Source organism: Haplochromis burtoni, unplaced genomic scaffold (genome assembly GCF_018398535.1).
Source record: "Haplochromis burtoni strain Fernald_Lab_line unplaced genomic scaffold, NCSU_Asbu1 Contig_29, whole genome shotgun sequence".
NCBI lineage: Eukaryota > Metazoa > Chordata > Actinopteri > Cichliformes > Cichlidae > Haplochromis > Haplochromis burtoni.
Genome location: NW_024582390.1, coordinates 2333141 through 2473638, shown reverse-complemented (window position 1 = coordinate 2473638; position 140498 = coordinate 2333141). Strand labels below are relative to the sequence as shown.

At 39.1% G+C, this 140498-nt stretch overlaps 7 protein-coding genes across 22 annotated transcripts in view; 4 read left to right on the top strand and 3 right to left on the bottom strand.

The window, feature by feature from the left end:
- slc4a10b (solute carrier family 4 member 10b) overlaps positions 1-16095 on the bottom strand; it is a gene marked incomplete in the record, with an annotated part of 37928 nt that extends 21833 nt beyond the window's left edge. The window contains 7 exon segments of the mRNA XM_014332367.2: positions 2145-2330; positions 2479-2639; positions 3072-3210; positions 3323-3478; positions 10141-10222; positions 14638-14679; positions 15716-16095. Of these exon segments, the coding sequence (XP_014187853.1) occupies positions 2145-2330; positions 2479-2639; positions 3072-3210; positions 3323-3478; positions 10141-10222; positions 14638-14679; positions 15716-15763 (814 nt within the window).
- Positions 16096-19434: 3339 nt separating this feature from the next.
- On the bottom strand, positions 19435-25750 carry tbr1b (T-box brain transcription factor 1b). The gene is made up of 6 exons (XM_005918216.3): positions 22939-25750; positions 22485-22639; positions 22154-22275; positions 21701-21859; positions 21275-21336; positions 19435-20387 (listed from the first exon to the last, which is right to left on the bottom strand). The coding sequence occupies exons 1-6, from the start codon at positions 23628-23630 to the stop codon at positions 19544-19546; spliced, it is 2034 nt and encodes a 677-aa protein (XP_005918278.1). The 5' UTR covers positions 23631-25750; the 3' UTR covers positions 19435-19543.
- Positions 25751-37991: 12241 nt separating this feature from the next.
- On the bottom strand, positions 37992-42896 carry tank (TRAF family member-associated NFKB activator). Of its 4 annotated transcripts, none has more exons than XM_005918219.3 (8): positions 42497-42896; positions 41581-41722; positions 41213-41321; positions 40935-41005; positions 40211-40269; positions 40001-40119; positions 39099-39481; positions 37992-38420 (listed from the first exon to the last, which is right to left on the bottom strand). In XM_005918219.3, exons 2-8 carry the CDS (start codon positions 41677-41679, stop codon positions 38253-38255), a joined length of 1008 nt encoding a protein of 335 aa, XP_005918281.1. In that variant the 5' UTR covers positions 41680-41722; positions 42497-42896; the 3' UTR covers positions 37992-38252. The 4 variants fall into 4 exon arrangements, with proteins under 4 accessions (XP_005918281.1, XP_014187854.1, XP_005918280.1 ...); XM_014332368.2 differs by having other exon boundaries at positions 41581-41734; positions 42674-42895; XM_005918218.3 differs by having other exon boundaries at positions 42674-42892.
- A 10215-nt stretch (positions 42897-53111) lies between these two features.
- On the top strand, positions 53112-72032 carry LOC102306367 (RNA-binding motif, single-stranded-interacting protein 1). The gene is made up of 13 exons (XM_042219207.1): positions 53112-53445; positions 56214-56389; positions 58575-58633; positions 60840-60931; positions 64772-64929; positions 65899-65978; positions 66556-66671; positions 69401-69450; positions 69547-69634; positions 69927-69977; positions 70249-70359; positions 70491-70571; positions 70714-72032. Exons 1-13 carry the CDS (start codon positions 53395-53397, stop codon positions 70783-70785), a joined length of 1185 nt encoding a protein of 394 aa, XP_042075141.1. The 5' UTR covers positions 53112-53394; the 3' UTR covers positions 70786-72032.
- A 3747-nt stretch (positions 72033-75779) lies between these two features.
- cd302 (CD302 molecule) lies at positions 75780-80236 on the top strand. The gene is made up of 6 exons (XM_005918220.3): positions 75780-75941; positions 77636-77761; positions 77882-77998; positions 78225-78407; positions 78523-78543; positions 78648-80236. Exons 1-6 carry the CDS (start codon positions 75863-75865, stop codon positions 78848-78850), a joined length of 729 nt encoding a protein of 242 aa, XP_005918282.1. The 5' UTR covers positions 75780-75862; the 3' UTR covers positions 78851-80236.
- A 7067-nt stretch (positions 80237-87303) lies between these two features.
- Positions 87304-136844, top strand: LOC102306673 (bromodomain adjacent to zinc finger domain protein 2B). Of its 11 annotated transcripts, XM_042219199.1 has the most exons (40): positions 87305-87683; positions 94426-94518; positions 111614-111763; positions 112371-112529; positions 115736-115918; positions 116082-116213; positions 116495-116670; positions 116827-117021; positions 117384-118049; positions 118761-118822; positions 118936-119357; positions 119550-119840; positions 120271-120331; positions 121296-121404; positions 121540-121641; positions 121957-122167; positions 123615-123707; positions 123791-123852; positions 124113-124178; positions 124930-124995; positions 125176-125220; positions 125329-125355; positions 126058-126123; positions 127860-128000; positions 128516-128770; positions 129518-129741; positions 131155-131229; positions 131362-131596; positions 131683-131745; positions 132373-132517; positions 132629-133284; positions 133477-133762; positions 133927-134082; positions 134257-134411; positions 134562-134767; positions 134963-135098; positions 135517-135663; positions 135833-136110; positions 136328-136471; positions 136589-136844. In XM_042219199.1, the coding sequence occupies exons 4-40, from the start codon at positions 112373-112375 to the stop codon at positions 136734-136736; spliced, it is 6642 nt and encodes a 2213-aa protein (XP_042075133.1). In that variant the 5' UTR covers positions 87305-87683; positions 94426-94518; positions 111614-111763; positions 112371-112372; the 3' UTR covers positions 136737-136844. The 11 variants fall into 11 exon arrangements, with proteins under 11 accessions (XP_042075131.1, XP_042075133.1, XP_014187856.1 ...); XM_042219197.1 differs by lacking the exon at positions 111614-111763 and having other exon boundaries at positions 87304-87683; positions 118939-119357; XM_014332370.2 differs by lacking the exon at positions 111614-111763 and having other exon boundaries at positions 87305-87542.
- Positions 136845-137269: 425 nt separating this feature from the next.
- The window catches only part of wdsub1 (WD repeat, sterile alpha motif and U-box domain containing 1), an 18680-nt gene continuing 15451 nt past the window's right edge, over positions 137270-140498 (top strand). For all 3 annotated transcript variants that reach the window (XM_042219205.1, XM_005918222.2, XM_042219206.1), the window contains exon 1: positions 137270-139871. In XM_042219205.1, the coding sequence (XP_042075139.1) occupies positions 139474-139871 (398 nt within the window). In that variant the 5' untranslated portion in view covers positions 137270-139473. The remainder of the gene's footprint in view (positions 139872-140498) is intronic.

Sequence of the window (140498 nt, the reverse complement as noted above, 5' to 3'; positions counted from 1 at the left end):
TCGTGGCATAGTTTCAACAAATTGCTGGTAATATTATGCCAAGATTTTGGTTGATATTGATATGATATCGTCACACAGTTACTGTTGTCCATCCATGATGAGATTCTCCTGTTCCACCACATTCAAAAAGGTTCTCTGTTGGATTGTGATTAGTGACTGTGGAGGTCATTTGAGTACAATAAACTCTGTGTCATCTTCAAGAACCCAATTTAAGTTTATTTTAGCTTGGTGACATAGTGACCAACCGTCACCATGTCATAAAGACAATGGACACAGTCAGTAAAAATACTCAGGTAGTCTGTGGCATTTAACAATGACCAGATACCAGAGGGCATAAAGTCAAAACCAGAAAATATCCTCCACACCATTACACCACCAACAGCAGCGATTTTTGAACCACTGATAAAAAGCAGGATGGAGCTATGCTTTCATATTGTTAATGTCAAATTCTCCCTCTGCCATCTGTATGTCGCAGCAGAGGTCAAAGTCCTCATAGCAGACCATTTTCCAGTCTTCTATTGTCTAATTTTGGTGAGTATGTGTAAATTCTGGCCCTGCCTTCCTGTTTTTAGTTAACAGGAGTGGCACTCGATGTGGTTTTCTGCTGCTGCAGTTTATCTGCTTCAAAGGCTGACATATTTTTTGTATTCAGACATGCTCTTCTGCATAGCCAGGTTGTAACAAGTGATCATTTGACTTACTGTTGCCTTCAGAGCAACTCAGAGCAGCTCAACAAGAAGACAGGATATGGATATTTTCTCTCTTTCACACTCTGTAAACGCGTTAGATATTTGTGTGGGAAAATCCCAGTACATCAGCAGTTTCAGAAACACTCAGACCAGCCCATCTGGTATCAATCTTATTATTGTCACATTCAAAGTCACTTAAATTGTCTTTCTCTTTCATTCTGATGCTTGTTTTGAACTTCAACATATCAATCATGTCTGTTGCTGCCACATGTTAACGAAAAACTGAACAGCTAATGATGGCGACCATCTGAGTTTATACTTTAACTGAAAACATAAAATCTGAACAAAACTTAGTAAATGATGAAGTATTTGAATGCAAATATTAATTATTCAATAAATTGTTAAAAACTGAATTACTTCTGTTTTATTGTTCAGTTGGATATCTATTAGTGAACTGCTTTGTAACTAGTTTCATTACACTCCGTGGTCACCTGCACTTAGTAGCTGATTAATTTCATTAAATAAAGGCAAATGAGGATGATCACACAGAGATAAGTACAACTTTCTGGAGCAATTATTGATTTAAAAAATGAATTTCAGCAGTGTTGCTGTCTAAAAAAATCCATGCTCATCAACGTGATCACTGCCAAGCTGCCTGACAGGTTTGGCCTAATTTCTGTATTCATTAAACAGCAGGGTCAAAAATTAACACTAATTATAGTGTCTAATACACTCACAATACATGACGTGGAGCTTATCTCAGATTGTTGCTTTAAAACAGCCTGTTAAAATAAAACAACACTAAGAACACCCTCAAATGAGAAAATCTTTGAACAAACAGTTTGGTTTGTTCTGTAACTAATTTAGTGATCTGGGATTCTGGCAAACCTTAAGCTTATAAAATGTAGCTGGCAAAGATAGTGGAAAATAGAGCTTCCAGTTACTAAATTCAGCCCAAAATTCAATCAAATAGTTTTTGCACCATGAAGACCAATATTAACATTTTTTTATACAGCCTATTAAACATTTTCTTTTCAATCTTCTCTTTAACTTAACTGTTTCTGTCTACCAAAATTATCTATTTTGAGTTGCCAGTCATGAGAGTTGCCAACATAAATCACAAGAAGCCTCTCTGCAATGTGTTTTTTGAGTAAAAGCTAGTAAAGGGGCAAGGGCATAGTGTATAAACCAGCACCTGTTCACTTGAGTGGGGCTGTGGCAGGTGGGTGGGCAGATTGTGGACAGAATGAGGAATGAGCAAAAGATGGAAATATGCACAAGTTAAGACCATATGTATTAAAGACACATACACATATTGCGCATTCACAAATTATACACACTAGAACACTTCCAACAGTTGGTATAAGGCAACATGTTGTGACCACTTTAACTAAAGAGTGATTCTTTCTTTTTAGAATATTATTTTATAGGAGACAGACTCTCAGGTTTTCTCACCGTTTTTATCCAGATGAAGCTCAGATGTTTTCCGGCCAATGTCAGCGATGGAACGTACAAGTGGCAGGCGATTAGCCAGCTTCTTCTGGTTCTGGTGATGGTGCTGCTTCAGTAGTGTTTCACGCACTTTCTTTCTGAGCTCATCTCCCAGTGGTGAGTACAACTCCTGGTGGTCTAAGACCATGTCTAAGATAGACAAACGCAAGCTGATGCATTCAGTTTCTTACACTTAAATCTTGAGCAAATGATTAATAAACCCATATTTATACATTGAAAATAGTTACAAATTTTCCCAAAAAGAAAAATTTCTTGAAAAAAGAATTCAAGTCATTACCTGCAATCTCTTCAATGGTACTTGCCCTCATATCGAGCAGCACGGTGCTGTTGATAATGCAGCAGCGCAGCTCAAACAAACTGTGAAGAGACAGCGTTGCTACGTAGGGCTTGCTCCATCGTTCCCCTCCATCCTCAACATCCTCCTCAAACTTCAGCCACCTGCAACAGGAATTTGAGTTCCTGTCAGGAGAGGCCAACAGACCACAAACTGGCAGGCCATCTGTTCTAGCTGCAGTAACAACACTTATTCATTCTAGGTCCCTCTCTGCTCACGTATAAGTCATATATTTCTCTCTAAAATGTACTTTTTTAGTCTCCTTCTTTACTGCTTTTCTTTAGTGTATATCTCTTTAAATAACATGTCAGATTTACCATGTCAACAGCGATCCATAATCTTTGATACATACAGGAAAAGACATCTTAACATCAACAACCATTGCAGACATAAATGAATTTAAAAATGCGCCACAATTGCAGCTATGAATTGCAGTTACTTAATTTAGTGAACACAAAAACATCAGTGTAAGTGGATATTTTTAATCAGAGCTTTGAGCGAGGACCTTGTAGATAATGTGTCCATGTTGACAGTACCTGGCACTTTCCCTCCACTCCGAATCCTCTCCTTCCCTCACACAGATCTCATCCATCTCCGTGAAGAGATCATGAGGAATGTGCTCCTCATCATCATCCTCTGTACCCAGCAAGAACTGCACTCTTTGGGACGGAGTATCTAGAAACGCAGTGGATTCAAATAATTGGTACAAACTGAGATTAACTGTAGCCAAGATCCTATGGTTATTACAAAGTAATAACTAGCTGCTTTAAAACAATAATGTCTGTACCATAAATCGGAGACTCTCTACCCTCCACCAAGGTGCGGACTCGCTCCTTGCTTCGCCTCCTGCTGTACTTGTTTCCATGGTGGCGGTGCCGGCGATGGCTGCGGTGTCTGGTACTGCCCAAAGGGACGTGGACCCCAATGTAGAGAGTCCTGTGACCTGGGGACAAACATGATTAAAGACTATAAAATACACTCACTCTGCCCGGGTTAAATGCTACTTCTGTGTGTTAATCCATTCATCCTGCGTATTTTTATTTTATTCGAACACATGGCTCAGACAGATAAGATGTAATCACGTAATGGCTACTGCCGCCAGACCACACTGAGCATTAACTCGGGGTCAGCAAGGGGCAACTTCCAAGCCTGAAAAATGAAAAATGAAGCACCAAAAAGGTCAACGGCGACTCGTGGCTTCCATCCTAAATAGTTTACAGTCTGATGTTTTGAGTTGTCTGAGTCCTTGTGTTTTGTTTCCCCTCATTGTGTTTTATTCCATCATGTTTCCCCAGCCCGTCACGTCTGTGCTCTCCCTCGTGTTCCCTCGTGTTCCCTCGCTCCCTCTCGTCTGCCTCTCCTCCACTCCCACATCATCTTTCGTGTTTTATCGTGAAGGTCCCATGTTTTCATGTTCATTCTGTTCAGTATAGCTTCCCCTGTCTCGCTATGATTATTCGTGTCAGCTGTGTTCCCCGTGTGCTCCCACGTCCCTCTTTATCTTTCTGTGTATTCATGTCAGAGTCTCCCTCAGTGCTGTGTTGTGTCCTCCCTCATAGCTGTGTGACCTCACTGTGTTTTCTGTGTGAATTAGTATTTCCCGGTTTAGTTTTGTATTGTTGTCAAAGGAGCTTGCAAAGAACCTTCACAGACATTTTGTATTGTTGTGTATTGCCTTTTTCCCACTCAGCAAATAAAGCTGTATTTTGAGTTTAAGCCCTGTTTCCAACAGTTTGCTTTTGGGTCCTTCTCCTGCCTGCACACAGCCGGTTGACTACCAGAATACTAAAAAAAAAAAAAAGTTCAGTTACACTTCCCAGCACAACCAGACGCACTTCCACAGATTGGACACAATCACTACATTGGTGTTAAACTGTAATCAGCAGTGTCTGTTTGTGTTTAACATTTTTTAAAAAGAAACTGTGGTTTGAGAAGATTATTTTGCTTTGACCTTTTTGCTCATTTAGTCATCAGATATTTAACAGCAGATAGTTCTTTTCATCCACAGATTGCAGAAAAACCACAATAATCCAGTGACACTTAAATGGAAAAGCCTTCTTTATCTGATGTATTATTAATTATTATTTCAGCCCAGTTCATCGTGATCTCTTCAGGCGCCAGCAGATTTCTGTGTAACTATTATGTAATGCGCTAATGTCATACTTGGTACATAAAAACGTTACCTAACTCGACAAGCAGTTAAGTCATTAATGATACATGAACCAGAATGAATCTGTGTTCAAATTAGCTTAAACAGAGTTGTGAATATTAAAGCAAGTATACTGTATGCCTGTTACTTCTTATTTCTTCTGCTTCTGCTTTAGTATATATTTTTTCCAGGTCTACTGGAAAAATGTATTCCCTTTACTCCTTAATGACAGATGGGAAGGTATCGACTGTTTGCTCCTCCTGTAACATGTCAGCATGCCCTGATCATAGCAGGAGGCAAACTGAGTGCTAGAACTGAATCTTGTGTCTGATTAGCTTCACCTGTTTTTAGTGGTTTCTAGTATCTGTATAACTGCAGTAAGATTTTGGTTTGCATTGAGTCGAGGCGTGGAGGGTTAAAGGTTTGGCGGCCTAAGGATCTGGTTTTGTTGACTTCAATGAGTGATGACTTCCAGCTTGCACTGGCGTGATTTGAAGCTGGGTGTGAAGCAGATGGGTTGAGAATTAGCACCTGAGTCGATGTCTGAGGCAATGGTTCTCAGTTGGAAAAGGGTGGAGTGCCCATTTCAAGTTAGTCAAACAATAATGTAGACTGTATTTTGGATAAAAGCTGCAGGTTTTGCCTTTTTCACTTTCATTTTGTAAAATGCAAAAATTAATTGTAACTTTGCAAAACAATAACAAAAATAAATAGTAAAAATTATTTAAATGGCATTAATTATATAACTGAGAATACTTTAAGAAGAAGTGTTAGGCTGTCGTTATTATTATTTTGTTTATATATTTGTTACTTACAGTGAATTATCAGGGAACACAGAGAGCATGAGGTAGTATGAGAGTCTTCTGAATCAGGTAAATGTATTTCTATAACTTTCTGACTTTGTGTTATATGTTTTCTTGCAGTTACCTAGTAATGAGGTAATACCTGGTGATACTGGGCCCTCTGTGAATTTGTGATGCCTCACTGTTGATTCATGTCTGCTTTCTTTTTTATCTTTTAAATGCTAACCAAGCCTGAGTGGTAGCAGGTTATATAATCAGATTTCAAACTAGACAGGATTATATAATCAGATTATTTTTAAGTGATAATAGGCCCTTCTTAGATTTGAGGGGGGAAAATGTGCATCAAAATTATAACTACACTGTCAAAGATTATTCAGCTACATGTTCATTATGGAAACAATTTGCCAGGTTGCCAATTTTCTTAGTTAAACAAAGGAAGAAGAAACAAGGGTTACATTAAAAATAAATAAATAAATAAATAAATAAATAAATAAATAAATAAATAATAATAATAATGATGAAAAATGGACAGTATATAAAACAAAAACAGAATTTTATTTCTAACAAGCTTGAAGTTCAGTCATTTTACAGCCACCTTTGTTGTATTTTATTTAAATAGTCTTCAGGAATAGTTCATCCGGCTACCTGTAGGTCAAATGTATTTATATAGCACTTTTTTTTTAAGTTGGTGAAATCCAATATATACAAAAGATAATAAATTAAAACAATAATAAGATTTACATGTGGGTGCCAGTTTAGTTCAGTGGGTGAGCAGGTTGCATGCTACAGTGGGATGCAAAAGTTTGGGCAACCTTGTTAATAGTCATTATTTTCCTGTATAAATTGTTGGTTGTTACATTAAAAAATGTCCATTAAATATATCATATAGGAGACACACACAGTGATATTTGAGAAGTGAAACTAAGTTTATTGGATTTACAGAAAGTGTGCAATAATTATTTAAACAAAATCAGGCAGGTGCATAAATTTGGGCACCACAAAAAAAGAAATATTTGGTAGATCCGCCTTTTGCAGAAATTACAACCTACGCTTCCTGTAGTTTCCAATGAGAGTCTGGATTGTGGTTGAAGGTATTTTGGACCTTTCTTATTTACAAAACATCTCCGGTTCATTCAGGTTGGATGGCTTCCGAGCATGGACAGCTCTCTTTAACTCACACCACAGATCTTCAGTAATATTCAGGTCTGGGGACTGAGATGGCCATTCCAGAACGTTGTACTTGTTCCTCTGCATGAATGCCTTAGTGGATTTTGAGCAGTGTTTCAGGTCGTTGTCTTGTTGAAAGATCCAGACCCAGCGCAGCTTCAGCTTTGTCACTGATTCCTGGACATTGGTCTCCAGAATCTGCTGATACTGAGTGGAATCCATGTGTCCCTCAACTTTGACAAGATTCCCAGTCCCTGCACTGGCCACACAGCCCCACAGCATGATGGAACCACCACCATATTTTACTGTAGGTAGCAGGTGTTTTTCTTGGAATGCTGTGGTCTTTTTCCTCCATGCATAACGCCCCTTGTTATGCCCAAATAACTCAATTTTCGCTTCATCAGTCCACAGCACCTTATTCCAGAATAAAGCTGACTTGTCCAAATGTGCTTTAGCATACCTCAAGCGGCTCAGTTTGTGCTGTGGGCGGAGAAAAGGCTTCCTCTGCATCACTCTCGCATACAGCATCTCCTTGTGTAAAGTGCGCTGAATGGTTGAACGATGCACAGTGACTCCATCTGCTGCAAGATGATGTTGTAGGTCTTTGGTGCTGGTCTGTGGGTTGACTCTGACTGTTCTCACCATTCGTCGCTTCTGTCTATCTGAGATTTTTCTTGGTCTGCCACTTCGAGCCTTAACTTGAACTGAGCCTGTGGTCTTCCATTTTCTCAATATATTCCTAACTGTGGAAACAGACAGCTTAAATCTCTGAGACAGCTTTCTGTATCCTTCCCCTAAACCATGATGGTGAACAATCTTTGTCTTCAGGTCATTTGAGAGTTGTTTTGAAACCCCCATGTTGCTACTATTCAGAGAAAATTAAAAGAGCAGGGAAACTTACAATTGACCCCCTTAAATACTCTTTCTCATTATTGGATTCACCTGTGTATGTAGGTCAGGGGTCACTGAGCTTACCAAGCCGATTTGAGTTCCAATAATTAGTTCTAAAGGTTTTGGAATCAATAAAATGACAACAGTGCCCAAATTTATGCCCCTGCCTGATTTTGTATAAATAATTATTGCACACTTTCTGTAAATCCAATAAACTTCATTTCACTTCTCAAATATCACTGTGTGTGTCTCCTATATGATATATTTAACTGACATTTTTATTGTAACAACCAACGATTTATACAGGAAAATAATGACTATTAACAAGTTTGCCCAAACTTTTGCATCCCACTGTATATGTCCCGAGTGCAGCCGCAGGAAGTCATGTCCGACTCGTGGCCCTTCGTAGTGTGTCTTTCCCCAGTGTTCTGTCTATTTTCACTGCTACACTATCCAATAAAGTCACAAATGCTAAAAAATTAATTAATTTATTAATTTATTAATTTAAAAGATTTAAATGTGTCTGAGCAGTGCAGATGTGTAGTGTAGTGGTAGATTATTCCATAGATGTAGTGCTGTGCTGCAAAAGCGTGATCACCTCTCTGTTTTAATCTAACAGAGCAACTGGTTAGATCACCTCAGAACTCTTCCAGGTGTTTAAGTGTGAAGTATTTCAACAGACATTTCAAAGCTTTTCTTTCAATGTTGATTGCCATTGGTTCTGTTCTCTGTCAAGATGATCCTACACTGCTTCAGCAATATTGAGGTTCAGGCTCTGGGGAGGCCAATCCATGACTGATGGTGTTCCACAGTGTTTTTCTGTCCAGGTATGCTTGTACTGTACTGGCAGTGCGTTTGAGACCATTTTCATGCTGTTAATCAGATGCTTTCCTGATATTGCTGCATGGTGGATCAAAGTCTGCAGACTTTGACAGCACTTTTCCACATTTATAATTTCAGTATTTTTAATGAGATCCCCAACTCAACTGGCTGAAAATGTAGCTCTAAACTTTGAGAGTGCCTTCAACATGTTTTACAGATGCCTATTATGACCTCCCCTGCACATAGTAATGATGATTTGAACCAAAAATTCAGATTCACAAGACCTGTTACACTGATTTTAAGACCAATTCTTGTGTAATTTAACATTCCTTGGTCTTTTCTGCCTGTTTCTCTTCCTTAAGAATGGATTCTTGACAACTATACCCTTCCAGTGAGACCACTTCTGAACATTAAATGGACCAACTGAAAGGCCAGATCAGTCTCTGAGGTCTGTTGTCGGTCTTTGCTCCATTTTTTGGTCATGATTCTCAGATACGGCTCTAGATCATTTTTAGGCCTCCCCCTGTTGTCTTCCATTTCTCCAGTTTATTCAGATTTTTTAAAGAAACACTGCACACTATCCCAAGATATGCCAAGTTTTTTATGTTTTATAGCTTTAATAGTATTTGGGGAATCATGCACAAAAACACTATTTTATATGTCAAACTTTGTTCTCTTTGGCACTTTTTATAGATTCAGCTAAAGAAATTTAAACAACTGATTTGTTTTTGTGACAAAATGCCTAAAGATACTATTTCAAACTGGTTCTTTACTAAGTTGTCTATTATGTGTAGACACAACATTGGTTCACCCCCAGAGTTAGGTATCAATTTTACTTAGGTTCCTTTTTTTAATGTTTCTGAAAATTCTCAGGCATAAACACTGAAAATAAGTGTAAATGCAGTAAATGTTGTATCTCCTTGTGGAAGTATAAAACACCAATCATGGAGAGCGAGACAGTAGAGGAGAGAACGAGATAGAGAGAGTCTGTGTTTGTACTCGAGTCAGCCCACTCAGTTCACTGCAGAACAACACAGGGTTGCATGTATATACAGTGTGCTCTGGAATGACTGTTGAAGCTATTCCTAGATGCTACATATATGAAAAACACAAGTAATTAATTAAGCTATTCTGTTATGAATATTGTTGTTCTGAAGCACTTTACAGTAACATCAAACTGTTGTCCAGTTCAGTTTATTTTTGATTTTATATTCCACTTTGGTTTCATAGAAATGTATATTTAAAGAAAGGGTGTAATTATTTTTACTATTATTTATATATTGAAAGAATACTTCTACATTACGTATGTATGTGCTGTTTTAACATAAAACACACAAATAAAAGAGAATACCCCTGTTTACCAATGTATATATGTCAAAAATAACTGTGATAATGTGCTAAACAAAATAGATTTTTAAGCTCCAACCAGCTAATTGTAATTCACTTTCACAGAAAAGAGAATCTGTAACGTTTTGATCATCTGTTTCTGCAGATGTAGACGGTGCTTGCTCCTGGCCTTTAGTGGCCCAGAGATCCCACAGTTTTTGTCTTCGTTTCGATTGTCCGTGTTTTTGGGCAATTGTGAAATTTCTGATGCAAACTCAGCTCACCCACAGTTTCTGCCTCCCACTCTGCTCTTATCTTTTAACTGTAAAAAAGCTGTCAAGAGGAAAGCAGCAGTTGGGAGGACAGAGTAGGCGGTCTCAGCTGCAGAAGCCTTTTCACTCTTTGACACTTTTGGTATTTCCCAGCACATTGTGTACATCCACGTACCTTCAAGATCTTCTTGCTCAAAGTTGGTTCTCTGTTCGGACCGCGTTCCTCCTCTGTCCACCACCGCTTCATCGTCGTTTCTCTGTTAGACACGCAAATGCATGCACAAATACAAATTCAGCATTATGAACATCGTTCTAAAGCACACTCATACAGTATTACACCAACAACTGGAAGAAACATCATCCTGCAATATACCGGCGTATCCCGACTCAACATAGCATGAAATAAAATGTTTGTTGACCTGGTGCTCCCTTGCAGAACATTATGAACAAACACATTATCCAACTGAACGGTGCAGCTGCCATGGAAACTAATTGCACTTTTTTATCTTGGAAAGGAAAGAGTATGATCTTAGTCCAAACAGAAAGCTTCTCACAATGCGAACAATAATTTACCCACCCACAAAGAAAGTTTTACTTTTGTTCAAGATGTCTCCTTTGTGGTGACTTGGAACTGAGTTCAAAGGGAGAATCACTGTTTGATTTAATTTGATCAAGTAAGCATTCCTCCTAACTGGTTGTTTATGTTAACGAAGCACATTACAGTTCATAGTTTATCCGTTGTTCAATGTCTTATAACAATACTTCACACATTCCAAATACATTACCCTCTCTTTGTTAAGATGTTATATTTGTTTGTTTGTTTTTTATTGCAGCAAGAACAGTTTTATGAGTAGATACAAGTTTAAAAAACCCGAGTCCTGCAATAACAATTACAAATGAAGAGGTTAGGTAACTTAAGGACTGCTCAAAAATTAAATTATGCTCAATTACACTTTTAGTCTTATACCTTACTAAAGTAGCTTTACATAGTTCCCTGTTGACCCTCGGTTCCTCCTCCTCTGAATCAAGCTACACTCTCCCTCACCTTTCCCTTCAATCCGGCTTTTCTTTTAGTTGGCTGCCACTTGAAAATTTAAGTCTTGAACAGCAGATGGGTGGGGATGTTTCTGCCATAGCTGAGTGCTTCAGATGACTGTTTAAGGAATATCGCCTCTTCCTGACATCATACAGAGTTAAATGTAAACAGAAAATGGTGCAACTGAGCATTTAGAGGAGTCTGAAACCCAAGAATTTACCTCACTGTGATTACTTGAATATCCATTATTATTTCAAACTTTTAACATGAGCAAAAACCTTAGCAACAATTTAAATATTAAAATTATGAAAGAAAACACAAAATAGCATATTAAGACCCTTTCAAGACTGAGCATTTCCTACATCCTCCTGTCTTATTAACCTGCAGGTTTAAAACCATTCATACTGGACATGGATTTAGATGATTAGATTCAGATCTCAGAGAAAACCGGCAGTCTGTGGTGTGAAAGCTTATGTAATACTTGTGAAAGATAATGGAAGTGAGGAGGTGGTAAAAGGGATTCAAAAAACCTTCAAAAATCATTATTTGTCATATGAGAACAGATAGAAACCCAGTGCTTTTACCTTTTCTTTAAAAAATATTATTTGAATTTGGATTTATAAAAAAATTCAAAGCTTTGAAGGATTACACAGATGAACACCAACAGCATGAGCACTTACAGCTGAACTCTGTGTGCTCATCTGATGGATGCATAACCACAGTACAGCATAAACAAGGCGCAGGACAGGAAGGGCAAGTTTGCTGTAGAGTAGGCTGAGGTCACTGACTACAACAAAACACAAAGCCCGCTCACTCCAGCTTCATGGTGGGTGGAGAGATAAAACGGTATTTCTGTCCCTGTGCTTCATGCAGATTTGTACCGGAAGTTGGCAATACACATATTTCCTGACATGTGTCAATGTGCCAAATAAACTAAATACATGCACAAATCTGTGAAGTATTATAATGAATCTTAAAAAAATGAATTTGCACTTAAAAGATTGTTACATTTCTCAAACTCGTTCATCCAGAAACTACAACAAGAATGGGTATCTTAACAAAAAATACCAGAATCAATAGAGCCACGTAACAGGTAACAGAAGTCTACAACACCCTAAAAACTCAATAATTATTGTGTTTATAAGCATAAAGGCCAAAGTTTAGCACAAAGGTTTTTTTGCAGGTTATTCATTCAGTGGGCTTAGACACATTAAACTAAAATCTAAATAGACAGATTTCTTTAAAGCATTTTTTTTTTTGATTGAAGCACTAAAAAAAATACATTTATACATAAAATAATGAGGAATGCAACAATTTCACTGCCATTCATGGGTCTGATATTTAAATATGCTGACTTATCAGAAGTAGGCACTTTGCTACGTTGGTGTTTCTTAGTCCTGTCACAGTATTGACCAAAAGATTGAAACTCCTTTACATGCTTTGAATCTCTTGATTTAAAAAAAAAACCACCAATATTAACACAGTCAATATTTTTGTCTTGAAAGCTTAATACCAGCTTTTTCCGTGAGCCATCTTAACCTCCAGTAGACCGTCAGAGCATTACGATAATGAAGGGCACTGCTGTTTACAGCTGCAGTGCCACATGGGCATGCCAAGCCATGAGGCTGATGCTGTTAATCTGTCTACAAATGCACAGCTACGGATCAACATCCTGCTCAGATTAAAAGCCGGCATTTATTACTAAAACACCAGCCACATTAGTCTGTGAGATGGTATTAATGTGCATCATGTTAATGATAAATGGCAATATATGTTATTCATTGTAGGAATGTTGTATACACTGAAGCAGTGCACTATGATGTGTCTATAACCTCTATTTTGTATGGTTTGTATGGGTTTACTGACTAAAAAGGGTGCTAAACTATGAACACAAAAACCACTGATATACTGTTGTCACCTTTTAAGGAAGCTGGGCTCACATGAGAAAAAGATCTGATCAATAAATACTGTGTCAATGTGACAATCTGAAGTTTTAAAGGTGGCTATTTGAGCTTGCTTTGTTTCTTATGTGAAGCACCTTGTAAAATAAGGTTAAAAAGTCCTATATAACTAAAGGTTATTATTCATATTATTACTATTGTTATCACTTCAATTTCAGTTATAAACTGACTGGTTCCTATAAGCACATTTTACACCTGAAGCATTTAGCTCTTAAGAACAGATGCAAATATTAAAAAAACAAAAATAGTTACAATGTTGTATAGTAGTCTGATTACTTTCCAGAAACCACACCCAATGCACGCACAAAGACAGCTACTTTCAAGACTAATGATCAGCATCCACCCAGTAAAATCATGTTAAAGGCTGCTGGCACACCACACAGCTGAAGTGATATCACAGGATGTGGCACATACTTGGATCTGATCCCTACAGATGGCTGTGGCAATTTTGAATCCATCAGTGGCAGCGATATCATTAACCGCACAGGCTTTCATGTGGCACAAAATGTACTGTAATCCTTAAATGTTTCTGCTTCGAACTTCAACATCCTGTAAGAGGACACATTAGCGCCAAATCACTTTTTAACCAGAGCTGCTACGTAAGGTGTTTTGCAGCTCTGACCCCTTATTTTTGGCAGACTTTAGGTCTGCATCCATCCCCCAGCTGCAAAAAATGTTGCACTTGCCAGTTTTTAATCGGGCTTTTCCACTGATTCTGGACACACTGAAAAATCTCTTCGCTAACCAAACACTTTTTCCCTTGTTAAACATGCAGCAAACTTGGGTTTTCAGCAGAGAGAAACTTCACATCAATAAAACAGTTCACATCATCAACATAAATGCCTGGCGTCATGAGCTGTAGCCTACCTGATTGTTGAAAAACCAAGGTGCCTGTTCGTTTTCAGACTGCATGAGCTCTCCCTTAGTGTCCTCTGCTATTTAATCAGTAGTGACTGAATGAAAGACAGTGTAGAAGCTGAGCTCCTGCTGCCCAGCTTCACACCATGTCTGATAAATGCTGATGCCCTTCTGCTGTGTCAAACAACTGTAATTTGTGATCGAGCATCTATCGACAGTGCCGCCACTCTGTCATCATGAGATTATCGCTGTGACATCATCAATGCTGCACAGCAGATAAACCTTGGTTTATATAGTGTCTCCTCTCTGCTTTGTATGTATATAAAGTAAAACCACAAGGTCATTGTGTTACACTCAATCCTCTTGGAGTGTTCTGCTGATCCAAGAATGAACCTGTTATCTTCTTTCACTTATGATATAGTGATAATCAAATGCAAATGATAATCAATGTAACTTTTAATAATAATGGTTTGGATTTATACAGCACTTTTCAAGGCACCCAAAGCGCTTTACAATGCCACTATTCATTCACTCTCACATTCACACACTGGTGGAGCTTGGAGGCAAGCTACGGTTGTAGCCACAGCTGCCCTGGGGCAGACTGACATATCGTGCCATCGGCCCCTCTGGCCAACACCAGTACGCAGTAGGGTATCTTGCCCAAGGACACAACGACCAGGACAGAGAGCCTGGGGATCGAACCGGCGACCTTCCAGTTACAGATACGCTTCCCAACCCCCTGAGCCACGGTCATTTTTATTGGCAAGTTCACCCTAACGGCATCCATCTAAGGTGTAAAACCCAAGGAACAACTCACCAGACTTCTTCGCCCAACTGATGATCCAATGGGAGAACTGGCCTGAAAAGACATAAAGTTGCAAGTAAAGTTTATTTAATAAAACACCAAATCAAATTTTTAAAATTGAACATTTCCAAAAGTTCAACTCAGTCCTTAAATTCTTAAAACTCACTGAGTTCTCTTCAATTCTTAACTGCTGAGTGACATTTAAGGTGAGGTTGTGACCTTACGTTTCAAAGCCAAATCTATATTTGGCTCTAAAAGTCGTATTAGAGGGTCGCAACTCCCAGCATTCAGAGAAATGGAAAAATCTGTTTTCATAATAACAGCCAGCAGATAATGACAACAAATCTCCACTAAAACGATCGGAAAAGACCAATGAACACGGGTCCTCCTCCCTCTGTGAACATCCTCTATGAGATGACTTCTCCAAATGACATGCTCAAGCAGAATTTGAATGTGTGAAGACTACCTGCTTTTATTAGTGCAACTTGTAGCTATGCCTGATTTTACATTAACAAGATGAAAGTTACAATATATATACATAATATGATGATAAAAAGTCACTTCTGTCAGAATTATGATGTATTAATAGCAACACAGCTGTCACAGCAGGGATTTACCTTACATTTGCAAAATGTTATAGCATGTTACAGCATCACTGAATTAACACAGCATCATACTGAAATTTAAAGGAGTAGCAATGAAAGCCTCCCAATGTCTGTTTCAATTCAGAAATTTTACCATCATGCCTCTGGAGATGAAGTTACATTTTGGCTCACTAAAAGGATGGATTCAATAAAATATTACGAGCTGACATACTGCCATTCCTCTTGATTGGAGTGGCAGCGTGCTTTCAGTAGATCCCTGCAGGTGAACCACAGCTCCTCAAAACTCCACAGTTAACTTAATTATTTAACCATCTGAGAGCCAAACGTTTTGAATCTGCTTCCCGATTTCTTTTTTTTTCCTGCCTCTTTTAGCAACATCTTTTTTACCAGTACTCCACGCAGTACACGCACTAAACTTGACACTAGTCCTGAAATATTAATGTACATTAGTAAATATTTGTCCCAAGACATCAGTTTCTGTTTACCGATGGCAGCAGCGGCTCTATCTGAGCACCCTGATCCGCAGTATCCATGTTCCTCTCTCAGCAGAGCAGCGTATCAGAGAGACGGAGCAGAGACCTCCGGTGCGTGTAATCCTGTCAGGTGTAGCGGTAACTGAGCTACTATCACATGTTTATATCATCGCCGCTCTGCAGCTCGCTGATGATTAGCGCTTCTCTGACGCGCTGCCTGTTCATAAAAACCACGCGCATCTCTGCCAGCTGACGCGGACGCGTCACTCTTAATATGTTTTGTCTTTTTTTTTTCAGGCACAGAGGAAAGACACCAATTATCAGGAGATATCAAACTGTTTCCCTCCAGTTTGTTTCCAGTTTATGTCCAATTAGTAGGCTACATATTCCTGTTTCAGTGTGGCTTCCAGTACTTTATGGATAAATACGAATAGCTTCATTTTTAGGCTGCAGCAGAACTGTGAGCTCTGTCTGGCCCCCTCCCCCCATGCGCTACACAATATCTTACTTAAGACCAAAAAACGGGCATGAAACTGATTTAGGCCTACACACTGAAACTAGTCGCAAGTTGATTTAAATATTTAAAATAACGTTGATGATCATTTATATTTAACATTTGGAGAGTTACTTTTTCTTCTCGCCGGAGAGATCGTCGTACAAGGAGACGTGTCTTCTGGGGGATCCTGAAATGTGCGTAAGAAAAAGGAAAAGCTGTGAGTCTGTTTAGGTCTGTTGAAATTGGTGGCACTCGGGTCAAAGTCCTACCTTGATAAATACAAGATATTATGTTATTTTGTAATTTAATATGTTTGTCCATATGCTGCTAGGACAAGTGGAAGAGCAACAAAAACATACACGATAGTTTCCATTGGGGCTTGTGGTTTTGTGCCCGGTGTTGTGCCAAAAAGGGATTTCCGATGTTTCTCCGCTTTTTCATATTCGTTTTACTTAAATAGGCGAATAGACTTTAGTGAACACGATATACAGAGGAGTTAGATGTAAAATAAAGAAATTACTTGTGCTGTTGTGTTACTGTTAGAACCAATCCAGTCCTTTTCGGTCACTTGAAAAATCTTCTTTTTTAATATGTCATATTTGTTTCAATTTCTGCTACCTTCTTGGCCAAATCACTGTAAAATATATATATATATATAATAATTTAAAAAAGACATTTGTAATGTCCATGACACATTTTATATATATATATATATATATATATATACACATATATTTGCACTTTCTGCTGCAAGAAGAATATTGTTTGTGGCTCAAGCTGACTTGATATCATTCATGAGGGATACATTTCACATATATTTTACATATTTAAGCCAATAAGTCATTTACAGCAGTTTAAACCCAAGCAATCACGTTTTGGCAAATACTGAAAATCGCTTTTTGGCATAAAAGTACCCATCATGCCCCACCCCTTCTTAGAGGACGGGGTCATCTCAGCCGTGGGTCATCCTCCAACAGAGTAAATGATTTAAAAGAAACAAAACTGCTGCTTTGTATTAAAGTAGACGACATGTGAAGATGAACAGGCTTTCGCAGAGAGCGCGTTTTCTCCAGTGCCAACAGATACAGTTTGCATGTGATTTTTGTTGTACTTTCTTCAGCTTGTGTTCGGGGCCAGTGTTTACAAGACTGTTTGTCAAGTTTGTCAGAGCTTGCAGAAAACATTTGAGTCTTTTGAACAGCATGGGTTCTTTTAACTGCTACAAAAAATAGTAAAGCACCACCATCTGGTGTAGATCACCATCCACGTGTAGTTGAATCCAGGGGAAACTCACAGGATGCCCTTACTTAACTCATAAATAACGAATCAATCTTTTTTTTTTTTTATGAAAAAAAATGAAGAGGAAAAAAAGAGAGAGTTTTCTTACAGGTTTTATTGCCTCTGTGGTGACCTAAAAGCTCTGGACCACATATTGGAGGAGTTGTTTGATTATAAAACCTGTATTCAGTTATCGCCATCTGCTGTTTATCCCAGGGAAGGCCTAGAGCTGACAGTATGAGGAGCTAAATGCCACATCTCATATTGACAGCTGTGAGCGTCTCCTTCACACGACAAATTCCAATTAAGTGCACACTGAGTTTGTTCAGCATCCGTTTTAATTAGTATCTGTTCTTATATAAATTTGATAAACTGGATATTAATGTTTAATAATTCCAATAAAATCCCATGATTAAGCATGGTGGGTCATTTACACGGGAATTTAACGAAAAATGTGCTATTTATTGTTTATTGAAAAAACAATAAATAGAAAAATGTTACCTCATTATTAAGCCTGTTTGCCTGTTTTCTGTTTTCTCTTGGTGTCTTCTGCTCCTCTGCACACTTTCACATATAGTCAAGACTCTTTTAACGTGTCATTTCCTTTGGGTGCCAAACAGAGAATTTGTCAACCTCACAGTTTTTCAGTGTTTGAAACTATGACCAAAAAACAACAAAAGTTTTCACTCTACAATCTTTGGCAAACATGCTGCAAAACGAATCCAACCAAATGTTGTAGGAACAACTCTTACTGTTGAGTCAGACAATGAATAGGCCAACGAAACAAATGAATACCGATGAAGTCTATAGCGCCAATCAAAGACTCACATTTTGTTCCGTTGTATTTAATTTTAATTTATTATTCTTTTTTTTATAATTTTACTTGGCTGTAAAGTTTGTGCCGTGAAAGTCTCATCATATCCCGAGCCGATCAATGGATCCAGAAGAGGACACGATGTCCATCTGAAAATAAATATCTTTGGAAGCTTCCTGTGGCTTCCATCGTGGGGAGGGAATGCCGATGAGGGAAAGGACTGCCTACCTAAAGCCTGATGTAATTGGAGGTGTTCTGGCTGATCACAGTGGGATTTAAATATTCGAGAACTGCCTTGACTGCTTGAAGCCCTCTCAGCGACGAGATACTTCACGGTGCACTGCGCTTTGAAATTCTGGAAAGATGATCCACATGACGCCTTTGTGGAAAATAGCAGATTATAATAAACCCTTTCGTATGTTTCAAACGCATTCTGTTTGAACTGGATGTGATGAAATAAAACATGACTTGATGATATCATCATTTATTACGTTTCAGTCACATTACAGCAGATACGAAGAATTTCACAACAGCATAGCATGGAGGCTACGAAAAAAAATGACCGGCTAAATTAAGTACAAATAAAACATACGTAAATAAAAGACCCTAAGTCTACATTATCAACATTTATAATTTCTTTCACCACATGTATTATGAATGTAGCAGTGATCGGTAACGTCATTTAAACCTCTGGTAGCCTACTGCTTTGATAAAGTACAAAATACACATTTTTTGTCACTGACAAGGATTATTGTGCCAGTATATGCTACACAAGAACATTATTTATGTACAGATGCTCAATATCTTTAATTCTAACAGTGTAGGCTACTTAACAGAAGAGGCTCCGCTTTTCTTTTCTTTTTAAACAACTACTTTTGAATCATTTATCTGTTCTGTGTACATTCAGTCACTATCACCAAAATGTTCAGTATTATGTACATTATTTTCATAATTACAGTGTTTTCTGGCGTAACAGTGTGGAAACAAGAATTATGGCAAAACTGTAGTTGAAGAATTTACACTTTGGCCATTAACTGTGAATGTCAGTCCTTTTATACTTTTTATTGATTAACCTGTGGATGGATAGATAGATAGATAGATAGATAGATAGATAGATAGATAGATAGATAGATAGATAGATAGATAGATAGATAGATAGATAGATAGATAGATAGATAGATAGATAGATAGATAGATAGATAGATAGATAGATAGATAGATAGATAGATAGATAGATAGGCTTTGCTTCGTTTTAACTGTGAGGATAGAAACTGTAATAACCAATGTCCTTTGTGCAGTTTTTCTCACACTCTCTCGGTGTCAGCAGCTCAGACTTTAACGGGGACACTGTCTCTGAAACCGGTGTTGCAGAAGGTGAGATCCTTCTCCGCTTGGCCTGTTCAAAGATACCAGAATCGCTCGAATCGATGGATTTGATGGAGGACGGCGTCTCAATCCAGCTCGACTCAGACGTCATGTCTTTAGGTTTGGTCTCCTCCGAGCCGCCGATGGGTGATCTCTCTGTGGTGATGGAGTCTCCCTCCTCGGACAGGTAGCTAGTGCCTGTTCTGCCACCGATGGTGTTAGTAGGCCAGCAGGAAAAGACCGAGCTGGATTTACTATTTACACCACAATACTGCGGCGGCGTGCGTCCTCCCCAGCCAGACGGGTCTGCGTAATAGCCAAGAGGCCGATTGGAGCAGCCTGCAGTCGGCAGGGGAAGAGCCTTCACTCCGGCCGCTGCGTAGGACAGTAAGGTGGCCGCGTTACCGGCAAAATCAGCGGCGTCGTATGCCGAGGCAGCAAAGTCCAGTCGGTTGTTGGCAGGGGTGACAAACCATCGCTGCGGGGGGGTGGCAACACTGGGCTCCTCGGTTTGCTGCGGGGATAGCAAGCTGTTGCCGAGTGGGACGCTGCGCTCCGTGCCAGGCCCAGTCCCCACGCCAGGGTGAAAGCGAGATTTGGCATAAGTGCTGACAAATTGGTCCTGCAGGAAAGAGCTAGGCATGGCATATCTCGCACCCGGCACGATCTGTGAACGCGGAGAGTCACCCGGTGATGGAGTTAGGCGGTCAATGTCGCAGCCTGTGTAGACACTGAAAAGATGGAGAGAAAAACAGAGAAGCAATTCAGAAACTAAACAGTGTGTTGTAGTCTGTTCTCAGAACATTAAACAAATTAAGGTCAACGGGGCCTCTCTGTTTCAGTAATGTAGCAGTTTAATAGACATGAGGAAAGTTTGTTTTCCATTATTCTTTCTGAAGGTGAGATAACTGCAGGGTTCGAAAACATCTGCAAAACCATCCCAGTCTAGATCCAAGCTCGAAATACGCCGGGTGCCTTACACAGTACGAAGAAAACGTCGTCAAATAGATCCGACTTGCTTTCTCAGTTATCGTGTAGTTATTTCCTTGTTTCGAGTATGATTTTCATTTTCTCGTCACTCATTAGTACGCCTTTCATTTACAATGAAAAACAAGCTCAAATCAAATAAAGGAGGAACCTTGTCATACATACAGTGAATCGGTACAGTTACGAGCTCTGGACGCAATTGCGCACATTTATTACACGCAAACAAGTGCATATGTGTGTGTTATGGTGTGTGTTATGATAAAAGAAAAACGCATTGCTTCATTTGCAGTCAGAAATGTTATTATTAATCCAATGTTCAATTAATTTTCCCTGTAAAAGTACATATTTTATTTATCATGCGAACTCCTTCCAACTTCAAAAGCAATACAACGAATTTTCAACAGAATTATCAATACATAAATTAAATTTTTACAAAGAAAAAACCCAAGCTAAGTGGCTATTATAGTTTCTAATTAAAACTACAGAAGCATAAAAAGACACTCACACACACACACTTACACACACACACACACACACACACACACACACACACACACACACACAAATTACAACCAAAAACAAAGAAGATATTTTGAAGGAAGGAAAAAGAGAGAAAGAGAGACGATCTTACGTGTCATAGTTGTCCCGAAATCCTTTAGCGAACGGATTGTGGTCAATTTTCAGTTGCGTAATCTGTGGGGGGAAATGCATAGAAGGATCCATAAGGTGTGTTCCAGACGTTTAGCGCAGTGCAGCATAAATGCAAATAATATTAACAATTCGTTTAATTTTGTTCTTTGTTTTTACGCGAAAATGTGTTTGTCAACAGGAAATTATTAATCCCAGTGTGCGTCTTGCTTTAAGATTTAGGTTAAAAAATTGTATTCGTATTAAAACTTTATTGTTCTACTTTGTTTTTTAAGTATATATATATATAGTAGAATTCCCGATATTTTGAATCGTCTTTCAACAGGCTAATGTTCAAAGTATAAATGCTGCTGTGCGGTTGGTGTCTGGTGACATTTCCAGTGTTGTGTCAGATATTAAGTGGTCTTACATCGGTATTCTGGTAAGCTGTGACAGCGATGAATTGCGTTTCTGTGAAGGTGAAAGTCTGGACTCTTCCTGGCTGGTTGGTGTCTTCTGTCCCATCCTCGTTTACTTCCACCACATGGAGCCTGGGCTGGTACTTGTGGAGAGACTGAAGAACCACCATCTGGAGATCCAATTAAAGACGTTTGTCAGACTTTGAATTTCAAAGTTTGGAAAGATGATTTGAGAAGAAAAATAAACTAATTTAGCACAATTGTGTATTCATATTTCGTGTTTATTATAATGACACACGCGACTATTGTTTCGAATTAAATGACACAGAGAAAGCAATACGACACATCTAAAAATAATAATCAGGAGATGAATAAAAAGGAAAAAATAAACATTTCAGTTTCCAGCTCGTATTACATATAAATATATATTTATATCATTCAGACATTTCTTATCACATTGTTACCTGCCCCGTGTTGTTGGAGGCACCTTTGTTGTTTGTGAGCTTTAGCTTTCCAAATGATATTTCTTGACGCATCCAGTGCGCACCGGTATTTGGCGAATCCGGGTGCATGTAAACTCTATTGCCTATTAAAAAGAAGAAGAAAAAATAGGCAAAGAAAAGAAGTAAAAATATATATCACTATTTAGAAACAAATTCCTCACAAATTTTCATTCACAATTTTTACCACATATTTTAGTTATAGGTATAAAAACAAAACACTTTTTTTTTTTACCATGTTCTCAAAATCAAACTGTCGAGTAAATGTAATCGTTACAAAGCGCAGATGTGATACCTATGACATTCGTGTCTGCTTTTCCGCAAGGCACCCACTTTCCTCCTTGAAATCGCCAGTGATTTGGATCGGCGAGTATTACATCCACAAATATATTGTAGTGGGCAGTTGGGTCAAGGCCAGAAATGTTGAAGCTTAAAAATGGAAACATTCGTCTGCGGGGAAAAAAGAAACACAGGCTTAGAAAATGTCTCTATTTTTTTCTAGTTTTTCATTTTGCGTCTTTATTTAGTTTTTGTTTTATTTCTTTGTTTGTTATTAATGAGCTTGCCTTGGTATTATACAAAGTTCATTATCGCTTTTATTATTTTTTCGTTTTTTCAGGGAAATAATCTAAAATGATCTTAATACGCGCCCATTTAAACTTCGATCTAAAAATGTTCCAGTAACGCAAACAATTATCGAATATTGTTGCATGCCTCTAAAAAAAAAATAAGCGAGTGCGCGTACTTACCGTCCTTGCTTTGTGATGATCATCTCTGTTTGGTGTCTGTGAAACTTCAGCCACAGGGCCCTGTTGCACAGATACACCTGCGCTTTCCCCGGAACCAGTCCTGCTTGCGCTGAGGAGAACTGGTAAAAAGCACCTCCTTGGTATGTGTGTCCATACTGTTGCGCGTAAGGGTAACCCGCTGTCGGGTAGCCTTGAGGAGAAGTGTTGGTTAAAAGGCTGTTGTAAGCTCCATTGGTTATGACCGGATGATGTGCCATGTATCGGCTGGGACTTCCAATAGAAAAAGCCGGGTGCGCTGGTCCATGCTGGCTCGGGTAAGGGAACATGGCACTGGGAGCTGCTGAGACTGACTGCGGCTGGGTAGATGGAGAAAAGATGCACCTTTCTCCTGCAGATCCATCGAAATTATGACGGATGTCAGAGACTCCGTGAAGATCAGGAGAGAGTTTGCCCCTCTGGACGTCCCCTGATGCGTCCTTGGAGTCGGGAAAATTGTCTGCCTCTGACTGATTCGTCATCTCCCTGGAGTTTTTTTTCAGAGGTGAACTTCTCTCCAGGTTGTCACTTGCAGATATAATAGGATGGTCCTGCAACGAAAGCTCTGATCCATTGGAGCTCGAAAAGCCACTGCCCACATTCATAAATTTCTTGGAGAGATCACTCGCCGGCGAGATGCAATTCTCGACCTGCATAGCTCAATAGGAAGCTACTATTAGCTCAACCTATATCACAAGCTTTTGCACACGCCTTTCCTAATCTAACACTACGAAACGCCTTACGATGACTTGAGTTACGGAAGGCAGCAAATTAGCCAATTGACACCATCCTGCAATCAGGAAGGATTTTCTTTCCATCACTCTCGCTGCTTTGCTAATGAAACAAGTACTGCGATTGGTTAACTCAGGGCTGTAATTTAATTAGACAGCTCTTAATTAGGACGATAAGAAGAGCGCTATGAGCAAAGTGATTTGTTTGTAGTGTGACATGGGCCTATATTTGAATAAAACATATGGAGACAGACTCCTTTTTAGCAGTATATGAAATAAACAAAAAATAAACCAAAAAAAAAATAGAAAAAAGATATATCATAGTTATGAAGATTGTTTTTGCTGTCAGCTGTGACGACAGCGGCGTTATTTACCTTTATCCACGTTATTTACCTATTTATGTGCCATGAGTGCCAAAGTATGTCTGCCGAAGAAACCAAGATATATTATTAACACGCCAAAAATGACAGTCCATGACAGGCGGTGCATCTGATGCCTTAAAATGTTTGTGATATAGCGTGAAATCATGGCGTCCCACTGAAGATGTGTTTATGAGTCCCAGTCCTGGTAAATATTTTATGCACTAAAGTTATGAACCCGTGCACTGGTAACAGGGGCTGCTGTGCCAAACACAGCTCACTGCCAGAGAGACACAAAGTAGGACTCGGAGTTTTGAGTAGAAATTAGCATTATGCAGTTTAGTTAATTTAATTTTTGTCCGTTTGAGAAAGCAAGCGTAAGAAGGAGATGGGAGAAACATTAAGTCCGAGTTGTAAAATCTAATTACTCGGGAAATATATTTAAAGACAGAATAAATTTGATCTCAGGAGGGTGCAGGTCTCTGAGATAACTGACAGTAAGTTTGAGAATATCGACAGCAGATAGAGAATAAATAAACTCTAAAATAGAAATGATTGTTAATCAGACCACTTCGAAAATGCACCAAGCCCCCCGGCGCAGTAAAATAAATCAGTCCTGATTGAGAAGATGGAACTAAGTGTTAGGATAGCCGCAAGTTACAGTGGCTCAGTCCCCGGTGCAAAGAGAGCAGCTGCAGCATGGCTCCCAGCTTAACTTACTAACAAGGTTATTACCAAGTTAACACTACCGCTGTTCAAAGGGAGTGGTTTGATATACATTTCCTCGCATATACATTTCCTATGATTGCGAGGCCTTTGTAAATTGTCCTGAATTTCAAACTTTCCACTTCACTGTTCACCAGAGCCACGGTGTGTCATTGTGAAGGTTATCCTCTGTCCGAAAGGCATCGATTCAACACTGGCAACTTTTACACTTCCGTTTAATCGCATTATTATTACCAGGTGATTCTCGTGGATGATAAGAAACACCACTAACTATCAAGGAACCCATTACAATATCACTAACTGCCTCCGTTGATCATTTCTACTTCACTGAGTAACTTCTGGTTTAGTTACACTGCAGTGTTGTGTGGAAGCTAAAGAGAAGACCAATAAAGGCCCGTTGCATTGGTGAACACAGCCACCAGTTCGTATCTCTAATGAAGAGCTATGAATTTCTGAAGCTAACAAGAGGGGTCATTACAGAAAGGCTACTGGTTCCAACAATCTATTCCTGTGAAACATGCAAGCACGGGCTTGCCTGTGCCCAAGGAAAAGAGGCCACTCTCTGCTCTACTCATTACAGGATTATGGTTCACTTCCATCGCTGATCTTTAATAAGCAAAGTGGGCTTCCTTCCCCCCCTCAACAAGCCAATTGTTGAATCACCCATGCAGCAACTCTGTGTTTCCCTAGGTAATGCACTGCCTGTTTATCAGATTAAGTCATCTATTTATTGGCTCAGCTAGCTAGTGGACATAACCAAAGAGGAGGGGGCTGATTTGTCATGCCCATAGCCAGCATTGTCCCTCAGGGAGATGTAGAGCAGGTTAGGATCTCGGCTCCCTGCCTTGTACACACCCTCCATTGACCAGCTGAGCATAATCTAGTGTGAACAGCAGTTATGCCTTTTCAATTTTCAAATAATATTATAACGGCTGTATCTGTATTATATCACCCATATAAAATAAATCAAAGACAAAAAAAACCCCTCAAACACAAACTGCCTTCAATACAATGAAAAAAAAATTTTTTAAAAGAAGAAGAAGAAGAAGTATATATCCATTTAATTCTAAAGAGCATATGTTTTCCACATAACAATATTAATTTCAGCAAAATAAAAAAACAATATCTGTGTGTTTTTCAGCCACTACATCACCATTTTTTTTATTGTTGTGCCAAAAGAATCTGCTTGCCACCTGGGTCTAATCCAATCAATGTGAATGACAAGGAGAGAAAAAGCCTGAAAGTGAGCACCAGCTTAGGGACTTTACCTAATGCCCAGCACTGTCACTTCAATGATATGACCACAGCACACAAAATGACAACAAAATTATTGCCAGCAAGGATATGGGGACATAGTGTGCTACTCCAGTCAGGTGAAATTGCTTTTTCTGACTATGAAATGGCTTGTCTCTTGTCGGATGGGTAAACATTTCCTTGTCAGGCCAGTAATAAGGAATGAGGCACACTGGGATGAACTAAGAGGATAGAGCCAAGGTTATTTGGGATTCATGACAGGTAGTGGCTTATATTACAGCAGCACTAAAAATTTCATGGGAATGCATTTAAGATGGACTTTAAGTTATTTATATGTTGTTTGCTAGACGTCACGTTGCAGTTTCCATCAATAAATCAAAGTCAAAGACTTCGTTTATTATTTTTACTGTGGTTTTTTGGCTTGTTTATCTTTGTTTGTTTAACCAGGAAACGTGCATTTACCTTAACTCTGTAATTAACCAGCGCCACTAACCCGATCAAGTGTGGCGGTGCTTTGTGCTATGCTAACATAACTATTGCCCCCTGTGGTTTCTTGCCATCAGTGATCTGCTCTGTCAGAGGGAATCAGGGTGCTTTCTGGCAGAAAAGACAGCTGGGGGGGCTGCTAAGGGGCGGAGTGGACAGTTGTGGCTTTTAAACCCTTATTAGTCGTCCTCCCTGGACACACAGAGACACGCGTCTACGCAGAAGTGCACTCCTACACCTGCTCATTATTGATGTCCTTTAAGGGTCGCCCAGTCAGACCAGACTCAAACGCGATTCTTTACCGCAAAGCTCACAGCAAATTAACCTCAGGACAGGTGATCAGGATGTTCAGTGTGGAGTAATAATACCATAACAGAACTGCACTATAGGGATTTTTCACCTTAAACCAAATGCACATATCCTTCTATCGTTCTAACTTATTAAAATCCTGCAGCAGCATTTCCCATTTTAAATGCCCATTTTGTTATTGGGTTACACCGTTTATTCCTTCAGCTTCAATCTATGTTACCTAGTTTCTTAAATTTAATACTATTTAATACAGTGTATTTATTTATTTATAGTTATTAATTTGCAGTTTTATTTTTTTATTGCAAACAACTAATCCAGATTTATTATTTAACATGTATATTTTGCAAGGTCATAAGAATATGAACCGTCCCACGTGGCAGACAATTAATATGTCATCTCACACAGTTACTTACCAATTACTCATGTCTTAAAGGCACACATTTTTTGTGAATTTTTCCTAACTTTGGCATGAGTTTTTATTTATTTATTTATCTATTACTTTCTTTTTCGTGTGTGTGTCACAGGACAATGACAGTGTGGCACACCACTGAAATAACAATCTGATTCATAAACTGAGCTTCCCCTTTACAAAACCTATACAGGAAAAAGTATGTCATGATAATATGCTTAATTATAAATGTGTGAATTTCGTCTAATACCAATTCTGCAGCAAAGTAGCACTTGTGAAACACTGCACTCCTCAGGGTACTGCAATCCCTGAGAGCAATGCCCACAGCTCCTTCATGCTCTCGGATGTGTATTATTTGGCTAAGCAAATTGCATGGATCTAATGTCAGGAAACACAAAGTTAGCGGAAGGGCTAATGTCCCTACCAAAACTTCTTTTATCACCTGCTACTGACCTGTTATCAACTGTTTGGTTTCCTGCTAGTCTCTTTAAATTTTAAAGAGCCGGTGTGACCCAGGGAGTGCAGTTGGGGTTTGTGACCATTTTGTTATTTCTGCTGCCATGCACTGTCAGACGTCTGCAAGTGAAGAACATGGCCACTGTCCCCACTAAGCCCATGGCATAAAAAATTCACACTAACTCTACTTTTTAAGCCATTTCTGATGAAGAGCACAGAGAAATGAAACTGACTTATGCCAAATGAATATCATTGAATCGCTGTGATTGTGAGGCTGATGTTTGTAACTTTGAAATTATTTATAAAACAGCAGTTCCATCTTAAGAGTGGCCATGCCATGAAGTGTGCACTTGCTCCTCAGAGAATACTCTGAGGTTTTTTCGAGCACTATAAACCTACATCTGAACAAAAGAAAACAGAGGGCTTCAATCCAGCTTAAGCTTTGGCTTTTTACAGTACAGTTCTGCTTAGACAGGAAGAAAATACCTACTAATTACCCAGTCACAGCTGTCTGCCAGTGTATTGTTTAATCGATAAGTGCGCTGACATGATGATGAATGTTTAATCCAAAAACAACAGCCAGGTATGTGATTTGGTGCCTAAATATTTTAATTACATCCGTGACAAACTGATGATTTTGACCCGCAACATAAATACTTTTAAAATAAAGCGCAAATGTTGCACAGATCACTTGAAAGAAAGCAAAATTCTCGGTTTGAAGAGAAAATATTTGGGGAGGACTAGGAGCAAACAGGCGACTGTCGTGTTACAAGAATAATCTTCATTAAAATCACAGGCAACAACACCAGGCCAACACACAGCTCATTGGGAATGCAGTGTGAAAAGAGAGGCCCACAGATTATCACTCTACGTAACTCATGTTTAATTTATCCAGGAGCAATATTGTCAAGAGCCCTACCATTCCAAAGAACTAGGCACAGATAAAAGCTGGAATAAGACTTAGGGAAGCCCAAAAATAACACAGGCTTCGAGTAAAATGCTGCAAAATGTAGCGAACACACTTGAGAGGGAAAGCATTAGAGACATCTTCGATATCTTTAGCACAGCTTCACAGTAGTGGAATATAAATGCTTCGGGATTGTTAATATTTCAAAAGATGACTTCTCAATGGAGTTGACGATAAATTGTTCACACAATAACCTGACATGATAGCCGGCACTTAACCTTTGCTCTGATTTAAAACTATACAACAAAAACCCTGCACATTCACTGCGGGCTCTTCATGGTAGGGTCTCTAAATCTAAGAAATCCAACAAGACAAAGCAAAATAGTCTTACATTCAGCTACGAGAAGTAACCTAAACCAATTTCTCTGTGCTCTATGGCGTGTTTTTTTTTCTTCCTCCTCCTCCTCATCCTCCTCCTCCTCCTCCCCATGGCTGAGTGAAATGGAATTGCCTCTCACATTCAAAGACAGCTCTAGGAAGGTGATAATAGAGCTACTCCCTGCTGTCTGCAGGCAGGAAATAGGAAAGTGGCATATGGGGCCAGGAACCAAATAAAGAGGAAATGTGACCAGGCAAGGGAAGGAACTAAAGGAAAGGTTAATGATCAGTTCTGAATTCTACGGGGAAGAGAACTATGTTCCAAGTTGAGAGGAAAAATAAATCCGACATGATTTATGTCTCCACCACTCACATCTAGGCTGTCACAAACAAACACATGGAAACCAGTTGGTTTTCTTGTCAAACTTTGCCGATGTTCAGAAAGAAAGAACTGTAGTGATCAATTAGATTTTCCCTTTTGTTGTTTACACCATACACCTGCATCTCCGCAGATCACTGCATGGTGCGGGAATAGTATGTAGAGAAGAGAAAAGGATGCAGCGTGAATATTTCACACTGATTAAAAGATGAGAAATACAAACAGTACCTTATAATCAAGACCGAATCCATCTTCACAGCCTCACCAGTGTGCTCCAACAAGTGTGAACTACTGGCCGATGTCCTACTGTTGCCTTTATAGCAGCCCAACACACTCACTGGCCTGCAGCATCTCCAAAAGCTTTTTAGGAACTGATCCACTCCTTAAATGACCGGCAAACTAAGCCACTACACAGGGACTAAATTAGAAATTGGACACTGAACACCGATTCATATATGAGGAGGGGGGAGGAAAAGATAAATCATAGAACAGAGGAAAAACATTTGCAGCGTATGTGAGTGAAAACAAGGAAATTAGTGCTGTGAGCACAATACAGTGGGTGTGCTATCATTAGTGGGATGTAGGATACATTATCAGTGAGGGAATTTACTTTCAAATTTTCACCCTGTTACCACACCTTGGTTGAAAGAGTTTGTGCCCTTTCACCAAGAAGCTTGGCTCCCACCCTTTAACTATCAGTTACATCTGTTGGGGGAGGGAAAGGGGAATCAATTTTGAAGCAATTTACACTTAGTTTTTGCTGCTAGGGAGCTTCTTATAACATTCACTGTAAGTTGTCTGTTTAATTATCTGAGAGAATGGGTGACGCTAGGAAAGGAAATGGAAACTGAATGAAACGGTGGCTGTAAGAATCAACTGTCACACATTATGTGGAATTTGATGGCATTACACAAACGCACGTTGCACGGTGACACAGGTGCACAGACACACAACCTGGAAAATTATAAAGACGTGACTAAGTCGTTGCATATGAGCAGATTAGGCAAATCAACATTTAAAAACAGAATAAACACGGGATTCAAATATTCTTTCCTGGCACAGACCGGCACAGCAACAGCTGGACATTAGAGACAAAGCAACATCACGCAGGCCAGCTTTCTCCAGATCTGACAGCTAGATCATTTGAAGCTGACAAGATAACACTTAAATGCAAAGGTGACATGACAGTGTCTTCAGAGCCAGATGGATCAATACTCGGCTTGGCTCGTCAGGATCTGAGCAGTGGTTCTGAAGCCATGTTGTTTTTTTTTGGTTGTTTTTTTTTTTTTCCTTTACGCTGCCGTTTTGAAAATAGGCTATCACTGTCTGGCACAATGTCTGGTACGTTATCAATGAGCAGATTTCCTTTCTTATGTTACAACTGAAATATTGATTCATTCAATTTATCAAAACAGCCCAGAATTCCAGGGGAGACCAGGAGCCTTTTTTCGCTTTCAAATTTTAGGACTTCAAAACTGCTTTGCAAGGTGCGACGACAGAAGCCACGAGCACAGCCACAAAACAGATATATGAAATTCTCAACTAACTAGTAGACATATTTGTGAAACTAAAATGATCAATGATCTGTCAACTCGTAGTTGCAGTCAAAAGGCCCTCGAAGTAGCGCACTTTTCCAAAACGTCCCCAAGTGATACAGCCAAGAAGTCCCGTAGATCAGTAAGAAAAACTCGGCAACTTGCCTTGGTGGCCTTCCAGGCTGCACCGACTGGCACTATTTCTATTTTTCCCCCTTCTCCCTTCCACATCTATACACTTAAATAAAAAATCAAATCCATTTTTCAAATATTCAACAGTCCTTTTTTTTTTCCCTGGGAGAGGTACGGAGTATTGTTGAATAATGCAGCCAGACAGGGATCTCCCTGAGCTGGTCTCTACAGGCATCACTGAGCAGGTCTGATCCCACTTGAGTAGCATCTATCATGGTGACATCATCATTCACACAAGGAGATATGATAAGACAGTAGTACACTACTCTACTACTTGAGCCAACTCTAAAGCAGGCAGTGGTGTTACTCATTTAAACCAATCTACTGGCCATCTGTTGATGCTAAAATCACGGTCTGACTGCCATTTCCAAATCAAACACCATCAGTATGCCTTTATTGCTTTCTACTGAACGTGAACATGTTTTTGAGGAAAAAAAAAATGTTAGCTTGTGAGACACTCGCATATTCTCTTTTACCTTGTGTGATTCTCGTGGGTGTGTAAATGTAAAAACCACAGGGACAAGAATCTACGGAAAAAGAAAACAACATCTACATGCAGCAGCAGCAGGTCTCTACCTTGCAGATTAGGGCACTGGGAGCACTTTGCAGGTTGTTGTCACAGGTATGACGAGGGAGGATTGCGCTTGCTATCCCCCAGTTACACAAGGTGTGAACAAAATATGCAGCCAATTTGTTTTGTGCAGAATTAGAAGAGGAAAAAAAAAACATCACAGGATTATATTTTGGTTTATCTGTTTCCCATTTGCTTTGGACCCCTATTTACTATGTGCAATTCAGGAAAAAAAAAATTTTAGTATTATTATTTCCGTTTTATCAGTAGCTCGGAGGTACAACCGAACACGTATGTTCTGGTTCAAATGGTTATTTTAAACGGACTGCAAGTGACATCAAATCAACAACTAAACACCAGACACAGCATCAAAAGAAACCAATCCAATCCAACAAGCTCAATCAAATCACAAGGACAAAGAGAGAGTGCGAGCATTGGCACAGGAATTACCAATCTTGGGGGAATTGGCAAGACCAACAGCAAGCAAGTGTATTACATATGGCGTGCCATTTTCACAGCTTCCACAAAGAGAACACAAAAAGTGTTATATCTCACTATCTAAGACTAATAAACAACAAGATATGCTGAATCTGTTCATTGCTGTAACAAAGACTCAAGGTAACTGGAGCTTGCGGAGGACTTTTCAGTTCATATCTGAGCTTAGAATGCGGCAAGATGATAAACCGTGTTGTCTGAGCTGAGCAAAGACGGTAAATTAAGCCGTCCTCCCACTAATTCTATGAGGTGTCAGTCAGTAAAGTGGCCTGCCAGGATGACTTTCAGTTCTGATCAAGCCAGATGGTTTCTTAACACTGAATAAATGAATTGATTTGTATGTAGCATCTCTAACAAGGTTCATATTCTTCTACACACGACACAAAGGTGGTCAGAATGAAAATAAGAGCTATGATCTGCTAACCTCAAGGAGGTACATTGTGAATCTCTTCGGTGCTAATGGCATGAATATGACTAACATCTTCACGGTGTTGGTGTCTGTTATGTTGACAAAGTCTCAGTGCGAGGCCTTTCTCATCACAAATGTACATAGCTCACACTTCAAGCAGTATTATCTTCATCCCATCTTTCTACACTTTATTACTATCATTAGATGGATCACTGCACTTTCCCTATGGTGTGAACTGCTATCAATTATGCAGCCATCTTTCAATTATTGTATATTGTGAAAGTACCTGCTAATGAATTGTGAAACAACTGTGTTATGGTGTGATTGTACCGGGCAACAACCAGCTACTGTACACTTAGGCACCTTTTTTCAATTAGATAAGTGTGGTTGGGTTTTTTTTCTTTTAGTCATTAAGCACATTTGGTGTAAGGAGGTCCACCTTACACTTAGCCAAAGGTGTTTTTGCAGTTGCTGTTAGCCAGCAGCATCCCAGCCCCGATGCATAGCCACTGCTGTAGGTAATAGGACTCCGAAGACCACATGAGAGAATCTACTGTGATTTTCACTGGGGATTTTGATATTCACACCTGTACTAGGTGTTGTTTGGGAGTCTGATAAGCATGTGTGAAACCAGAGGGGTGACTAGAATGGGGACCTTATTTGAAGGGAAAGATCTTTTCCTGAAACATCTATCAAGGACAGCACTGTTGTCTTGTATTTTCATGTGCAACAATAAGAAGGGAAAAAGCTAATCAAGCACGGTGTATCTTAGATACCAGCCATGTGTCTAACTGAAGCTCTACATGGCCATATGGCTGTGTGCGAAAAATAGAATGCCCAATAACTACGTAAGGATTCAAGTAGCATGAGGAAAAATAAAATATTTCCAACTTTGCCAGCCTGATAGTTAGTGAAAACACAGCTCTTGAACTAAGGGTTTCTCTCAGAGCTACTGGAACAATAGAGAATTCTGCTATATTAGGTTTAACCAAATGGTGTATAAGGCAAAATAATTTTCTGCATATGAAGAAATCACAGACCTTATCATTACGAGATCAGAGGCTGAAAAACAAAGCATGAGAGTTGCTCCTCCTTTCTCTACACTAGTGATGTTCAGAGGCAGCCTGTTATTGGAGGTGTTAATTGGCAAATTCAGTACAAGTCAAGAGCATGTTCCCTGTCGTCCTCGCCCAGCAAGGCTAGGTCATTAAACCGAGAATGGATTCTTTCATGCTGCCTTAACCCTTGAATTGCAAGTTACCATTCCGCAAACATCCCCATGCTCAATCCCACCCCCATGTGTCAAGAAGAAAAACAACCTACACTGATTTAACGGCGACAATAAAATAACAGGAGGATGACATCTTGAGAGCCAGACTTTCAGTTGTAACTTTTTTTTTCAAGTTGGCAGCTAAATGTCTTCAAAAAGTTCAGAAGTTTGCAAATACCCAACACTTCAGCCCTCCCCAAATAAAAAAATAAAATAAAAGTTGTCTTTACTGTAGTGGCTGAACAGTGAGGTTTTCAGAACAATAGCATCATCAAACTCCACTGATCAGTGCTTTTGTGTTCTGTGTATTGAATGGACCTCTCATCCGCCTGAAATGTGAGCCTCCTTTGGGGTTCCGGGTGCGATCTCACCACTGCCTCTGTCATCACTTGCTGTGACTGCCAAATCTCTGCTCCAGAAATCAGGGCTCTCAGACCAGCACTGAAACAAACACAATGGAGAGGGGCCGTTCTGAGACTTTGCACAGGCAGCGATGGCTTCAACACATTTAATCGAACACAAAGTCAGCTCCACCACTTCTGCACAGGGAGCACAAGGAGCCCAACGCATGGCAAGACAACTGTGAGGTGATACTCTCAGCTCACAACGCCATGAGAGTTGGCAGTCTCTCATGCCAACGGTGACCAGTGCACAGACAGTTGAATATGCTTCTCTCCTAAGTTGTTAATTATCTAAATGACATTGATGTGAAGAGGGCACTCTAGCCATGTGACCTTAATCCACTTGCTATCTCTCTGTTTTGTTTCCATTTGATTAAACCCTTTAACAATCTATTTTTTCCATTTGTGTTATATTTCCTTAGCAATTGCACAATTTAATAAACATTGTTTAAATATTTAAAAGAGTAATTGTTGAAAATAATGATTTAGGGCAATGGTGACTCTTCGCTCTATTGTCTATTGCCGTTATAATCCAATTAATGGCCAATAAAGAAAAGGGTATGTTTCTTTTATAGAGTTGAGATATTTTAATCATTATTGTTGTTTGAATGTATTACAACACTAATTGCTTTGTATCAATTATTGTCAGAAACCAAACATAAACAAATGTTATGTCTATAGGGAAATATTGCATATAGTCAGTTGTAACAACAAAACTAGAAGAAAAGGAAATGTCATAGATATTTACTACTTATTAAAATACATTTTTACAATTTTTGATTTATTTTTTATTAAAGTAGTTTTACTATATGACTGAAAAACCACAAATGAAAATCTCCCTTTGCACTCTTTTGCACCTGACTGGTCTTCTTTAAATATTGGTCACAGAAGAATCAGTTATCTAGTTAGTTAGTTATATAATAAATATTCACACAGTGATGTTTGAATTTTTAAACTTATATCCATCTCAAGAGAGGTGGTGCATTAATTTCATAACAGTTTCATAACACTCAAACTATAACTCAGACTTTTAATGGCACTGGCATGAATATAGCCATTAAACTGCCTAGTATATTCCCTACATAACTATTACTCTTAAATGCATGTGAAACACTCATTGTACAATTATTTCAACTTGGATAGACGTAAGATAGCCTAAAAAAGACAATAACAAATTGCACGCAGCTATACTGTGCATGCTTCTTCCCTCGATTCCCTACTTAGGAATGACTATAGTCCCCTGAAGCTGGTGACTTCCCTGTCTCCCCGAACTTGCTGCAGCACCGACTGATGGTGCAGAAGCACTGCTGATTAGCATGCAGTAATGATGGTGAGCTGGGCTCCATTGTTCTAACACCTCCCCTCTCCTCCGCACCAATCTGTCACCATTCAGTGGGCTAGAGCTGCCTCAAATGCTTCTCTCCACAAATGAGATGGATAATTAGTTGCCCCTCACGAATGCTGCACTCTTCTCACCCCTGATTGCTTTCACCTTCTTGCTCCTGGCAATTTTGACACCTTGTAATCAGCCTGCTACTTCTCCGTCTCAATCCATATCCTTCTCTCTTTTTTTTTCATCCTCTTCCATTTTTTTTATAGCTCTTAAATATATTTCAGATCTACCAGCTCCGCTAGCAAATGCCCCAAGGAGAAAGATGGATCTCGTATTTTTCTGAAAATGATGACAACAACAGTCATTACAGCTAAAGCGAACTTTTCACAAACAGTTCACATTGCTGTATACACCCGTGAATAAATATAGTGTATGGAATTATCAAAAAAAATAAAGAAAAAATTATAGCTGTCGGTATGAGTTTCCTCTTCCAAATAACAATGAATGACAACATAATTATGAGCAAGCAGCTGTTCATGATCCCAGAGAGAAAAGCATGCAGGCAGCACAATGTTCGACTGTTCACAGATTAACCAGAGAGGATCATTAGGGATATGTATTTGCCAAAAAAAGGAGAGAATAAATTCTCTTCTCGGCTCGCATGATGTGATGTGAGAAGAATTATGCGGTTTATATCACTCCAAAAGAAACACGCATTATGTCTGACACATTACGTCAGATCAATATGTAGGTAATATTCACGTTTGTAATACTCCAGTTGGCTGGTCTTTTCATTATTTCCCTCTACAGAAAGGTTGCATTGTGTGAGAATATTGCATTAGTCTAATGACTCATTAGTTCAGGGTAGTTAATAGCATTATAACATCACTTACTTACACCCTTTGGAGCTATTTATATAATACAAAGACAGGCTCATCAGCAGATATCATTTAACCTCCTAGGACCTGGCGTCCACATATGTGGACATCACATTTTGGGTTATTTAGACCAAAATACTGAATTTTGCTCTACAAGGGCCTGATATCCACTTATGAGGACATTATACTGCTACTGTTCTATCACAATTTTAAATGAATATCCTCATATGTGGCTCTTATTTTTATTAAAAACAAAAATAAGGTAAAAAAAAAATCTGGTAATTCTTTGTTTTTACATTCATCGGGCCCCAATGTGACCAAATATCAAAGATAAATGAAAAATGCATGCCGTGGAAGAGTTCGGGTCTTAGGAGGTTAAATCTGAACTAACAAATCAGTCGGTCTTTTAGGGGTACTTGATTGTTGTAACTCAGTTCTAATATTCAGCACTTGTAAAAAGAGAAAAAAATGTTGTTTGCAGTCTTCACACCAGCTCATCTATCCAGCACAAGTGTTACCAACCCAAAGCTGAAGGTCTGCAAGGGCCTCACTGCACAACAAAGTGTTCCAACACAGTGTCCCCGTTTTCTCAAACATCATCACACTGAATGGTGAAAATCACTGCAATCTTTGCAAAGGTGTGAATAAATGCTGCGGTAGTCATGAAATGATGCTGCTGTTTAAAAATGATTCAGGTTTAGTCAAATGATCGCTACACACTGTAAAATATGAACGTGTATTTATAAAACACCTGTGTTTCCTTGTTCGGTCTCTTTTAACGTATCAAAGGGGGAAAAAACTGCCGTTGTTTTCCAGTCACATGACAGCGTAGCGGTGTAGCAGTGTAACGTAATTTAAAACTGGCACATCTTCAGTCACTTTATTACTTTGAATAGCACAGTTGAAATGAAAGAAGACTCATATCACGTTCCTATAATCATTAAAATAAATGCACCCATATAAACAGTTAAATATTGCCTGTGATAAAACAATAAGTAGCAGATAGCAGGGTAATTTGCCATCTAATGAGTGAGAGTATCTCTGTGGACAATCTTAATGAACATATGGTCATAAAAGTAACTGAAAGTTGGAAATGTTTCTACACCGAGATAAACAGCTGCTTCATATTATTCTGGCTTAAGTGAAAAATGGGGAGGAATGACGAGAATTACTACGTTAATCATTCCAGATATAATTTATGTTTGATTAATTTAATACAGATGATGGGCATTTCTAATACATAATATATTATTATTCCTTGAGATCCAAAACCCACCATAAAGTGAGAGAGGTGTCTTGTTTCAGAAAAAAAAGTGTGTGTGTGTGTGTGTATGAAATATTGTAGCTTTAGAAATGTGATATATCTTTGAAAGTTCATTATTTTTAAAATAAAAATGTATAAACGTGCTAAAGATATAACATGAAGTAATATCACACGCACTCTTTGTTATTTATGGATGCATATACCAATCTATATATTATATATTCATACTGTATTATATATTTGCAAGTTGAAAACAAATCAAGTAATAAAAAATGTTACGAGTCTAAATGTGTTTATTTGCTCACATATACCATATGCATCACTGTAAAATCTCAGTGGGGTTTTAGAAAAATATAATGGGCAAAGAAATGTACCATTTAATTCTTCAGTATTAAATAAATGAATTCAAGTCTTATTGCAGTGTCATTTGAAGTCCAGTACAGCGCTTGTACTTCATGGCAGGCACGGCTACACCATGAAAACAGTAAAGTCTTGAAATAGTTGTGGCTTCTTCCCATCAGTCTCTGCTTCTACCGTCACTTGTCTGCTTCATTCTTATGAGAGAAATGCAAGTAGAGGTGGCTGTTCATTTGGTCTGGAGGAACCACAGCATTGCAGAAAGCACATTCAGGAGTGCTGCTCTGAGGTGTCTCCAGCTCTGTCCCCACAGCAGCTGCATCACACAGATCCGGTATCCAGACAGACTGCAGAGCAGGATGAATCAAAGGGAAGAAATGTATTATTTATGCTCTAAACTGTCCTTACAGTCACTCTACGCAGCCTACTACTAAAGTAGGCTGGACCACTTGGCCTCAAAATTGCGGTATCTGTTGCTTTAAAGAACACATGTCCCCTGTTAACCCAATAGTTAGAACAAATACTAGGCAGAAAAGTAAAGGCAAAATGCTATTCTCAAGTGTTTAATTAACTTACTATTTATGAATACTGTGTTCAAACTATCCAAATAGTCATACCTATTATTAATGCCTGTGTTGGTGTAATCCAGCGACTGAATCATATAATGAAAACTGGACCAACTTGCAGCCGTTAATGCACGTCATTCACTTTTTTTTACCCTATTAGGCATTTAGACACATCAGCAATAAAATCCCACTTAACCATCGTACTTGTTTCAAATCACATTCAGACACTGTAATGCGCTTCCATCTGGCTCACACTTTCCAGCAAAGATGCCAAATATAACTAGAGCATCCATGCTTAAGTAAAAAAAGAATCAGCACACATTACACAGTAATACGTTTCAAGTTTAGCCAAGGGGATATTTTTGGACTTCACACTGTTTCACTCCTCCATTAGTAAAGACCAATCAGAAACTGATAATTTGCTACTAGTTTTCTCAGACCTTCTCCTGTGATTCTCACCTGCTGGGGTCCCCGCACGCTCTCCTGGGAGAGTGTAGATGATGTTGTGTGGGAGGGGGAGTTAGGGTAGACAAAAGGCACGGACTCCTTCTCTGTCAGTGTGGAGGAGACATTACTGAGAGGTCGCGGGACAGCCATGGGTAGACCAATCTGTCTATCCGGAGCACTGTTCAGGAAGTCATATTCACTGTCCGCAGAGGGCGGGAATTTGACGCTCAGTTTGGTGAGAGATTCTACCAAGTCCTTGTCTTCCTGGCTGGTGCCACGGGATGCCAGAGAGGTAGACATGGGAGAGATATCCACTGTCCTTAGAGCTGAGGAAAATGGTCCCTCTGAATCTGCGGTACGGTCTGTGCATTGGATGGGCATGGAGAACCGCTGATCTGTTGAGAAGGCAGAAAAATAAAGATTATTATTTATTTCCGAGTCAACTCGCGGACATAGATGTGGTTTAAGGACATTTGAAATTGGCAACGATTTCACAAGTTACACACATTTTAAAAAATGCCTAGTTTGTTTTTGCATTCCCATTTCCAAGTTGGCCTTTCAGTACTTAGAGGTATATGTTTAATATAACCACATTATTTTTTTTATGTAGCATTATGTAGAACTGGCATTAAGCATTTTGTCAGTGGAATTATTAAATGTGTTTATCCACCTTTTTTCAGAGGTGGCCAGCTAAGGTTCGTAGGGCAATCAGGCATTCATGTACAGTCCGTGTCATGGTGTCGCTATCCAATTAAACAACAAGACAAAAAGCTAGTAAACTCGTAAGCTGTTATAAACTACACAAGCCTATTTAAATTAAACACGCTTTTTATGTGACCAATTAGAGAAAACAATTGCTTTCAGATTCAGACACTGAAAAACAGAAGGTAATAGTCAGTAAATATTAATATTACCATTTGATGCATCACTTCCTCCATGGAATCTTTTTAAGTAATCTTTTTGTCTTTTGGTTAAAGACCGGATCTGTCGAAATTTCCCTTCAATGGCTTCAAATGCTTCCCGCATTTCCTGACTGACAAACAGATAAAGCAGGAGTAAGGAACAAAAGAAAATCCATTCTTTTACCATAATATTCATGGCTTTAAAAAAAGATTGACACATACTAGTCAACGCTGCTGTTGATTGGCATATTAGGAGCAACGGCAACAGAGCCCATATTCTCCTGAAAAAGACACATTAAATTAATAGTGATCATTTACAGCAATTACACAAGGGAATATTGTTCATAAATCTGCAGCTTTATTTAAACATCACACATTTATATTTCCTAGTGAAAAATAATAATAACTGTAAAACTCAAGCTGCTGAACTGTGCAGCGATATTATCCTCTAGCACCATCTGGTGAAGTAAAAGTGGATACACTGAGTGAGGAGAGCAACAGAGAGTAGATACTATTACAGTAGCAAAGCAGGCCTGAATGCCTGAATGACAGGAAAACAAATAATCAGAACTATGTAAAATTACTAAAACATCATTTTGATAGGGTTTATAGAATATCACTTAGCTTTCTTTAAAGTACATGTAAACTTGACACATAAACACTGTCACACAACTAGAGTGACAAATCTGAATAAGCAATAGTTTAAGCTTTACAGTTAATACTGTATTCACTGAGTACTAGCACAAAGTGTTCTTTTAACATCCCTTTACCTTAACACACATGCAACATAGTAAAGCAGAAGTACCATCAACTTCTACATATGCGAGAGGAAGCCGTATGCGATCACATTTCTGATTTCCTAATGGGAAAGCTGTTTTGGAAATACAATATTGTAGTTTTCATAAAGCCTAAATGCAGAAAGAGCATGTTATAACTATAAACATACCGGGTACTGTAATTTCCTATAAGTGCTGGCCCCGTCAAGAAGATGACTACATGGCTCGCATTTCATTTCTCCTGAAAATGAAAACAATGAAAATGAGCAGTTTATAAAAGAGGAAATTCAAATGAATTCTCAATATAGTCTGATAGTCCATCGCTTTGTTTACATCTCAATCCACAGAATTGAAAGCAATGTGTAAAGTAAATCCCTACTCGGTACACCAGCTGGGGGGGAAAAGCAGTAAAACTAACACATCAATAACAAACTAACACATCACTAACCTGATGGTTGCCTTGTTGCTGACAACTTTGCTTCAAGTTCTGAAATCAGTTGCTGTTGATCTTCTATCTGCTTTTGAAGGTCTCGAGTATATTGCTCATAATACTCAGTCTGTAAAATGGAGGTACTGTTATTTGTCTAGAACCAGCATATCCACTGTGGTCTAAGCACTGTGTTGTAGTTTCATATCTGGAAGCAACCTAACTAATAATAATGCTATTCTATATATGCCATTTAATAACATAATTAGAATAAACATTATTTGTTTGAAAAGCTAGCAATGTAATTTGCTCTGGGATGTGTTGTGGTATATTGTTAATTCTTGGTCCATTCTGCACAAAGTTTTTAAAAAGTTGCTCTTCATCATTACCACTTTCTGCAGCTCCTTTTTAGCAATGTCCTTTTCAATGGAGACCTGACGATAAGCTTCAAATGCTTTATTGAGCTGGTCTCCGATGTTCCTTTCCATGCCTTGTGCTCCACAATCATCACTGACACAGCACACATGAGCCCTACGAGTGAAACTACAAAATGTTGTAAAACATGCCAACAAAAGGAAAAACACTCTCAAAAGACCCCGTGAACACTATTAGACCGGTTATAAAACTAAAAAGATTTCCTTTTTTATCCCCATCCCGGCCATTTTTATAACATTTTTACAAACAACTGTCAACTAGTCTTCGTGCACTTTAAAAATATTTTTTGAAAAAGTCAAGAAATCCTTAACGTGCTGCCAAATTGTTTTGGCTGCTTTAAATGAGCTACTGATCCAAATGACAAAACCATGCCAAAACTGAGTAAACAATCTTCAAAATATTTGCTTATTACCAATGAATGTTGGCAGGTCTGGTAGAATTAAAAATTCCCTTCATATTTCAACCATTAAAGCCTTGTTCTAGTTCTGTAAGGAATTATAAGAGCTGAAGATGAAGATCAAGTATTGTAAAGTAATGACAAATAAAGTTACTCAGTGCATGTGTAATATATGAGTATAACACTGGTGAAACAGACACTCCTTCTTGTTAGTACTGATCATCAGACAGCATTAAGCAATTCTGGGACGACTGCACTTCTGTCAGAAAGCTAAAGTGATGCCTATCATTATCTTAACTCCTGACAGCAGTCTCATAAAGAGCCGCTCAATTACGGAACAGCCTTCCTAATAAATGCCATAGTAACGCAGTACCTGTAAGCGATACTACACTCCAACAGCTCCTGGATAAGTAGCAGCCTGTAGCCACAGACTCAGTAAGTAAAAGGAGAGTAACGCTAATGTTGAAGCCTACCGGGACAAAGCCGTGGGTCATTTTAAAAGAGTCGCTCAAAATCTTCTTTAAACAGTTCCGTATTCTTTAAAGTGTAAGTGTCTGACAAGCCGTAGCTTCAGCCGGCGTCGGATAAAGCGACTGAGCGAGAAGTCCTGAGATGAGTTTACCTCGCTGCCAGTGCGAGTGTCCTCTTACCTTCATTCGAGTAACTGTTGAAGTCGAATTTATTGTTTTGACACTACCGCAGCGTCGTCGCCTAATCTTGAGATGCAAAGTTACCAAGCGCTGGAGAGGATATGGCAATGTATGTTTTACATAGCCTAGTTGAGTTGGGAACTTCCCTCGGGGAATCCCCTCATACTGTAGACTTCCGCCTTTACTCGATTTTAGCCAATCAGCGCGGAGCTCACGGGAGAGCTGGGTGGTTAGCTGGTTGAGGGTTCTTCCAGCCTACGCGTCTGCAAACCGACTGTTGTGCATGTGAAAACTGTGCCCAAACTCGAGTTAGGTTGTGCTCATTTTGCTTTTCATATATATATATATATATAAAACTGAATGTTACTGAATATTCAACAGGTTCTGTCAAATGAACTGAGCCTGTTTTGTTTTGTTTTTAAGTCTATAACTAGAACAAAGTTCTGAAGGGACTGCTTGCAACGAATACTGATGGGCCTCTATTGTAAGCTTCCATTTTCTTTATAGGCTACAGTGTCAAATGACACTGTAAGCAGGATATGGATTAAATAAAACATTTAGAGACCCCAGTCCTTTAATAAATGAGTACATAATTGATTCAGTAAACTGGGAAGCAGTGGGTTTAGGGTTTGGTTGACCTCTGGGAATCCTGAGCAGTTGCCTGCTTGGCCTGCTTAGTTGGTTATTCTGGCCTTCATGCAATGCATGTGTGTACCACTTCAAACTACAGGCTGTTTCAAAATGCACTGCATAAAACTGAGAAGGAAATGAGACATTGCAACAACAACAACAACAACAACAACAACAGCAACAAAAATGCACATTATAATAGTCCTGGAGTACTACCTGGGTTTAAACAATGTTCAAGCAGCAGTGCTTGTGAAAAAATACATAAACTGGATGTGCTATGAGATATGTAAAGACCTTCTGATCCTTCACCAGGCCCAAAATTAATGCATGCTGGTTATTTTCTAATTAAATTACTGTGTAATGTGATGCAAAATTATAGCAAAATCATTAACACATTGTTGAGCCTTGGATAAGAGTTATTCAATCAGGAGTCAAGCTCATTGCTATTTTAACAGTCACTAAAACTATCAAATTCAATTCAATATGTATATATGACATATTTTCAAGTAGGTTCTCAGCAAAATATGACTGTAGCTATACTATTTATAGTACTTCCTGCTGTCTTAAAGTCCCTCCTGTTTGAAAAAAGTACATCCTATAACATTTCCTATTATTTTGTGTAAACTGCATATGACTGCAGTGACATATTTTTGGAGTAAATGTTCTGACCAAAGGAAAGTGAAGCCAAACAAATACAAGAACAACCAGTAGATGGCAGCTGAGAGTGAATTACTGAGATGACGCTCTTAATTTCTTGCTCTGACATTAATATAAAGTAAGTGAAAATTCTCGGGATATGAAAGTTCAGTATATTTTGTAACCCAGTGAAGCTGTATACGTACAGTTTTTCTTCTATACCAATGGATACAAGTCCGTAAACTGTCCGCCGGGAGCACCAAGGCATTTCCCGTTGTTCTGATTATGGCCCACAGTGAACAATTCATTTAAGCAGCGATACTATGAAAAAAAAAACACAGCAATTTAGTTTGCAGGGCTCTCAGAAGTCACGCACTCGTCGCCTACAAACTATATATGCCTGTGATGCGCAGGTACTCTCCCCAAAGACGCACACAGACACGGGAACGCAGCCTTCCTCTGTCAAATGAAAGGTGAAGCAGGGAAAGAGAGAGAATAAATAAGATAAATACACAAATACATGTGCCAGTGAAGTCGGATAGTTTTTTTGTTTGTTTCCTTGTTTTTTTCTGTTTGTTTTTTGATTTTTAATGAGTTAATATAAAGATAAGGCTAATTGTGTTGTCTATCTGGCCTGGTCCATTTGTATGCTTTGAGTTTTTGTATTGTTATCGTTTGGAAGGAACACCTATAACGTTACCTTGAAAACTGGTTCAGAACAGGCAGATTTTGTTTCCTTTTCTAATAGTGATACTACTACTAATAATAATAGTAGTAGTAATAATCTCTTTTTAAAATAGTAAACAGGTTTGTTGTCACTACTGAAGATAACCATGATATTTACACATAAAATATCATGATAATAGCACACATGAGGTCTTAAAAATTGTACAATTTTTATTTCCTTTTAGTTTTCATAAAGTGAAGGATGACTCTCTTCATCTTGCCTTACTTGTATTTTGGGTGTACTTCATTGGCCAAAGTGATAGAAAACATAGCCGGTCATTATTTTAAAATTATTTACTTATTTCATTTTATTTTATTTTATTTCATTTTATTTATTTATTTATTTAGGGGTGGTGGTGGTGGGGGGGGGGGTTCTGATATAATTTTAGCCAATAAAGCTAAGCAGTCTGTTGTTAGTTGAACAGTGTGGTCAGTTCTCAGGTTGACCTTTTTTGAATCTACTGAAGTATCTCTTCAGATATTTTATCTTAGCTCTCTCAAGTTTTGCCATAGGTCTAACTGTTTTACTCAAAAGTTAGATGTTATTTGACAAAGGGAGGTATATCTTGTCCTAAATGAGCCGTCAAAGTTTTCTCCAGCTTGGTCTGTAATGTCTACAAATGACAAAGCAGGGTGACTGTATGAGCATGTCTGCGTATGAACTGGTGGAGACCTCCACGTGACCTGTCCATCACAGCTGGGGTTCCAGTGAATGGACTCCTGACTCATCCAAAAGGTCATTTCCCCGTGACCTTCTCTGACCCTCACTGACATTCCAACCTCCACCTTTGCTCCTGCTGAGTTGCCTTACAGACCCAGACGGCCACAAACAACCTCAATTCATAGCACCAACTTCCTCTAAGAAAACATCATGTCTTTTTGGTTTTCACATATTTTTTTTCATGGTTGCATTGAACTCATAGTAATCTGACATAACCCTAGTCTTGTGGTTCTGGTAAAGAAATTTTTCACTGAGACTGTGGTATACTGATAAGCAGTATAGCTACAACGAAATACTGAAAAAAAGCATATGACTCATTTCATTGACCACACAATCATTCACCTCAAGTACCATTTTCTCTTTCTGTTCAGGCCTCAATTCACTCTTTGTTCATAATTCCCGTTGAGGAAATTGTATTACTTGATTGGCTGCTCAGGACATGATACCAAAAACATCACAAAATGAAATTAAGTATGAAGCATTTGTACTCTTCATGACCTGTCTGAGGGTGAAAGTAAACCACGCTTAAAGTGAGAAAACTGTAGACGCCGGTTCATGAGCAGTCAGTTCTCTTTCACATTGCAATTTGCTCTCTTTGCTTCTCTGTTCCTCCAAAGTACTGAATGCACATTCTTCCCTCTCCCTTGTGTGTCCCATAAATCACAATTGCCTCTAAAGGAGCTTCACTGTGCATTACTGATGGCTAGGATGAAAGGCGTGTGCACCATAATTTATTTCAAATTTCACAGGAAGAATTTCCGTCAACAAGATATGCATTTCCTGGATGGTGAGACCACAGTATTTGCACGTACTTCACTAACCCCACAGCTACTGATGGAAAAGTTTTAAAAGAAGTAAAAGAGGAAAACGCTAGTGTTGCTACCTTCATATCTGTAATCCATTTTAATTGCATGCAGCTATTTAATACAGACATACAATGCATGTGCTTCCTAAGGCTATTTTTACCTAATACCCTGACCTCAGCACTTACACTGTGGTGTCAGTGGTGAAGAGTAACCTCATAAATTTTAGCAGAAATGATCTCCGGGGAAATGTTTTGTCCTTCTCCACCATCACTAGGGTATATAGATTTTTCTGCCCTTTGTCCAAAATAGGATGATGGTATGTGTGCTTCAATGAATTATAAATGACCTCAGCGAGCAGGATTAGTAGACTGTTGTCTACCCAGTGCTATGTTGTATCAAATGATGTAATCCCCTAGCATTACATTACCCAAGCAGACAATCCCATTGTCCTTAGTAATGTGCCATTTTTGCAAAGGATAAAGAGCTTGCTGTTAAAGGGAGTCTTGTTCTAAATACAGATGACACGGGAGCCTGGCTTAACAGTAAATCTTGAGCCAGTGAAGGGTCCATCCGTGTTTCCTCCATGTCCAGCAAAATAAACAATCTGCTGTAGGTCTGCAGAAACTTGAGACCAGACTGAGGGCAGAGCCAAGTACTCTGGCATGCAGGAGGTTGGGAAAAGGGGGGTGGGGAGAAACACCCAGATCAGATTTCAGAAGTCTGAGAAGAGGTGAAGAGAATAAAAAAAAAACCTGTCTTTCAAGAAAACCACAACATTAAAATAACAATAATAATAACAATGATGAAACTCTGCAGGCAGTACTCTTCTAACTCCAGGTGGATCCTTGCTATTTAACATGACAATGCAAGCTGAAAATATGAGATGTCCTAAACGTCCTGGACTAACCTAGGAATGTGATCTAATTTATGTAAAATCACAGTACTTATTTCTGCACACACTGTGGTCCATAGAACAGAGCAAAACTCTTGAGCAAATAAGGAAATGGCAGGTGGCTCGAGACCTTTTGCACAGTATAGTATAGAAGGCATTGGCACCATGCAGAAATGCTGCAACAATACTTTCCTGTATGCTGATAGAATTTCCTGATTGATAGTGAGAGGAAGTTCTCTCCTTGTTCCTGTATACTTCAGAGCAAGACCGCAAAGCTCTCATTGAACAAAATGCAGTTTGCATTATGGGCAAGTCCCGCCATCCCTGAATATTTTCATTTTAGAGACTTTACCAACTTTAAATATCACTCAATCTGTTATATCTGGAGTTTTGTTTTACTTTGGATGATAGATTTTGACACCACTGTGGTAAACCCAAACAATTATCATATTTTACTTTTATCTATTACTTTTACCTTTTTATTTAACTTTATCCTAAAATAAGTGATCCTGAACAGTCAAGATGAGCCAATAACTTATTGTTGGCTGTGCTCAGACATATGCATTGATTTCTAATTTGTCAGGTTGAGATAAAGCAATCTGGAAACCCACAATCAATAGTCACGTGGAAAGGAAGAGTCACTTTGGTTTGTGAGAGGGAGCTGTGAATGACATTGATGCAGTGGGAATATTTGAATAACTTTCTTCATGGGAAAACATTCTCAAATTTCTGGGATTTCTGGTCACAGTATTTGGTTGCATGTACTGTATGTTTTCAAAGGATTTTTTTTTGGCTCTGATGAGGCATGTGGAACATCCCTGAAAACTATCTGCATGAATTCAAAAAGCTGGGTTTTGATGTTACAGCTGTGATATAAATATAGCATGTCCTTTCATAACATCTTCAAAGGCACAAATCGGTATGATTCATTTTCAGAAGTGAAAACATTAAAGAAACCGACTGAATATTAAGAATCCTGGTGGGAAGCATACAGCTTGTAGCATAAAATAGTACAAAGAGTCAGTGTGCATGGAGCAAAACTAAATAAATGAAAGGGTATATGAGGTTAGAATGGCTAGGAAAGTCCCTTGTTGACCTGTGGGCATCTCGGCTCACATAAAGAGCCCTCTAGTGCTCCTCATTACTCAGGCTCATGAAAATTTTATCAGAGACTTAGATTCCAGATGGATATCTACGAGCAAGAGGAAACACAGCATGTATTCACTCTGCTAGTTATCATATTATGAAAGCTGTGAAAATCATGCTTTTAGGTGTATTTCTACATCCTCAAACACATGGATGGCTGGTAGGACTGGTATCTGAGATCACCAGAGTGTTTAATAAAACAAAGAACAATGAGTGTGTAAAGAGCGAAAAGGCTATGGTGACATGCAATTGATGTGCAAAATAATCTCTTACTGTGATCTTGATAGAACTGCACCTGCCATCTGTATCCAAGTCTTTGAATTTCCCTAAATTTCATTTGTTGCTTCTCATTTTTTATTGTTACATAATTATTGTAAATGTCTCTTAGACTCCACCAGCCTAAATTTTAATTATCAAACTTTAATGTCAAGGTGAATGCATGAGGTGGAACCGCAGACAATACTATTATAATACTATTGTCTATTGCATAAATGCAAAGACTGAACAGCACCACACAATGTTTACAATATAGTTTTGAGAGTTGCCTGGCAGCAGAATGCACACAATGGAGCAGCCCGATGGTTATATGAGTATCAGGCATGAAAGAACTTCCTTTTGCACGCTTACTACTGCAGGACATTTGACATTAACAAAATGAAGGTCAAACTCCACGATTTAACCTCACTTGCAGTTACTTCCTCTTAGAAATTTTTAAGCATTAAGAAAAGCTTCGCATATATATGGAAATGTGGCAGACGTGAACACACAAACCCTTTATGTGACGACACATATAAAGAGATGATGTGTGGTCTTTAGGAGGCATGTATTTACAATTCTATCTTTATGATGCTTTTACATCACTTCATTGTGGCTTCTAAGGAAAAGGTCACACCAGAAAAAAATTCAACTAAACTATAATTTATTTGCAAACGCTATCATTTTTATGCTATCATTTTTAAGCTATCATGACCTATTAGTACTTTAGATTTAACACTGAATATTTCCCTGAGAAATAGTTGCAGTGACTTTTTTTTCAATTCTGGATTCTTGATTCATCCATTGCATTGCCATGCATTGTACGTGCAATAAATGTTAAACAACTGTGTCCTTAATCTGTCTCTTTCATACATAAACAGATATGTTCTATGACAACTAAAGGATCACCTAACCAAAGGACCTGACAAATAATGGCACTGCTGCAAACTGTGTAATAATCCAAGTCCTTTATAATGCTGTAAGTCAAACACAGATATGTACCATATGGTGAGGGTCACTGAGGAGTGGAGAAGACATTTCAAACATCTTAATGTATGATCTACTGAACCATAATGTATGATGTCATTCTTAGCCACTAAAAAGGATCATCCTCACTTTTTCATTACCGAGCGGGTGACTCAGTCATTTTGGGATAACTGATAGGAGTTGTCAGGAATGCCACCCCTGCCAGCACCTGAATTAAAGACAAACACGCATAGGCATTGTCAGCTTTTCTTTCTTTTTTTTCCTGTGGCTAATTTATAGCCAAGAGTCAGGGGAAATGACTCTGTTGCTACCAAAGAGAGTTTGTGCACCCCCACCTCAACCCAAGCCATGCATCCAGGCAGGAAGGTACAGAGCTGTTACTAACAGCTTCCTGGAGCTGCTAAAACTCCATGCAACCCTGATTTGTGCAGTGCCACTTGTCAGGAGTCTAACGCCGAGGGGGAAGTGAGAACAAACGTGTCTCTGGCTTTCACAGGTCGAGTTGTGAGGCTGTAATTATTGTTAGAATTTGTGAGGGCAAAACACTTTTTCTTATATCCCCCTTGTTTGCTGGTACAGACTGTTTTCATGAGTTCAGGGAAGAGCGAGAACAAGTAGCCAAGTAGCACAATGTCCTAAAATAACCTCACTCTCTTATTTCCCTTGGAAATACCCAGAGTGAGTGTGAGTGTGTGTCTCTGCGTGTGTGTGAGAGAGAGAAAGAGTCAGAGAGAGAGAGTTTGAGCTTGTCTATCTGTGCGGATAAAGGTTTGTATGTGATCTTTTAATCTTTGCTCATATGCAAGTTTGAGCCTGTTTGAGTGAATCTGCATGTGCAGTCTAGACTGCCCCATGGCTAATGGTGTGACATGCACTCTGGGCAACTGTTACCCTACCCCAGCCGTCTTTAACCAATAGATTGGTATAAATAAATTCAGAATAGTTTTCTTATAAATAATGGAGTTGAAGATACAGAGTTAATTTAGTTTGTTTTTTTTGTTTGTTTGTTTGTTTTTAGTTCTACTCACAAGGAGGAAGCTGCATTAACCTTTCCTTTCACCGTTTCATAAAAAGTGGTATTCAGTTGACTTTCTGTCCACCCCACCCCCCTCCAGTGTCCTGAGTAGACTGCTGAATCAGACCTCTCTCTCTGTTTCTTTTACTGCTGAACCATTGACTTCTGTTGGCCTGGCGAGCCTCTCTACATTACCAGTGACCTTTGGTTGGTCTCATTAAGGAATATTTACCGCACATTACATTTATCAATATAGATGCCTTCATTAAAAGGACAGTGATATCATAGATTCAGGATCGCTTCAGTGACTTCAGGCCCTGGGGACCTTTTTCAATATACTCCACCACAGTATGTCTCTCGTTTTTGCAAATTTGCATTTTGATGAGATACTGGTAAAGAATACCATGCGCACCTAATACAAAACAGCTGCTAGCCTAACCCAACTGAAATCCAGACCATGAAAGAAAGCTGTTTAAGCAGCCTATAAAGGCATATCTGTACAACGGCTGTAGCATAACACTTTCTCCCAAAAGCATTGTGTTTTCCAATCAGAAGCTGGTGACAGTTAGGTGGATTGATTTGATTTTATACCAAAGCCTGCCCTTCTTACCTCAAAGAAGGGCAGGCTTCTTGTTTTCTATTTTTGTTTTGATTAGTACCTTTTAAAAATACACAGTTTTGGCATTCCACAGGATCTGTGTGAAAATACCCAATTCCACCTATGCAGTTTTAATAAATGGAACTATTTATTCACCTTATGTGTACAATTAGTCTTAAATTAAAGTACAAACTAAAGGAACACATAGTATCCAGGAGATGTAGGTGCACTCTTTCATTAAAGAAAAACTCAGATGCCATTGCTGCTTTCATCATCTGAATGGGGACCTTCCCAAGCTCAGTGTTATCAGAATGTTGGAGATGTTGCTGGATCTACTGTACCTTTGAGAGCTTAGACATGACCTGGTTACGTCGCACACAAAATAGGAGAGCTGATAGTGCTACAACACGCACCCCAATCTGCACAGCAATGGCCCTCCTGGAAGTGAGGAAAACCACCTGCTGGTGTGACTGTCCAATGCTCAGCTGGATGATCTGCTGGAAAAAGTTGCTACCTTTGGTCCTGAATCACAGACAGGAAAGTATCAATGCAGTCCATCTGCAGCTTCATACTGACCATCAACCTGCAGAAAATGTCTGTTGCCAGATGGGCTAAAATATCAAAAAATATGTGGTACAACCAGTCTGTGGGCTACTCCTGCTTTGCTGCTGTTTGTGCATCAGGTAACCTGGGAGGAGAGTTAAGTTCTGAAACCAAGTGTTAAACAATGAAAAGTATCCACTGCAGCCACTGTTTATCCATTTTGTATTTTTGTATTTTTTTATGCTTGCTGGGACTTTGGAGAACTGCAGAGGAGCATTTTTGTGGTGGCTGAAAACCCCTTTCCGTAGGCGAATACTTCTCCAAATGCACACTACCACGTTAGCATAAATTAAGCATAATGGAGGCCCCGGAGCAGACCAGGAACATGCGGTAGAGATTACATCTCTGGGCGGGCTGGTTGCATGTTTATTTAAATTACACTGAGGTCAAAAAAGATGGATTGATTTCCCCCTTGAAATACGACACTTGAAATTACTGAAAACGAATTTATACCAGAATCAAAAGTGATGCCAGAATCAAAGAATGGTAAATAAGCTTTTATTTAATAGTATGGATTGCACTTTGCATAAAAGCTGCAAGCTGTATAAAAAATTTAAAAAAGTACAGATTTTAGTTTTAAGAAACTTGCAAATTGATTGTACTTGTAAAAAAAAGAAAAAAATCTTTAGATTTCATTATTTGCATATGTGATAATACTTTTATTATTTCTTTTTTTGTTCATTTTGTTTGCATTTTTTTGCTCTTATATTTTTGGTTTTAATAGTAAATTCTTCTTGGGTCCCCCAGGGTCCAAGTGGTATTCCATTTATCCAAAAAATGTGGTTAGGTTGAGGGTTAAAGGGTCAGTTTACCAACATGAGAGAAAACATATTATCTTTAGTATTTTCAAGCCAGATATGTAGCTACAGTGTTTGAAAGACCTTATAAGCTATGATTGTAGGTAGACACAGTATTTTGTTTTCAGGTTTTTATTAGTGTATCCCAATTTCTTCACCGTGACTTGTAGAGTTGGCTAATGGCTAATAAATGTGCTGCTTAAGGTAGGGTGACGCATGACCCATAAACACTGGATTTCACCTTGATGACAGATGGCTGCACCTAAACAATTAATAGCACAGATCTTGTTTTGCCCTTTTGTTTTTCACGTAGAACAACACCAAGGTAACACATCCAGGACGGTGGATGTGCACAGTGGAACGTTTGGTATGTAGCCTTGAATACGTATAACGACAACAGAGGGAGAAACAGCGCCTTGGTTTTATGTGTTTAGATAACGAGGACATTACAGATAGTCTCGCACACATGAAGAACAGTTAAGCTATAATACATGACATATATTTAATACTCATTAAACAAAAGATGTGGTAGCTGGAATTAATTGTGGCTACCTTTCATGAACGCCAACCCCCCTACGCCCAAAAGCATAAATGGTCTCTCCCACCGTAGCGGCGTCTGTCCTGTGCGGCGCTGACTGCAAATCAATGAAGCCCGTATAGTCGCTAAGTAGAAAAGAGACGGGGCTGGGCGACTGAAGTTGGGACAATTTGCGGAGGTTTCTGTTGCCGGATAGTCGACGACAACAAGGATATGTATACAGCGAATATGCGCAGAAACCAGTTTTCTTGTCTTTTAGCGGAGTAAGGAGGATATCTATCAACATATATTCTACTTGTACTTGGAGTTTGGTGCATTTCACCTGAAATCTGTAGCTTTAGCAACAACTAACACCCACTGTCCAGTTGAGGATGATTTTTGCCAATACTGGAAACCCGATAAGGACTCCTCATCGCAAACAGGTAAATAAACAAATATTTACTAAAGACCAGGCTTACGACGTAAAGTTGCCTCGTCGGCAGCCTTATGGAATAAGTCTGTATGACAGAATCGCACAGCGCACATAAACCAAATGTGAACCGAGAAAACTTTTTTTTACTTGTTATTTAAAGTGGCAGCGTTCACGTTTTGTGATGTAATCGCCACATAGGCTACTTATGAATAATGAGAATACCTGCTGCTCCTGGGCTGCGGTCCAGGTCCTGTAGTAGGGACAACATGAACTGGCCATCGACACCACTTTACATAAACTAAACCCCGCATAACAACTTCTAGGGTGCATGTTTACTTGCACCAGTCTCTATTTTGTTTGGTTTCTGTTTCAGTGCGCTCTCTGTCAGCGCAGTAAGCCACTGGCTGCTTTATCTATTCGAGAGTAAATGCATTCACTGAGTTTACTTGCTGAAGGCTACAGATCTTCCCCTCTATAGCGTATAATTACACAGTATGGATGCTTCATTGCCCGCTGATGGATTTACTTTGTGCCAGTTACATATAGATGTCGAAAACACCCCTTGAGTCAATGGTTTGAATAAGCATATTTACTTTGCGCTGCTCATGCTGTTATCCTGTGGCTAGAGCTCCATGGGTGAGGCCTGTTACTGGAAACCCTGTGTATATTTCCGGCTAGGATATGACGGGCTCCGCTGGTCTGTAGCTGGCTGATAAGATGTCGTCCTCTCCCCCATCTCAGTCTCTCGCACTCCTGCATCAGCTAGTTGTCTGAAAGCCAAATTCACTTTCAGCCCCACAGAAAAAGGGAGGTTACAGCCACCTGAGTCCCAGGCTTTGAAACATGAAGCTGTGGTCTTTGTGGCCGGAATCCTCTTTTAAGATCGCCTTGCCTTGTGTGTTGGTGTTATAAACAGTCACCGAGTTGCATGCATATAGGGCATGTCTCACTTTATATTATGTGGCATTTAGAGCTGAAAAGAGTTTCTTTTTTTTTAAAACAAAACTATTATTCAGCAGTGACTCTGCCAAGTTTAAAGATATAAGTTTTAAAGATATAACTTGAAGAAAAACAACCAAAAGCTCCATCTCCTTTCCTACTGTTTAAGTTCTTAATATGACAAATATATTTGTTAATGATGTACCCAGAGATAGCATCAGCTATGCTTTTTTTTTTTTTTTTTTTTTTTTCCAGGATGTGATTCATGTCTGCTTAAGAGTCTGTCTTTTGAGAGACCAAGAATTTAGCTTTAATAAACTTGCCTTGCCTTGCCTTGCCTAATAAGACTTGTCTTATTTGTTATTCTTGGTTTTGGGTGGCACATTGAACTGTTGTATCAAAGCAAGAGGGTTCTTGCTCTGTGTCTGCTGACTGTGTGGAGTTTGAATGCTCTCCCTGTGCCTCTCTCGATACTTCCTCCCAGAGTCCAAAAATATACTTGTTAGGTTAATTGGTGATGCTAAATTGACCGTAAGCATGGCCTTGTTGGCTCTGTGATGGAGTGGTGACTGGTTCAGGGTGTAGCCACCCACAGGCTTAAGTCCTCCCATAACCATCCACAGGAATATAAAAGGATTAGGTATAGTGTATTTTAATGAAACTGTGAAGATTAAAAAAAAAGATACAGGAGGTGTAGTAGCTAGTTAAGATTGAACATGGATGATACGGTACTTGCAGAATCCCAGTAAGGTAATTATTGTTTACATCTTTTGGCCTGACAATATGTGAAAACTCTGTGTTTGCTGTTATCAAGAGAAACACCATCTTAGGCAATTAATAATTTGACTTTTATCAGTTGTTTCTCATTAATCTCATTCTGTTCAAATTGTGTAGCAATCTCACCATGCTTCGAAAAGCGGGTGACTGGTGGTTAAGGGTGAGGGAGATAGAGACTTTTGCCCCCAGTCAGTGGGAAAACAGTAGGTCAGGCTTGTTTCATGGTGAAGGCATGTGAGGCAGGCGACCAGTTGGTCACAAGAGAAGATCCTCTAGGCTGACGTCCAGATTTGGATTGCTCAATCCTGTCACCACTTCGTGCTTGGGATGCCATCAGCTTCCTCTCAGCGTGTGATTCTTCAAAGAGGGGGGTGGGGGGAGGGATTGGAGGTCGGGGGTAATCACTGTCAGATAGCGAGGAGGGAGACAAATCCCCAAGGGGAGAAGTTCTGTCAGACTGGGACATCTGTGTCTTGTAAACACAAAGCTCAAAGTTGCTCAGTCGCCAGAGGACTTTTACTTTTGCTTTTTTTTTTATATTCCCCGCCTTCGATAAAGAGGCTCAGTAGCTAACAAACACAATGCTGACACTGAAAGCGTTGGTTCGCTTTGTGAAAAGACTGTCATACATATATATTGAAGTCTGAAAAGCCGTCCCTAAATAAGTAAAGCATGTTATAGCAGAATATTGAGGTTAAAGGGTTTAGAGCTACACCTTAGATGGCTGCAGATAGCTTATTCGACACCCTGAGGCATTGTGACGTTAGTGTGATGCTGATGTCAAAGCTACAGGTGGCTGTGTGGGCTGATTATGCTGACTGCAGAGGTATGTTGGGGATTGCCCTGTATCTATGAATCAGTGGTATGCAAAAAATAATAATAATAATTCTCACACTGGACATTACATGTTTCCATGATGGTTTCCAGGGTTCAGACAGATCCTTGTTTTTCCCCTTGTGCGTGTCTATTGTAACAACATGTATGAATGGATAATAAACCCTGTTTGATTTTTGATGAACCCTTGAAACGAGTCTAACCTATTGTTTCCCTGACGTACAACAGCAACCTGCTCTATTGTCACATCCCATGGCTCCACCCAGCCCGAGCACCAACAGCAGCACCAACAACAGCAGCAGCAGTAGCACTGCAGGCTGGGAGCAGCTCAGCAAAACAAACCTCTACATCCGAGGCCTGTCCCCTTCAACTACAGATCATGACTTAGTCAAGCTCTGTCAGCCGTGAGTACCACCGTCCTGCGCTGTCCTTTATTATCTGCCATTGATCATTCATTGATTTATTTTAGTTTGCACTGATTGTGACTAATGAAAAACACTATATGGACAAAAGCACTCTGGAATATCGCACCATGAAAGCCCTCAGTGCACAATTTTTGTCCTGATGTTTATGCAGGGAAGGTTTAAAACTCTGCCGTCGCTGAGTCAGCAGAGCGTTGACGACTTTTACACACTGTGCACTTCAGCACTCAGCAACCTGGCTCTCTAACTTTACGTGGTCTGCCACTACATGGCTGAGTTGATGTGCTTACACTTACAGTTAATTGTAGAATATCCAGGAGGAAATAAATTTCACAAACCTGTTGCAGGGGTGGTATCGAATAACCAGTTCTTTTACAATTGCTTGTAAAGGTAGACTGCGTGGCTTGTTGCTTTATTTTTATACAGCTGAATTCAAAGATTAGGAGGTGTGGCCCAGTGCTTTTGTTCATATACTGTAAATTTATGAGAATGCAAACAGGTTGACGTAAGAGGTAAATGTGTCATTTTAGCAATATAACAGCAATATTCAAGGATACACTTCAATACTGATTTAATAGTTATCTCAAGGACTATACATGGAAAGAGAAAAATAGAACATAACTCAACTTGACAGCATACAGGGCACAGAGTCAAAGATTTCATATATCGTATGTGTGGGGGGGAAAAAAAGAAAAGGTATGCACTGAGCTCATTCACAGCCCTCTTTGCATCCTAATTGCTTTTTATATACCAAGGAGACAGACCATGGCGCATCAGAAATTTCATTTCCTTTTCTCTCTGAGGCCCCATCTTAAAAATATGACAGTGAATAAGAAGGAAAAATGTGCGGTTCATTTGTATGCAGAGGCTTATAGGTAAATTTCAGGTCCAAAAGAAAATTTTTGACCCTGGGGATTTTTTTGTTTTTCCGAATCATGTGAGGATGTAGTTGGAATCATTTTATTTGTCGTGGTGTATATAGGTGCATCGCAGAGATCACATCAAACGTGCTGCTTACCACTTCCTTTTTAAATATGGGAGCAAACAAGACTTGACTTGTGCATTCAGAATACCTCACTGGATCACAGCGAATGATCTGAAAGTTGTGATAAGCGGTTACGTGTTAGGTACATGCAAATGTTCTGCATTTTGATGGTTTTGTAAGAGAAGTAACAGGATCTGTAGTTGAGTAAATTAAAATTAATGTTCAGGAGAAAGAGGGGTCATAAGTTCATGCTCTTTCACCCAGTTTAGCATCTGTAGCTTATATATCCTCCAGTTTGTTTCAGGTTACATTGTGTCCTGAAGCAAGGGCATATAAACCCTTCAGATTGGGGAAAATACTGTACAATTTAAAAAAACAAAACTAAATAAAGATTCTGGAGATTTTCCTTTTGTCTTGTTATTCCCAGTTTGGTCACAGATTTTATTACTAACCCTTTTCTAGTTTGAAGAGGACTAAACGTTGTACCTACAAAAGCACTTTTTATCTCTATTACATAATATTTGTGACAGAGCAATTTAGGGTTTTGTCTTAAGTAACATGGAAATTTAAAAAGGTGTCTTGATTAAAAGGGAAAGCATAGGAGCAATGTAGTGAATGGAAACTGTGGTGACCTGTAAGCATGACATGCAATGCAAAATGGTCAAGTAAACCACTTTGCATTTACTAAACTAATTTAAACCTTCAAGCGATGGATTGGAAAGACGGCTAATGCCAAGAAAGAATCATTTGAATGCGATAATCTTTGTATTTCATGAGGCATGGGTCTGTCAGTACTTTAGAGAAATCTGTCAGTGAAAAAGTCTTCTGTGAAGACAGTTTTAATGTGTATATAGTTCACTACTAAGCCTAAATATAATCTTGAAACAGCCTGTGACACATAGACTATGCAAGGATGTTGCCCTTCAGCGACCCTCCTTCTTGCAAGAGACAATGAGACTGTTAAAAGTTTAAAACGCTGGTTTAGGTAAAGGGACTATTTGAAATTGGAGATTACTTGTTTGCAGCACTGTGGGGTTTTCAGCACCACATGGAAACCACTTCCTGTTTCTCATGTTTTTACAGTGATGTCATGGATTGTTGCTCAACCTCTTCTCTCAGTCAAAGTGTTTTATAACTGGCTTTGTCTGCTAACAATACCTCGCCTTTCTGCTCCTCCCATAGGTATGGCAAAATTGTATCAACAAAAGCTATCCTGGACAAGGCTACAAATAAGTGCAAAGGTGTGTCATCTTCTTTTTTTTTTTTTTTGTCTTACCAGCACTGCCCTCTTTTATCTCTCTTGAGATTCAATGTGCATGAAAGGAAACTGCCACGCAAGATATATAGCACCTACACATTCCTAAAATTCTCCAAAAACTGCAGCATCCAGGGTGTGACTTCTGTCATTAAAAAAAAATCAAGCAGACATGTAGTTTCAGATCATTTCAGGAAACAGACAGTCAGGCTGTTTAAAGCTGCCTCTCAGCTCGTGTTATTTTAAGCAGCGGCTCTTGTCGCTGGTTTGTCGCTATCATGCACGCTGCCTAGGAGGAAGACGTGCCCAACTCTTCCTCTTCTTGCTGAGTGACACTGTTGGTCTTATTCCAGTTCTAGTAGATTGCTCACCTGACTAAAGCAGGGCTTGCTGAATCTCTAGGGGTAATGGGATTAAGAGATCGCGTTGTCACTCTCTACTGGATTATAGAGATGCCAGTAAATCAAAGTCCTTCAGTGAAATGAGAAACCGTTAAAGACCTTGCGAGGCTCTGACTGAATTTTAAATAGAACAGGCTTTTGCGATGACCTTATTTATCCACTTTAAAAACTGCCTTATTTGGCTTTTTTACTGTTTTCATAAACTGTCAGACCGGATTCACATAAAACAGTGTGACCCATTTTTTTTTTTTTTTAGCTGGAACTGTTCTGATACGTTCATCATAACTCATTTTAAATGTGTTCTATATATCAAGAGCAGTAGAAGCTATAAACTATGTATACACCCTGTTTGTACCCCCATTACAAAGAGCTGAACTGACCCACTGGTATCTGCAGCCTCAGCACTTTTTTTTTCCCCCCCCTACTTTCGAAAAACATGCTGCCACACGCACAAATCAAGCATATTTATATGTACAAACAGAAAGAACTATATCATGTAATATACAAAAATACACATTTTAAAGTTACATCTTAAAATATAGAATGAATAGTTATCTCAAGGATAGCTATTGGTGGTTCTATCATTATCTGTTCCTGGTATAGAGAAATTCCTTGTAAGAGCAAGTCCCATCACTTGACATCGATCTTTGAAATGCCTCTGAGTAGTTATTTGGGCAGTTATTGTGATGACCCCTTCTAAATGAATGAGGAGAAGGCTGTAGGTTTAATTTCAGTGGTCACTGGGGCATAAAAGTCAAATCCAGCACAAACTATTAAAAAAACTTTTGGCAGCCACTTGAAGCAATAAATCACTTTAATAAAACCTGTCTGACAGTGAAGGAGATTTAAAGGTCTCAAAAAGCAACACATCATAACACGATCTAAAGAAACACTTGAGAAAGTCACTGTCATCTCTCTGCCTGGGAAGGGTTACAAAGCAAATTCTAAGGCTTTGGGACTCAATTGAACCACGGTGAAAGCTACTATACACATCTGGAGAAAGCTTGGAGCACTGTAAACCTTCCCACGGGGGACCAGCTGACCGAAATTACTCCAAGAACACATCAGTGACTTATCCAAGAGTTCACAAAAGAACCCAGAACAGCATTAAAGAACCTCAGGCTTCACATCTCTGTTAAGGTCAGAGTTCAAGATTCAACAATAAGAAACAGACTGGGCAAAAATGGCATGGATAGCAGAGTTCATGTAGAAAATCGTCTCACATTTGCCAAAAAACATCCTGATGATCCTGAAGACGTTTGGGGAAATGCTCTGTGGACTGACGAGACAAGCTGAACTTTTTGGCAGGGTCAGAAGGCTAACACAGCATTTCAGAAAGGGAATATCATTCCAACAGTGAAACATGGTGGTGGTAATGTGATGGTTTGGGGCTGTTTTGCTGCCACAGGACCTGGAAGACTTGCTGTGGTAAATTTAACCATGAATTCTGCTCGTGATCTCACACTGAAGCACATTTGGGTTCTGCAGCAGGACAATGATCCAGAACACACCAGCAAATCCACCTCTGAATGGCTTAAGTGGCCTAGTCAAAGTCCTGACCTGAATCCAACTGAGATGCTGTGGCATGACCTTAAAAAGCTGGTTCATGCTCAAACACTTTTTGTATGTCACACAGTTTAAACTGTCAACAACATGTTTCTCAGTTTGACTGCTGAGTGGCTCAGAGGGTCCCCTGTAGAGTTATTCAGAATTTGTTGAGAGCCATGTCTTCTCCTCATGTAATGTCTCTGGTCTAGAATGTCATCCTAATTATGTGTTTTATCCCCTCAGGATATGGCTTTGTTGACTTTGATAGCCCCGCTGCAGCTCAGAAAGCTGTGGCTACCTTGAAGACAAGCGGTGTCCAGGCTCAGATGGCAAAGGTAAGGCTTCATTGCAGACTAATCCTGATATCACATCAATACAAATCACTCAGCTTCACTCTTTGTCCTCCTTCTGGCTACTTGATCAACTTAAAACTAATCCTTAAGGTATTACATAGCAGGATTGCATGATATACGTTCCACAACCAGCATGCTCATTGGCTCTGATCACTGAATTGAATCATACAGGAAGTGTGTGCTGAGAACAGTCTCTATTTGTGTAATTACTGTATGTGTGACAAAAGTAACCCATGCACCAGTTTGTGGCAGCCTCTAGGTTGCTGCATGTGAATTATACAATTACTTGTAGCAGGGTTGTCAAACATAAGGGCCAAGGGCCAGAATTGGCCGCCAATTCTCCAATCTGGGCTACTGGACAGGAACAGGAAAAACAGGAATATGGGACACAATGTGCAGAGAGCTACCACAACTTTTTTCTGTAATTTTATACATTTATCATGTAGAAACACTAGCTTTTATTGTCATATCTCCGGGGTTAAATGTGCAGGTAAATGTCTTTACGCTGCCCGAAAGGGAAGTTTCACTTGTCTGGCCAAGATCAAAGTGGGCTGTATGTGGCCCTCAATGTAAAATGAGTTTTAATGAATATGTACTCTGCTGGATTGCAGTTGTTCCATTTGCAGTAATTATTAATGAACAAAATGGTAGGTTAATGTGTAACAGGTATTTCTGGTGTGTGTGTGTGTGTGTGTGTGTGCTTTAAACGTGATTTAGGAGTTGATGTTCAGTGAGCTTGGAGGTCATAGTTCATGTCTTGTCAAAAGAAAGTAGTAAGTACTTTTACTTGACTGCTGTCAAAAGGACTCTACCAAGACATTTGCTGAACCTCTTCCTGCAGCTTTCTCCCTGGTGTCGTTTTTGCTGTCATTAATAGTCTTCTTCACTTGCGTTCTATCAGTTTCCATTTTGGTTCTCATTTGTACAAAACTAGAAAACATTTGTTATCATTTTTTAGTACATTTCTGCTTTTGAGAGCATTCCAAAAAACTAATTTGTATCTGAGCTTTAAAAATAATCTGAAAGTTTGAGGATTTTAAACATTTAAAGAAACAACAACATTGTGACATGTTTGCTGGGATTGGTCAGTATTTCCTTGACTTGTTTTTCTTCTGTTGAAGCTTGCAATCAGTTGATGCTCAGCTGGATTGGATCTACTCATCAGAAGCTTGTTCAAGTAGATCAAGTTGCAGTTGTTGCTCAACTCCTATAAATATGGCTGTGAACTGCGTTGCGCGTTAAGTAGCGCCGTGATGATGGGAAACATGACATCAGGACAAAGTGACTCAAATTGTTCTGTGTCAAATTCTCAGGGCTTGACTGAAAGTTTTAAAGGTGCATGAAACTCCAGTGCACTTTGGAGAAACAGTATCAGTTATACTAAAATCGCAGTGACGCAGACCAGAAGTTACTATATCATTACGAAATCGATACATAAAGCTTTTTTCACAGATGCATGATTAGCAAAATAAAAAGTCAAAAACCAACAGAAGGCTCTCAGAATGTGAGTATTGATCTCTAAACTGCATTTAAAAAGAGGAGAAGCCAAATTCTCATGTAAATATAAGGAGTCAAGGGTACTACTGTGTATCAAATACTTTGTGACACATTGTTTTGGCAGTATTCAAGAAGTTATACTACAGCAGGACAATGTTCCAAAATATAGTCAACACTTTGCAAGAACCATTTTAACACCAAAGAAGACCACGGAGGACTTCACTCCACAATTACATGACCATAACCCGTCTGAATATTTATGGGGACACTTAATTAATGAGAGAAATCGAATACATTCCTCGTATCGTAGGAGGTTTTTTCAAACTGTAGTGGGATGACTTGGATCATCAGGCTTTGTAGAGTACATATCAGATCACGTACATGTTATCATTAAAACCACTAGGGGGTCATACCAAATACTAAAATAAAATTCTTTGGTGGTCTGTTTGTAACAAACATTATTTTCAGCTTTTATAAATGATGTTAGATTAGTTTATTAGAAAAGGCCCCACTCAATAATACATGAAGCAGAAGCAGCTCTGTCTGTTAACTTGAATGAAACACTTAAAAAGGAACTGAAGGTTGTGGAAGTTTAGAGAACAGACCATAAATTCATGTTACATTTGAGCAAAACAAAGCAGATTATATTACAGCTCTAAACAATATTTTAATATTTAATGTTTTATTTGAAATTGCTATTGTCTAAAAAAGTAGTACTGCGAGTAAAATTGGTGATGGTGACACAGCTCGATTATTTTTCATCACTTCATGTATATCCATGTTGATGTGCTCCTACGGTATGTCTGCCCAGGCTGATGATATTCTACCCACTTCAAAGACTTTTCATTAAATCTCCCAATATAATCGTATATTTACACAGCAGTGTTAGAGTTTTGAATATTGTTAAATGAATATACAGGAATATAAAATAACAGATGGTTCGATGGTGGGCTCTGAAGTCATGTTATTTAACTTGTGGCTTTATGTCTTTCAAAAAAGGAAATGAATAATTGAGAGTTGGTTTGGTAACAGTGGATTGTCTGGGAAAAAATAGTTCATCTTCCCACACAACACTGAGCAAGGAGCAAGTGTCCTGTGTCATTTCCGTGTCTGCGGTCCAATGGCATCTTGCTCCAACCAGTATGCTTTTTTTTTTTTTTTTTTTTTTTAAAATACAAACATTAAAAATAAATGTTTCTTAAGGTTTTAGATACGTCATTATATGCGTACCATTGTCATTGTTACTTCGATTTGGATCATTAAGGCAAAACTGAATCCAGATAGAAATAAGCTATTGAAGTCGACTTACTGGATCTTTAAAATGAGGTCATTCACCTCAATCTAACTTCTGTTTACATAAGTCACAAGTAACGGTAAGTACTGGGTCAAAATTCCCCATGAATATTTACAATTAAGTCATGTCTAACAACCATAAAAAGAAGCTCACTTATTGATTGATTTATGGGTGTCCACTCTGCTGGCAAAGATCTAACAGTTTCAGCAGAGCCTATGTGAACTTTAGCTTCACTTCCTGTTCTTAGCTGAAAGGAGTACAACCCGCTGTTTGCTTCTGCTGCTGATGTGTGTTTAGAGATGCTCTTCTGCATATGTTGATTGTAATTGGTCTTGCTGTCAGTTTAAAGCAATTTGACCGTTTTCCTCTGACTTCTAGCATCAACAGTATGTTGGATATTTTCTCCATTTCAAACTATTCTCTGTAAACCCTAAAGATTGCTGATCTGCTGGGATTTTCCCACACAACAGTTTCTGAAATACTCAGACCAGCCCATCTGGCACCAGCAACCATTCAGTTTTGAGGGTTAAATCCTATGTTTGAACACATTGCTATTGTTTGGTGTTGCCTAAGCTGCAGCTAATTTGTTGTCATTCCATTTTCTGTTATTGTTGCTGTTTATGAAAAACACAACACAGATGCCTATAGTGAGAGGCCTCTCCCCAGGGATTCATAGCTATCTCTTGCATTTCTGCTGATGCTCTTAAAATACATCAAGAAGCCAGCTGCGAGCCTTAAGCCACCATGAGCCGCATGCAAATATCATCTTATCAGTGCTCTTAGCCAACCCCTTATTACTGAAAACTCCCACATTACTGAGGATAAATAATATTGAATTCCTAAGGAAGTGGCTCCTTTCCTCTTCCGTCTACACATTACTAAAAAGTCAGTGTGGATGGGATATTACAAAGGAATATTTTTCCAGGTGTGTTTAAGGCATTTCTGGTATTGCAATTACAATGTTTTGATATATGTGCGCTTTGTTCTTTATTTCTTCTTCTTCGTCTTCTTCTTCTTCTTCGTCTTCTTAGCAACAAGAACAAGACCCAACAAACTTGTACATCTCCAACTTGCCTGTGTCTGTGGATGAGCAGGAACTGGAGAACATGTTAAAGCATTTTGGCCAGGTCATATCAACTCGCATCCTGAGGGACTCCAGTGGAGTCAGCAGAGGAGTGGGCTTTGCAAGGTTGGATTCTTTTGTAATTTATTGTCAGATATAGAACTTGAAATGGTATCGAGAGGTTGTTGTTGTTGTTGTTGTTGTTGTTGTTTCCCCCCCCCCCCCCGTGCATACTGCACTGGTATGACTAAACCAAATAAGCATGTGAAATAACTGAAAAACTTCTCTGGCCTCTACCTAGCATTGTATATTTTTTGTTGAAAAATTGTTGGATTGCTTCCTGGCCAAAAGAGGTATCTTTACAACTGTAAATGGGAAGAGACTACTTTTCGCCACTAAAACATAAGTGTCGTCAAGGCCAGGAATAGAAACATGTGGCATGGGCCTTTCCAGACAGGCAAGAAAATCAACAGGAAGTCTGATATTAACTTATTATTAACAATGCCACAGTTTTAATCACATTTGCTATGTTCTACTTGATTTTTACCAGTCATAAAGTAGAAATAAATCTTTATATCACTAAAAAAATAAATAAATAAACAAAAAAAATTCTTGTTGTAAAAATCTCAATGCCCTTTTCAGAATTTGTTTCACTTCTTAAAAATAATACCTAAAAACACATACACTGGGGCTGTTGTCGATTAACAAAGAAACTGTTCATGTATGGACAAATGGAAACGCCTTTAAAAATAGTTTCACAATGACTGGTTTATTTAATTGCAGTGATAATAATAGCTTCCGCCAGTCGTACTCGCGTAACCTGACATTTAACTAAAATACCTGACAGTCAAAGCCATGGTCAAGACTGGCAAAACAGAAATTATCATATTGCATCACGGGAATCTTTTTGTGCATGTCCAAAACCATTCAAGTTGATTCTACAAAAGATGCACGCTATGAACTTGTAGATAAAAATCACTTATGACAAACCACCGCTTCCACTAACTGATAAAGAAGTCATTTTAGGAAAGCACCTGACGCCTTGTTGCTGCAAATGTCACTTCTGTTGTTTTTCACTCTGTTTTTGGGCTTCAGGATGGAGTCAACGGAAAAATGTGATGCAGTCATTTCACACTTCAATGGAAAGTTCATTAAGACACCTCCAGGTGTAGCAGGTAAGAACATACACTATACCTATACTATATTTGGTGGTGTGTATTGTACAAAATACTGCATTTAAGGTTTAACACCTATGTCATTAACAAAAAGATGTGATAGAAAATAAAGTCTATTAGGGCTAGTCTGCATAAGATTGGGTGGAGTTGTATGGGCCAGATGAAGTGACTGGCTCAGTGGTTCATTCTTCCAACAGGAGTCAGTGAGTCTGCTGGTAAAGAGCTCATATACACTCAGCCCTAAGAGGCAGAGCATAGACAAAGAAAACGAAAGAGCTGCTCTGTGTGGCTTTCACTCCCTCTCTAAGCGTTTTAATTGGATTATTAGACTGAAGTAGTCTCTGCTGGCCGTGCCTTGGTCAGGAAGGGGAGGGGATTAAAGCTCCACAGCTGCCAAATTAGATGTCTGTGTTCCCAGGCTGGCTAGTAAATGTGTACTCCTAGGCTTCAGAGAGTGACTGACTACACAGAAAATAATGGCGAACAATGAGTCTGTGCAATAGTGTTTGTTAAACACAAATCTCATATTTCATTCTCTTGCCATGCCTCTTTCTTTTTTTTCTTTTTTTCATTTTAGCGCCAACTGAACCTTTGCTCTGCAAGTTTGCTGATGGTGGACAGAAAAAGAGACAAAGCCAGAATAAATTTGGCCAGAATGGTCGATACTGGGGAAGGGATGGTGACTCTAGACTGGTAAGTTGATGGAATGAGTCTCAGCTACTAATCCACGGGCAGATAGGAATAATAATAAAGGGCAAAAATCTGAGGCCTGTGCTATGAAGCAGGATTTGAAGCTCAGCAATGGTAACTTCAGATTTACTTGGTAGCTTGTTTTTGTTTCATGACAATAGTTTGGTTTTTGCCATAACAATTTAACTTGAAAACTCATCTGCTCCAGAAAATAGCGTCACTATTCCTAGAAAATCCCGTGGATTTTGGTGCAGATTCCTTAGAGGGTCTCTTAAGAGTCAATCTTGGGTATCTATGTAAGAAATCAGATTCTCAGTGGAAAGACTGAGGCCTATTGTTCTATGGGTCTTTGTATAATTATATGACACATTTAAAACACTAAAGTCTTGTATTCATTAACGTCATAAGATTTGCAGATAAACCTACTCGCCAGTTTAAATGTTACATTCTTTTTCTTTTGCTACCATGAAATTTGGATAGTATACCAGCTAGGGGGCGGCTCAAAGAATAAGACAAAATCTGTGATACACTATAAAAATACATCTAAACAACACATTATTCAATATTTCTGCCTTAATGGTGCCTTGATGTTTTCTTCCTTGCTTTAGCTGCTCATTTGCTTGAGATTACATTTTGCTTTTTATTTATTTATTTATTTTTTTATGCAGCTTACAGGTCTGTAAGCTTTTGTGATGCTGTGCCCATCAGTTCACTGATCACTAGGTTTGGGAAGTCCTGGGTTTAATTATGGAGATGGCACTGAGTAAGATAAAGGCATGCAGTAAAAGCTGTCACATTTCGCAATGTTGTGTTCAGCTTATTCAGAAAAGAAACGTTTGGCTGCTCCATTATTCACGAGGGGTCATCACAGCGGGGAGCTCCGCATGTTTCATTTGGCAGACTTTTTTTTTTTTAAATGTCGGATGCCCTTCCTGACGCAACCCTAAAGGGAATTCTGTCTCCTCCCAGGATCAAACTTGGGATTTGCTTGTTAGGGAAATGTGTAAATCACTACACTGTGGAGCCACTTCTTTTGCATGTACTGACTGACTTTTTTGTTTGTTTGTTTTAAGCCTGTTAGTAGCCCTCATCACTGCCAGCCGAGGTTTTTTATTCCCCTCAAAATCATTAATGCCTGTAAAATTGTCTGCTCATATTCAGTGTCCACCTATGTCATAGTTCTCTCAGTTCACTGACAGTGCTTCAGGTGATGCACTGTCAGTGATCATCATCAAACCACCTTGCTTTGTGACTATTATCACACAGTCCTTTCAGAGAAACCTGCAGCAGTGTAATAAACACTCCTTGTGTCTTATTTTAGAACTGCAAGCATTAAAAATGTCAGAAGTTAAAAATGTATATAGTAGGCTAGGAGATGGATTTCCTCAATCAGTTTCACAGAGACTAATAATACACATGACCACACTGCATACTCAAACATGGTGAACTTGTTTGCTCTGTCATTCACCCTTTGCACAGTCACAAAATGTGTCAATTGAGCATTAGCACCCCTTCAAGATGAATGTATTTATATATTACACTGTGAAGATAATCGGATTCCTTGGGCAAGTGCCAGAGAAATGCAAATGTACAAGCTAGTTCTGTCATTCAAGCTCAGGGCTTCTTGGTGACGTTGCAGAAAAGCTTTCTGGTTCTGCGAAAACTGGGGTGGTTTTTTTTTGTTTGTTTGTTTTTTGTTCTGTTTTGGTTTGTTTGTTTTGTTTTGTTTTTGGGGGGGGGGTTTACCAGCCAGGCTTTTCTCATTAACTGTTGGAACAAGCACTGACTCAAAATGCTACAGCTGGTTAGGATGATCCATTTCTCGCAACTCCATGGTATTTAAGCTGCAGAGCAAGAAAGATTGCACGGATTTCTGCTGTCTCTACTGTGGGTACTACTCATTGTACATAGACTGTACAGTCTGCATTCAGTCAGCGCTATATCAATAAGCTCTTTTTAAAGAGCAATTTCCGTGTCGCTGATCACCACTGAACTCATTCGTTTTATCGTATGGGTGTAACACTCCTGTCAGCAGATTATCCTGTCTTCGTTCCTAAGCTCAACATTAACTTGGGCTAAAGGTCCGACTCTAGTTTTAGTTCCTGTTCTACAGGGCATGAATGTATGTGTCATACAGTGTGTGCTATACCAAATGAATGAACTAAAAGGGAATTATAAGTAATGACTGCAACTTCTGTTCCCAAAAAAGAGGAACAAAGTACAACACCACTGTTGGTCTGTTTCTTAATGGCAAAGCGGCATCATCTGCAAAAAGAAGCCATCTAACATCTGGTTTGTGAAGGCTGGAGCACACTCATCATCACAGGTTCTTAAATCCTGGGATAGAAGTGTCAATTGATTCCTTGATACCTCATACAATGTGCGCCCCACTTCACGGAGCACAAGTTATAGCTATAAACGCTGTGACATTATTAGTCCACAGCATGTGCTGTTCAAGGCACTGCATTTCTAGTGCGTGGTAATAATTTCTGGCTGGTCTAGTGCTTTACACTTTGAGAAAACAAAACAAACCACCATCAGCTGACTGTGTTTGGTCAGTCAGTACAAACAGTGTTTATTTAAAAAAAAAAAAAGATGAACATCTTCTGTTCCCAACAAACAGAAGTGTGTGTGTATATAGACCCAGTGTCACGCCACAGATGATGGTTTTATGTTATTTAAAGTTGCAGACTTCATCTGAGTTGCTAAAGTCCTGTCTTCTTTTCCCTCAGGCTGGAATGACACTCACATATGATCCCAGTTCAGCTGCTATGCAAAATGGGTAAACTAGATTAACATGTGTAATGCACTGTTGTTGTTGTTGTTGTTTCAATATATTTACGTCATATAATATAATATTCTCAATACACTTTGACAGATTTTTTCCAGCACCATACAGTATGTCAAACAGGATGATTACTCAAACCTCCATGTCTCCCTACATGTCTCCGCTTTCCACATATCAGGTTTGAATACTTTTTCTATTGATAAATATGCACTTTAAAACATATGTATGTAAAATACATGAACATTGTAATAGAAATATGTGATTTAGTTTCAAAAATATTTGTAAAACATGTGTCTTTGAGATTTGAAATAGTTTTTGGGGGGGGGGTTGGAGATGTAGGTCAAGTATGTGACAAATGCCGGTATAGCCTTTTATGCTTGTTTATGTGCCATCGCAGTAGGACGTGATCTCTGGAAATAGCATTTGCTCTGAGCCAGACTGTTTACAGAGCGTGTTTGTTGATGTTCCAGATGCAGAACCCATCCTGGATGCCTCATCAACCTTACATCATGCAGCACCCAGTAAGAACAGGAGTTCTCCATATTTTGTTCTGCTGTTTCTCTTTTAATCATAATCTGTTAGTCACCAAATATGACTGTTTTGAATGGACTGTATGAAGCTGTGTATTTAATGACATATGCTAAATGATTTCTAACAGATTTAAAATATGATGGTCTTAGTTTGAAATGAGTTGGCAACAATATACAAACAGTGTCTGATGCGTCAGGCCAGTCGAGATGTTTATAGCCAACTTGCTCAACTTGTAAATTTCACCTTCTGCTACTTCTGCAGGGTACAGTGATATCGCCCTCTATCGACCCATCTCTGTCACTGCAGCCTGCTTCTATGATGGCGCCTCTCACTCAGCAGATGGGTCACCTCTCCTTGGGTAGTGCAGGAACGGTGAGAGAAACCTGCATGAGATTAACTGAGAGATTGTTTGACTCATTATACTTTTGCCTTAGAGGAAAAAAAAATTATTAAGATATGCTTATTTTGGTTTGTGAATAGTCTCATTTTCCATTTTCTTGCAGTTTATGGCTCCCAATACAGCTATGCAAGGAGCATATATCCCACAGTATCCACATCTGCCGACAGCCACTGTTCCTGTGGAAGTATGTGCAGCAACAAAATTGCAGCCCCACTTTTAGCAAAATATTTTGCCCCCCCCCCCCCCCCCCCCCCCCCCCCCCCCCCCCCCCCCCCCCCCCCCCCCCCCCCCCCCAAAAAAATGAGTACTTTCTTTCTTTTCAGGTTGAAAACAGTGGACAGTCACATGTGGACTCATCCGGCAATCATTCCCCCTATTCCTATCAACAAACCAAGTAGTGCTGAGGTAACCTTTGGACAACAGCCCACACAACAATGTCTACAAACGCAGCGGACGCTAAGGATCTTTCACTGTTTTGCTCAAATGTTTAAAGTGATACTATTTCGGGTATCGTTTTCAGAGCGTACACCTAAGTTCATCAAAGGATTCAAAGTTTATTTAAAGAAGTTTTATTTTCATACTAGAACGTTTATTTTTTACTAGGGGTCGCACAGGACACAAGAAAGAATCACGTGTCCAGTTGTGCAAAGATGTTTTCTGTTCACTTTTTTCCTGAGGATTTTTTTTTTTTTTTTTTTTTTTTTTTCCAAAATATTTGAAAATAACCTTTTTGTGCTTGCTGTGTGAGTGTGGATATGGTGATGTGTTTAGTGTTGTTGTTTTTTTCTTGTAAAGTGATTTCTTTTTTTTCTTAGAACTCAGTCTTGCTGTCTGAAAATCTGCCTTAATAGTTTTGATACATTTCTTGAACAGACCACCACAAAGCAGCAATAAGCCAAAAAAATTTTGATAAGAGCTCTCACCTGCAGGCGGTCTTTTTTTTTTTTCTTTTCTGTTTTTTTGTTTGTTTGTTTTTTTAATGGAACATGTGTTTTTGCTCCCTTCCTCCAAAACCTACTAGAGCAGCAAAAGAAATTTTCCAAAGATGATTTTATTGGATGGAATATTTATTTAGAAAGAAGGCTGTGCATTCGTGTGGATGTTGAAATGTGTTTTTTAGAATAGCTAAAATTAAGCTTGGTGGGGTGGGTGTAATTTTGTTTTGTTGGCTGTGCTTTCTCTTTTTAAAGGTGGTATTACTAATTGTCGTTTTGATGAGGTAGGTATTTTTCACTTTGCAAAAACGGGAAACATGGACGTATGATTGTGGAAAATTAATTAATCAAAGCCTTAAAATAGAACTTGGCCAAATGTTGCAAGAGTCGAAGGGTAAAAATTTGATGAATATGTGTATTTTATTGCGCCTCACTCTTTGATAGGAAACAATCAGACTTGGCACTTTCAGTTGTAGTTTACGTCACCAAAGCTTGTGAGGAAATGCCATCATTTGTCTCTATAACAAAGGTGACCATGCAAAAAAAGAGTGTAGATTGGACAGTGTGCCTTTTTTCTTTTTTTTGTACATTTACATTTAGTTCAGTACACACACAAGTATGAAGGAAGGCTCCAGCAAGTGCCACAGATGACTTTCATGGTAACAGGAAAAATGGGATGGTGCAACACTATAGTAAAGATTCATTTAAAAGGAAAAAAAACTGATGGAGTGCTACGGAAGCAATCTGATATGAAATAGTGCTTTAAAAATAAGTGGCAATTTGTTAAATAGTTGAACCATTTTAACTAAGGTGTCCTCTAGTAAGCCTGTGATTCGACCTGGTTGTCAGTCAGAGCAGTTATCTACCTCAGTTTTCTTTCTCCTCTGTATTAGGCCGGGTTAGCAGGTCCAGCCCGTCCTTCCAGACCAAATCCCACACTCAGGAGCCTGTCAGCCTGAAAGGAAACAGCTGTTTCCCTTTAGGGTTTTTTTTTTTTTTTTTTTTTTTTAAATACTTTTTGATTTTCCTCAAACCTGTTTCTTTTTTTTCTTTTTTTTTATCTTATTATGATGGAATAACATAATCACTATTGGGGACAGCTCTACTTGCGTTCACTCACTCAGTTTCATAGCCTTTTTGGCAGCAGATTCCACAGGCAAATGTAAAGGCTTTTCAGATTATCACTGACAGCATAGCTTTTGTGGTGTTCACTCAATCTGTGCTCGTTTATACAAACTTTGTGTTGAATCTACAAAGAGCAGCATTTCCTCTGTAGTTAGCTAGGTTGTGCAACAGATACAAAGGGCCAATTCTACTTGAGATTCTTGTGTAATGCCTGAGACTGACGAGTAATACTGTCCTGTGAGGTTAATGCTGCTAGCGGTGTCTGAACCAAGTGCCATAGTATCTGGGTCAAGAGTCGAAGAGGTGCATCAATAAAAAATTGCTCGTATAAGCAACCACCGTAGTGAACAGACATTAAGTTATATGAAAAAGTTCTAATTTATGAAGATTTTTGTACAGACGGCTTTAGGTAATAAGAGATTTTCTAGAGCTATATGAGTTACATGTTGTTGTTGTTGTTGTTTTTTTAACTTGTGCCACAATTGCCAGACTTAACTTGTTTGTACAGTTTAAGGGATCTCTCCTCTTTATTTCTGTTTTATTGTGCTGTTTTATTGTGTTTGTTAAGCCCCAAACTTCCTTTTGTTTTTCCACCCTAGTAGATTGTTGCCCAAATTTTATTCTGTTAATTTCTTTGACTTTTTTGGATTAAAAAAAGAAATCTACTTTTACTCTGCCTCATTATTTCCAAGGAGCTCTGATCATATATATATATATTTATTATTATTATTTTTTTTTTTTTTATGGTGAATCTTGAATACAAATCTTAATTGAGTTTACTGGTTGGTAACCTTGCATTAGTTAATTATGTAAAATACGTAATTTGTGCGGTTTGCCAGCACAATATTTTTTTTAAAACAGTCAAACAATAAATTTTAATATGATGGTTGTTATTGGAGCTTGGCTGCAGCTTCAGAGGGCTGAAATCCAAAGCGTCTCTCACTTAGTCTCTCACTTCCAATTGAGGTTTTATAAGGAAACTGGCCTTATTAGAATTTGGAAAATATATATGCGTTAACGAGTTACCTTTTCTCAGACAGCTTGGAAAAAAGAAAAGAAAATCTAGCTCACATTGGCAAACAAAAAAATATACATGCCAAAAGAAGCATATGCATAAATATCCTAAAATTATCTTTATAGTCATTTATAAATTATTGGTGGATTGACATTTTTCAGCAGCCATATAAAATTAAAAAAACCTGCATGCACAAAATGCAAGAAAACGAACATCTGTTTAGTTCCCCCGTCAACACAGCAGCTGATAAAGGTCACTTTGCTGTCAGTTTTCTCCCAGAAAACACACTCAAGTAATGTGACCATGCACATCTCCTTCCTTCCACATTAATCAGTCTTTCAGATAGCCACTCACTGAATTAATGAGACATTATTATCTCATGCAGCTGGCTCAAAATATTATGTCTTCGACTATATATATATATATATATAAAAAAGTCATGCATCAGAAGTGATCATTTAGGCCTCCAAGATGTGGTGTAATATGAAATATATCCTGTATTTTTACCTTAAGGTAACTATAAGACAGTTCAGTTTTTTTATTATATTAAATATCCAGGCTAAACTGAAGCTCTGACTTTCTGACGCTAATATAAGAGGAAGACAATAGGCTTCTTGTTGAGATGGTCTACCAATATTTATGAATTGCTATGCTTTGAGCCCAGAAGGTGAGGACCTGGTAGGAAAGATATTAACTCTGTCACATGGTATTTCTGACAACATGCATGGCCTGGACGGGGTGAGTGAGTGCACTGGGGCGCTCTAGAAGCTTGGATGTGACTGTCTGTGAGCAGGCCTTGCCATGGCAGATGGGTCCCCGCAGTCTCCTGCAGAGTGCTGAGCCACCCTACGGGAAGCCACCGGCTCCAGACGAGGAGCAAAACTCACGCTCCAGCTGTCTGTGTTTTTGCCACATGCGCCTACAAGCAATGGAGTTGAAACCTTGTTTTCCCCCCGAACAACAACCACTCTTTGCCTAAATGAGGCCCTCATATCCACTCTCTTCTTTGCTTACATTGGAGGCATCCTATATTCATACTCATTTTGATGCAGTGCATTGTTTTCTTATACCAGCTCAGGGTGTTCAAATTGCAAGAAGAGTGGAACCATATAGTGTGTGTTATATTTTGAAAAAGCCATGGATCAGTGAACCCTGTGATAAACAAGTGTAATAGGTATCACACAGAAAGTTCTGAAGTTAACAGTACAAATACTTATGAAACGAAACCACTTATTAAAAACATTAAATACAATACAATTTTATATGTGTATATCTGGAGGGACTAGGGTGTTAAATTTACTAGGAAATTAATTTAAACCTCTTTAAGAGGACAGACAGACAGTGAATTGTTCATGTTTACATAACAAAACAATTGCAAAGGCTCCGTCTTCAAAAACTTGTTTTGTTTTGCTTTTGACAAAATAATGGTGACGAATTCTTCTCAGTTTTGAAACATGCAATTAAATATACAATTAACAATTTAAAAAATTCATTAAAAAAATATTTATATTTAATTTAATCTGGTTACTAAGTGGTTAAATACAGAGGAATAAGCATAATAAGCATGATATAAACAGTTTCTAAGCAGTAAGCAAATTTTCAGATGCAGGGAGGGGACAACAAATCGATAAGAATGTCTGAATAAATGCACCTTTGCCTATATGTGAGCTGATAATTAAAATAAAAGTATTTAAAATAGGAACCAACAACCTTTTGACATTTACATTTTGACACATTTTGTCACATGGTGGGTTACTGTTACTAATAATTACTAATTATTCTTTTTCAAAGGACAATCTGAATACAGTAATTAACAACATTATCTGAAATACTTCACCACATCAGCAAAATGAGTTAGGGAAGTCTACAATTACAGCAATGTTAACTCAGAGAGACCCTTTTATCGTATGTTTGTGAGAAGCGATAGCAGTACATTGCCCAAACTGTTGTGGAAACTGGACCTACAGCGCCATCTAAAGGCTAGTATGTGCAAATCGTGCTGCAAAAGCTCTTCCGAGTGGACTACACTTGTTCGTTTGTGACAACACAAACGAATTATATTAACAGAAGCACGGAAGATGAAACTTTTCCATTAATTTGCATCCGTTTGCATTAATTGCCGACGTGCCGTATTTTGTAATTACAATGCGCAGGAGATTATATTTATATCGTTCTCCGCGTTGTTCAAGCCATTGAAATAAGCAATAACGACCCCAAGTAAATGCTGCTTTCACCATCTCCCACTGATAACCGCGGTGTTTACTCGTGTTCAGGCCGTGCTGTGACTCGTGTGCTGTGCTTTTGCTGTGGGTGTGTGGGTGGGTGGGATTTTGCTCACGCTGCGGCTGACTGGACCGAGCAACAGTCAGAAAACAAGTTTGGTGCTACAAGATTTCAGACATGGAGTCGCTGAAGAAAAGTCACCGCTCGCTGTTGTGGTGTGTCTTCGTGCTGTGTGTTCAGCTGGCTTTGACGAGAGGTAAGGTCTTAAAACTGAACCTCAGCTCTAAGCTAAAAGGAAGCGATATGTTTTAAAAGCATGCTATGGTTTGTCAGGCCGTTATACCGCTGGGTTGAACAGTGCGTAGGCCTGTGTTATTTGCGCTCTCTGGCGTGTGTTTACTTTGGGTTTGGAGGGGTTCGTGTTTTTAGACTGCGGGTAGAAATGTAAATACATTTATTAATGTTACCTAACCAACTTTCCTGAATGTCGACACTGTATTTTGCTTGTATCACGTAACTTGCGAACTAACGTTAGCACACTGCGTACGTGCACGTATCCGAGTGAAAGTGCACTCCTTTCGTTTGTTTCCAAAGGCTCTTTAAAAGAAAGAATCAGGGCTTCACCTCTTTTTTTTTAACCTTGTCTGAGTGCTTACTGCATTAGCATTCTTTGTATTTCGCCTCAGGGTGGCTAATCACGGCAGATTTGAAGTGAAAACACAACAAGTTTTTGCGCCTATGCTGTACTAGAACTCCATATTAGCACACAACCTTATTTCCAAAAATAAATTGATAAATAAAATCATGCCACCATTTGCCAGACACAGAATAGAGACACTAATAAAAGAGGAACTGTGGTCACAAGTTGGAAGCAACCAACTGGGTTATGACGCAAAGCGTCTCAAGTTTTATGAATTTGACTGCTGATTTCCCATTTTTGTTCTCATTAATGTGCTTTAAGGGCATCGGTTTGAAATGAAATAATGGACATAGCTTTACAGGCCTCAGTTTTAGTTTGATTAGGTTATCACGATGCCAAGACAATTGTGCTTGCTTGCACTTTTCTTTAAGCGGAATACCCAAAAGTAATTGGACACCTGGCACCTAAATGACTGTTTGACATCTATAGCAATCTATTCTAAGCCACATGGACAAAGAGGAGCCCGTGTGGCTTAGAATAGATTGTCATTTTCATTGAGGTGAAGTTGTCTCTCACTGCAGGATAATAATCAGACTCAAGTAAAGCATTAGTGTGTTTATAGCAGAGGTGGGTAATTAATTTACCCAGGGGCCCAGTTTCTCACATGACCCCTTGGTTAAATTAATTGCCCACCCCTGCTTAGGAATCCGTGGAAAGGCACAAGGCTTTTTGTGACTGAACAGCAAGGAGATAGAAGTACATGTTTCCTTTTCAGTCATATTCATAACCACAATCCTCAGAGGCTCTGCACTAGATGCAAATGGTTTGAGATGCACAAAAGCAAAAATGTGAGGTTGTTGTTCTCAAAACCTTGAAAAAAAAAAGTTGTAGTGCGTAAGACCAAACAAATGGCATCAAAATGGTGAACAGATGAAAGTTGTAAAGCAGCATCAAACATGGTGGAATATGTATAGCTAGCAATAGCGTGTCACCCTGGCATTCATTGATTTCACTGCAGACAGGAGCAACAGATTGAAAACAGAGGTTTGCTGGAGTATAGGTCACGTGATGATTCATGACAGTGACACAAAGTGGAATATCATGAAGACTGAGATTAGTCTGGCTGTGTACACCACACAGTGGGCTGCACTAGTGAATGTCCTGGCAAAGAACACTAAAGAAGATCCAGAACCTCGGGTAGTTTTAACCCTACAAACTTGGGGCACTTCTCCGACACACTTCATCGACAGTGTTGGTTTAAATTGTCCTGAACTGTAGGTCTCAGGGTGGCTCTCCATTGTTTCTTTCAGGCTGCCCTGCAGATGGACGAACCTGGGTGCCCTTTAAGGACAGATGTTACCACTTTGTCCACGGAGACGAAGACAAAATCAAAAGCTACAGCTTTGAAGATGCAAAAACTCACTGCAAAGGCTTCGGTAGATGACCGAGCCATGTTACGTTCAAATGTTTCCTGTGTTTAAAAACAAGAAGTCAAATCGACTGCATTATCAACGCGTGTGATTACGCCTTCATATTTACTGTGATTGTTTTCCTAGAACTTTTGACGATCCAGAGTGAGGAGGAGAATAAATTTGTCATCGACTATAGCCCCAAAGTGTGGAAAAACAGCCCGCCGGTCATCGTGTGGCTTGGAATGTATTACGACTCAAACAGTAAGTTTCATGAAAACCTTTCGGCTAGCTTCATAACTAATTAACAGCGTTGTTTGGAGGTCACTAGGTGGAAAACAGAGAAACTAAGGGCAAAAAGATGGACATCACTTCTGTGTCTGTCTGTGAATGCTAGAGGAATGCTGAAGCTTAATGAAAATATACTCTTTAACTATAGTTGCCCTAAAACCTCTAAATATGTGAAATAACAATTCATGTGTCTGGTCAGCTCAAAACATGACCTGGCTTCACGACAACGCGGTGACTTTCTCTAACTGGGAGGATGGCTCTTTGACGTCAGATCTCGCGCCCATGGATAAATGTGCAGCTCTGCACACAAACACAGGAAAGTGGGAAATTGTCAGTTGCAGTGATGACCTGGAGAATGGGGTAATCTGTGAAGCCGCCCAGGGTGAGATTTCTTTTCTTTTTCTTGATGTTGCACTGGAATTTGAATCTGTCACTTCAGAAAACAGGGCTGCGATTGGTGCCTCACATTGTGTTTTCTGTCTTTATTTGCTTTTCAGATAAAGAGAAAGCCAAGCGGAGTAAGTCAACCTTTGAGCTTTATTTCCTGACGGTTTCTGTGCTTATTCCTGTGGTTTTTGGTACTAATTGTGACCTCCCTTATATTGTTAATCGTCTCCCTCAGAACCTAGCGCAGTGCTCTCTGCCCTCGTCATTCTCAGCGTGGTGGCTATCGTGGGAGTCTCAGCTGTTGTTTGGTTTCTGCACCAGAAGCACAACTTTGGCTCCGGCATCGTCACGGCATTCGAGTACCACCCTCCGTTCCGAGTCCCTGACACAGACCAGTCGTGCCTGGTGGAGGCTGAGGAGACTGATAGCACACCATAGGAGCACGTTCTCTCTCTTCCTAAATAAGAAACACCAAACCCTTCCCCATGGGTGGCTGTTTTTTCTTTTTCTTTTCTTCCCATTCAATGAGAAGTCCACTCTTAAAATTGTTACGCAAGCAGTTTGGGATTAACGCATGTCAGTGGCATGACTCAGAATAATGTGTGTTTGGGAGAAATGTGATGCTAAGCATTTCTCTTTTACATCTACATGCTTTTTAGTCACCTGCACTAACAACAGATCATTTGTAAATATCTCTGATTGGTGCATTTTCCTCAGCTACCACTGGGCGTTAACGTCAGGTTACACGTCAGACACTACAGAATGGTCAATAGCTGTTCCTATTTTGCATATTGAAACAAATGCACTAATGGCTTCCTTAAGTGGTGTGCAAGATTATACGAGGAGTGTGACTTTCACGTGTTTTGTGTGCATGCAGGAATTTTTGTTACAGAGTTAATTCAGCTTGGTTTGGAGTCCCACAAATTGAGGGTGAACAAGAAGGGATATTAACAAGTTTTTGGGGGGATTTTTGCCACTTTATACACAAGAGATATACGTATCTCATGTGTTTTGTTTTTTTTGTTTTTTTTTGTTTTAAAAATGCAATCAATAATGTTTTCTTTTTTTTTTTGAATACCTTGTCTCTGTTGTAATTGTTCAGATTATTCAAACTCTACAGTGTAAGATAGGCTGTAATTAAACTCCTGTAATCTTCAAGCCAAAGCTAAGACAACCTTGTAACCCGGTCAGGGTTACGTTTTATATATTTAAGTGTTAACAGAGCTCCGTATGAGCCATACTGGAATATAACAAATAAAAAGCTTAAACTTGCCTTAAAAAAAAAGTCCAGTATTTCTTCCAATAGTTAGAGGACTCTTTTTAATTGCTTCCTCCAAACAAGAAAGCATGAGGAGCCACCTTGTTATTTCATGCACAATGATGTTGCAATTTAGGTGAACAAAAATCCACAAAAATAAAAATGACTGTAACATTATAAGACTTTAAGGTAACTTTATGAGAATGCTTTTATATTTGTTTTCCTCTGCTCTTTCTCGTTTATGGAAAGCACATGGAATCCTTTCTGTCCCGACTATACAGCCAGTAAATATTTAAACTGTTAATTCATTCCAGGATTTCAATGGGTATCACACTTTATAGTTTAAAGGGTTAAAAGACTGTGGGATTAAATGTTTACCTGCTGCCCTGTGGAAAAGACAATCTTACTATTAGAATTTTTAGAAGAAAACCGAATGTGAATGATTATAGGGGATTAAAGCATGATGTGAATATGGAATGAGTATATTGCAGAAGAATGGCAGGAACCTTTGTATGATGCTGATTTTGTTTTCTCCAATAAATTTGCACAAATTTCTTAAAACCATATTTTGTGTTTGTAATAATGGGTAATCAGGGGAATATGGAAAAGTCCACTCAAATACACAGCACATTTTAAAGCACTAATGCATAATATATAAGATTAATTTGGTATGATTTTTAATAGTATGCAACAAGTAACCCTATTGCTTTTTTTTTTTTTTTAGCAATGCCATTTCAGAAAATAGGAATACTTTCTAGTCAGTCTTATATTTCCCATTTATGCTAGATATATAATATCTACATGTCACTGCATAAATTAGACTGGAAGAATGACCTGGACTACCAAAATCAGAGTCTGTGAAAATCATTCTTAATCACTGTCAGCTGAAGGGTGTCTGTCCCTGTAAGAGTCCATCGGTTCTGTTGACATTTTAGTGTGAAGCTGAGATGAAACAGAATTGAAAGAAGTCAGCAGGATATCCTTCACTTACATGCACATCTAATTTCAGATTTCCAAGAAGCCTGCAATCCATCAAAGTTTCTTCAGAAATTGTCAACGGATGCCTCTTTGCTGGGCAAGTACACTTTCTTGATGTGTTTTTTTTTAACGTTTTACAATGAATGATTAAAAGCAGTTGTGAACCAGCATTTACTGATGCAGCACATTGATAGAGAATCTTTGTAAACACCTTTTCTTTTCTTCCTGGCAGTCGAGGTAATTTCTAGATTTGGCCACAAGGTGGGATAGTGGAACAAATGTATCTTGAGTCTACGGTCACGGGAAATAGAACATTTCTTCCACAAATTAAAAAAAAAAAAAGGTCTCGAAACATAGAAAACAATTAGTTTTAAACAGCTTGTGTTAGTAATTAATAAGAATGATTTCTAGCATGTCTCTTAAGATTTCTATTAGAATAAAGTATTGTTCAGCACAGGTTATGTGTGCTTCTTGATTTTAAACTGTTGTAGTAACAAAACACTGAGAAATTAAAGGATTATTAATTTAATAAATGTTAAATCTGAATACATTTTAATTAAAAAAAAACTCACTGGACACTTTATTACGTACACCTTGCTAGTATCAGGCAGGACCTACTTTTGCTTTATGAACTGCCCTAACTCTTTGTGGCAGATTCAAAGAGGTGATGGAAACATTCCTCAGACATTTTGATTCATATTGACATTATAGTATCACACAGTTGCTGCAGATTTATAGACTGCACGTCCAGAATGAGAATCATCTATTCAACCACATACCAAAGGTGCTCTACTGGATTGAGATCTGGTGACTGTGGAGACCATTTGAGTACAAGGACCTTATTGTCATGCTGAAGAAATCATTTTTCATTATCCTGCTGGATGCAGATATACACTGTAGTTAAAAATGGACTGAATGGTCAGCAAAACTACCGGGGTAAACTTTAAACCATGTTCAGTTGGTACTACAGGGAGTGCAGAATTATTAGGCAAATGAGTATTTTGTCCACATCATCCTCTTCATGCATGTTCTCGAAAACCTACTACCAATTAAGCATATTAGGTGATGTGCATCTCTGTAATGAGAAGGGGTGTGGTCTAATGACATCAACACCCTATATCAGGTGTGCATAATTATTAGGCAACGTCCTTTCCTTTGGCAAAATGGGTCAAAAGAAGGACTTGACAGGCTCAGAAAAGTCAAAAATAGTGAGATATCTTGCAGAGGGATGCAGCAGTCTCAAAATTGCAAAGCTTCTGAAGCGTGATCATCGAACAATCAAGCGTTTCATTCAAAATAGTCAACAGGGTCCAAGAAGCGTGTGGAAAAACCAAGGCGCAAAATAACTGCCCATGAACTGAGAAAAGTCAAGCGTGCAGCTGCCAAGATGCCACTTGCCACCAGTTTGGCCATATTTCAGAGCTGCAACATCACTGGAGTGCCCAAAAGCACAAGGTGTGCAATACTCAGAGACATGGCCAAGGTAAGAAAGGCTGAAAGACGACCACCACTGAACAAGACACACAAGCTGAAACGTCAAGACTGGGCCAAGAAATATCTCAAGACTGGTTTTTCTAAGGTTTTATGGACTGATGAAATGAGAGTGAGTCTTGATGGGCCAGATGGATGAGGCCCGTGGCTGGATTGGTAAAGGGCAGAGAGCTCCAGTCCGACTCAGACGCCAGCAAGGTGGAGGTGGAGTACTGGTTTGGGCTGGTATCATCAAAGATGAGCTTGTGGGGCCTTTTCGGGTTGAGGATGGAGTCAAGCTCAACTCCCAGTCCTACTGCCAGTTTCTGGAAGACACCTTCTTCAAGCAGTGGTACAGGAAGAAGTCTGCATCCTTCAAGAAAAACATGATTTTCATGCAGGACAATGCTCCATCACACGCGTCCAAGTACTCCACAGCGTGGCTGGCAAGAAAGGGTATAAAAGAAGAAAAACTAATGACATGGCCTCCTTGTTCACCTGATCTGAACCCCATTGAGAACCTGTGGTCCATCATCAAATGTGAGATTTACAAGGAGGGAAAACAGTACACCTCTCTGAACAGTGTCTGGGAGGCTGTGGTTGCTGCTGCACGCAATGTTGATGGTGAACAGATCAAAACACTGACAGAATCCATGGATGGCAGGCTTTTGAGTGTCCTTGCAAAGAAAGGTGGCTATATTGGTCGCTGATTTGTTTTTGTTTTGTTTTTGAATGTCAGAAATGTATATTTGTGAATGTGGAGATGTTATATTGGTTTCACTGGTAAAAATAAATAATTGAAATGGGTATATATTTGTTTTTTGTTAAGTTGCCTAATAATTATGCACAGTAATAGTCACCTGCACACACAGATATCCCCCTAAAATAGCTAAAACTAAAAACAAACTAAAAACTACTTCCAAAAACATTCAGCTTTGATATTAATGAGTTTTTTGGGTTCATTGAGAACATGGTTGTTGTTCAATAATAAAATTATTCCTCAAAAATACAACTTGCCTAATAATTCTGCACTCCCTGTAAAGGTCTCAGTTTGTGCCAAGAAAATATCCCCCACACCATTACACCACTATCAGCCTAAAGTCTGTTATAGAATAGGATGCATCAATGGCTTCATAAATTTAACAATTTATGTTAAATTGTCAATTTAATGCCCAAATATTGCAGCAGAAATCAAGAATTCTCAGAACAGGCAACATTTTTCCAATCTTCTGTTGCCCAATGTTAGTCAGCTTCCGCAAACTGTATCCAAAGTTTCCTTATATTACATCAGTGGCTACATCAACATGTTGTGTGTTCAGAGATGCTCTTCTGCATTTGTTGGTGGTGTTGACACCTTTTGGAGGACATACAAGCCATTGACATGTCTCCTCCTCTTCATTATCCCAGCTGATCACTGGATCTTGTTTTTTCCATTCAGCTGAGTCCTCGGGACTTACCTTACCCTCTGAAGCTTGCAGCTTTCCTAGCGGCCTTTTCATGGTTCCCATTTGCCTGTAGGATTCACAGGTACTTCTAGCTGTCCTCAATGTTTGCAATGTTGCCTTCTGGTGCTCTATCTACATGCCAATTTCTTTCTGTGCCCCACTCAGGTATCTTATTCGCTTCCACGTGGTACCGAGGCAGGCTATTGGTTGGTAGTTGGATCAAACTGGTCCAGCCTTCAGTTCAGCCTCCCGTCCATTAGCAGCTGGTTCATTTGTGCAGCCAGATGCTCATGTTTCTTCATGCTTCTTCCTCATGCTGTCCCATTTTTCAAACTGGAGACCATGTCATAGTTACTGGATCCTATTCAGGGAGGTTGCATGGTCTGGGTGATGGTATCATCCCCCCCTTGCCGTAGCATTTGTGTTGTACCTCATCAAGCAGTTCCTTCTTCCGAATGTTGGAACACTGAGCTACTAGTTATTTTGACATCCGTTTGGATGCTGGGTATCGAAGATTCTGTAGGTCCCAAGTCCTCTTCATGTAAGCCCTTCTGCTGGGGTTACTTGTCCAGTAGCATTCCATCAACGCCCTGTTCTTGTCTGTTGCCCACTGTTCCAGTAGCCCTCTTCTCATCAGTGTGTCCTGGTTCCTCAACACCTGACACAAACCTTGTTAATCTGGGCGACATCCTAGCCGGTATCGAATACTGAACTAGTTCATTATTAAAAAAGCAAGGGGAGGCCATGTACTGTTTCAGTCCAGTGAAGTATTTAGCTATTGCATAATTCATATTTTGTCAGTAGAATGAACTTAATCTGTGATTTTGTTTTTTTAATGGCTTTACCGACATATGTAAGTCCACATTGAAGGGTGTGTCAAATCTATAACATGAGTGCACTAGATAACAATGTGACAGCATTAACTGCATAGTCATGGTTTGGTTGTGATGGTTTTGATGTGTTACTGGAGTGTTAAACAGCATCGTAAATTTATAGCTCAGGTCTTTCAAAGTTACAATCCTGTATATCTCTATGTCCATATTCATATTTATTAGTTATCCTACAATCAAGTAGTGAGTTAAAAACATGCAATATAAGATAATTTATTGGATATATAACTATAATGCAAGGATTCAGCTGGAAATGTGATCTGAATCAGTGTCTTAATTTTTTTAAACAATTATTACAGTAGGATCACTGATCACTAATCTAATTTTTACAGTTCCAGTTCCAAACTTAGCTTAGTCATACTGCTATATCCTCAGAATCCATCTTTCTAGATACACTGTAGATATTTTGCTGTCATATACTGCTCTGTTTTCTCATCACAAAAGCAGCACTGTCTGATTTTCTCTCTTACAAACAGGAAACAAATTGAATTCACACTTCTGCCACACCACTGCTCAGAGCAGGAAGAGGTCAACCCAGAATGATTAATTAAAATGAACACTTGTACGTGTGAATGAAATACGCGATACAGTAATGTGACAGAAAAACACTTGAAGCCAAGAAATATCTGCATCATGCACTGAGTGAACTTATGTATCAATAAAATATGGAACAGAAATGAAATCCATGACTTGCTCATAGGCTTAGTAATACAAATACACACAGCGGAGCACTGACTCTTTATGCATTAAGGCCGTTTCCTGCCTTACGGGTTTTGGTTGAACCTTTTGTCTCTTTCTCACGATTGTGTTGGATGTCAGTTATTTCTGTCTGTGCTCGTTTTCTATTCATGTGTCTGTCCTTCCTGGGAAAGGTGCCTGTATACAGAGCATCTGTTTCTCTTGTCCTTCATTCTGGTCATCTCATGTTTCTCCTCCATTTACTATCCTGGAACATGCTCCAATTAACAGAAGAAAACAAAGACTACTATGCAAATGACTGCTTTCTGAACAGTCACTTCACTTATTTGTATCCCACAGGACTGATGTGAATTATATTACATCTTGCATGTCTTTACTCTCATATAAATTTCATGCAGTACCACATACCTTATGATTTGATTTGTTGTGAGAGCCAAACTAAATGCTAAAAACAAATGAATGAAAATGATCACAATGCAGCTTTAGTTTACACACATAGCTGCAAACTTAAGAGATTAATGTACAGGTTTAGCCCACTTTAGCCCGCACTGTGCAATATGCTAAATCAAATGTATGTGCTGGAAGGCTTAGGTGTGAAAAGGATCACAACATTGTGCGCTGACATAATTTAAATGATTTAAATATGACAGAAAAACAACAGTGGCAGTGAGTCCAATTCTTGTGTCTTGAGGGCATTCTGTGTTTTCTGTGAAGTGATAATAATAATAAGAACAAAACAAACGCACATCTTGTTTTCTATCAATCTTTCGAGACATCATCTTTGCTGCGTCTTTGATATCTAATTATACTTTCTAATCAAGACTCTGTAAAGGGGACTGACTACTTGCCCTTCCCCCCGCTTGCTGCTTTGCACCGCAGGCACTGACTGGGATTTTTATTTTAACAATTAGGATGACATTTTAATTTTATAATATGAAAGACTGTGGCCAGAAAAAGACGTTCCTTTATCGTCGCTGTAAAAGTAAAAAGCCCAGCTATGCTGTGGCTCGGAGGACAAATGTATAAAATCTTTTCAGCGTGTTTGTCCATTTGGTGCTTTCTGTGACAGCTGCATAATGGCAGAATTAAAAGGAGGAAAATCAATGGCCGCAAGGGACGTGGAACAGGTAAAGAAACATGTTATAGATTACAAATGCTGATGAGGGGGTTTGTTTCTCTACATCTTTAATTCAAACATGCCTTTGTGCCTTAATTATTGTGTTTAACTGGAACTCATATGCCAGCATGCTTTCGGCCAGGCTTACAGAAACTGAAACAATGTATCTTCTTTTTTTCTTTTTAATAAACAAACAAACGAAAAGATAACTACCCATTTTGTGCGTGTGTGTGAAACAAGCTGGAATTTCAAATCACATGGTTTTATCCTTATTTTTATAACCTTAATCTACAGTACTAGTAGACATGAGCAGCACATTTCCCTATAGTTACATTCTTTATAGGGAGTGTAACACTTTGTTTCCTTTTGCCAGTTGTGCGCTGTGATCAGAAAAACTAGAAACAGAAGCAGATGGAGGTACTGTCACTCAGTGAATAGTCTCCTTAGAGATGGATGTGTGGGAAAATCCCAGTAGATCAGCAGTTTCTGAAATACTCAGACCAGCCCGTCTGGCACCAACCTGTACGCCATGTTCAAAGTTACTAAAATCACCTTTCTACCGTGTGATGATGCTCAGTTTGAACTTGCAGGATGTTTTTAGTCATGTCTAAACAAGCCTAAATGCACTGAGATGTGAGCAGACGGCCACATACTTGACCAAATGCAGCACTTTATTGAATGACAATATCGCTTTTCTATACATTTTATTCCAGGAACCATCAAAGCAATAGTACGCTGATATTTTCTTTATAGGAGTCCAGACTTTTGGAAAGTTTGACAAGATGCACATGTAACTACTGGCATTGATGCAATTACAACCCCCTTAAATGAACTGTTTTACTGGGTACCTTACTTTGAATGTGTATTTATTTGTTTATTACTATAATTTGTATCCTTGCTAATACTGATGCTCAAGGTCCACGATATGTGATCTTTACTGAGCTTGGTGTTGCATAATGTTTAGATGTATATGTTTGCAATGCTGCCATCTTAGAGACTACGATGCCACACAACTTTGCATGGTAGCCTCTCCGAACCCTGGAGCTGACGTCACTTCGCTCGAGTTGCTTGGAGAGTGAATCAGGAGGAGAGGCTCTTCAATCTGCGATCAGAGATCAACACGTTCAGCAGCGCGTTACCGACCAGCCGGACTCAATCACTGACCACTTCGCCACTCATCTCTTTCAACAGCCCTTAAACTGACCGGGACGTAAATGAACACCTTTTCCTTTCCGCTTCTCCTTTTTTTTAAGGAATACAAGACGATAATCAGGTGAGTTGACGACCTTCGCTCGTTAGGTTCACGCATGTCATGTATTATTTCACTCTTTCGCTCGTCTGGGATGGCTAAGCTAACTTCACCAGCAGCATCCTTTTACCGTACACTTGCCTTCAGTGAAGCTGTGTCCGCTCGGTGAGTTATAAAAAAAAACATGAAAAAGTTGGTATTAAAAGTATGTAGAGCGGTTATAAATGCTGCTGCGGTAAACTTTGTTAAGGATATAACTGCTGTCATGTTTACACTAGAACTTGTGTATAAAAAGAAGACTTCGGTAAGCGGTTAATGCTAACAGTGATGTTCAGTACCTGGCGGCGGTGTTGCTCTCCGCGAGTCCGCAAACGTTACTGGAAAGTTAGCTATTAAATTTATAGCTCACTTTACACTTCTTGTAGGAGTGTGTCATGTTTAAAAGTAACGTCTGACTGCCCGCTTGTGTGGTATTTGTCGTGGGTTTAAGCTCGTGGCGTGTCATGAAATTGTCCAACAGCTGGATATAACACAAATGAGCTTCCGTAATGTTTAGCTAATAATAAATGATTCTGCATTAATGTGGCAGACGGGCTGCTCGCTCTCCGCCTCTTGTCTTCCTTTTTTGTTTCTTCCTCTTAAAAGGAAAAGCACAGCTAACGCTGCAGCTGTGGTCTGCGCTGAAATGTAACCTTTGAGATTATGACAATGCCCTCCATTTTTGTGCCAGCTTTCATATTAACCACAAGACATTCGCCATGTTGGGCTATTAAAATAGCACCCTCTATTTAGACGCTGTGTGTTTATTACAGTAATGATAGTAAACGAGTCTTAGTAAAAGAAAAAACTACCTGTTTTGAGTGAGATTAAAACAGTGCTTTTTTGGAGTTAAGGTGAGTTAGATTTTTGTTAATGACATTTAATAAACAGTTTCATATATGTGGGAAGTCATAGAAATTCAGTTCTTACTTGTTTTTGTTTATTTTTAAATTAATTTAAATTATTATTATGATTTTTTTTTTAACCTTGCAAAATGTTATAAATCGGGTGGCACAAACAACAACTTGGCCTAACTTCCATCGCAGAAATCAGGACATTATAACATTGTCCCCATTTGTTTCCTGCAGCACACTTTTAAACACACTTAGCTTGCTTTTAATTCGGAAAATCTTGTCCTCTTGTGAGTAAACACAAATATTGCCTATCTGGAAAAACTACACATCAATCACAGCAGAAATTTAGGAAAACATAAACAACTGTTGCAGATCTTTCCCTTCAGACTTTATCATGATAATATTTATCCCACTTCTTTAAAAAAACAAACAAACAAAAACCCCTCAATGCAATCCATAGAGCTTATCCTGTCACTGCACATCTTTTGTTTGCCGCACACTTGAGTAGATTTGCCTTCACAGATATAATTGATATTAATAAACAAGGATGTGACCTTCGCGTTTACAGTCTCAGTGAAATGGCAGCGAGCGTTAGATCTGCTAAAGTTCATCATTTAAATGGCTTCAGTAGCCAAGGCAGCGAGATAAATCAGATCACAGCCTTGATGTGTTATGCATGCATCCAGTAACTGCCAGTGAATCAAAACACAGGTAGAAGGTCACTCATTTGGCTCATATTTATTCAGTTCACATGCCCTTGAAGAGCTCTGCACACAGAGCAGTGTTGTTAAGCTCCTAATATGAGCCTTTAACACAGAGAAAACAATAGAGTCAGCAACTTGGCATTTGGGTGCTACGAAGACTGTAGGGCTTTGCTGTCTGGGCTCCAAAGGCAAATTTAGCTCGTGATTTTCAACTCAATCATTCACTTAATTACAAGTTGTCTAAAAGAACTGCTTTGCACACTTAAATTTCCATTAGCAATATACATTAGTGCAAGGCGCAGAGTGAGTTTTTGTATAATTTATTTCTTTTCCTAGACTACTAGGTGTACTATATACGATTTAAAAACGCATATATAGTTTTATCTTCCGTTTCTGTTTCAATGGCCTTTTAAAAGCAAGTGTGGAGAAAAAAAACCACAACCAGGGTCTTATAATATTTGTGTTTCACCCATTTTCACCCTGTCTCTTCTATTCTTGCCCTTTCCACAAGTTTGCACTCATTAATCAAAGATGCTGGACTCCAGCTGAGGGCTGAGGTGCAGGTTCATCAATTTGGCAGGCAGCACTTTGTAAGGAACAGTGCAGAGGCTCTTAACACACAAGCATAAATAAATCTGTGGTCTTTATATGCAAGCCCCGAAGGTTAATGCTGCATAATTCAATGTACCCTCTTTGTCTGCCGTGATTGATGTTTTCAAGCATGTAAGCCTTGACAGGAGTCCCTTTTTGTAGGTCAGTGTTGACACTTTATGATTGGGTGAGCTCGAGGGGAGCGGCACAGGGGAGGTGGATTATTAGGAATATGTCGGGGAGATTACTCTTTTTCACTCATCTTCCTGGTCTGTTTTTTTTTTTTTTTTTCCTGCGCCTGGAGATGCTTGTCGCAGTGCTTAATTTGAACCACTGACGCTTCTGGATTTGATGTCTGCTTTCTTTGTTAATTGGCTGATGGCTGTTTAGTATTTATTTACCCCCTTTGCAGCAAAAAATAAAATCAAAAATAGGTCAGTTGAGAATGAATGATTTGACTCCATATTCATACTTCTTGGTCAGGTAGGTGCAGTATTACAAATGAATATAGACCTTTAGATCACTGCTGTTGTGAAGTGTTCCACTCTCATGCAAAGACTGTGCTTCAGCAGCCACCTTTTTTATTGATTCTCGTGCATTTAAAATCTGCTCACTGCTGCCACAAATATTTCCCCCTTTAGCTGTCCTAAGCATGCTGCAGCACTCAGTTTTCCCCCTTATCATTGTCTGGTCTTATTAGAAACTTGTAAAAAGAAATGCATTCCTGAAAACGTTTGGCTCAGCAGAGGCCAAAGTGAAAGGGTTAGTAAACATAACTGCCTTCTTTAAATGACACTGCTAAGGAAACTACACTCACTGGACACTTTATTAGGTACATTTATTAGCGCTTGTGTGAATGTCGTTTTGTTTTCAGAGCTGTTTTAATTCTATGATATTTAACAGGGTGCTGGAAACAGTCCTTAGTGATTTTCATCCACGTTGAGATTTGTCAGCTGTGCATCCGTTGCACCACATCCTAAAGCTCTACCGGACTGAGATATGGTGACCGTGGAGGTCATTTGAGTGCAGTGAACTTGTCGTCATGTTCAAGAAACCAGTTTCAGATCAGTTTTGTGGCCGGAAGCTGCCATAGGATGATGAGAGGAAGATGTGGTAATAGAGGGATGAATATGGTCATTTAAACAATACTAAGTATGCTGTGGTATTTAACCAATTTTCAGTTGGTAGTAATAGGTCTTAAGTGTGCCAAGAAGGTGAGAATAGGCAGCGTTTTCCAATCCTCTGTTGTCTAATTTTGGTCAGCCTGTGTAAACTGCAGCCTCAGTTTGCTGTTCTTAGCCTAACAGGAGTGGGGCCTAGTCTGGTCTTCTGCTTCCGCCTGTCTGCTTTAAGTTTAGACATCTTGTGCATTCAGAGATGCTCTTCTGTATTTCTTGGTTGTAACAAGTCTTTATTTGAGTTTTCTTGCCTTCCTATCATCTCGAAGCAGTCTAGCCATTCTCCTCTGACCTGACATCAACAAGCATTTTTGCTCTTTTTTTTTTTCTCTTTTTCTGACCATTCTCTGGAAACCCCAAAGATGCCTGTGTGTGTAAATCCCAGTTGATCACTAATTTCTGAAAAACTCAGACCAGTCCAAATTTGCTGCGTTCACAGTTCCGTAAATCACCATAATTATAATGCTTGGTAGACATGGTCAAGTTGTCTTGACCATGTCTACTATCATAAATTAATTGAATGGCTGTCATGTGATTGGCTAATTAGATATTAGTGTTAACAAGCAATAGAACAGGTGTAACTAAAATAGTGGCCACTGAGCGTATGCTGCAACATTAAATTAAAATACCATTCAGCTTTAGGCATAACCAGTGATTATTTGTTATTATTAACAGGTGTGAGTTAAAGCTTATGCTGTTCCTATAGATCAGGTGCAGTAGATTATGTTGAAGTAAGCCATGCAGTGTTTCAAACAGATTTAAAGTTTGTTTGTGGTGTTGTGAAGAGGGGGCGGGGGCAGTTTATTGTTTATAATTATTAAGGAGGACTATTTCTAAGTTTCTTCTCATCAAAGATTTTATCTGCCAAGCTTTTTGTAACAAATACACGAGCAATATAATCAGCTACCTCTTTAATAATACTCTTAACCTATGGACGCAATCTTAGATTACAAGGCGTGACACTGCAGCCTAAGTAAGTTTGGCATAACAACACAGAAGTCTCTTCTTGATGGATTGCAGAATCTGATTCGAGCTGTTTGGCATTGACCTGTAGAGCAGAATAAGAGCAATCACAACTGCAGTCCAAGACAGAGTTGGAAGTTCATATGACCTCGAGATGAGATTCTCTAAAGGGAGAAGCTGGTGTGAGTTGATATTCTGGACTGCCACAATCAAACACGCCTTGGCTAACGAGTGATACAAAAGGAAAAATATAAGCTGGGAAGGCCTGGGGCAACTTGACTGAGCTCGCAAAATAAAAGCAAGGGAATTTCCTGCTAGTTAACTGATCACGGATGACGGCATTCTGAGATTAATACAATAAATTGCCGAATATACTTGTGCAAACACAAATACCTCTGGGTGGACCACCCAACTAAAGGGAAGCACTGAATGAGTTACAGCAGACGTGCAATACACAATCTGACGTCGTTGAGAAAAGAAATTAAGTAATGGGGTTGTTAAAATTTTGAACTTAACAGGCATTTCCTACTGACAGAACAAAAATGAATACTTTTCAAGAAAAAAAACGCTATGAATATAAACCAAGATGCCACAAATGCCACATTTCAGCAAGCAAATATTTAATCATTAATGTACTCTTTGTTTAAATTGTCAAAACGTTTATCATTAGATAACATCAGCTAAGAAATTATCAGATGGATAATTATATGTAATTAATTAATTATATGTAAATACTTATATGTAATTATAGAACTTTATTTACTTTGGTGGTTGCTTCTGGTATTTTCTAATAATAGGTGCTAACAGAATAGCAGTATTTTACACTAATGACATTTTGTCAGCGTAGCTGAAAAGGATAATATGTGCTTAATACACAACAATGCTTAATAATAAAGGTATAGTACCAGAGGTTATACCAGCAGCATTTCTTTAAGAGTTGTGATATTCAGACATAAACATCTATACTGACAGAGTAGTGACACAAACAGAAGAATAACATATGCACACCATTTGCAGAGCAGATCCTGCTTCCACTACTATAATTAATAAAAGCGTGCTCAGCAGGCATGAGGGCAGCGAGTAATTGGTGCATGCATGCTGCAGAGGGCTGCTCCTTTAACGTTAAAAAAATACCACCTGTTTTGTTTTCTGTATTTTCTTTTTCACATGGAGGTGGGCACAGTCATTTTAAATATGCACAGTTTAGAAAGTGCTCAGGATTCTTTAAATAAACATGGGAATTGCATCAGTATTTTATTTTTTATTTTATTTTGCTATTATGGCTGGAATATGTAGATATTTTACTTACCCATTTTACAAAAAACATCTGTGAAATACCTTCATTTTGACAGCACAGGTCCTAAACATAAAGACACAAAGCAATCCCAAAACAAAAGGCCAGCTTCATGTTTCGCCCGTCAGTCACACAGCACTGTGTAGAACATGCACTGCAAGTGTAACCACTAAAAAGAGTGGATACACGCCATGATAATCCAAATAAGCAGCGCATTCAGTGTAGGGTGAGGCAAACGCTCATGCTGCACTACATGAATATTGCAAACATAATGATAAGATAACTTCATGATATAAGTATTTAAAGGAGAAAATGTTGACAAGGAGATGTTAGTGTTTTAGAGCCAAGAGGGCGCACGCTCAGTAGCATGGTTCAGTGTAGGGCAGTTAAGGAGTCTGTTGTTACAGAGGGTACCTGTGACTGTTATTTCCATGACTTAGTAAGCAGCTCTTTGTTGTTGTTGTTGTTGTTTTTTTAATAAATCATATGAAGCTAAATCGGTGAATAGCTGAGTAACTCAAGTAGCCTCAGGCTTGGAGTAGTTCACATAGTTCCTGCAGAAGCTGTTGATTAAAGTTACCTCTGTCTGTCCACTAGTATTCAGAACACACAGTGGCACAGCTGGTGAGATGATGTGCAGTACGTGATGTACAGTCAAGTGCAGGTGATGAGAGATCTGCTGAATACAGTTCATTTTTATTGGCAGCGAATACAACTGGAGGGTAACAGCATCTGTATATCTGAAAATGTGGCGGATGAAAGTGACATATTAGCTCTTTCATTCTAGATCTTTACCTCACCAGCTTTATTTTGAAGCTTTTTCTGTGTTTTAATGAATGTTTAAAATTTTGCATTATGGACCCGATATACCTGTAACAGCTGATCTTCAAAAACAGAGCAGGGAGGTAGCCATCTCAAGTAGCAGTCCACTCAGATATAAAGTAAATAAAGTGTCAGCTTTAAGAACATGTCTTCCATTTTTGTTAAGATTAGCCATTAAAATTTAAGTACAAACAAACTAAAAACATCTTCGGGTAAAAATAGATATCTCACCAACATCTGTATCTGGTGTTATAGCTCCATCTTCCTGTTTTGCAGAGAAGGTTTATGTATAAATATAGATTGTGAAACATGCTAATTAATCCCATGTTACGTATGCTAATTAGCCAATTGAGCTGTGGTTAAAGCACGCTAGTCTGGTCTGCTTGATCGTTCACGTAGAGTCTGCTTCAGAAAGCAGATTTAACAAACTGATAACTTTTTTTTACTTGTTTTCTGTTACAGATAAAAAGACTAAATTATGTTTATCTTGGATTAAGTCTGGCTGGGTAATTAAAAATAGGAGGCCTTCAATACCAGAATGCACCATGGGAACAGGTAAATTGAGCAGTGTTTCTTTTCATCAAATTGTTATTGAACTGTTGGCTAGTTTGGACGGTGACATTTAAAAAAAAAAAAAAAAAAAGTATAGATTAAAACTCTTTAAAGTTGACTTTTGGACCCACAATTATAAAGTTTGGCCTACTGATAGAGATTTACAACTGAAAAGGTGTTGAGGTTCAATATGATGGCTGCTTTACTTGTAAAGTATTGTGTAGCAGAACATGACTACATTTCAAGTTGTGTAAACTTTTCAACATGAAATGCTGACAGGGCACATTAAGCTATCTCCAGTCTATATTCATAAGTTGCCTGGGGAAACGGGTTGCAACCTGGAAATGTGTTGGTTGCGACGGTAAGGTAGCAGAGCATTCTTTTTTTCTTATTTGCGTTGCACTTTTTCACGTTTACTACCACTCGGCGAGTAGTTCTTAATATTTGCTAAAAAGTCAGCATCTTTAACTCAAAACCTCAAGGTGACTGCTGTGATCTACTAACAATCAAAGCAATCATAAGGATGTTTTTGACGTGGAACCTCTTCAAAGTCAATTTAACTCAGTTGAGAATTCATATTTTTCCCAAGCAACTGGCGATTTCCAAGGGGCCGCCAACCCCCAATATATCATACTCCTGCTAAATGAGGATAATATTAGATCCCTCAGCGATTATTTTTGATGTTTCCATGGTATTGGTAATGATTAGGCTTTTTAAATGGTTACTTAAGAGTTCTAGAAATGTTAGTGGTTTTAACACTTGCCACACTAAGACTTGAAAGGATTTAAATGATTCAGACTCAGGCAGGTCTGGGTCTTCATTTCCTGTACATTCCAAACAAAATGAAGCCAGATGGTAATGCATGAATAGGATACTGGTTAGAAATATTTGCAGTTCCTAACATACAGTATGTGTGTTAAACATCTTTGGACCAAGGGAGTGGCTGCGTCTCAGTTTCTGAACAGAAATATCAATAGAAGAGTTGGAAAGTAATTCTCATCATTTTCGCTGCTTTGCCAGAGGAGTTTTAGTGTGCTTAAATTAATGACATTGATTTGATCTAATACATTCCTTATTATAATTATTGACTCACTGTAAAATCCAAATGTTGGCACCATAGCTCCAAAGCCACTCTTGTTACACAGTAGGTCATAATCCAATATCTTAAGTGTTTTTGTCATGTCCCATTGCCCTCTGTTGTCTCTAGGAGTAGAAGCTTGATTTTTCTACTGATGCTAAAATTTCCCCAGGGGTCCATATTATCATTTTTATTACATTTTCATGTGGCTGCCAGATAGGAAGAATGCTGAATGGGTAAGTCGATAAAATCAAGCAATAAATGACTGTTGTTGTCTTGTATTTAAGGCGGCGAGTGGCGATGTCACAGCAGTGAGGAAAGTCTTATACAGTATTTTGTTGCATTGACTGCCCATTGTTAACATCCACTGTTAGGCTCTTTGAAATGCTTATTTTTATTCCTATATTTTTTAATTAGAAAAGCAAGCCTGTGCTTTGTAAAACTGGAACATGTAACTGATGAATGGACATGCTGAACTATGTGGATCGCCTCATTTTCAAGTCTTATTTGGGGATGGGATTAAGATTTTTCCAATTAGGTTGAAATATAACAAAGTCCTCCTTTATGAAATTAGTCTGTGCTGCTTTATGCTTTGCTCTCATTTTTTGTGTGTATCTAATTAATTCCTATCTGTCTTTGCGTTAAAGTGTTACGGCTTTAGAGCATATTTAAATCTCTTGGGGGAGGAAAAAAACTTTTTTGACTATGGGGTATATTTAAATGACTATGGTCCAAATAGGGGTAATTGGTGTTATTGGAGCTATTGTTTGCCTCTGTTTTAAAATTTAATTTGGGATTCACATATAGTAGCTTTATATCCCTTTTTTTTTGAGCTCCTGTAGAAATTGAAATTGCTGCCTTCACAGCGAGCTGGAAAGTACATCAGATAGCAAGTATATCACTTAGTGCTAATTAGAGGTACAATAAGAAAATGTTGGGTTTTTTTTTTTTCTTTGACCGCAATGCCTGATGGTAATTTATAAGAGTTATTACAAGCTTGCAGGTACTTCAGTTTTTCTCTGTTGTGCATCAGTGTTTCATGAGGCAGGCCGCAGGTGTATAAAATCAAGCCTCTTGCCATGCAGTTTGCTTTTAGAAACATTTATGAAAGAATGGATTATTCTGAAGAGCTCAGTGAAATGTGGCACTGTAATGCAACTGCTGCAACAAGTCATTTCGTGAAATTTCTTCTCTCCTAGATATTCCACAGTCAACTGTAATTGGTGTTACGGCAAATTAGAAGAATTTTAGAATTATCACAACTCTGCCAGTGTCTGATCAAGTAAAGTCACTGAGGTTAGTCACAGAGGGTTGAAGTGCATAATGTGTAAAAGTCGCCATCATCAAAATCACTCCAAACATCAGCACCCAAACTGTGTACTGTGAGCTTCTCAGGTTTCCATGGCTGTAATATCTGCAAACCTCACATTACATCACCCAGCACAATGCAAAGCATTGGATGGAGTGCTGCAAACCCTGCTGCCAATCAACTCTGGAGCAGTGGAAAAGTGTTCAGTGAAATTACTAATTGTGCGTTTCTACCCGATAGTCTGAGTATTGAGATGAGCGAATGCTAGGAGAGCATTACTTGCACGTCTGCATTGTGCTGGGAAGTTCAGTGGAGAAAGGATACAAGCTATGGGTTTTTTTTCCTGGTGTTTGCCTCGGCCTCTTGATTTCAGTGATGGGAAGTCTTAATACTTCAGCTTACCATTTTGGACAAATTTCACCTTCCAACTTTGTGAGAACAGTTTTATGGTTTTGGGTGTGGGAGAACTTGACTGGCCTGCACAAAGCCATGTTCACTTTTGGATTGAAATAGAATGGCATTTGTGACCCAGGCCATCTCACCCAATATTAGTGTCTGCCCTCATGAACATTCTTTTGGATATGTGGGCAAAATTTTCCACTGACACTCCCCAAAATCTTGCAGAAAGCCTTCAGAGAAGACCAGCTCCATAATAATGCCTATTTAGAGGCAAATTCCATGAAGACTCCTGTAGGTGTAATGTGTAGGTGGCCTAATACTTCATATAGTGTATATTCCAGGCTTTTTTTTATTGTAGTTTTTAATTAATTAATCAGATGTAGTTCAGTGATCAACAGAGATGGGCAGTAACGCGTTACTTGTAACCCTAAACAAGCTCCGAGTGCGCTACGACGTAATGGGAAATTCACAGAGAAACTCGCGGATTCTTCCACTGACCGCTGCGCCACACCTGCACCAGAGCAAACCTCCGCCTACCCCACTCCTGCTTTACAGGTGAAAATAGAGCAACAGGACTGCTAGTCTTTGACTTTATTTATTTTCTGCTGTGTTTTACTTGGAATCTGCAGAAAATAGGTTTAAATGTTAAACTAATTTCTTCAAGTCAGAGAATGGTGCATATAATTAAATTTTTGCCTGATGCATAAAGTTAAAAGATCAAAACGGATAAAACAAGTTTAAAAAAAAAAGAGACTTTTCCATTTGATTACATTTTGTATGATGAATTATGCAGAAAAAGTAGAATTGGCCTGACAGATCTATCGCTTTATCACCTATTCAGGTTGTAAATCGTGTTTTTAAAAACTAAGTAATTAATTACTTTTGAAAATAAGTAATCAGTAAAGTAACGGGTTTACTTTTTTGGGAAAGTAATCAGCAATTAGTTACTGATTACTTTTTTCAAGTAACTTGAAAAACACTGGTGATCAATGCATACCTTACCTGAAAGATGTGATGTTTCATTTACAGTGGTGTGAATTTAGTTTAGCCTCCAACCACAACAGGGTGATATGGCCCAAAACTCCTTTCTCTAAACAAACGTCTTGTCTCATCCTACAGTCAGGTATTTGGACAGTGACAGATGTCCTGCAATTTTGCTTCTGTATACTAACACAATAAACGGATTAATGAATGACTGATTGAACTGGGGTCAAGACAGGAAGAGATTTGCAGCGTTATTGTGACCTAAAAAGATGGAATGTCAGTGACAGTCATAAAATTGTAGCAGTGCTGTATCCTTCGATCTCATCGGTAGTTGCTTCAATCGCTTGCTTCTAAGTTGAGAAAAGGAAAACTCATGACATTCCTACTTTGCTTCGCCAGTGATTATTTTGCTTGTAGTCACTTGACATTGTTGAATGCTGTTGATTTCTAGGTCTCAGCTCCTACATTACTGCTAGTCGCTTCCTATGTGTGGACAGTCATTCAGTAGGTCATCCAAAGACATGATGAATAACTAAAGCAAATGAGACCAGTCATAGAATTAGTAAAAAATAAAAAAAACCTGAGTATTGGGCAAAATAAAAAATTTGGTCCATTCTTTAAAAAAAGTACTGACAACAACAAAAATTGTCCAGATAACTTCATAATCTTGTCTTAATAATAAGACAACAAAAGTGGATGATCATTGAATCTCTTTCTTAGTGATACCTATTAGGCTTTTAGCAAACGTCTACAATTCTATCTTCATTAAGTAAATACACAGGCAGCTTAGTCTTTGCTAGTAAACATCTGAAAAATGTGTCCCCTATACTGATGGATGAAACCAAGATTAAATTGTTCTAAATGATGGCAAAAGGAAAGTATGGAAAAGGAAAATAGTGTCTCATAATGCAAAGGCTTACACACTAGCCTGTTTAAAAATGATGGAGGCAATATAATAGCATAGCCATGTATAGCTCTCAGTTAAACTGGGGCATTGTTGTTTATTGATGATGTGACTAAAAAAGCAGCATATAGAAATATACGGCCTCCTTAGATTTAGGCAGATGCTGCAAACTGATAGGATGGTGCATCACAGTAGTACACATTAGTAAAGGGCCATGGAAAACAATCCAAGAGCATCTTTAAGCAACACATTTGAATGGATTTTTTGTGTTGTTGTTTTGTTTTTTAATGTCTGATCAGTCATCTGTAGAGCCCGATATTAGTTATTTGCTAATTTAGTGGTGTGGGTATTTCAGATGGCTGATAATGGCTAATAAATTAAAATTTAAAAAGTAAAGAAGCGCTAGAAAAAACACCCTTCAACTGTGTTATGAGTGTTGATGTTGCATAGTTGTTAACCAGAGGGCGCTCTGCAACTTTCTTGTTGGCGGCGTGTATGGAATGCTACAAATACAACAACTAGCTGTTTGAATTGAAAGACTGTGTAAAACAAGTTAAAAAAAAAAAAAGACTAAATCTTAAACATTTAATGCAATATTTTTGCCAAACCTCATGAATTAAAACTGAAAGTCTAGTTGCAATTGCACAGAAAAAATAAATCACTGTCCCAACATCTATGGCTCTGACTTCATCTTCTTCGAATATTTATGAGTCAAAATATCTATATAGTGAGAAAGTCAACATACCGCACAGACCTGTCTTCGTCATGAAATTCATGACATGTACACAGTCCCCTTGTTGATATAGAGGAAATGACTGACTTTTTGTGAATGACCCTAGAAAGACACGGGTCACTGAGGCACGGCAGACAAGCTGAGCTGAAATGGCAATAGCAAAATGAGCCTCACCACAGGAATCCCATCTTCATCTAAAGCTGATCTCTCTCCCTTTCATCTGTGTATATGGTAGAATCCCTCAAGGATTTATTGTAACAGTTACCAATAAGCTTCAGTGTACCTAAAAGGCCCAGCAGTAAATTTCTTGTATTATTGCCAGACAGAACGGCTGGTATAAATTAAGATGTTTTGAAAATAGTGAAATGTGTTTTGTATCATTATTTCTTCTGTTTATACTACATCACATCAGGTGTGATCCGTGTGATTCATTTGTGGGTTGTGAGGAGGTGAGGTCAGGCTTTTTCTGAGTTAGTGTGAAGTATGTAATGTTGTTTATCCAAGTGTGTCATGTTTTCCATTTACATTATTGATCCTGAGTGCTGGCACGTGGCATATGTTGTAAATGGAAGCTCTAAGTCAGGTTTATCCAAGCCTTTTTTTTTAGTTTCATGTGCAGCAATTAAGTGTGTAATTTCCCTCTATGTAGAAAGTTATAATTTGTAACTTTTAGAGGAAACCAAGCAGAAGTTTGCTGTCGTTACGTAATGTGACGTGATGGCAAAAAACAGTATGCTCTGTCCGTTCTTCGCTTATTTCTGTTTATAAGTAGTGGTAATGAAATGCTTACCATTCCTGAATAGCACAAATACCACTTAGCAGAATGAGTCTTGTCGGCATCCTCCAGGGCCTGGACAGAGGATCTGTGGTGTCAGCGCTCAGGAAGGTTTGGAGGGGACATCAAGGTGAATGCTGAGTTGTAGAATGGTAGGAAATCATTGAAATTCAAACTCCGAGGCTGCAAATGGCTTGGTGGCAGATGGAGTCTTTGTCAGGGAAGAAAAATGGCAGTTAGGGAGCATCAACGCCATTTTCCCTATCAGCTCTGCTGGCGGCGGTGACCTTCTGTCGCTCACGGAGATCCCCTAGCACTTGATCAGTTATCTCTCCTCTAAGCTAGTGGGAAAGGATTTAAATGTCATATTTAAAGGGGGATTAAATGTGTAATCATTAAGCAGGGTGTATGTGCATAATGAGGGAAATTGTAGGCAGTGAACAAGCAAGCACTTGCATCCTTGAAACATTTAAAATGAACTGTATTTTAGAGCTGTCCTGTATGCAACCTGTTTGTCTTGGCAACCAACGCTTTGGCAGCCAAATTGAGACAATGGCTGAAAAAAAAATATCACAGAACACATAAGTTAAGGCTTATGAAAAGGTTGTGATTTCAGCTTTATTTTCATGTAAAATGATTGGGAGAAAAAAAGAAAAGGCTTAATTTGTTGTTCCTCTCTTACACATTGCTCAGACTCAGTCTTGATGCTGCAGCTCACCGAACAGTACAGTTAGAGGTATGCCTGTCTGAGCAGATGGAAAGATTTGGTTGTCAAGAAATTTGTTTGTTTGTTTGTTAGTGTTTTTAACTTGGTGCTGTGTGAAGCTCTTGAATCAAAGTTGATAAGCTGGCAAAAATAAGGCTAAATGAAGCCTAAATGATCACTGCGCTGAATATGAGGGATGTCAGGCTAGGTCCAAGCTGATTTACAATATAAAACTTTGACATTTTAAAGGATATTTACAGTAAATACCCAAAATTGAAAACCTAATAACTGTTCAGCAAATGAATACCTAATTATTTGTGTACAGCTCTATAGCATTTATATAAATGTGCGGGAGGGGATAGAAGACCATTGTTGTTATAGAATTACTGAAAATATTTTGACAGTTAATGGGCAGTGATTACTCAGGGGTATGAATGGCATCTATTTGGCGGCTGGTTTTCATTAACATTACGTGACACAAAATAAACAATTTGCTAAGGTGGAAGGGTTTGTAATGATTAGAATGTTTATGCAAATTATATTAATGTGGTAATGGCTCCTCTCATTACTTGGATAACACACATGCACAGAATAAAACTGCGCTACACGCGTATTGTTCTTGACTGTAAACAAATCGCCATAAAATATCGGGTGAACCTGGGGAAAAATGAGGAAAATGAGCAAACGATGCAAAAAGCAAATGACATTGAGACACTAGTTTAATATGTATGGATTTCAGCTTGATGGTTGATTTCATTAGCAGATCTCATTGTTATGCATTGACTGTCCTCCTGCAGTAAAATGAATATTATATTCATGTAGCCTGAATGTCCAGGAGGAAATGTTTGGATAAGTGGCATGCTTCGGGAGGGGGTGAGGAAGCAAAGGGTCCATTGCTGTCATGGTAATTATTTATTATTTGATATTCATACATCAAATTGATCTTTCTTCAACAGCTTTTGATTTCGTATACTGAAAATATAAAATTAAAATCAAATATCAAAGACAAATAAAACATCTGTGTGGATTTTTTTGAGCTGTGGTGCAAAAAGGCTTTTGGTGTTTTCATGGAGTCCTAAATTTAGTGGATTTTTGTGTGTGATAAGAGCAAATTCAAATTATTTAGTTTTAGTGTTACTTAAACCATAATAATTTTTTTGTCATGTAGAGATTGTATGCACATTAATGCTGTTTCAGGGGAAAAGAGCACCAAACATCAACCCTCCTGCAGCACTTGTGTGTAGTCATATCGTTGTTTTTGCTTTGCCTGCTTACCTGCAGGAGTGCACTTTTATCTAAAGATTTTCGGATCTTGTCTTCTCTTCACTTCCACAGTTCTTCTTATGTGACAGTGGAAGGCACTGGTATCTTTTTATATCTTTGTCCTGCTTTGTAGGCGTCAATTAGTTTCATTATGATTCCACACCAGTGACAGCTGTGGCCAGAGGCATTATGTTTTCACGTTGTCTGATCCTCCACATCCAATTCCCAGAAACACGATATCTCAGGAGTGCCTAAGGGGAATTTCTTCACATTTGACACAAAACCATCACTTGCATTCGAGAAAGAACTGATTAGATTTTGGTGGTCAAAGGTCAGGGTCACCGAGGCTGCACAAAGAGCTTTTCTGCCATATCTGAAAACTTTATCTCTTAATTATCGGCCAAAATTTTGTTATAATTGGTGTATAAAGTGATGATGTCATGAGACTTCCTGGCCAAAAGATCAAAGGTCATAATTACAGTTATATTGTAATGTTCTGCAAAAACACTTTTTTGACATTTTTCAGAACCACAACACTCTCATTTGGTTGGATACAAATCTTTGGTGCCCATCTATTGCATTTCTTCAAAGCTTATATTAAAGTAAATCTGTAAGTCTGGACAAACATGGTGAGCGGGAACTTGATTTGCACACTATCGCAAGGTGTCTTTCTAATTTTGCATACGGTGTCACTGTTGACTCAAAGCAAAGAATCCTGAATCAAAAATCTATGGGGCAAATCAGAGCTTACCCTAAAGAGCCAGAAATCAAAATGGGAAATGTCAGTCATCTTGTTGTTGTTACGGCACGTGCACCTAGTAGAGGTTTTTGATAGTTTTAGCTGTGTGGTGGCAAGCATATACCTCTGCTCCTTCCCATAGTAAAGAAGTAGCTAACTGTGCTTATTCTGTTCGTAACGTGAATTAGCATGTCATTTGTTTAGCGCTGCCGTAGGCTCACTGGATTCAGCTGTTAATGAAGTAACGATGTTGTGAAACTTTGCACATGTATAGTAGTTTAAAGGCCTTTTTTTTTTTTTATTAACCTTTTTCAGCTCAAACAGTAGAAGGACTGACAAGCTGTTGTCACAGCGAGGCTTAACTCAATGACAGCAACAGTGCTTCTAAACCAAGAGCATGTTTAAGCCCACATTCCAATTATATACTTGTCATATTTGTTAGTTATAGAAATTAGCCACTGGTTGTTGGCACGATTGCTGGTACGGTAATAATTCAGAGTTATTAAACGTTAACCTATTACCGGTAGTGTTGAGTATCAAAGTCAATGCTGGTGTTATATGGCAGTCTGAAGCAGTGCAAGCAGGTGATGGAAATGTGCAGTCAGCTCCAGAGGAGAAGCTCTTTCTGTGAAGATGGCTCTGAGGCAGACAGGAAATTAGTTATTTTTTGCTGCACATTCATCAAAATAAAAATAGTCTGAGTATCCCAAGTGACTCTCGTGGATCTATTGAAGGCACAGCTGCATGTACCGTGAGCTTGGTATTAACTCTCCAATGAATTTCAGGTGTTTTGAGTGCTAATAAAAGAAACCAAATGTTTTTCTTGTTCCTCATCTTACAGCCATTATCTTGCTTCATTTCACTACAAGTACCATATTTAAAAGAATAAAATGCCCTTTTTAATTTTGTAACCTCTTCCTGTTAGTTTTCCTAAAATTATGATGTTAAAAGCCAGGCACATCCTGGTGCCAAGAACAAAGAACTCTGAATGGAAAAACTGTTTGATATTTTCCTTCACCATTTCTCTGATAACCTTTGCTTTAATGGCTCACAGCAGTGGAATGTCAACAGGGATTGCCTGTGTTCAGTCTGTTGCTCTTGTGGAGCCCCAGACAGTGACATGCAGAATTGGTAGAGCATTAGGGAATAAAGTGCATGTTGGCATATATATATATATATATATATATATATATATAATATACAGTGTCGTGAAAGAATATTTGCACATATATCTGCTGATTTATTTTTTCCATATTTGTCACAACTCACATGCTTCAGATAATCAAGCAAATTTTAATATTAGACAAGAATTATACCATTTTTCAGTGCTAATATTCCCCCTCTCTCTCTTCTTTTGTTTTGTTTTGTTTTTTCATTTGGAAAGCTGTACTCAGTTTCCCTAGCCACACTCAGGCCTGATTACTGCCAGAACTATTAAATAATGAATAATAAAATTAATAAAACCCCTGACAAAGTGAAGTAGACCAAAAGATCTCAAAAGCCAACGTATCATGCAGTGATCTAAAGAAACTCAAATACAGCTGAGAAAGAAAGTCATTGACTAGTCTGAAAAGGGTTTATCCAAAAGTGGAGGATTTGGGAAGGTTAACCATTGTTCCAAGAGTGGCCAGCCTACCAAAATTACTCTAATAGTGTGTTGACGATTCATCCAGGAGGTCGCAAAAGAAGCCAGAAAAAAAATGTAAAGAACTAGAGACCTCATTTATGTCAGTTAAGGTGAGCGTTCCTGCAAAAAACACTGTTCACCAAAAAGAACACAAAGGCTCATCTTACATTTGCCAAAAAAAACATCTAGATGATTTTCAAGACTTTTGGGAAAAAGTGGACTAACAAGACAAAAGTTGTATCCCTTTACATCTGGTGTAAAACTAAGACAGCATTACTGAAAGAGGACATCATCCCAACATGACAAATATGCAATAAAATAAGAAATCTGGAAGTAGGAAAATACTTGTCACGGGACTGAACCTTGGAATTTGGATTACAATAATATTTTGCTTAAATAATCAATCTAATATATAATGAGGCTTAACTCAAATGTCAGCATTCATTTAATTTGTTAATTCCATGTCCCATCTTTCACAGAAGTAGGCAATTATGATTTCTTTGGCTTCATTTTATTCTACATTAGGGGGAAACGGTGCTAGTCCCATTTTGAGTGAACTAAATAAAACTATACGTCTTTACTCTTTTCCTTCATACCTAGCAATAAGTCAGAACTCCTGTGCTTATTATGCTCCTGGACTTAGCTACAGCAAAATATACTTAGTCTATCCAAATGCAAAATATAAACACATTTCAATGATGAAATTCAAGTTAGATGCTCATTCATTACTCTAAGCACGACCAGTTTAGCTACCTTAGGGTCTTTAGCCATGTGAGTTCATATTATGTGATTTAACTGCACACATTTTTGGTTTATTATTTTAAAACTAATCTAATTCATAACATAGCTGTTAGTGGGTTTTAATTGTCCCTTGTGTTTTTGCTTTGCATTATACAGAGCAAAAACACAAGTGTTGTTAAGCATGTTCTGCAATAAATGACATAAATTGTGCCAAACTGTCTTAGAAAAGATGACCTCACCAGTCACTGAGATCTATGTTGTGTGAGCAAAGTCTCTGAGCAGAATCTATTAATCCTGCACTACCCTGTAATCATTTGTGTATTTGGTTTTGAAACGCTCCCACCACAGGCGTGGGAAATTTTAGAATTTTTAATCTGTACTCTTTTCTGCATGACTTTGTGGAAGAAATGTTTTTATTAATGGGAAAGAAAACACAGAAATGGGACCAGAGACACAGCTCAGCATTAAGTGTAATAAAACACAGCGAGGTGATCTGGAATTCTGTATCGCTTTCAAATTTTAGCATTTAATATCGTCACTGCTGAGTCAACCCTTTTGTGTTTGCCTCACAACCAGACATGAGCGTCATGAGTCAAACAGTTTGACATTTCTGCCCAATTTCAGGCTGCTTTTGTTCTTCTGGTTTGAGGAACTAGTTGTTTTTGCTGCATCTGTCCTTCTATCTGTCTGTCTGTCCATTATCTGCTGCTTATTTCAGGGCCAGTAGTCTAAGTAGAGGTGTCCGGACCTCAATCTCCTTGTCTACCTCATTCCCAAGTCAACTGCAATCTCTCCAGTGTGTCTTGGGTTTGCTCTGGGTCATCTTGTTTGGACGTACCTTGAACACCTCACACAGGAGATGTCCAGTCTAGTCAGATCACTGAACCAGCTCAAGTAGCTTCCCTTCAATCTAAAAGAGTAGCAACTCTACTTTGAGCTCCTCCTGAATAACTAAGCTCCTCAACCTGGCTACAAGGCTGAGCCCAGACACCCTTCAGAGGAAGCTCATTTCCGCTGCTTGTGCTCACTATCTGATTCTTGCAGCCATTAGCCAGAGTTCATGACCACAGGTGAGGGTGGGAACGTAGCTCGACAATTTCACTTTCACATTCTCTCTTCACCACAACACACCAGTACAGTGTTCACATCACCATAAACATCGCACCAGACATTGCTGGCTATGGAGATATGAATCAAATTTAAAACCCCTGGACTTTAATTACCTCAGAGGTGTTTAAGCAAGATAAGTGCTCGAAAAATTGTGGCTCACCACCAAACTTGGTTTTAGATGGACTGAAAAGAGGAAGACTATAACTAACTAAAATAAAGTAAGCATTAACCTTTAGTCAACGTCCTTTAAAAATGAGAAGCCTGATTTTTAAAAGCTTTCTTGTCTTTCATGTGCTTACTGCAGTGTCTTTTGAATGTGTGAAAGCTGGAAGATCAGTGCTCTGTTATAAACATCTTAATCATGCTCTCCCTGACATCGCGACATTGAGGGCTCTTTGGTTTCTCTGCATCACTATAATGCAGAGATGTGTTCACATGTCCATTAGAATGGTGATTTAGAAGATCAGCTATTAAAATTAATGTTTTCATTTTACAGCCTGAAATTTCATTATCGCAGTGTCACATTCTAAGGTTAAAATCACGGATCCCTTTTTGTGACCTTCATATAGGGCATTCAGCATGTGCACAGATGTTGGTTTGAATGTAACCAGAATCATCTGCTTCAATAAAACAGTGGACATACGGACACAGTGTCACTAATGCCTTGAAAGGCACACTCAGGATGTTTTTTTTATTGCTTCATTTGGCACACTACAGTCCCACCTCCCATTACGGTTGCCATGTGATTTATGTTGTGCTCTTTGGAGAGTGAGACAGACGGGAGCTGGGAGTGGAATTACTGTGATAGCTTTGTTTACCTTGATCTTGACTGCCTTTTATTTCTTCTTGGACATTGACAGCAAGGAGCAAAGGCTTTAAAAACTCTCTTAGGCCTCATATTTTCACATTTATTAAATGCTGTTTCTTATTTAGAAAATACAGGTTGTTGCAAATGCAGTGTCAAACCATAAAGACTCTCAAAACCTTTTTACATATACAGACAGATTTTGCAAGTTCTTTCTAATAATCCACTACGTGATCCCTTTACAGTTGATTACTGAGTAAATAAGCAATAATCATAATAGCAGGGGAGTCTTTTGTTCAGTGGAATAAAAAAGACATCCGTTACTCTGAAGCAATTATTTTACCAAGCCTTGTAGCAGCAGTGTGCTCATGTTAGATTTTTACAGTTGTTTCCTGTTGGATAATTGAACCTGATTTATATTCTCAGTATTTTTTCCCACTCTTTATATGGCTTATGCACCTTTTCAGAAAATTAACTGACTGACTGAGTTGCTGAATTCCTGTAAGACTTGTGTGTCAGTCTAAAGCCAAGTGAAACTGCATAGGAAAGCCTTATTTTAAATGCTATTTCAAATGCTATTTCAAATGCTATTTTAAATGCGTGTTCTGCAAAGTGTGCAAAAAAACTGCAAAGTATCAACAATTATTACATCTTTTTGTTATATGCTCACAATATCATCTCAGTTTATCATAATCTAATAATCATTTTGCACCATTATTTGCTGAAGGAATTATTACAACGATTAAGTATAGAGGATGTGGTTTTCAATAACAAAACAACGGTGTACATGTGACTGCTTGTAATAAGAGTTGGCTTACCTTTCAAAATAAAGACATGCATATGGTTGGAATGTTAAGGATAATTAGGCAATGAACAGGCATACTGTATCTTTAATTTTTACAGTTGCCCTCATTAATTGTAAGTTAATGTTGTAAAATATACTGCTTTAACAATCAATTCACAATGGAGAAAAATAAGTAATTGGATGGCATTCTCCCTGTCCTAGCCAACAACAGATTAATAGCATCTGAGGTGCATGAAATTATTTGTTCTTTTCTCTCTCTTTACCCCCTCTCTTCCTCTTTCTCTGTATGCGTCTAATTAAAAACTGCAGGCACAGCTACACAGTTTATTGCCAGTGCTTGCTGTTGATGGGGCAGCAGAAGGCAGGAGCTCAGGGAATGTGTTTTTGATGGATGTCAGACTGTGTAGAACATGTGGGACTCCTGTTTCGGCTTCACGTCCCAGCGCTAGATCACTCCTCACGATAATGATCCGCATGCACAGTGTGAAGGACAAATGTATCATTTGAATCGTTTGTCATGCTAAGGCCTCATGCCATTCGTCAGAGTCAATTTGCCATCTTAACTATGACTGTTTCCCGTGTAGCATTCTATACTTGTTAAAAACAGTCAAGACTAGAAGAAATGGCCTTTTCCCCCCTTTTTTGGCACAGGTAAAACAAGGGCTTCATGTTTTGCCTGTTCCACGCAAAATTATAATAAAATCCCTGTGCCTTTTCTTTTCTTTTTTTTTTTCCCCCCCTCATGCATTTCTCAAGAGCAAAAAGTGGATTATTATGCTGTTAGTAGGATGCGGGTGGATCTTTTTGCTGACCACACAGACTTTCTGGTGGTGGTGATGGTGGTTTGAGGTGTGTCATCGTAATGACAAGTGCTGCAGTGTCACAGAGCAGTCTGCTCTGGGTCTGTCTCCACTGGTCAGTTTTGTCAACAAGTTTCTCCATAATTGTCTTATTTATCCACACCCACAAGTTTTGTATGAGCTGTTTGTTCTTTATGCCAACTTGACCCTTACTGATGAACACAACATCTGGAGAGCACATGGATTCTTTTGTCTCCCACTATGCCAATAAAAAAAGGGGTCATTGCAAACCTGAGGTGAATAGTAACCCTGCTCTTGCAGACTATTGATAATGTAGCAGTGCAGTGTTTTGTTTTTTATGTACCGACTGCACAGTTCCTCTGTCATGATGCCATGCTTAACATATAACATATACCAGTGATGTTTTAGCAGGTTTATATATAGAATATTTTAGATTGGGCATCATAGTAATTTAGTTAATTATAATAATCACCTTATTCCGATGTCTAGACTGCAGCCAAATGAGTGGTGTCACACATGTACTATTTTCATTGCTTCACACCTATCACAAGCAAAAGATTGCTCAGTACTGTCATTTATGCAAAATATAGTTTTGTCACTGTAGTGTCAGTTAAATTAAATAATCAGTCACAGTTGATTTATTTCTATTACTTTTCGAGGAGAAAAGTTTCTGTGGAAGCCAAGAAGTGTTTTTTTTTTTTCAGATGATTGATATATTTTGTACTGTATGATTATCAGACCAAGCAGGCAATCTTTTGCCTCAAACATACTTATCTGCCTTACTGTATGAGTAATATACTGGAGATGGTGCCATGTGCACCTGATGTAGGTTAGGCTGAAGATTCCGTCTTAGCTGGTGGTATTGGTCACACATGGCACTTTATCATTCTTCGGGTGGAGTGGGAGTCGAGGCAGGGAACCATAACTTGTATTTAGACGACATGGGTGGAATGAGGAACTGACTGAAACTAATAGGAGTATGGACTTCCAACTGATCTGTGGGTGTACCACTGCACTTGTTATGTACCTACAGTGACTGCTGACATTCTCACATAAAGGTCTGCACAGCATCTCCACATTTTGTGTGTGTACATATACTTGGGGTAGGCTAAGAAAAGCTTCACATAACTAGCTTTAATTTATTCTCTACTAATTTCAGCCACTGTGAAGGTTTCAATCACTCTTGGCTTTTACATTTCCCTATATCTCCATGTTAAAAAAAAAAACAACAACCCAAAAACAAACATTCACAAGAAATGTATTGTTCTGAAGCAAAGGATGGCACGTTAATGTCTTACAAGATGGATTTAACATTGTGAGCTGATGCTAATTAGAAGGGGACCAGAAATGTTTTGTTTTCTTTTACATACTCATTCCACATTCTTCATAGATGGGTAAAGAAAATGTAGAGCACCTTTGTTTTGTTCAGCTCTGTCCCTGGTTAAATGGTGTTCAGGTTGTTGGTTACCTTTTTTGTCTCTAGAGTGTGCCTTCCATTAGCTGAAAACGACACTGTCTCTGCAGTTAGATTACTGCTGATCCATGCTGTTGACTGTTACTGATTTATAATTGTTAGCAGCAGCCATCTGTTGTGCAAAAGTAACATGTAAATAAGGAGTACATGAAGTAAATGCTTTAATCTATATTAATGTAGTTTATATATGCATATATGTTTTATGTTTGCTTTTATGTTTTCTCTGCTATTTGCATTTAGTTAGTGAACCAATTGAAATTATCTGCATCCATGGAACTTGGTGTTTTTATTTATCTATCCATTTTTGGTACTGCGTGTCATCTCTGGCACTCACACTTAAACCAAATTCACTGAATGGATTTTAAAGGTATGTCATTAAAAAAAACAAAACAGAATATTGTACTCGCTGCTGTATTGAGGGAAAACACAGGTTAATTCTGCACTACAAAAATTCCTAGTAACAAACAGTATCTGCAGCATGTTGCAGTAACATGAAGAAACAAAGTAATTAAAGTCTACTGTTGAGTATAGTATAGTAAAACTGCTCAGAATCAACTATGATGTTGAATTTTATATTTTACTTAAACAAGTGATTCATAGGTAATTGATGGAGAGAATTGTTTTCATTAGCGTACTAAACATCATAGAATGAAGGGAAAAGTATAATGTAGCGAGGTCAAAGTAAATGTTTTTTCCCCCCTAATAATGCTTTATAAATATGGAAGCGCCTTTGTTCTACACAAACTCGCAGCCAGCCATTGTAGCGAGCGTCGTCCTTTCCAATGAAGCATGGCTGAAGCTTTCTTGTCATTTATCTCTCATCAGTGCTGTTCCTGGTGACGGATGATACTTGATATTCAGAGGGTCGCTTTGTCTCCTCAAATTAATCAGATGCGCCTGAGAACCACCAGGGAGAAATCGTTGGTGTAATGTAAAATACCGTAACAAAGGCTGGCTGTAAAACACAATATGCAAGTATGTATTAAAAAGATTTTAATGGAAAATCCATGCTCTTTGTGAATCTCTGTGGTGTGATTTGGATGATAGGCAGGGAGGGGGGGTAACAAAAGTCTATGGGTCATGAGAGAAAACTGTAGAGATTACTTTACCACTCTTTTATTCATCTGTATGGACTTGATGTAAAGGTTATAGAAGGAAAACTGAAAATGGGTTTCCTAAGAGGCTAAAAAATTCAATTTTCTCTCATGATCACAGTTTTTATTGCACTAGTTTCACATTAAAGAGCTTTGAAGACCTTTTCGATATGAATGACTTGTCACAAGTATAGTCGAGGCCTGTGTCTGCTTGCAAATGGATTATGTGCCAAGAGTGACTTAATGATACGTCACTGTTAAGGTATCAGAATGCAAATTCTTTACTGATGTAAGGAATTATATTCCATTTTAATGTATTGCATGGGACAAAACATATATAGTAATAAATTAGAACAACACTGGACTAAAATTATTTAAAGTGATGTGGTAATTCTGTCTATAAAGTCTTATAAGAGTCTCAGTGGTATGTTGGCCATAAGCAGGTTTTTCTCCTTTGTATCTTATGTTGACTAAATTGTGTTTGACAGATATGGAGTCTGGTAGACCCCTGGCTTCATCACCTGAACCGTTCTTCCTTCATATGGCCTCATCTAAACCCAGCTCATCCCCTGCTCCACCCCAGAAACTCCACACCAAGTCCAGAGCGACCCCTAGTCCTATAGTCAGCTCTCCCATCACCATTTCTGGTATGTATAGACAGTATAGAGAAAACTTTACATTAGACTTAGTTAGATGTGCTCAAAGTAATATAACAAGGTTACAGTTAGTAAGACTTTCAACATTCATTCAAGTGGATTAGGAAAAGTATTGCATTAGCTGTGTGTAAAAAAACATAAAAAAAACAAAAAAAACAACAACAACAAATAAATAAATAGTCCCATTTTTAGAGGCTTAAATTAAACAATTGCCTTACAGAACAGTTTCATGGCCAGATGAGGCCTGTTCCCTTACGGTTCTACGACAAATTAAGGAGATAAATCATGTGGAGTCGATTTTGCATTTGGTAGACGTTCACTGAAACTCTCTTTATCATATCCCAAAAGATGTCACTGCACGTGAAGGAGGCCATCATTAAGCAGGAAGATCAAAATAAACCAGATAAATCAAAGAGAGAGCAATTTTACAAGTGACCAGATCAGAAAAGAAAGGAAGCATTTGCTGGCTTAGCAACACCAAAAGGCCAAAGAAGATAACTAAAGTACATGATCACAGAATTATTTCCATGGTTAAGAAAAACCATGGAAACAAACCGCTCTTTATACAGAAAGACAAAATTATAAACATCTTAAAATATGTAAAACACCTTACCAGTCCTGGTTAACAGCAAGAAAAGAAAACTTTGGCTGGGTGAAACCAGATGGAAGTATAAAAAGTAGGGAGAAGGAGAGAAACTGCTCCTGATCTATGCATAACAGCATAGACTTAAAACATGGTCTAACATGATGGAAGCAATGTAATGGCATGGGCATGTTTGCCTACCAGTGGAACAGAATTACTAATCTTTGTTAATGATGTGACTGCTGATAGAAGTACCAGGATAAATCATGAAATGTACAGAGCTATACTCTCTGCTCAGATCCTGCAAAATTGAATGAACAACATTTCACAGGGCAAATGGACCCAATGTAAACTACGAAAGCAATGCAAGTGTTTCTTAAGGCAAATAAATGGAATATTCTTCAATGGCCAAGGCAATCACCCGATATTAATCTAATAGAAGATCCTTTTCAGTTACTGAAGACAAAACTGAAGGCTAAGAGATCCACAATCGTGGTAGCCAAAGGCAGAAGATTTCAAGGCAGGAAAAAGATGGCATCAGGCAGTAATTGACTGCAAAGGAGTTTCATCCAAGTACTGAAAACAATTGTTATGTTTAAAATTGTTAGTTTGTGTAATTCCTTCTGAATCTATATTTATTTTTATTTCAACTATGTATAAAAATTTCTGAAATTGTCAATGCAGTACTTTTGTTAACCCCCTTGAATGAAAGGTTAAAGGCTTACAGACTGGAGCGTAGATCTTAATTAGATCACTCTCGGATCTTAATTAATTATTTATTCAGTTATTCTACTCATATTTCAGACAGAGTAAAAATATATAATAGAGAGGTTGAAGTTCAATAGTGCAGTGCTGCACGCAGAACACGCAGTCTTCAGTTCACTAGCTATGAATATAAATTTTAAATGTATCCATCATTCTGACTGACTTTTCAGACGGTCCACAAATTATAAATGCAAATTTATTTAAAGGAGCCATCCAGCTAAATTCTCCAGAAGAACTGAATTCAAATTTCACAATGCAGTCGAGGATTTAAGGCACCTTTCCTCCAGTCTTTAACATGTTATAGTTTTGATAGAAATGAAAAGGCCATTGAATTAATGAATGTCAACAGTTAAAAAGCTGTGTGTGTCCTTGTGGATTTCTTTTGACAACTTTTAGTTCCCGTTTATTTTGTGTGATTTGACACGTCTGTCGGCCTCACACTGTGCGTGCAGCCACCAACATCTCTTGGTTTCTCTGAATACTAATTGTGGCCAAAGCTATTATGCATTAAGCAACAGTGATGCGTAAGCTGTCAGATGCCCCGTGACCGCAAAATAATGTGCAAATTTACATATCCTGGTTTGTAATTATTTTTTCCTTCATGATAAGATGCCCGCAAAACCAGTTGTGGCTTTGGTGTGTTTTTGTGCGCGTGTGTGTGTCATGCTATCACCATGCTATCACAATAAAGAACAGACACTCTCATAAATAATTCATTTTTGCATCCTTACACTCAACGTGCATAGAAATTTCCCAGATAATTTATTTTGCACTGAGCAGTAAATGCTGAAAGCGCACTCGCACCTCTGTAGTCACATCATTGTTAAGAGTATTAACTAAATTGAGTTCCTTCAAAGATTTCTCATCCCCTTTGGGAGGTACGTATCACAAGCCCACCGATGACAACACTCCTTTGAACAGAATTATAGTCGAGCATTCCTAAGTTTGTGAGCTTATCTCTGAACTATTTTATTCAGCACCACCTATTATATTTAACAGTGGAAGAGCAAGTGTCTGACTCAATACTGATATATAAGAAAATTGCCCTCTTTTTGGTAATTTTTTACATTTTTAATCTGGTGAAATATTTTATCCCTTTGTTACTTTGTTGACATATGAAGTCCAAAGGTTAAGACCAAAGAATAATTTTTTTTTTTTTAATGTTATTCAACTATCCAGAAATAAAATTTCTCTCTCTTGATTAATGGAAATTTGTTCCTGTCTCTGATAACACTTATTAGGCCACTGTCAGTATTCACTGTACTACGAGGTTCTGTTCTTTGTCCTCTTATTTATTTATTTATTTTCAGTCTACACTTAACTAAATACTGAGAGGCTAATTCTGATTTAAGAAAAAGGGAGTTTGTTATTCATGCTTGTGTCAGTCCCAAAGGTGCGCAAAGCCCTAGTTCATTTTCTAAGGCTTTGTGATTTCTTTAAATCGCTTGTGACCAGATACAGACTCTGGACCAGCAGCTCCTGTGTTTAATTTGATCCTGCTTTTTCCAGCTTAGATCTGTTGCAACGCAAGCAGAGATGATGATTAGTCATCCTTTTATTTTAACTCTCTAGTCACTCGTTTTAGTAAGTCAGTGGCTAAAATTCAAAAGTAAATTCAAGTTGTTTTTTTTTCTTTTATTTAATACGATCTGTGTCTATTGGATTTTTTTCTTTTACATGTCATCATGAAGCCCATTGTGATGTGTGGTAATACATTCTTTCTTTAACAATATAGTCACTGTATTGGGAATATATTGTATCAACATGTAGGCGTGTAAAGATTTGATAGGAAGCTGGATGGTGATCAGTAGATTCAGTGATTCTTATAACTGTTTACTTTGCTCTCCAGGTCATTCGCTGCGAATAATGGAGGATGAATGTGTAAATATGTCTGTCAGCCCCAATGGTTTGAATTTAGCCAACTCTCCTGTCGCGCTCAACGCATCAAGTTCAAGCTGCTCTGAGTTTGGAGGCCTAGGATGTCTCGGTTTGTCTGCCTTGGCTGCTCCATCACAGCTTGGTACTTTTCCAGGTAATGATGCTTAAGATGCTTATATATTTCATATTTTTCTCATTTTGATAATGGATGTGAATCTAGTGAATACTGTGAAATAGGGCTGTTAAATCCAGTTCTCCACTAGTTCACTAACAGATTATTAATGCCTAACTGTACAATGTCTTTCTCTCGCACTCAGATTGGTGGCGGACATCTGAGACACAAACCAGAGCAGCTGCAGCCTTCTTCCCCCCTCTTTTAAGTCTGCATCCCTTTGTTTTATCAACCTTCAAGAGCCACGATCCTGTTGATTTCCAGTCACGGCCTTCAGGTAAAAGATCTCGTGAGAAATTATTCCCTAGTCTTACTTTCGTGCCCTATTAGGCAATAAAAAGGACGTGTAAATTAAAAGTGATTAACAAGGAAAGCGTATGCACAAATTACATACTGCTTTTAATATAAAACTTGCCTTGTTAAGTGCAATTACTGTGTGGTCGTTAACCTCATATACTTTTCTTGTTCCTTTTAATTGTCCTCTTAACATGTTGATAGTAATATGAGTCATATTACTTGTTCTCATAAGTGTCCACTAAAATAAATGTGCAATGCCAGTTTCTTTAGGTGTTAATGGAACAGTGAATGGCAGGAGTGCTTCCTCTCCTGCTGGGAACGCTCCTGCTATGAACACTAGTTCATTACTAGCAAAGGGAAAGAAGGAGACACCTCAAGCCAACAGTCATGAGCCGGGCCAGCTACATCAGAAAGCCGTTGAGAAAGCAAACCAAAAGGTTAATATTTGGTCAAACACTTAAGAGCCTTTGATAGCGGTGTATTCCACTCCATGCAAACTCACTTTAGTGTTTTCATCTATTGAAAGTTTATAGTTTAGTCCCTCCTCTATAACCTAATGAAAAAAATGTTGACTTTGTATTATTACCATTAAGAAACCCAACAAAAGACCACTAGAGACATCGAGCATGAGTGGCAGCCAATCAGAGTCTCAGTCAGAAAGCTCCAGCGAGGTTGAGGAGAGCAGCAGCGACCCTGACGATATGGAAGAGGAAGATGATGATGACCAGAGCAGCGACAGTGAAGAGTCGGGTTATGAAAAACAGAGTCCAGCTAAGCAGAAAGTCAAAGTAAGTGCGTCTCTTGAACTGCTCTGTAAACAGCGTGTTTAGCTAAACTCTGAAAATCCGTTAAGATCAGTTTTTGCTGAAAACGTTCTCAAAATATTTTCCTTTTAGTCTAATAGTTGATTAATGTGAAAAAGCTTGCTTTAGTTTGTTTCTAGGGTAAGAACAAATAAAGGTTAATTTGTATTTGAAAAATAAAAAAAGCTTTCTGTTGATTAGATGGTAGTTGGTTTGTCAATAGCTGCCTCTTTGGTGGGTGTCAAACTAGGCTTTGTGCTAGCTGACAGAGCTGCCACCATGAGGCTCTCTCAGTAGGAGCTGAAATGACATTCTGTCTTCTCTGTTTGCCTCATCCTCCTACTCAGCGGCTGACACACAACACTCCCGAGAGTAAAAAGAAGAGACCTTGCACAGTTGATGGCAGCTCAACTCAAGACGGACATTGTAACAGTGTTCGTTTGACTTCCTTTTATCACCCCCAGTCTTATTCCAGTCCTGCTGGCCTGCTTCAGTCTGCAGCACTGTTTCTCCAGAGGCCCAGGACTTCAGAAGAGGAATGCCAGCAGCACACCAGTGTCATACAGGCCACAGGACTGGCAGTTAGCAACAGTCCCTTACCACAATCCCAGAGAGCGGCTTGTCCTCTGCCTTTTAGATCTTCTCCCAGCCCCATCTCCTTCTCCAACTCATCAAAACATTTGGCCACTTTAACATCAGCAAAGCGCTTCCATCCTTCATCCTCGCCAAAGCATGCTTCTGTCTCCTCTTCTCCTAAACCTCTTGCCCTCTGCTCCACTAAAAAGTCCCTCTCTCAGTGTTCCCCACTGAAACCTCTTTGTTCACCCAAAACTCCTTTCTCGTCGTCTTTACCCAAACCACAAACACTGCTGGCCTCAAAAGGAGAGTCCCATATGTCCAAATTTTTGATGCCCTCTAACAAACACAGACATCCCATCAATAACACGAAAGACAGCAGTGGAAACTTCCCAGATCAAAGCCTGTTACTCTTACACACTTCTAAATCGAAACAGGTGAGTTACAGTATCGAAGCACATGAAATAAATGACAGCAATGAAGCCTAAAGCGTTTCCTCCTCCGCATTAACGCACACATAATCCTGTTTTTATTTGTTTATCAGCCACCATGGTTTCTGTCATGAAATGATTTTGTTCTTTCACAACAGAGAATAAATGCTCACGCGCCTTTATCTGGGCTTTTATCATACTTGGTGAGCATCTGACCACTACATCACTAGAAGTGACAGTGTGTTTAGCTCTTGTGGGAATACTTCACAAAACTGACAAGCAATTAGCTCTGTTATGCTTTGGGCTGTTTATTATCAAGAGAGAGAAATTGGCCTCTTTTGCAGGACTCTGTTATTGTCGCTATCCTAAGAAGGAGGGAAATGTAGCAATCTGTAACAAGAGGGGTTTTAATTCGGATGATGGCTGTACATTAAATGCATGCTTTTGATTGCCAGATTTTGACAATGGCAACAAATAGAAGATGACAGCTAATGTCTCATGATGGCTGTAAGCCAAACAATTTGAAAATATTTTTCCCATAGCCGCCCGGGTTTCTTCATTGTTTCTGACAGGCTCGAGCCATCTCTTCATTGTTACTGTCACTTATTACACCTTAAATTCCTTAATTTACAGCCCACAGCAGTGTAATATGAGTGACAGTTGGTGTAATTATTTCCTCCTTTTTGTGTGTTCCTTTTTATTTTTTTATTTATAAAGCCCCTCAATTCCACGGATTCTGTGAAGCAAGTTTTCTCTCAGCGACCAAAGAGCCAAAGCTGGTAAAAACAAAAAGAAAACAAAAACAGAAAATCACAATTAAGCGTCCACTTCACTGTTGCTGACACCACCTGAATTATAGTCGTATCAGTGAGCTGTTTTCTCTCCACATCAGCAGTAGCAACATGTTCCTGAACCTTTATCCTAACGGAGCGATCAACGGTGCAGTTCAGGATGCCCCTCTGGCCCTCATCACTAAGCCCCGCATCCAGAGCAGCACCCCCAACAGCAAGCCTCTCTTAGCGGCCACCAGTCCTCCCTGCTCCATGCCTATCAACTTGAGCACTGGCACCAAGGAAATGTTGGACAGCTCCGCCTCCCCTCTTAAGACTTCTGCTTCATCGGAACCCAGATCAAGGAAAACTACCCAGACGGTGCATTCGGGAAGGAGCCTCACCAGAACCAACACATCCTGTCTGCCTGTAGATTTGGTCAGAGGCAGTGAGCCTGATATCCACAGCAGCAAAAACTCGGACGACTCTTTAGGGGACGATTACGATGATGATGAGGATGAAGATTCTGAGAGCAGTTTTTCAGGTTAGATTAATTAGACCTGTCTTTTAATTAAATAAAGAATAACATGATCATACTTTATTGCTGATAGAAGCTGTGAAATATGAGGTAGGTCCTGGAAATTAGCTGTGCTCAGTGTGGTTTGAATGTGTGTGGACTGTTAATTAGGTAATAATTTATCTCTCTCTGTATGTGGCACACTGGAATCCCCCACAGAGTCAGAGAGCATCCTGGGGAGCGACTCTGATGCCTTTGAGGATGATGTCAAGGAGTCCGTTGAGACAGAAGCAGATAGCGATGCAGAAAGAAGTCCTCTGAAACTAGCTCAAACCTCATTGTCTACTCAAAAGTCCTCCTCGAGCCTCTCAGCCACCCCCTCCCTGCTCAACATCCAGATTACCAAACCTCCAAGTCTACATAGTAGTTTTTTCAGCCCCACCACCAGCACCGGAGCAATGGGCAAACAAAGTGCACCATCACCACCCTTCACATTTGCTTCGCAGCCAGGTAATAAATAATAAATCCATAATCCAGATGAAATATCAATCTGATATGAAACTCAGCTACAATTCAAGCTTCAGTGAGAGGAGATGACGCATTTTGAAGTAAAATATAATTAACGATCTTGTCAACAAACTTGTAAAGTAAAAATATAGCATATTTTACTCAATACTGCATATGCTACTTGTACTGCTGAACCTCTGGGGCATCTGTGAGGTTTGCACCCTCCTACAAAACATTAAAATGCTGTTTTGTTTTGTGTGGTGTTGCGTATCGATACCCACATGCGGACTGTAGTTTAATACTGAAAACCGTTAGCCACAACAGGCATCAAATATGTCTCCTTGAAGCAGGATTTATAGTTTAACGGATGGCGGGTCTGCTCAGGTCCCTCAGAAGGCGAGAAAAGCGCTGAGTCATTTCTCCTGTTTTCTAGGATCGGGGAGGAGGAGGAGGGTTACGGATGAGAGAGTTCTGCGATTGCCTCTTGAGTTTGGGTGAGATTTTGAGCTTGCACTTTGTATCAAAAGAGCCAGATAAAGGTTTGATATTCCGACCATGCCCAATTTGTTCTCAGTGTCATATTTGCTGTAGTGTTGGTGTTTAGGCTGTAGGTGTTAAAGTAAAATGTCAGCTCACTGATGGCTGAAAAGTGACCTTTCGCACATCAGCTGCAGCTAACGTTTTCTTGGTGGAGCAGCTTAAAACACACAGTATGGGCACCAACAGACAGTGCAGTTATATTTGCAGGTCTGCCACATCAGTTAAATATTAGAGTTTTCAGTTAAACCTAAATTAATATGACATATTTATTCTTTTAACAAATCATTCTCTCCTTTACCATGTTATTTGTCGAATTCCCTTTTAAGATTTTGCTGACTTGTGTAAACAAGACACACTGGAGATTAAAGTGGTAATCGTGGGGTAAAGACTGCAGCTGGTACTGAAAAAAACCTTCCAGATTTGAATGCGGTGACATCTTCATCAATATCCAAATAGAAGCAGACCACAAAAATATACCTTCTCTCCTTTGGGGACTTTGTGAGTAATACATCATAGTGGGATGGAAATTAAATGAGGCCTGTCAGTTGGACAGCAGTTGGGGTTTAATTGCATCCAGCCTCAAAACAGACATGCAACATTAGCAGCTCCCTGCCCACAAATTCTGCAGGCTTGAACGAGGACAGCCTTTCATCTTGTAGGGATGTTTTTCATTACCAGGTTCACGGGAAGCAGAGGCCGCAAAGCTATATTTCAGCCTAGTTTTGCTGTCTGGGATACGATCCTACATGTGTTTTCTGTAAGCTGTAGTCCAGTGGAGCTCATGGGAACTGCTGGGCTAGCCAGTGACCATTTATTTACACTCTGGTGAACAACAAGGCCACAGACTACACTGTGAGCATCAATTCTATATTAACTATGTTTTACTCGGTGTCTTTTTGTTTTGTTTTTTCCATTCAGGTGGCAGAGAGAGACACGCATCAGGACTGTAGCGGGGCGTCTACAAGGCGAGGTGGCTTACTTTGCACCGTGTGGGAAAAAGCTCCGACAGTATCCTGATGTAGTGAAGGTAGTGGTATTTTCTGAGAAGTGGATTTAGAGCTTTTAATGATTGCATGTACTAATCAGACTGTTGAAGGATTATGTAACATTTGGTGGTTCCTACCTATGGATTAATTAGTGTGTGTTATTCTTTTGTCTGCAGTACTTAATCAGGAATGGAATAACTGAAATCTCACGAGACAACTTCAGCTTTAGTACAAAAATTAAAGTTGGGGATTTCTATGAAGCCAGAGAAGGGCCCGAGGTAAAGGCTTCTACCTTTTCATGTTCGTTTCTTGCAGACGTGAGCTCACAGTAACAACAGTGATTATTATATGTGCAATCTTTGGTGTACAGTTAGTAGCTTTTGTTAATTTTAGCCTCTCAGTGCTGATTTTGCAGAACATTTCAGCTAATCAGAAAATTGCAAATAAATTTATGTGAAAGTCGCATTTTTAAACCCAGCATCTTTGGAAGGTTATAGAAATGGACTAAAATCAAAATGACCCTGTATATGGAGTTTATAGCGCTAAGCTAGCCATTTTTATCCTTCTGCTTGTATCTACTTCAAATTACCCAGGGTTTACAGTGGTTCCTACTGGCTGAGGATGAGATTGCTCCCAGCATCATAGCGATGGATGGGAGGCGCAGCCGGCGCACAAAGTCTGAGCACCAGCCGACAGGTGATAGCACTGGGGCTATACAGTGGAAACCTTATCCTCTAAATGGTGGTGAAAATAACTTCCAAGATGTCTCTGATGCCAAGTTACTTCGTAAGCTGGAAGCTCAAGGTCAGTTAACGTGGAAAAATGTTTCCATGGCACCTGTTAAAGGTGGGCTTTAGACTGCCAGGAGACTCAGAAATCATTGATAACCTTTTGGGAACCCAGAATTCTTATCAGAAATTTCTTCACAGTAATTTTAATTAACTTCAGAGTTTAAATTATAGTTAAAGTCTAACTAAATTATCAGTTTTCATGCAGCTTTCCATGTTACTGATAATAACTATTAGCATTAGAAGTTGTTTTAAAGTCAGTGCAAGCTGGAAGAAGTGGGTAAACTTTGAACGTCTTAATTTGGAAAATGTCCTTTAGGTGCAAAGGCCTCCATCACGTTTTCTTATAGCTTAGTTCCAGAACAGTGAGGATGAAGTTTGACCATTCCTGCCTGCAGAACTGTTAGAGTTCATCAGCATTTTCTGATTGATCAGTTCATGTCACAGCATCTCAGCTGGGTTGAGATCTGGACTCTGACATGGCTTTCCAAAATATGAACATGGTTCTTTTCCATTCAGTCCCTGTTTGATTTACTTAAGTGCCTTGATCTTCCTTTTTCCAGTTGAGGTAGCGGAACAGCTTTCAGACTACATTGCTCCCTTCACCATGTTTCACATTTGGGAGTGCACAATGGCATATGGTCCTCCAAACATTGATAACGTGCAAAAAAAGGTTTTGGGTTTTTTTTTTTGTCACAACTGAGACATTTTTGCCTCAGTTGGGCCTTTTCTACACAGAATGTACACAAAGAAATGTGAAGCATCCAGTTAAGCTTTTTGCACTGCTGTGTTTTTATTGGTGTCCAGTGGTTTCATTTGTGGTTTTCTGCTGGTATTGCCTGTTACACTTCGACTGCTTTTTACTTTTTACTGCTTTCAGGGATTGCGTGTTTTGATCTCGGTGTGATCTTCGCAAGGCTCTCATGCCTGGGATGGATGGCAACAGTCCTGCATTTCCTCAATTTGTCCATCTTTTTGGGCCATTTGTCTTAAATTTGACAGATTAAAATTTCAGGTCTTTAAAAATGCTTGAAAATCTCGTGATCGAGGCAGGCTTCACATCAAAAATCTTGTTTGAAAACAGTAGGCTTTGTCTGTATTTATATGCCTTTTATAAACCTGGTAACTGTTCCTACTTCATGCTTAAAGACATATCAAGTGTTTTGCTGTTTGATTTGCTGTCAACAAGATTTGTTGTCTTATTGGACAGCCACAAATGGGTTTGACTCTTAGTCTCCGACCTAAACTTCCAGTTGTGATTACACCTTTAAAATCAGCCTACTCTGTTGTTTGCATTTATGGCAGTGTTTAAATTCTCCAGTTAGCTTGTCACAAAAAACTGTCTCTGTAGGTTGTTTAGAGTGATTTGGCAGGTATGTGTGGGTCAGGTTTTTCTAATATTTTGAGGACCTTACGGCACGTGTGATTTCATGCTTCATATTTTATATTTCATCATGTTGCAGAAATAGCACGACAGGCAGCTCAGATCAAAATGATGAGAAAACTAGAGAAACAGGCTATAGCGCAAGCCGCAAAGGAGGCAAAAAAACAACAAGGTAAACTTCTGTCGTCAAATCAGACTCATTTGAAACACTAGATGACGTGCTTTGTGCAGATCAGATTTTCATGTGTTTTTCAGCAATAATGGCTGCTGAGGAGAGGAGGAAAAAGAGGGAACAGCTGAAGATTCTTAAACAGCAAGTAAGGATTTATGTTTAATTTTCCACGCAGAGCTTGAGCCACTCTGCTCTTTACACACTCCAAGGTGAAAAGGTTTTAAGCACACTTGAATAGCTTTGAAACCGTACAAGAAAGTTGCTGTTCTCCACAATGCTGCACCTTTCTCATCTGCATAGAGCCACTGTACGTCTTCACCCCCGCACCGTGCTCCCCTCCACCGCTCTATAACATGCATGACTTAATAGTTAATTCATTTGATCTCGCCCTCATCCTTTTACCAGGAGAAGATCAAGCGCATTCAGCAAATTCGTATGGAGAAAGAACTCCGTGCACAGCAAATTCTTGAGGTTTGTCCTGAAAGTTATTGCAGAAACATTCTTAAACACTTCCTCTCTGCTGTTGATAGGATTTATAGGAAGAAAAAAAAGCAACCAAAGGCTATTCCTAAATTATGTGGTCCTACTTTTAGTCAGTACATGTGACTAATGCTTAATTGGTTTTTTGCAAAAAGTGCCATTGAATATGAAAATCTCCTCAGACCATGCTGGAGCTTAATGCAAAATACAGTATTTCATTAAGAAAGAGGTGGACCAGAGTTTACCGTGGCTAGGTGAAATACCTACTTTGCATTCCCTCACTAATAGAAGCTGTGAATATTTTAGCCTTCATAAATCAAATTTCAGTTGACACGCTTGGCAAGTGGCTCTTAACAGGATTTCATTGGGGCTATAATTACTGATAGAAATTTTGCTTAATTTATTCTCACTGCCTGCTGGTGTTTAATAATAACCACTGCCATTTTGTCTTTCAGTCTTAATGGGAGGAAATAATTATCTCATTGAGATTGCTCAAGATTTCAGTCTGTTAGATTTGATATTATCAGGGAGCCGCTGGCTTTAAGTAGACTGACAAACGGCAATCTTGGATGTAACAAGGAAATCACTCAGTTTTAAAGTTTTCTCTGTGTGATGTCTTAGTTGAAAATGAGTCAATATATTAGTCAAAAGCATCTGATAGATATCTCAAAGGTTTGCTTCAGTTAATAGCATCTTTTGTTTGTGCTTGAATGAGTGCATCGGGTCTGTTTTGCGCTTGCAGGAAAAGAGAAAAAAAAGGGAAGCGGCGGCGAGTGCCAGGATACTGGAAGCTGAGAAACGTAACAAGGTGAGAGGAGGTTAATGAGCTAACCTTTGTTTTGATTTGAACGTCTGTCGCTGCTTACGTAATGTTTTTGGTTTTTGCCTTGTAGTTTAAAAAGCACTGCATTGCACACGCATGTATAAATGAACACATGATTATGTGTGTTATGTTTCCTTTCCACTTGAACTAATTTTGTTTGTAAAGGAGAGGGAGATGCGAAGACTACAAGCCGTCATACTGAAGCACCAGGTATTGTTGCCCAAGTCACCCGCGTTGGAAATTTCTTATATTAGTTTCAATTTTTTTGTAATGTGTAATTTTTCTGTTTCTTAATATTTTGACAACTCTTTCTGCCAGGAGTTGGAGAGACATAGACTAGATATGGTATGAGTATGCTTCTGTGTGTTTTGACAACGTATTGTGAATGTGTTGTGTTATATGGCTGCCATCGCAACAATGGTTAACTCCTAGTTTTTGCTGTAGTCAAACAACATCCGTCTGCATGGCTTTTCCAGTACAGTGCACCGCTTATGTCTGCACTATTGATCTCTCAGATACACACATCCATTATCTGCCCAGAATGATCACGAATGAATGCAACGCACTCTAATAAATATTTCTATTGCACTGTTTGTTTTGAAACGATGTCATGTGTCTGCTTTCGTCCTTTTTATGCGTATATGATTGTATAGATATGCAGCAATAATAATATATAATCTCCATGATGTCTTGGTACTTTAATATGATGTGGTTCATCAGTTTAGTGGAGATGCATTCATTATTTTGCTCGTCGCTGCAAAACAATATCTGCTGCTTGCGGTTAAAACTCTCAGCCTGCTTCTCGCCAACACGCTCAGATTAATTTTGTAATGGCTGTGTCTAACACTGAGCTTATGCTTTGTGTATGCATCACTGCCCTCATTTGCTTTGTTTATCGCCGTGTCCCATTTTGTTTAACCGTTCCATACAATGTACAATGTGCAACATGCGCCGACTGTTACGTCTTTGTGCGTGTCATCAGGAATGACATCTGTGAACAAATCTTTCTTTGAAAATGATATAATCTGCGCGTCTGTGTTCTACCAGGAGAGGGAAAGACGCAGGCAGCACATGATACTCATGAAGGCTGTCGAGGCCCGCAAGAAGGCGGAGGTGAGTAACTGCTGATGTATCACAGCTTGTTTTTGCAGACTTGCTGAAGGAAGGATGAGTGAAACAAGGAAAGTTCAGCAGTCTGCTATGATGGGACATAGTACCATATGTACAGGGGCATAGGCGTGCAACGATACACAAAATTCACGGTTCGGTTCGATACTTTGGTGTCACGGTTCGATATTTTTTTCAATACAAAAAAATGTTCATGCTTTAATTTGTCATTTATTAAAATTAATTTATTAAAATGGGCTATATTCTCAGCAGCATATTAAACATATCAGGTCCCCATAAGGAGAATCATGTGCTAACGGCTGTCTAAATGACTCGGGTAAAGTTTGTAGCATGCGTGCTTGTTGTTTTTTGTCTGCTTCCACTTGTCTTTGCACTAGGATGATGTCGGAGTAAATGTGCAGTGATATTCATTTTGTTCCCACTAGTGCTGTCAGCGTTAATCTGAAATGACGTTAACGCCACAACACGGCAAATCTCCGTTAACGAGCTACCGCGGATCGCCCCGTGCGTGGGGCTGGACGGCGTCAACACGTTAACGGGCAAACTGCGCTAACGCAGTAGTTCCCACCCATGTAATTGAGCATTGCGTGGCACATCCAACATACTGTTTTACTTTTGTCCATGACGCGCTTACCATCAGGGTCATACTTCACATGAAGACCAAAATAGTTCCAAAGGCCAGATCTGAATGAGGGTGCAGGAGGTTCAATTTGCCATGTTGCAACGAGAGCTTAGCTTCTGTCTTGCTAGCTTGCGCTGCGCTCAGTGGATCTGTGCTCGACAGTGCAGCCTAGGCGGAGTAGTCGAACGCAGATCCACTGAGCTCTCAACACAGACAGCATCGTCAGATGAAAAGTTGATCAAATAAATTTAAAAAATTTTATTGTTTGATACATATGCGTACCGAACCGAAAGCACTGTATCGAACGGTTCAATATCGATATGAGTATCGTTGCACCCCTAGTATCACATAACGCCAGAAGGGCTTTAAAACAAAAGTTAATTTTGCCACCGATTCCCAAAATCTGTTCTTCTTTTAGAGAAATAAAAAAACAAAAAAAAAAACAACCTTTACTTCCAGTTTCTTCTGATTGTGCACTATTATTTGAAACAATCTCTCACAGGTATCTCGTTATTTTGGGATCTGTTGAAGGCCTTACCATGTGGTCTACATCATGGTTAAATTATTTAGTAACCCTTTTTGACTTGTGGCTGAGAGTGTTATCATCCTGGAAGAGACCACTCCTGTCAGAATAGACATGTTCTTAAGAAGAAGGATGTGGAGAAGTGTAAATGCTGTGTTAGACTAACTGCACACAAAGATGGGTTGAGGAAATCTGTTGAATATGGTGTTGTGGTCCCTCTGTGTGCACATAACATGAGGTGTGACTGAATATAAGAGGTGAAGAATAAAATAAATTTCATTCTTAGACTCATGTGTTTGTTGGATTGTGTTTGTGCTTGTTGTTTTGTTGAGCATCTCGTGGAACATCATGTGCGGTCTGTTTATGACTGAATAATTTCATGAGGAACTGGCCATGTAAATGACCAGACATGAAAATAAAATTATAAATTCATTCATTCAGTAATGCAGTACACAGTACAAGAAAGCACATGGTGATCCTAAAAGCATTTCTTTTTTCTTTTCTTTTTTTGTTCTTCACTTTGTAAATCAGTGTAAATATAAGTATATTGTTTGTAAGGATTTAACTTTCCTTTAGGAGAAGGAACGTCTGAAAAAAGAAAAGAAAGATGAGAAACAGTTGAACAAGGAAAGGAAACTGGAGCTCAGAAGACTAGAACTGGAAAAAGCAAAGGAGCTGAAGAAGCCAAATGAGGACATGTGTTTAGTGGATCATAAGGTATACACACTCTGTGTTAATGTTGGCTGAGATGTTGGCAAATAGAAATAAGAGTTCATATATCCGTCTTGAATAGTGTCCATTTGTCTGAAAGAGCAGATTTCCCACCAGTCCAGTGATTATTTTGATATAGTTATCAACCAGTATAATCATTATTGGAGCTGTGCACATCCTCAAAGATTAGAACTGCTTTTGGTGGTTTATGGTATAATTGTTTCACAATCTGTAACAAAACAGATGTTTAAGATCATTTAAAGCATCTGGAATTCATGAAAAGGGTTAAAACAGTGCCACCGTGTGGCTGCTCGTGTTATAACATTGACCAAGTGTTCAAACTAGTCCTTCACTAAAATATGTCTTGGAACATGCACCCCATTTTTAATTTCAAAATCAGAGCAGTTTGCAATAATGTTTTATAAACTGCAATCCAGTAACTATTATAGTTGTATAGTTTTGTGTATAATTTCTGTGTAGGTTTTATCATACTTTACGTTTTTATTTGCATTTCTTTACAGCCTCTTCCAGAGTTGTCCCGTATCCCTGGTCTGGTATTAGCAGGAAGCACCTTCTCTAACTGCCTGATGGTTTTGCAGTTTCTGCACAGCTTTGGAAAGGTGCTGGGACTGGATTTAAATTCAGACCCGCTCACTATAGGTGACCTTCAAGAAGGGTTACTGAACATTGCGGAAAATATGGAAAAGGTCCAGGACCTGTTGGTGACCATGCTCTCTGCAGCTGTGTGTGATCCTGGGGTACCTGCAGGTCACAAGGTGAATCTGTTGTTGTAATTGCAGTTTGGATTTTTGGAAGTGTAAACGCTTCCTGTGGTGTAAATAACACACACAGACATACAGCACAGACATGCTACTGTGTCCCTTTAAAATGTGGTGTTTCTGATTTTTAAATATTGCATTCTCACGGATTTGGTTATTACAATGCTGAGTGAGCTGTAATAACTAAAGAATTGACAGCAGTGACAGTAGACACGTATAAATGTATAAGGAAATGTTGGCAGCAGCTTACCTTGTAAACAAGACCCAAGCTATTTGCTCCATATGTGTTTTTAACTTCAGAGATCTAAAGTCTTTAGGTGGGTAATTATTGTACTTATGCCCCATTTTAGTTTTAAATCACAAATTTAATTCCTCCCCAGACCATTCCACATTATTGTGTAGTTGGATATAAACATTTCTTTGATTGACTGTACTTAAATGTTCTCCTAAAAAGCTGTTGTGTGCATGCCAAGAGAGATATACAGAGTGTGACTTAATAATCTGCACATCCCAGATGTGACACATCCTGTGAGACACTTAAGCACTTAACATCAGGAAGGGATAATTGCTTGAAAGGACAGTTTTCTATCAGACACCTACAATATTGTGGTTTATTTATTTATTTATTTATTTATTTATTTATTTATTTATTTATTTATTTATTTTTTGCGTAAGGCTACAGAACATAAAAAGGAAGTTTCATGTAAGCTTACTGATTTTGTTTTTATTTCATTTTTTTTAAAGAGCAAAACCATCTTGGGGGACCACTTGACTAATGTGGAGATCAACCGGGACAATGTGTCTGAGATTCTGCAGATCTACATGGAGGGTCACTCTGAACAGAAAGAGGTGGCCATGCTGGCTTTTAGTCTCAGGACTAAGCCTTTCCAAGCCCACAGTCCGTCACAGAAGGCCTCTGTTTTAGCATTCCTGGTAAATGAGCTTTGCTGCAGTAAGGCTGTGATCAGGTGAGTGCCCTGCCTCCAACTTAAATTCATGATGTCAGTGTTTTCATTTCACCCCACCTAAAAAAATAATAATAATCATAAATAGTAAACTTAATAACCATTGAAGTAAATGCTTCCTTTAAGGGTTTGCATCTTATAGAATAGAATAGAATAGAATAGAATAGAATTCAACTTTATTGTCATTGCACATGTCACAGGTACAAGGCAACGAAATGCAGTTTGCATCCATCCAGAAGTGCTTTAGCCATGATATAGATGTATTACAAATATATATTAGCAATAATATCGATATGTGAGTATATTATAGAAATGGGTCTATTATGGTATGTTATAATGTACATGGTATGAAGTATGTAGGTTACTTATGTATGTTATGAATATGCTATAACTGTAAGTATGTACAGGCTGTACATGCATGTTATTATTGTGTGTTTGAGGGTACAGTTGTCCATTGTGTGTGTAGCTGGTTGTGGGTGTGTGTATGTCCAGTCCATGTGTTAACGTGGGTCAGATGTCAGGAGGCAGAGTTCAGGAGTCTGACAGCTGTGGGGAAGAAGCTGTTCCGGTACCTGGTGGTCTTAGTCCGGAGGCTCCTGTAGCGCCTCCCAGAGGGCAGGAGGGTGAAGAGTCCATGTGATGGGTGACTGGGGTCTTTGATGATTGTCCCAGCCCTTTTCAGACACCGCTTCCTGTAGATGTCCTTTATGGCAGGAAGTGGTGCTCCGGCGATGCATTGGGCAGTTTTCACAACCCTCTGCAACGCCTTCCGGTCCGAGGCAAAGCAGTTCCCGTACCAGACTGTTATACAGTTGGTCAGGATGCTCTCGATGGTACAGCGATAGAAGTTCACCTGGATGTCTGAGGACAGGTGGTTCTTCCTCAGAGTCCTCAAGAAGAAGAGGCGCTGATGAGCCTTCTTGACCAGCTTGGAGCAGTTGGTCGTCCAGATGAGATCCTCGGAGATGTGGACTCCCAGGAACTTGAAGCTGCTCACACGCTCCACAGCTGTCCCCTTAATGTAGATGGGTGAACGTGGGTCAGCATTCCTCCTGTAGTCCACGATGAGCTCCTTGGTCTTGGTCTCCTTGTGTCGCACCACTCAGCCAGACGAGTGTGTGTTAATTTTCTTTCTGTGCCTGAGAGTGGAACATTCAGGCTTGTTTTATTCATGGAGTCTTCAGTTTTAATGAAATAGCTGAAGTATTAAAAGGAATATGACAAATCGTGGCCTGATTGACAGTTTCACAAGGTTGCATCAAACTACGTGGCATCAATTTTTTATTAGCTCTACACTTTGAAGCACATCTGGTGCACACTGCAATGCATTGAAAATGCCTCATCCTCTTGCACAAAAAGGTCACCGAAATGTCGGTTTCAACATTTTTTTTTAATTTTTTTTTTTATGTTTTTCAGTGAGATCGACAAAAACATAGATTATATGACCAACCTGAGGAAGGATAAGTGGGTTGTTGAGGGAAAGCTTCGGAAGTAAGTATACGTGATTTCGGCTGTTGTTCAAAGATTCTCGTGCATGCACTTGGACATTTTGTGACCAGCACTTACTTTTTTCCTATGTTGTTTTTTTTTTTTCTTCTTTTTTTTTCTTCCTTTTTTTGAAAGACTGAGGAGTATCCACACCAAGAAGACGGGGAAGAAAGACAACAGTTGGGCAGGAGAGAACAACCATGCCTTTGTGCTCGCCAGTGTTCAAAACAAATCCAAGAGGAAAGAAGGGGACAGTGAAGAAGAGGAAGATGAGGACGATGACAGTGAAGACCAAAGAGATGACGAGGAGGAGGAGGAAGAAGAAGCAGGTGGAAAAAGAGGAAAGAAAACAGACATATGTGAAGAGGAGGTCAGTGGAAACATAATGCTGTTAACTTGAGCCTCTGACTAAATCTGTGCTGATTATGGCAATAGTCCACTTTTTTTTCCATGTAGGATGACAGTGTACGCTCTGCCAGCATCGAGGAACTTGAGAAACAGATTGAGAAAACATACAAGGTAAATGAAACCCCAATCTCAAGAATTACTCATAAATGTAAAGTACCCAGGAGTGGTAGAAAAATAATAATAAAAAGATGTGCACACATCAAGGTAGCATTTAACTACACTGAATGGTTGAAATGCTACTAGGTGAACCCAGGAAATAATTGGTTACAATTTACAGATTATTATTTTGAGTACTTAACAGTCACATGTTGCATTTTATTCTCATATTTTGACTGATTTGTTTGCCAGAAATAAAATGTAATATGAGGATCTATTATAACAAACCAGCATGAAGTGCACAGCATCGACCACTGAACTTCAAACATGTTCAGTGATTCAAACTTAACACAGCAATGACTCATAAGCAACATAAGCAAAACTCGGTTAGTAAGATAAGTACTGAGCAACAAAACAATTTTCATAAATTAGCCTTTAGTTTCCTATAGGAACATGGGTCTCCCTGTACACTTGGTTTGTGGTTACAAATTAGAAGAGTCCTGTTGAAATTCACACATGCAATTGGAATTTTGTGTGCTTAGTGTAGTAAAATGTGGCCTTCATAATGTTTTTTCTCTCTGTTACCACTCCCAGGTTCTGTGTGAGTGGGTTAATAACTTCCTGAACTTTGTGTCTCTCTAGCAACAGAGTCAGATTAGACAGAAGCTGTTTGACTCCTCCCACTTACTGCGCTCTGTGATGATTGGCCAGGACAGATACAAGCGGCGTTACTGGGTCCTTCCACAGTGCAGTGGCATTTTTGTTGAAGGCACTGAGAGCAGTGAAGGTGCAAAACAAAACCGATGTCTCCTTTGGTCGTTGTTTAATGTGTTTAGGATCAAAATCCTTACTGATTTCTTTTTTGTTTTTGACATTATTTTCATTTTATGTTACTTAGGCTGTGAAGTGGAGGAGGAGGAGAGAAGAAGACAGTGGGCTACTGAGGTGATCAGAGTAAAAGGGGAGCAGTTGGAACAGACAAAGCCGGTGGTCTCCAGCTCCACACAGAGCACAGACAATGATACAGCTAGCCAGCAGGACAAAGACAATCTCTTCCTCCAAAAACCTGGCTCTTTATCTAAGCTCAGCAAACTTCTAGAAGTAGGCAAAATGGGTCAAGATTCAGACATCAATACACAGAACAGTCATTCTTTTAAAGTCCCCACCACGGCTTCTTATCCTTCGTATCCTGCCTCACAGATAGTCCCTACTCAGCAGGGTCTGATGGATAAATTGGACACTGCGGTGCCATTTCTGCTCAGTGCTACTCAGCTGAAAAGCATTCACTGGGTGACCCAGAGTCCTCAGTCCAGCCTTCATTATGACCAGCTGTCCAAGACACTGACTGAAAAAAGCAGCCAGTGGTTTAGCCTATTTCCTCGCTCTCCCTGCGACGAGTCCTCAGTGACCTCTGGTTCCAGTCCAACAGTTTCCTCCTCTTCTCCACAACCCATCAGAACCAAATCCCCCTCTTTCCTCTCCACTAATCCCTCAGCTACAGATAGCTACAACACTACTCCTGGGATCAGTAACACAGAATTGCCTATCTTTCAGGTTGGTGGATAACAATAATGCATCTCCATCTCAGATAGAAGGATCAGTTCATGAGTTTTTAGAGCGCTGATAAGTGTTGCAAGAATTAGTCCACATTACATCACAATTTTTCCTTTGTTGGACCATGCATGTGGCATTGGAATAAAACTGTAATCTGATCATAATTCTGAGTGTATGCATTTTTATTCTCAGCAAGTAAAGTCTGGCATTCATGAAGGCAGACTGACACAGCATGACATGTCTAGCTCAGTGGCAAGTCCCAGCCTGCCCTTCTCTGGCACACCTCTACCCCCTATGGTGGATCTAGCTTCACAGCATGCAGAGGGTCATGGAAATGAGGCCTCTTTTCTGGAAAATAACTCTATCAACAAGTGCGAGACCTCAGAGTCCCCAAGTGACAAGTCCACTTGTGCCTCATATGCTGCCATAGAGGGGGCCAAAACCCAAGACTACCCTTATCCTCGGCCCATCCCAGAGGGTAAGAACGGCACGCTGCCAGTATGCACAAATCAGATATGCTGGACTGAACATATCTATTGCCCAGACAGCAACAGAATATGCCGTGGCGATTGTCAGTCGAACAAACAAATGTTGCTAAAATTGAAAAGCACAGTCACTTCTCCAATTTGTGTGTGTTTCCAGAAATGCTGCATGGCTGGTGGAGTGTGTCTGACATGGAGAACCTGCACGGTCTGGTCAAGACCCTCCATTGCCGGGGCATCAGAGAGAAGGCCTTGCAGAAACAGATCCAAAAGCATATGGAGCATATGACCAAGCTCTGTGAGAACAGCAAAGATGGTGGGTTCACATTTCCTTTGAGAGTCAGCAGACATTCAGCATTTCATGATTTTTAAAAGTATTATTATTTGAGTTTTTAATGTGATGTGACACATTTGGCTATGGAATTTCTTTTTTAAAAGCGTTCCTTAGAAAGCAGTTTGCTTTAATGTTTTCATACATATTTGGTGGCAGCTATTGGTGTGACAGGGATGGAAAAGCAGGAGGTAAGCAAGGAGGCAGTGGAGAGCTGGTGTGTTGAGGAGAAGGCCATGGAGGTGGACATTCGCCTGCTGCGACAGGTTGAAGCTCTGGAGAGGAAAGTCATCTCCGCCAGCCTGCAGGTCAAGGTAGTGACGAGCATTTCAGCTGTTTAGAAAACCTCAGCGTTTATTCTAATTATTTCCTCGGAAAGGCCATTGAAATTTTCTTTAATATATATACCTGTGTGATTAAAATAAGGTGTTGTGATGGCCATATTTCCCTGATATCTCTGTCAGGGTTGGATGCACCCTGAGCCCCAGTCTGACAGTAAGGATCTGGTCTATCATGAGCACAAGCCCTTCTCTTCCCTGGCTCAGGAAAACAAAAGAGAGAGAGACACCAGTCAAGAAGATGTTCCTGGCTCTATGGTGCGGCGGCCCAACAATCCCCTTGACATAGCGGTCACCAGGCTGGCAGAACTTGAGAGGAACATTGAGCGAAGGTACTTTACGAGATCTTAAAATACCACTTGTCAGACACAGGCCACCTTGCCTGTCTTTGTATTAGAAGTAGAAAATAATGCAAGATTCAGGACACCAGAAAGAAGAACTTGCAACTTTTTTTTTTGTACAATTGACTTGTTCTCATGTTTCTCAGTTAATTTTACAAGTGGTCTTACTTTCCGTGACCTTTTAAGCAGTGAGGAGGAGGTGGCTCCTGGGATGAGACTGTGGCGCAAATCCCTCGGTCAAGTCCGCAGCTCAGCTCAGCTGTCACTCTGCATTCAGCAGCTGCAGAAATCCATTGCCTGGGAACGAGCCATCATGAAAGTGGTTAGTGTCACCTGCTTTCACTGCACGTTTCTCTCTCTCTTCATCACAGATTTGTTTACCTTATTTGATCGCATATAATAAGAGTCACCATGCAGTCTTATAAGCTGCATAGTTTCCATAGCTTCTCATTCAGTTTCAAGAAAACTAATTTAAAAATATACAAGCCTTCTTAAAAACAGCCAAGGATACCAACGCAGGATGGCACAGATAGCTGGTTAAAGCTCTGGAGAAGGTTTAAATGCAGGAAAGATTTGGTAGCAGTTATATATCTCATTCACAATAAATCACTATTTTTTATAATCTTTTTCAGTATCTCACTAATCTGTTTTAGCTTTAATTAAACCAGTTGGGGTAATCTATTACAATTTTTAAAGAGGGATGCTCATTTGCCTGCACCGTTTGTTGCTGTTGTTTCCAGCACTGCCAGTTCTGTCAAAAAGGAGATAATGAAGAGCTGCTCTTACTCTGTGATGGCTGTGATAGAGGCTGCCACACTTACTGCCATAAACCCAAGATCAATACAGTGCCTGATGGGGACTGGTTTTGTCCAGCTTGTGAGTCAAAGGTACATCAGCGTCCCCTGAGGGATTGATCATAGAGCCAATATTCTTTTTTTGTGTGTGTGTGTTGTTGTTCTGGGTTTTTTGCTATTCATTTTTCAGCTCTGTTCATATCTATCTACCTGTGTGATGTTTAATGTGGCTCCACAGTCCTCTGCGTGTTCTTTCATACAGGAAAGCGGTCAATACCCTCATAGTAGGAAGCAGCAGAGCCGAACAGCTGGAGGAGGGAAGGAAAGCGTCGAGGGAAAACGAAGCATTAAGCCATCTGTGGATGGAGAGCTCATCAGTGAGGAGGATGCCAGAAGCAACAATGTGCCAAAGAAAGGTACCAAGGAGGTCAAAAAGAGGAAAGCAGACAACAGCCCACCCAGCTCCCAGGCCAAGTTTGACAGCCCCATCTACTGTGCAAAAAAAGCCAAAACGCACAAAGATGAGCTGGGAATATGCCGGTATGCACATGCATATACTTACTGTGCAATTAGATCCTAGAAGCTTGATAATATAGCTTATGTCATTGTTTAAAATTATTAGGCTCCTGTGACACATTTTTATAATAGAATTCACATTTTAAATCACTAAAGGGTAAACAAATCAGACCGTTGTAGTGAAAAGTCATATATTTGCAATGCAAAAAGCTCAGCTGTGTCTGCTCTTTGTTCCCTGCAGAGTGCTGCTGGCTGAGCTGGAGGCCCATCAGGATGCCTGGCCTTTTCTCACCCCAGTCAACCACAGAGCTGTTCCTGGATACAGAAAAGTCATCAAGAAACCGATGGACTTCTCCACCATCAAGGAGAAGCTAACCAGTAACCAGTATGTGTTGTTGTAGTCTTTAGGATGTTTTCATAACATATCTTATTCCTAATTTTACATTTTATGACTCGGACAGTGCTCATGAGTTGAAATTAAACCCATTTCTAATCATTACAGGTATTTAAACTTGGAGACATTCATCATCGACGTGAACCTGGTTTTCGATAACTGTGAGAGATTTAACGAAGATGACTCTGAAATCGGACGAGCCGGCCACAGGATGAGGAGATTCTTCGACAAGCGATGGACTGAATTCTTGCAGTGAACACATTCCAAAGTGGACATGTCCAACTTTCTCATGGGTGTCGGAGGCCTTCTCGACCTGTGACCCCAAGTGACTACACGGATATAATAAATCAATGTGCAGTTTGAAGGACAAGACTGGGGTCTGTCTGCAAGTGTAGGCAAAACACTTAATGGATTTGTATCTTCAAGTGCAATACTGTTTTGTTTGTTGAAACACACTGACTGTTCGGCTCAATGTTGTTTGTGCGAAATACAATATTGAGCAGGGACTTTACTTTTTTATCATCGGTACTAAGTTATATCTCTGTGTGTGCTGTATGTGTATTTATTTTCTCAACTACTTTACATTGCATTCTTTTCAAAGCAGAGGCACGAGACTTACAATGTAACAACTGTTGAATAAATGAAAAAAGCATTACTAACCATACCAACAGTTCCTCTGTCTAAATGCATTCACAAGTTCACTGAGTAATGCAAAGAGGGATCACTGACACATTAAGTGCTAATTCTTTCACTCAAGTCATAGTTATTACATGTTAAGTGTATTTTTACTGCACGGTCTTGATGAAGATGATATCATTGCATAAGGATGGTCGTAGCACTTAATCTGAATATCCACTCAAAGCACTCCTCAGAATTGTAGTGCCTGACTCTGAGGAGGATGTTATTCTTTTTCTATATGCGGTGTGTGTACTGTATGTGTCCTGCACAGTATATCGTAGGAAACATTTGCAGGAGCTGTAATAGGACCTTTCCTACTCTTAAATGTGGTGCATAGTGTTTCATCTCAAAGCGTTTCCTTCAAACAGAGCCTTGTCAGACATCCCGTGGACTGACGTGAAACCTGCATTGGAGCTTTAATCCATCGGGGAGTCAGTGTCACGGACCGCTGGAGGCATCTCAAGACAGCTGAAGTCAGAAGACTTGAAGTAACTGCATTTTATTATGAAAATTGTGTAATGAGTAGTGACTTTTGTAGGAATATTATTTTTGAACACTGGTGTGGATGGATTAAATAAACCCGTTTTTCAAAATAGCAACACTAAGCCCTCACTGCTGCTGCTGTTAATATTTTTCTTAGGTACATTTTTCTTTTATTAATATCTCATATTTTAATTGTTTTATTTTCATCAGTTTGCTAAAGCTATAATAAAAATTCATATGCATGCACTAAATACACACACGTCTGTACCGGCTTATTGCCAGCACATTCTTGTCATCTTTGTGGGTTTTGGCTTTTTTTGCACAGTAGATGGGGCTGTCAAACTTTGCCTGGGAGCTGGGTAGGCTGTCGTCTCCTTTCCTCTTTTTGACCTCCTTGGTACGTTTGTTTGGCGCGCTGTTGCTGCTGGCATCCTCCTCACTGATGAGCTCTCCTATCACAGATGGCTTAATACTTCATTTTCCCTCGCTGCTTTCCTTCCCTCCTCCAGCTGTTCAGCTCTGCTGCTTCCTGCTGTGAGGGTATTGACCGCTTTCCTGATTGAAAGAACACGCAGAAGACTGTGGAGCCACATTGAATATCACAGAGGCAGATAAATATGAATTGAGGATTATCATATCTTTGACAGAACAGGAAACAAGAGGTACAGGCAAATAAAGAGTGTTCTTTTCTATATATACCTGGAACTTTATGTTCAAGTGACTGTGGGGTGATTTATGACCTCAGCTGTATATTTATAATATAGAGAATGGGAGGAAAAAAAATATAGTTATAATTTAAATTTTTTAAAAATGATTACAGATGGATGGGGTAGATAAGCCAGATTTAGTGCTGTAGTCATTGAGCCTAATACCTGATGTCCAAAGTTACAATGAAATGTGTTAATGACAAGATATTTGTTGTAATTTTTGTTACAAATATGAAAGTCCGTCGATATTTTTGGTGTTAAAATGGCTAAATATTTCCCCATTGTTATTAAACCAGCAAAACTTGTTACATAAGTGACCCCATTCTACATAGTTATAAATCTCTGTATCGCTGTTGTTAACAGTCATGTGATGAGGTGGACAATGTTTACAGTGCAGTGATGTCATTTTATATAATGCAGTCTGAAGTCATGACCTTATTACTCGCTTAAAAACACAAAAGAAACCCCCAAAATCTGTTAAACCTGTAAGTAGTTAATCTGCAGCTGGTTTCCTCTGTGTATAGTATGCATAGCTGGATGCTTTCATATCAAGAAAACAAAGGAAAATCTAAGTGTCTTTTGTGAAAATGCTTACACTCAATGTACAGTGTGTAAAAAACAACATGAAATCATCTTAAATGTTACATATTATGTACAAACTCTACCCAAACATCCAAAGATGCATCCAAATACTAGTGTTTACATGTTCATTTTATTTTACTATTAGAGATAGTCAAAAAAAATTCTAACTTACCTCACTGCATACATATTATATGCAAATGTTATTTATATACATGTATATAAAATCTCAGGTTATAGTCAATTAAATTATACAAAATGAAAACACTTGACTGTAAACATTGTGTAACTCCGTATCACATGACCGATAACAGCGAGAGACACAGATTTACAGCCGAGTAGAAAGAGGAAGTCGAGAAGCAGTTGCTGAGCCATAAGGAGCAACAGGTTGTGGTGACAGCTTTGTGACTTTGCTCTCTTTGGGCGAAGCGGGTAGGACAGCAGGGAGAAGAGGCGAAATCAGCTGGTTTCGTGCAGGAATATCTGAGTATTTTGCGCCACCTTGTGAGCCAACCTCTTCCAAGCCAACAGCACATCTGTCACAAAATGGTGTCTTTAATTTGCACTCTCCGACATCATACAGATGAGGTCACCTGCTGTGCCTTCTCTCCATCCCTCCTGGCGACCTCCTCCGGTGATAAAACGCTCCGTGTTTATACCACAGCCGACTTCTCGGAGCTTCCCTTTTCTCCTCTCAGGGGTCACGGCTACGGGGTCCACTGCTGCTGCTTCAGCTCCTGCGGCAGCTTCCTGCTCAGCTGCTCCACAGACGGCTCTGTCATCGTGTGGAGCGCCGAAACAGGTGAGGTGAAGGCTACGCTCGAGCACCCAGGCCGCAGTCCTCTCAGAGTTTGCGCACTGGCGCCAGACTCCTCTCTCCTGCTGGCAGGAGCCTGCGATGGCACCGCGGCCCTCTGGGACTTCCGCTCCAAAACGCTACGCAGGTACATTAAGCATCACACAGGGTCACAGTGACAATTTTAGTATAATTAATGTAATCTTCTCCAAATATGAATGTCAAAATATGCCTTAGTTAATATTAAAATAAGAGCTAAGTAGTTAGACTCTTATCCAATCCGAGGTCATTTTTCTCTCTTTCCAAATAGTTTTTTGTCCACGTGACTCGAACAAAAAACAAACTACAAATTCACACGTGAAAAATGTTTTTCAGTATTTTGTTCAAAACCAATAACGGAGTCAATAAAATATTTGCTTACTGATAAATGTCAGCTATCTGAACATGGAGCGCTTTCTTAACCCTTCTGTGTGCGGTCTTGACATAACAGTTGTACAAGTTGAGACTGGAGGTTAATAATTGAACTGGGAAAGTCTGAATCACTCTTTCCACCTTTAGAAACCTCTCTCAGCCATTATCAGCAGATGGAGTCATCGCACACATCAGTGTCTCTTCAGATTCTCTTACTTCATGTTGCACAAAATGTAACTTGAATTTTCTATTAGACACACAAATCAAAACGGTGAGAAGGGAATAGAAAATAGACTTTAAAAAATGATCTTGACATAAAGGAAAGGATCTCTTAATACATAAAACATCTTTCTACAGGATCTTT

Bases quoted from the DNA above. Each gene is read 5' to 3' on its own strand.
- tbr1b (XM_005918216.3), bottom strand. From the start codon at position 23,630: ATGCAGGTCGAGAATTGCATCTCGCCGGCGAGTGATCTCTCCAAGAAA. The intron at 22,640-22,938 runs GTAAGTACGCGC...TTTTCCCCGCAG, and splicing joins ATCATCACAAAGCAAGGACG to ACGAATGTTTCCATTTTTAA. The intron at 21,337-21,700 runs GTAAGACCACTT...TTCCCCCCACAG, and splicing joins CAGCTTACCAGAATACCGAT to ATTACGCAACTGAAAATTGA.
- LOC102306367 (XM_042219207.1), top strand. From the start codon at position 53,395: ATGATTTTTGCCAATACTGGAAACCCGATAAGGACTCCTCATCGCAAA. The intron at 65,979-66,555 runs GTAAGAACATAC...TTTTCATTTTAG, and splicing joins GACACCTCCAGGTGTAGCAG to CGCCAACTGAACCTTTGCTC. The intron at 70,572-70,713 runs GTATGTGCAGCA...TCTTTTCAGGTT, and splicing joins CAGCCACTGTTCCTGTGGAA to GAAAACAGTGGACAGTCACA.
- LOC102306673 (XM_014332370.2), top strand. The intron at 116,671-116,826 runs GTTAATATTTGG...ATTACCATTAAG, and splicing joins TTGAGAAAGCAAACCAAAAG to AAACCCAACAAAAGACCACT. The intron at 134,412-134,561 runs GTAGTGACGAGC...TATCTCTGTCAG, and splicing joins CCGCCAGCCTGCAGGTCAAG to GGTTGGATGCACCCTGAGCC.
- tank (XM_005918219.3), bottom strand. From the start codon at position 41,679: ATGGAAAGGAACATCGGAGACCAGCTCAATAAAGCATTTGAAGCTTAT. The intron at 40,120-40,210 runs GTATGTGTCAAT...TCTGTTTGTCAG, and splicing joins ATCAACAGCAGCGTTGACTA to TCAGGAAATGCGGGAAGCAT. The intron at 39,482-40,000 runs GTAATATTAATA...CCTTCTCAACAG, and splicing joins AGGAAGTGATGCATCAAATG to ATCAGCGGTTCTCCATGCCC.
- cd302 (XM_005918220.3), top strand. From the start codon at position 75,863: ATGGAGTCGCTGAAGAAAAGTCACCGCTCGCTGTTGTGGTGTGTCTTC. The intron at 77,762-77,881 runs GTAGATGACCGA...TTGTTTTCCTAG, and splicing joins AACTCACTGCAAAGGCTTCG to AACTTTTGACGATCCAGAGT. The intron at 77,999-78,224 runs GTAAGTTTCATG...GTGTCTGGTCAG, and splicing joins AATGTATTACGACTCAAACA to CTCAAAACATGACCTGGCTT.